This window comes from Lepisma saccharinum, chromosome 19 (genome assembly GCF_977018435.1).
Source record: "Lepisma saccharinum chromosome 19, izLepSacc3.1, whole genome shotgun sequence".
Lineage (NCBI taxonomy): Eukaryota > Metazoa > Arthropoda > Insecta > Zygentoma > Lepismatidae > Lepisma > Lepisma saccharinum.
This window is the reverse complement of record NC_139247.1, coordinates 35,224,157-35,368,335: the sequence shown is the minus strand read 5'-3', so window position 1 is coordinate 35,368,335 and position 144,179 is coordinate 35,224,157.

Sequence of the window (144,179 nt, the reverse complement as noted above, 5' to 3'; positions counted from 1 at the left end):
TACGTATTAGCTTACTTTCATTATCTATAATAATAAGTCATAACACTTTCAAACATGAAATAAATTTAATGAAGAAACCCCGGTTTCAAAACGTAATTTATCTCAATGTGTCACATTCTTCTAGCAAGGTTTTTTTTAGTAAAATATGAGAGAAAATTAATCCTTTGGTACGGAACCGTCTTACTCCTGGGGGATAAGATGTACATTTTGTATTTGATTTTTTTAATTTGGCGTTGATTTTCTTCCATTTTTGGCTAATCCCGACGATGAGAATGAGTGATCGTCAGATGAAATTGATGAAGGGACACTCACAAATAACACCCTAGCCGGAACTTCGGTGATGAGTCTGAAAGTCGGCCACCAGGCAAGATGTACATTTTTAAATTTTTTTTTCACATACATTCAATAACTTTCAACAGGTCATCAGTGATACACTGCTTATTCCGCATCTGTTGACAAATGGAATGTTTTTACACCTTGTAGGCTATGTGGATTCTTTTTTTTTCATAAGTTTGCAACACTGTTAGGGTACACGTGCTTTTGTTTACAGAAGGTCTGAAGTTCTATGATTCTCACGAGACAGGTGAGTGGAGAAGGTTACATAATTTAGAACTACATAATTTGTATTCATGTCCAGACATTATTAGAATAATTAAATCAAGAAGACTTAGGTGGGCAGGCCATGTGGCACGAATGGGAGAGGAAAGGGGAGTTTACAGGATTCTTGTTGGGAAACCTGATGGTAAGAGACCAGTAGGAAGGCCAAGACGAAGATGGAGGGACAACGTCGAGATGGACCTAAGGGAAATCGGCAGGGATGGAAAAGAGTATATAGATCTTGCACAAGATAGGGACAGATGGAAGGCCTGTGTTGCTGCAGCCATGAACCTTCGGGTTTAAGAAGGCTAGAGAGTTAGTTAGTTAGTTAGTGTTACGATTCCGTTTCTTTCTTTGCGCATCTCTTACCCTCTTTCTCCACCTTTGTTTGTCTATTTCTCCTCTGTTCTTTCGTCATCTTTATATTTTTCTTGTTATCTCTTTTTGTTTCTTTCCTTTTTCTTCACTTTTATCTCAAACTTTCTTCACCTCTCTTATTCCATCTTTCAATCTTTCTCTTTCCCTCTATGCATATCTCGCTACGACGCCAGGGGTCCCGGGTTCGAAAGATACATACGTACGTACCGTACGTTCTTACAATACATGTTGTGTAGTTACATAATTGTAATCTCTGCTACGCTTATTGCGACAGTATCGCATTTTTATTCATGTAAGTACATGCATTAGTACTCTACATTATAAGTAATGCGAAATGTAAATCTGTCTTTCCATTATTTCCTGCAGCGCTCTATACTGTATTTAAAGTCAACCCTGTATAAGAAGGAAAACTGTTAAGATGGAACATTTTGCTCGGAACCATCATGTTCCGGGATAGACAGGTTTTACTGTACATAATTTTATTCAGCGGGGCGTGGCAACACGGCACACAGCGATATCCGTTAAACCGTGGAAACTGCCGGGCTAGTTAATTTTTAATTGGACTTCAAACTCTAGTATCTATAATTTTTAATCCGATAGTAAGAAATGTAGTCATTAGTTTACATAATCATGTTGATGCTGCATCACACTGTGTTTATTTCATAGATTTGTAAGTTCGTGTGTAGTATTTAACTGTACGTGATTTGTTAGCGCTTAACATACAACTAAAGCTGTCCGTAGGCGATTCAATTGTCATTGAAGGAGAGCATTGTTAACTCAAGAAAATCGACAATTGAAATTCGTTAAGCAGAGTTCTTATTGGAAATTTGATATGTCTGAAATTGCACCCGCATAAGATCAATGAAAAATTTGATAAGTTCACATTTTACCAAAAAATGGCAGTGTGTACGGCAAGAAATAAAAAAAATAGATAAAGATCAACCGAAACAGAGATAATAATTTTCTTTGCAAAGAAATGTGTAGAGTATTTTAGGAACTCGAAAAAGTGTGATGGTGATGCATTTTCTCGGTATTGTACTAAATGTAATCTGAGACACCGGGAAAACAATGTGAACACAATAACAAAATAATTTTATATAATATAATAATCCTCAAATGAACGTTACTATAACCGTTATTATCTCTCGGTTATTTCAACTGAGAGATACCATACGTACGTAGTTGATTTTAATTTTATTTGGTAACTACAATTTAAGATCAACACAAAATCCTTTCTTGCAAGTCACAAACACAATTTCCCACTATTTATGCCTCTTTCTCTTCACCACAGAATAGAAATCAATAACGTTCTGTATCTCGATGCGTCTTTTCGATAATCGATTTCAATAGCATGTGCTCTGATAGGTCAGTTGCGAAAGGCTTTAATTAGAACCGTTCCTATTTTGAAATTCTTGGCCGCTGACACGAATGCGAGAAGAAACATAACGCAGGGCGTCACTTCCTTTAAGCATGCCATTCAAGGTGGTGTTCGTGTGGCATTTGATCGTGTATCGATAGCTTAAGGCTATTGACTGTTATGCCTCATTTTAAGTTATATGGCACAGCTACGGCACCAGAGGTTCCGGTTTCGAATACCGTCCTGAGCAAAAATTAAATCATATCATCACTCATTTCTTATCGTCGCGATCAACTAAAAGTGGCAGAGAAGCGATGGTAGATAACATAAATCAAATATATATATATATATATATATATATATAGCATGGACTTGGTGGTAGAAAGGCCTGCCACTCACAGGTGGATTTGTTATTTTTGCGTGAATCCGACAGTACGTGTAATCTAGCGCTATCTCCACCTAAGTCCACAGATTCGAATCCTGACCAGGGCATGGGTGGTATTTGTGAGTGTTCTGTATTTAATGTAATCAGTACACACCTTCATCGTTATCCAAAAATACAAATACAGACTTTGTTGGCACTACCCAGAACTTATATAAATATAAAACGACAAGTGGTAAGGCTTAATTCCCCTTCCAGTTGTATGTCAATTAGACATTTATTGCCATGTTACAGTCCCGCCGCTCTTATATCCGGCACGGGAACTGCCTTTATGGCAGTGACTCTCTCTTACCGCGTTCCCATACGAAGGCCGTGTCCGAAAGGTGCAAGACCGTACTTGAAGCGAGCATCCTCCGAGTATGGTCTTGGAGTGCGGTCTTGAAGTTGTGGACTGGAAGTGAAAGTCTTTCGAATTGCACTTCGACTGCAGCGCCAAATACGATCAGTAGATAAAACTGAGTACTCGTTGTTTTCCTCGTCATTTAAACACTTGTTTTTAACAATAGAAATCACATAGCATTTCAAATGTTCGTACACATACATTTCCACACATTAGAAGAACTATAACCAACAACTTGCTGGCCAATAACGTATATCTACCTGTGCTGCTCGCTTTCTACCTCCGTGATTTTAAACAAATGAACAACGAGTGTGGAAACCACATGACCTAGTGACCAACCATCTGTACTGCACGCTGTGTACTTGTGTCCTTCTGTTCTTGGCGCTTTCGAACTGTACTAGGTGACGTCACTTCCGCCAAAACCATACTTCAAGTCTGCACTTTGTACCTTTCGCACAGAGCCGAAGGAACTTCTGGTCAAAAACCAATTAGGCCTAGTGCTTGGACAAAAAGCGACAAGTTAAAAATCCTCCTCCCCAAAGGAGTCAGTAGGGAAACGGGATTTTGTCAAAATGCCTAGTAACCGCTCTGCACTGTGATTGCATACCTGGAATCACTGCTTCAATTATTGGCAGCGGGATTTAAACATGCATTCTATGTGAGTTTTCTTCATTGAAGCCGGCCACTATGGTGGAGTGCTTAGCACGTCGGGCTACGACGCCAGGGGTCCCGGGTTCGAATCCTGGAATGGATGTTTGTGAGTGTCCATTCATGAATTTATTCATATCATGACTTATCCCCATCTTCGAAAATTAGCCAAAAGTGACACAAGAAACGAAGTGATATAAATCGTATCAATCTTCATTAAACAAGGAAGTCGTCAGCAGTTCAAATTATACACCTTCAAACATTCTAGCATATCTTTACCATACCTGTTTAGCTCTTGTTGACGCAAAACAAATGACAGGTTTATCAATTGTTTCCACTATCCAACTTTTCGGTTTGTATGTCTGCAGACTGTCGAAGCTCAACAAATAGAGGAATGACGTCACATGCACTGTGTTTAAGTCTTAGTATCACGCACAACAATGTCTTGATCTAACTAGCGTATAATCATAATACGCCATTTAGCCTAATTCTTAATTATACTAAGTGGTCTGTATGTAGAGCTCCCGGGTAGCCGAAGGGTTAAGCTCACGCCTTTAGCGTGAGCGGTGCCAAGTTCGATCCCCGGACGGAGCTCCAAATTTTTGAGGTTGACCCAGCAGCCGGAAAAAAAGCGACTATTAGATTCGATCCGTCGATCACCCAAAGAAAAGCCGCTAGGGGGGAGGGGGTATGGCCCTCAATGGACCTTTGCGCCAGGGATTTTAGATTTAGTCTTAATCAACTATTGCGTTTAGTAAAACTAAACGAAAATCACAATGCATTTGTAATTAAAACAAATAGTAGGCTAAGTAATTATTTAAGTTTAGTTTAATATTTTAGAAGGTGTATAAGGGGCAATCTTCTGGTAAGGCACCAAAAGTCAACTTCACTTCCACGGAGTTCAACCCTGTAACTGCTCCTTCCAGGCGAACAAGGCTGTGTCGCTTGGGGTACCCTTGATCCTCTGTACCTCCTGGAGAAAGTAAAATATTTTGCATGATTTTGTTGTTTATGAACGTTTTCAGTTGATTTTAGCTCGCGGAAATGTGTTATTGTGAAATAAAGTACGTCTGTTACCTTAGCGTGTTACTTTACTGTGAAGAACAGTCCGAAATTTTCCCGGAAGTGAATATAGCCCCCAAAGCGACATTCCACAACAGCAACTATAATTTTACGTAGTTAGGTTAAGATTGCTAGGTTTGGTACCAATAGTTATTATCGACGTGTTCTTTCGCTATTTGAATGTGCATACAAAGGGTTTTAATAATAAAAAGCGGCGAAAGCACTCGGAAATGGCAGGTGTTTTCTTACGCAGGGTCATACTTTGGGATCGAATATCTCCGTTATTTGTGTTTTCCGCGCGCTGGACCTAATTTTGCATTATGTAAAACTTCAAAAGCTGTCGATTAATAGTACCCCTTTACAGTCTCAGCTTTCAAATTACGTAAGGATATATTAGTCCTCAGAGACAGTAAGTTTTAGTTTCTGTTAGGTAATGAATGACTGAATTAATATTAAGATTTGAGTAAGGAAGCTTTTAATAGACATATTTTATGTTCTTGTTAGGAGTCTGTCCTTAAGTTTGTTTTCGTTCAGGGACTTCTTCTCGTATTGCGTGACGGGCAGAAATAGCATATGTCGCTAGGGCCACCTATTAAAATTGCAGTTTTCATATTGTGTACTAACCTTGACTACAGAAGATGTTGAAAATGATGTCCCTCTTCTGCAACACATTCCTGGCATCTCCGAAAGAAATTGACATTTACACGTGCAAGTTCGTCTACTGTAATTCTCCCGATTCCTCGTACAATACTCTCTTTTAACTCACGGATGGTGTGCGGATTGTCTTTGTATACTTTATTTTTTAGACTTCCCCATTTTTCTTTCCACTTTTATTCAGAACTGACCCTGTTACTCTAAACTTTTTTACGAGGTTTAATATAGTGGTCCTATGTGTAACGGGAACACCAGGAAATTTCTTGCAAAACGTCGTTGCACTTCTTCACAATTCTTCTTTCCGAAGTAACACTCGACAAGATAAATCCTTTGTTGTAATGTAAACTTTTGTGGTGCCATATTAAGCCACAATCTTCAACAGACGGACACGACACAACACAACTTCCGAGGGAGGATTATACTGGCGTCAGTCTGCAACGTCAAGAGAATGGGAAAGAGAGCGAAGGCAGGGAGAGCGAAAAAAACAGACTGTAGCGTGCGACTGTCGCGGACCCGTTCACCGGGAAAGACAATCGCTGAGGCGGGCCGCTTGCCGCTGAGTCTCGTAGCGAATGTCAGGGAATGCTCTGTATATACAGGGGGATTTACCACTAGGGTATCCTAGGGTCCAGCCTACGGGTGGCAAGTCTAGGGGAACCGCACAAAATGAGACGCTGAATGTGCAGAAGTGACAAAGACCATCGACTATTGTGGAGGCACATTGTACAGTTGTTCGGATCCCACTTCAAACTGTATGTCCAGTCCGTATTAGCCTATTTGTGCATAAAGCGGACTTAAAACAACAATTCAAATAAACAAACAAACCATCGACTATAAAAAATACCTTAATATTGTGATAATAACAGAACTAAACAACATGCCAAGTTCTTTTACTTGCTTATTTCATAAACGAAGGTAGGAGGAACAAATTTATAGCGTTTAAATGACTTCTTGCATCATAACCATCTTACATCATTAATGAAATCGAAGTTTAATGAATAATTCTAAATCAGATGTGTCTATATTTTAAAGTTTCAAGTGTTTTTATACAGATCATACAATTAGTGGAAGCAACAAATGCTGATAACAAAATCAGGGAACAGTACATACTTATGTATGAAGCTGAAATCAGTTATATTTTGTATTATCTTTGCGCATCATGGCATCTAGACTCGAAAAAATTCCGTTTTTATTTTCCATATTTTTACATATATTAGATTTTGGCTCATATTTTACATATTTTAGTTATTTTACATATTTTTTCCATACTTCAGAACATTTGTCAACATATACTCCATATGGGCATTTGCCTTTAGTGTTTTTTGTGTTTTTTTCGTGCGACCGAAGGAGTTGGGTGAATTTCTTGTGAATAACTGACAAAGTCTGAAGCGACGTTAAACAAATGAGAGTTTACGACCTTTTCTATACCTTCCAATTGCGTTAATTACAAGTTTTCTGTTATCCGAATAATATATATATTTTTTAATTGTACACCTTCCAAATATTTGGTTTTGCTATTGTAAAACACTTGAAATTCCTGTTATTTACAATTAATTGTCAACAATAGAGAATGAGGGCTCGTGGTTGTTACAAACAGTATTTTGGCAACGTTGGAAGAGAGTCTCAAGTCGAGCAGTCCATTGCTAACCCTACCCTCGCTTCTACAGTAGTTGAGCGCCAAGAAGCAAGGATTCTGTGACACCCGTGAGGAATTCGCTTCTGGTTCCTCTTCACGACAGTTACGGTAATAGTTACAATGTCGAGACTGTATTTTATATAGCTCCTGTAACCTTATATTACTAAAAAGGTCAACTTTTACCATTTTAAGTCCATATAGAACTCCATAGTTTGGTGAAAATAACCAAATATACACTTACATATTTAACACATTTCTGCTACATATAAATCCTTTTCCTGCTGATAACAAAACTGTTAATAATAATAATACTAATAATAACCCGTGGTTCGACAGTTCTTGAAGGGCCTAAGCAGATCTCCCGACTGCCAGTCTCCCTCCCACATTCCTACCTAGAGGTGTGGAGGTCTTCAACTGGTAATGGGGTGACATAGGGTCAGAACATCGAATCCCCAGTCGTTATTGTAGGAGATTTCCGAGACCGGATTACGCTGCTCACTCGTATCTCCCTAATTTCCTCATGATGGTGAGTTGCCACCGGTCCTATACACAGGCCGAGAACCTAGAGACCTAACCCATGCCGTCACCCAGCCGGAGCCCAAAGCACAGCGCCTTAGACCGCACGGCCACAGAGGAGAATAATAATAGTAGTAGTAGTAGTAATATTAATGTCGGCAGGGCCCAGGGGTCTAAATTTTATAACCCCCATAAATCAATCAAAAAGTAATATTTTGGATATGAAATTTGAGAATTTTGACTCGAAAACCAGGAATGGATTTGATTTGTCTCGCCCTGGTTATGTATGAGCTTCTTGGTAAATTTAGCTTTGATATCAACTCTAATGGTTGTGACGAACGTGTACGTTCTGTGTCCATCTATAAATACTTCCCTGATTGCTACATTTGGCTTCTGTTCGTTGCAGGAGACGTAGTCGGAGAGAAAGCCGAGGTATCTTGATTAGGATGTTGAGCAGCATCAACGCGCAGCTCGGGCGAAAGGTCGTCCGCTGGAGGAGGAGGCAACCCAAGGAAGGTAGGTGACTGAATCTGTTCTTTTCAATACAAAACACATTTGTCTCTTCTTGTCAAGAGGTTGCAAGTTGTGATGTTGCCTTTATTTTCTTAATGGAAAACGGGCTAAGATGAATCTTCTCCAGGCATACGCATGCACGTCCGCAGGATTTTTTCCCAAGGAGGGGCAAGCAAGGTAATTTCTACAGGAGGGCAAACGAGGCACATTTCCTCCCATAATAGTGTTGCCCCCTCAAAAAAAGGCGTTTTCACATTGAAGTTGTAATGTTCCTGCAACACGCATACAATAATTACCATAAATTAGTGTAACTGGAATGATATGTATGTGTGTAATATGTAAGGTTATTGTAACATCCATTTTCAGGAGAGTCGTGCCACCCCATTATCCCTTTTCGGACGCCCGTGGCCATACGAGAGCTAATTATGAATATCTACTTTACTACCTGGAAATCTTGGAAAAATCAGGGAATTTACTTTACATGGCAAAGTAATGGAAATGTGGAAAAATCAAGGTTTTTGTAGCATTGCATTAAAAGTGGGTTTTTGAACAAAGAAAAATAAGGAAAATCAAAGAATTTAAAATTCGTTATGTGATATATTGAGTATTGAAGGTAGTTGCAATGTAAATTGTACGAGGGCAAATCGAAAAGTATTTGCCTAATTTTTTTCAGCCTAAATAATTAACATGCAGGGAAATCAAAATATAGGATTTGTTCTATGTACCTTGCACTATTTTTCCACGTAGTTACCACAGCGGTTCAGGCTCTTGCCCAATCGCAGCACTAGTTGGAGATGCCGCTGTTGTCGAATTCGGCCTGTTGATCGTGGAACCAGCGCCGGACAGCGGTCTTCGCTTCGTCATCGCAAATGAACCTCTGTCCTGCCAGGAACTTCTTCAGTGAACCGAACACGTGAAAATCACTGTGGGCGAGGTCTAAACTATACGGTGTATACTCCAGAATCTCCCATTCGAATGATTGAAGTCTGTCGATGGTCCTGTTTGCCACGCCGACAATGTTTTCCTTTGTGAGCGAGGACGCCCCAACCGCTCACATGAACGTCTTCTCGGTTATTTTCGAACTCTTAACACCACCACCGCACACTTCTCAAAACGAGACACTGGTCCCCATACATCGGCTGCATTTCCCTATGGTTCTCGATGTTCGTTCGTCCCTTGTTCCAGAGGAAACGAATAACACTTCGCTGCTAATACATGCACGTGTTGAGTACTACAGCCATCTTTGCAAATTTACAGAAGCGCCGTGCCGCGGAACAGTCAAGAGCTAACGCTGGAGCGTTCCAAAAAAAACCTATGTATATCTCGGTTTCTCAACCACACGAATATTTTGGCTGAAAAAAATAGAGGCAAAGACTTTTCGATTTGCCCTTGTATATTAAGTACTGAAGGAAAAGGTCATGCTTTGAATTATTTTAAAGTTGAAATCTACTTCAGTATATTGCTATTGGAATTTCCCACTTTATTGCGCAATTTTTGGGTCGTTTTTATAGATATTAGGATAAATACAGATAATATTACTAAATTATACTAGAATTGTTATGATTTCTTTATTAAGAAATCTTTGTTAACTATAAGAAAATCACATGCAAAGTGTTACGTAAAAGATTACCCCCTAATACCGCTTTACAATATTCAGTTTCTATTCAGTTTTCCTTCTTGTTATCACTTTTACACGTGAGGTGAATTTTCCAAAAACTTTGACGAGTAGAATGAGTAATTGCAGTGTTACTAAAATGTAGGGACCTTCTTACACACATGAATTCCATAATGGCCTTAGTCTGGGAAATTTTGGTTTTTGATTTGGAAAACCTGTAAATGCCAATGAATTTTTATTTTTATGAAGTTGTAGACACTCCAACTACGTTCTACACCAGGCGGTCACCAAACCGTTGATCGCGAACTGCTGGTAGCTTGTGGATATACTCAGTAGTTCGTGAACACTTATTTCTTTCAGCAATCTTGAAGAAAACTTTTTCATTGGTCACACATTTCGAGTGTTGGAAGCGATCTTTTGTAACATCGTATCTCACCATACAGAACGGCCAATATATTTAGAGAAACAGTAATGATAATAATCCTCCAATACATTAGAATCATTTTCGGTAACATGGATCAATCTTCCAGTTCCAACAAGTACTGCAAAAGTTTGTGTTTGTGGTGCTGAAGCCTAGAGCCCCATTTTTTCCGTTTCTGACAACAGAGTTCGCGACGGAGAAAGTTACCACTTGGCAGAGTTTAGTTTGTCCTCTTTATGCACAGAAAGGCTAATCGAGACTTGATCTGCAGTTTAAAGTGTGATCCGAAACACTTATATGCCACTATATAGAGTTGCATGTTTAGGGAAACGCTCTTCGTAGATTTATTCGAATCATTAACACATACGTACTAGAGAGAAATAAGAATCCAGAAAAGAAACGTGAAAGCAATATAACTGTGCAGTAGGCACGATTGGGTGCCAAAGCGAGGAAGCAAGGACAGTTTACTTTTATTTGGTATACAAGAAGTTATAGTGCGGAGGGTTTCTACAGAAGTACATATCTGCTAAGCAACAAGGGGAAATATTTTTCTTCCAAGGCAGTATTTATGAAAAGATTATTATTATATTTTAAAACTGTCAAGAAGGGGTTCTTGTTCCTAACCTTCAATTCGGCTTTAAGGTTACTGAGGTTTTGCTAAACGTTGGAAAACTTTGAACAGGCGTGACATATAAAGCTATTTCACTTGCACGCACTTTACAAAAATGGAGAAACTTAAAATTTACTTTCGTTCTCATAACGATTGTTCAGAATATTTACAACTGGAGTCAGGGGTGCCCTGACTCACATAGAGTGGGATGAGGCTAAGCATATAGGAAGGGAGAAGAGAATACTAGTGAGAAAATGGAAGGAGGCCAAGGAAATAGAGAAGAAAGATGAAGAAGACACAATGAACTGGAATGGAAGACTGAAGATAAACAAAGAATGGAAGAAGGTGTTAGAAAGAGTGGAAAGGACAAGAGAGAAAGAGGAGAGAAGAAGGAAGATGAATGAAGGAAAAAGAGCGTGAGATAAAGAGTCCAACCACATTCCAGATAGAAGAAAATGTTTAGCCTTTCAGGTGATAGTACAATTGACAAGAGAAATCCACCTGCTAGAATCTTCCGGAACAACTTTCTAATAGTCTGGAGGGGAGTAATGTTTGTGTATATATATATATATATATCGTCCTGTTTTGTACCTTGTTACATTTGGACTTGATGCAGAGTTTGAAGAAGCCCTTGCTAGAAGGTTGAAACGTTACGTTTAGTTTATGTTTTATAATAAAATAAATGTCTGCTTTGGTCAGCATATTGAGTTTTTAATATAATATATACATTTTTAAGCAATATATGTATACTTTAGGTATTGTTTACAATAGGGTAAGGTGGTACATTTTCGATCACAAAAAATTTAATTCAATATAACTTGAAAAAGATAGGCAGCAAAATTATTTTTTGTTCCAGAGAAATGCTTACCTTTTAATAAAGACGCTGGCATAACATGCCATTTTTAGTTCTGCTACTGTGGACAGCAGAACAAAGTTTTGGTCGGATAAAATTTGATCAGAATTGTACCTAGGTACGTACAAATCGGATCACCGTGCGGTTCAATATGGATCAACATTGAGTGAAGAAACAGTATCCTTAATATATACTACAAGTGCAACTTCTTCTATGGCGTAGGCCTACAGGAGCAAAATAAGAACAAACTACATGTTCGGTTACTTTAATAACTCTGATTGACTATTCATCGTTACATAATTCAAAATATATGGAAATTATGTATAGCTATGCCTAAATTATTTTTTCCGTTCTCTTAATATTAGGCTACCTTGTCCTTTTGTGGACACAATTTTAGGAGGCCTGTTGCTGAATGGGAAGCCACATTCATCCATGTTATAAACACACTGGCCACTCTCTTCCATAACATTGTAAAGTAATGTGAAATATCGTTCAGAGTCTGTTCTGTCTAATCCCTGAGCACGAAATCTTGATAAGCCTTGCGGTTTTCTTAACGTCAGTGTTAGATGTCTTCTCATGAATGCCCGAAACCAATCTATTCCAGCAATATTGTTCTCACCCCAAGAGTGGGTCACATTTTTTCCTACTGCAAAACGGTACGCAGCTACCCGCACTTCTTTCGATGTCAATCCCAATCCTCGCCCTTCAAAATACATCAGGCTCTTCATAATTGTGTCTTCCACCTGCTTGTAGAAAACTGTTGGATGGCCAACATCAATCGTGGAAGGGGAAGGAACACCCGCTGCTTCTTGACGTGCCATCGTTACTTTGTTTTGGAGGGTGGCAAATGGAACATGATATAGTTACGATGCTCCGCGTATAGAATCGCGTCTCTCTAGAATACTCTGCACGGAATTTTCGAGAACTCGGGACGAATACTGTTGATATACCTCCTTCGGTGTTCTCTTGCGAGGCATCTGTAACAATAAATTGAACAACGCATTTACTTTGTGAAGTAATGTGTTGCACGCGTTACGGTAATGGATCGAAATTGTACCATTTCCACCGATCAAATATGTACCACTTTGTGCATGGAGACAAATATTTCTGTAGTTCCCTTATCTCTCACAAGATGACTACACATGTCCCATGCTACAGCAACCTCATGCTTGTCCACGTTTGACCTGAATTTCGCTGTCCTACGTTCAAGCATAAACACGGGGCACACAAAATGACAGGCAGACGTTTATATACAAAGCACCTATTCTATCTCCAAAGTACACACCTTGTCATACAAAATTATGACTGGTCCTCCGGGTTTTATGTAGAATTTCTCGATGTTTCTGCACAACACACCTGACACCCCACGTAACAACTCTCACTCCTCGAATCAGAGTTGTCAGTAAGAGGAAGCAAAATATTCGACTTTTTAGAATGGGTGATCGAAATAGTACCTATATCGAAAATGTACCACCCTACCCTATAGATATTTACATGCATATTGTATATTACTTTGACATTGATTGAAATAACATTTTACGCAAATGATAATAACTTCTGACGTTGCAAAGTTGTTGCAGCAAACTCATTGATAATTTCCTCATTTTTCACCAAATTTAAAATATCGGACTCAAAGGACAGACATTAACCACTCATCAGCCATACACGAACTTAATCTGTTTTAAATTATTCTTGTGACACTCATTGTCCGCGATCACCCACAGGTAGGTAGAAAAACTATACATAATAACCATAACTAAAAATCAATAAGTCAAGCAAACGAAACGATCCTACCATTTCTGTGTGAAGATGTATAGAATTGGTAGCTAAACTATAAAATCCCCCCCCCCAAAATAATCCATGATGCAGGCGCAAAAAGAATCCCCCTGCGGGCACCCCTGACTGGAGTCGCACATGGTCGAACCAAACTCAGTCTGTATAATGTACGAGCAAAAGCAAGTAGAAATTTAATTATTTACCTTATATTCTACAAATATTTATGAAGTTTACAACTCTTACAATGTGATACTTACTTTATTTATATTTACATTGATATAATAAGAACAATATAAATGTAAAACTAATAGAACAAGATTCATGCAATTTCGTCGCTATCATTCGGGGTCTTGCTTGAAATTGAAAGCAGCTACTCATTCAGTAGGGATACAAAATGAAAGTTATAGTTACCATCTTGTGGTGCATTACGAAACAAGTTTCTTCTGCATTTGAGAACATTTTCACCAACATTCTTCAATCTTCTAGCTAATGACTGATAGGTTGAGACCTCTCCAAGATGAAAGTGGTTGAACGCAGAGTCTGAAACTGAGATGTTTGATTCTGACCGTTCATTTATTTAAACGGGCTGAAAGGGCTCTTCGACGTCCAAGGCACCGTAACCACAGACCACGGCAAATGCATAGAAGCTCGCGCAATTTCTGAGAAGCAGAGGAGAACTTAGATTGATTCTGTAGAGATGCTGCTTCAAATTACAACCACATCACTGGCGTACCCACAATGGGGAGGGGGCTGAAGGGGCCACAGCCTCCCAACTTGTAATCAAAAAAACAATTTACGGCAGAATTGTTAAAGGTCCAGGAACCCATACATTCTAATGGGTTCTATTGGGTACCGCAACAGGACCGGAACACTTTTTCTCGCGCAAATATAAATTCGGTCCAAGTTTGCGTATTGTTTCAGTTCACTACGGAACTTGGGGCCCTATTTAAACTGATCCGGAAAAAAGTTCCCGGACCGTATTTAAATTCATAAGGAAAACATTTCCTGGACCGAATTGAAATACAATGGAAATTGAAATTGAATTGTACTTTAGGGTCCAGAAGCCATTGCTGATTTTCTCTCCTTGACCTTAATTATATTTTTGTTTAATTCCTGTACCGTTAACATCCCTGATTCATGGTGAATCAATCGTTTTAAATTTTTCAAAAGTAGCCACATACATTTCTTTCTTAGCTAAAAAAAACTAAAACATTTAAGTTTTCAGTACTTATAGAGCTTAGTAAAGTATAGCAAATTCAATTATAAATAACGCCTTGGTCAAATATCTTACCAAACCTTAAAACTTGGACCTCTCATTAGTGGCCTTAATTTTTTTTAAAATACACGACAAAACGCTATGGATCTCAACAACCTCTCGAACAGGAACAAACGACAATGTGACAAAACATACCTCAATAACACGATCCGGTTTTAGTATTTGATAGAAAAGTACTTGTGAAAGACCAGAAGTCTGAGAAAGTACCGAATACACAGCAGCTATAAAATGCACTAACTAAATTTTTTCAAGGTATTTAAAAAAAAGATAACTGAACATGGTTTGAGTACTGAGTTTCAGTTACCTTTTTTTTTAAACGCCCTCTATATGGTTATGGGGCTGTAAATGTAATTGAACTGAACTGGGACAGTATGATATATGCTATTTACTAATATAATTTATATATCCGGTAGTTTGGAAATAATGACCCTGGTTGATATGTATCATTCATAACCAGAGGTTTGATGGTTCAAGACATATGGGGAAACCCCCCTACAAATTTCACCCTGCATTAAAATGAATAGATGCGTGTTTGTTCGCTACGTTCATGTGACAAATTTCTGTTTTCCTGTTCCATCACATTCTTGAACCCAGAACGTGGTCTAGAGTTCCGGAAATGTTATCTGTTTTTAAAATAACTGTATGTTCTAAAAATAAAGGAGTTCAATTTATTTACGCAAACTTTCCATTAAAAAACAGGAAATCCATGTGTAAATGAAATTTCCCTTCCCCAAACACACGCACACACACATACACCCCATATATATATATATATATATATATATATATATATATATATATATATATATATATATATATATGACACACCACACATGCAAACACACACACACACACACACACTGTGTGAAGGATGATTTTTTTACCCCTAAATGAAAAACTTTCTTGCTCCACTGAACGCAGCTTATACACTATCCAATTTTACAAGTCCAGCCCCCTTCCGAAAAATAATCTTGCGTACACCAGTGAACCACATCATCCATTAAGTGAAGCCGCTACTTTCGTGTATGGTGTACAGTCGGAGAAAGAATTACCTGGGCCACGGGACGTAGAATTTCGTAACGTCTTAAAGCCTGTTGTTTACGCAACCCAAATAACAAATTATTCGCTTAAGTTTGTCTGGTGGATATGAGTTCTAGGGAAGGATTGAGCATTGAAAGCATGTATCACATGACTCATGCCCCAACAAACAACAGCTGGGTGCTACGTGGCCTCAAGAAGAACATTTCAGCAAGTGGTTTCTTAACAAGAGCTACTCGTAAGAAAATATTTTTCGAGTGATACTAGTCATTGTCAATAAAGTTCACTGAGATGATGGTTCTCATCACAGGCCACATGCTAATTGTTTAAGTCCAGTTTATGCACTGGACCTACAGGTTAAAGTAGGATCCGAACCAAATGTCCCTCTATCTGGTATTGAATTCGGAAGCCTTGGATTACATGTCGAAGACGTTACCACTACGCCATCGGAGAGGCAATGGAACGCCTTGAGAAAGAGACGCGTAAAACCATATTTGACGTAAATTTTAAAAAATAAGACAATATTTTGTAGTCACAGTTTCGAACCGTGAGAGAGGCATATATATTTTTTGTCCCATCGTCCATTTCACGAGTTTATAATTCTTCCTCACCGACACGACTAACACGAGTGGTAGAAGAAAAGCGAAGTAAAATAACTGAAACAGAAATAAAAGGAAAAAGCGAAACAAATTTTATCCATAATATTCTGCAGTCACTTTAGTCGTGTTCAAGGAATCCTACCTTTAAAGAGAGCCGTGGTCTCTAACTTGTCTTTTCCCCGTCCTTTGTGCTCTCGATTCTCTCTGTCACGATTGGTCTAAAGCTAATTAATGCGACGTTAATTAAACAATCCAAACAACGAAACAATGCACAATCAATTGCTCAACATTCCAATTTTTTTCGAATCGGAAAACAATTGATGCAGTAAAATGAAGCAAGAAGCAGTAAGAAACTGACAATTTGGTACGGTATAGAATTAAATCAGTGAAGATGTTCCATTTGATTGGATTTTTGTTATTTAGTGTCGCTATTCTTTCACTTTTGACAAATAGCGACGATGAAGATGAGTAATGAGTGATGATATGATGACATTGAATAACGGACACTCACCAAGAACACCCATGGCCAAGCCGAGATTCGAACCAGGGGCCCATGCTGTCGTAGCGCGCTGTGCTAACCACTCCGCCACGGAGGTTGGTTAGGAGTGGACATTATACTATATTCTGTGTGCGCAATTGGGATCAATGAATGGAATGACTAGGCATAGTATATTATTAATATATTCATATCATAATATTACGTCATATTATTTGGCACGAAGTAACATCATAGACATTCAATCTTGCATTTTTGCCTTTCAACTATTTCTTCGACTTCAGGTTAATAACATCAATAAGATAAATTATGAAACAAATGATAATGAATGTGGGATATTAACAGTTATTTCGAATTACCTGACACAAGCAACATTAAGCAGACTCGGTGGGCAAGCTCATTAAGTGGTCAACTTTCGATCTCGTCACCAAAGTTCCCGGATATGAGTACCGTCCTTGTCACAGGTGTTTGAGTATTTCGTCATTAATGTCATGTAATGGTCACTCGTCCGCGACTAGGAAGAAAAGTGATGTTACTTAACAAAACTAATAAAAATAAACATGAACCAAGAGTACTTATTTCATCTCTCACGAAATCTCCTATAAAACCGGGATATATGAAATATATGTATCTTCACATACTTTTTCGATTTCTATATTTAACTAGTCGAGACCGAGAACGAGAGAGCAATTTTTAATTCTAGAAACCGAGAGACGGAGACACTGTAAAGTCTTGTTTCTTTCTTGACATCTTCCTAATTGAGTTGTTGTTCTGTTCGTTATTGGCTTTGTATTGGCAATTATTGTCATTATTCCTCCCCCGTAGGTAAACCATAACGACGATTTATGATGAAATACAGTAGAGCAGATAAAAGGGCAAGAACAAGAGAGTCATGCGTGCCCGGGACTTCAACCCAGAACCTTACGTAACGAGATTTGAAATTCTGGAGAAGGCATTTGTTTCGCTTGGCTTTCTCTTTCCTCAACTTCTGTTATTTTATCATGCACGTATAATTAAAATGGATCTGAGAAAATACGTTGCGATCTATAATTGTGTTGGATAGATGCTATAAATGTGAACTCCAACATGGAATAAATTATTCCCTTTTGTATGTGGTTGAACATGAAATTTTCTTACACTGTGACAATTTCTTTTTTAGTTTTTCTGCACAGATAAGCTAATCTGGACTGGACCTTCAGTTTAAAATGACATACGAACTACTACGTGCATCCACCGTGTATCGAACCCGGGATCCCTTGATTATAAGGTGACGACGTTATCATTACGCCATCGAGGAGGCCCCGTGAGAAAATATTATTCACTCGATCTATCCAATAATTTATTTAAACATTTACATTTTCGTATTCTTCTTTCTTTTTTGTTAACTACTCTTCTACGACTCTTTTTTTGTCTTGGAATTTCTTCTTGCTTCAGGAAAAAAATAATACATGCAGGCTATATACCCCCACCCCCATACAAATAGATAGAAAGATCACTCTCGAGAACTAATTTATAAATAACGTAACCATTAGGAAACAATTCGAACGTTAACTGATATAACTGCAGATGAAACAATACTTACAGACGCTACCGAAATATCTATTCATGTATAAGCTCACAAGCAACACGTATCTGGTGAGTCATTCACTCTTGCTAACTACGAGCGAAGGTCACTGAACCAAAGGGTGGCAAACAGACGTCTGCTCTACGAAACTAGGGTTAGCAGACGAGGCCCGTGTTCCTGTTATCAATGACGTACGAAATAAGGAGGAACACAGCTTTCATATCAAACTAGACCTGTGTTTTGGTCCCGTCATTGCATGTAAAACACTTTCTCTTCGTGGCCTTGAAGGCCTACGTAAAGGCTTCTCTGCAAGAAAGATATCTTACCACTGAGGGGAGGAAAAGTGTGTGTGTGTGTATCGAGGTCCTTCAACTTTCGTATTCTTCTTCATTTCAGAACACGTGCTGTATCGTCGATTTAATTTAATCTAGCCGTTCTAGGTTCTGTTTCTGTTCGATAATTTCACATTGTCTTCCTGCTTATGTTATTCGCGACGAAGCTTCTAGTTTCGATAATCTGGACGATAACGGGATTGTGTTGGTTGGTTGATTTGGTGTCTTAAATCCACTTTAAGCACAGTAAGACTAATCGGGTGTGCACCTACAGTTTAAAGTGATATCCGAACCACTATGTGCCTACACATTACTTTGCTGCTAGATATTTGCATGCTAAGATGTAGGAAGTGCTACATTTTTAGTATGTGGAATTAAGATTTATTTCTGATACGAAGAATCTGAGAATGGAGTAGTGAGAAAAGTATCACCTCACATGTTTGAATTATAGCATCCCCTCCCCACACACACACAGGATATCGGACGTGGTTTTTATAACGAAATATAACATGGATGAATTGTGTCAAGAAAAACTGGAGCCTATTCACATCCCTACGGAACGTGGAAGAAAGTCCAAGTAAAAATTAGAGAGTTCTGTTCCGACAAAATCGGGACGTATAGTAAATGAAAAAGCAAAGTGCTACCTTGTGCTTTACAGCAAGCCATGAAGGCGTGTAGGGGGTGCGGAGTTAGGGTCCCACACTTTCTTGTTACGGCCGAAGGTGGGGATAATGTGATCAGCACCAGGCCCCTGGCCGCCTTTACCCCCCCCCCCCCCCAAGTTTCCTAGACGCTGGGTGGGCGCCGGAGCCACTTGAACAGGTGGACAAAATTCCAATTCTCCCCAGTCGGAGATCGAACTCAGATCTCTCGCATGGTAATCAAACTCCCTAACGACCGAGCTACCGCGGCACATATAGTATAGTAGCCTTTGTAATTAAGGCAAGAATTATTTTAGCGTTTCGTTCAACGGTTTTAGGGGAATCATTTTCGGACATAGGCTATAACTCTTGTCGGTTCTGCGACCTGGCTTGAGAAAAGGCGATTTTATGACGAACAACATTGCACCTGATGTCACGTGACTTTCCTACATTTCCTGTGTCTGTTGGTTATTGCATGAAAGACGAGTTGCTCCTTGAGACAGACAGAATCACCCGATCACCTAAAGGTGCAATGTGTGTTGCCTACCTTTCCGGCATTATTTGCTGCCATTAAAGTCTTATGGGGAAGAACTTTTTTCCACCACTGTACAGCAACGATTGAAATGCAGATGTTAAACATAATACACAGAATAGCAGTCAGTTATTTACAAAGAAGATATATAATTAGGTAAAGTTGAATGAGTTAGATTTAATAATAACAATAATTACGTTACAGACTAAAAATCTCAGTGTTTGCAACACTGACCGTTCATTTTACCCAGTTTTTTTCGTTACCATCACGAGGTACGGAAAAAGGAAGGATTGAGAGATTGAGAGCTCTTCCATGAATCGGTGGTTTTTGTTAAAATGCCGCTCTTATGGGTGGAGCGACATGTCTGCTTTTCGGTAACGAATGAAACTGACCCCCTAACCAGCCCTTGTTTTCATTGTGATTCAATATATCTGGTATCATGTTATCCTTCCCATCAATAAACAGCATTGGCCACACTGCCACGCCCAATCTCTGTTAAAGATGAGCTGAATTCTTGAGTGTGTTTTTCCCCATCAAAGTGTTTTTGTTTTAGTGTTACTTGACACCCAATATATGTTTTTGCTCGATTCTTCCTTGCATCTATGAAGTAAAGAGAAGACAAAATGATCAGTAATAAGTGTCCAGCATAGATTTAAATGTAAAAAAGAAACAATTGACAACACACATAATCACAGAGGAAGCTCCTATATTAAAAATCCATAATTACGGAGCTTCTGGCATGAGAAAGTTATATATATATATAGATAGATAGATAGATATAGATATATGATGTACCCGGTGGAGGCACAAGTGGTTCGGATCCCACTTTAAATTGTAGGTCCAGTCCCGATTAGCCTTACTGTGCATAAAGTGGACTTAAAAAACCAACTCAAACCAAACCAATAGATATATGATGTGTGTGGTGGGTAGAGAAATGTGCTCATATTGTTACGAAATGTTGCAGTACAGCATTTTCTAACCTATATGTATGCAACCACGTGACAAATATTTACAGTTGACACTGACATTTGTTTCTTAGAGAGCGAAGAAAAATGTATGATGCGGATAGACTACATGAGTGCATAATGCAAACAATTCAAATAGCCTACGAAAAGCAACATATGTGTTTGGGGTTGATAGATGAGAGTTCACACCCATCTTGCAAAGTTCCTGACTTTTCCAGGTATTTTACATAACTGTGTAATGATTTAACATACTAAAAAAAAAAAGAGTTACACTTCAACTTTGTAAGTTAATCAAATGAATCCTATGACGTAAGTCCTAGCCTTGTTTTCCTCACTCCTCCAGTTGTCCAGGACATTGGAATCAGTGTGAAAATTGTAAATAAATTATCTGAAGGAACGGCTAAGTGACTTCATCCTGGCAGTGTCTGCTGGCATAATATTGTTTCTATGGTGTGTTTTCGCTTTTAGAATGTTATTCGACAGTAAAAATAAATGCCAGTGGCAACCAAGAAGCTATTAAATGGGGATGCATACATGTGGGATTGAAAATGCCATTATCAACGGATCGTAGCATCGAATTTTTTGGCCTTGATGTCTTTACACATTGTGAAATTTGTCTTTTGTACGGTCACACCACTGTTTCTTTATGTTCAAGACAATTACAAGTAGAAAAGAAGAAAATTTGCAGTAAAACAAATTCCAATTGACAGAATTTCGTAAATAATAATGTACTTAATTTCTTGAGTGTTTTGGACAAATAACAATAGTAGTGTATGTTGGCCGAATCAACGCACTCATTTGTAGGTATCCCCTATTTCTATGGATTTAGCCTCAGTTGTATCATATTATGACGATTTTTTTGTGGATTTTATGTCGTTCGACGACGTTCCAGTACAATTTTCACCGCAACTCGGTTTTTGCATCTCATCCTTTGTAGGTATGCTACGATCTTACGTGATATAACGTAACCTATTTACTTTTTTTTTACGATCTTTCACGAATTAGGTAACATACAGGTCGTTCTCTTTCACTTCAGTTGTAACCTGTCACGAGGATATTTTTTTTTATTTTACGGACTAATCTAACCTACATGGGAAACAGTTGACCTACGTATGCATGTCCTTGCTAATTCGCAAAAAAAGATTTTGACCAAGTGTAACCGTTTTCGAGATACACCCATTTCCGGTCGCCATTTTGAATTTCGGAAATTCGATTCCAGTCAGGGAGGACAGAGGACTTCGAGACGATGCTAACGCAGGAAACCCCATGTTTCTAAGATCATCATTTCGAAAGTTACCAGTGATCAAAAAAAAAAATCGGCAGTTTGCCCTTGACCTCAGGACCACTAAATTTCGTACACGTACTCTATGTTACCGAAATCGACAGTGGTGTCAACGGGGGGATTTTTCGAGTTATTTTTGCGCTATCTCTTACCGTTTTCGAGATACGTCAACTTCCGGTCGCCATTTTTTACGATTTTGTAAAAAATTTCAGAAAGGTAGAATTTTGATAGGCGACGATAGACAGACCCATCTATGAGCAAATCGTTGGAACTCTCGGATGTTGGAATTTTCTAACAAGTTTTTTCAGACGTCAATATTTTTTCTTTTGTTAGTGAATGGGTTAGATGACTTGCTACGATGGAGGCCTTCTAGCAACACAAACTTAGCTTATGCCGGTGTATTTCACTAAAATATGTCTTTAACTATTGTCATTTAGGAACCCCCGTCTCCTTGTGGTTAATTTGGTTATGGTCAATTTTCAAAGATAACAATGGAGATGGCAATTAAAAGTTCGTAATTGGCTAATAGTTAGAGGTTTCCCCAATCTAGTTAGATAGGTTGGTTGAAATTTCCAAGACGTATTTTGCATTTTTTTAGAAAAATATTTTAGTATTTTGAATTTTCGAAAATGATAGCTTGTCCCTTTGCAGGACATTTCTAAACCTACATGTACGTACGTATATAAGCGTGTATTATTTGGGTTTGTATAACTTCTAAACTTTTTTTTTCTTTTTCTTACCTGTTTCTGTTGATGGCAGTGGGATCTTGAAAATAGAGAAAATAAACGATCGTTTCTTTCATCCCATTTGTAAACCTATGTGTGTGCGTGTATAACCGTTTGTACTTTCTTTGCATCATCAATATTTAAACTCTTTTTCTGTTTTTCTTTAACTCTTTCTTTTGCATCGGTACCCCCACCCCACTTTGGCCCAACTGTCAAAATTAACTGACTGTATATAACTTCTGAACGAATGATCGCAGAGAGCTCGGATTTTTGGCATATTAACCAACGTGTCGCATACTACAAGAATGTGTGGGTTTCGCTATTTGTTGTCTGAGAACCACTTTGGCTTAGTTGCTAAATTAATTTTCTTTGCTTTTAATTTTTGAACGAATGATCGCAGAAGTTCGGACTTTTTCCCAGCATTGTACTCGGGATATAGCTTATGCATTTACCTTTCTTGGATATTGTGTTAAAATTGATTCGTTATTCGTTCGTTTTTGACGTTGTGGATGAATTGTTTTTCGGCGACGAGGATGACGTTGCACAGGGTGTTGTAGGGGATTTTAATTTGTGATAATGAAGATTTTACATTTTGTGTTCCCTTTTGCGATAGCTATTAACCACCACTTTTGTCGGGGTTCGAAGGCAAGGAGATAAATTGATTACCCCCTTACAATCCTCGGTTGGAGTCCAAAAGAATTATATTGATGAGAAATGGGCATCCACGTTAATTTGCAGTTGTCGATCGAATAACACACTTATACGTAGAATACAATGGATTGCGTGATCGCCGAAGGATATATAAACGGTCCTTTTTTTTCCCGTTATTCAATGACATTTGTGACAGGCACGTGTGAGAGGCTAATAATAATCCAAAACAAATAATACATGTATATTCTATTGTATTTTTGTAATGTAGAATTTTCGATGCCTGGTGAAGGTGCACGTCACTATAAAAATTGTATGTCCAGAATAAATGTTTCAATTCATTAGTTTCAATGATGCAAAAATTTGTGCAGAGATGGTAGTTTTCACTCTCAGCCTCGTGATTGTTACAACCCAACGCAATTTCCCGAAGCTATAACAATTTATTTCCGTGCCACATCACGCCAAGAGTATGATTCGATAACATACTTCTATACTCTTTCGTTAATTGTTACACAGACACTAAGAAAAGTCACTGTGTGGACGATACAAGTACAGTTAAAGTAACATTTTAGTATTGCACGAAATGATTCCTGGTAATAATATGTTTAAATTTTGTGGGTTTTTTTATGTTTCTTTTTACAATGCCATTTCTTGTGTTATGTTTAACGATAGATTAAATCGAAATTAAATTATCGAAAGGCAATTTTTGAAACGTTAGATTGAAATGTTAACATTATCACAAAAAATTAATTCTTCATTTCATATATATATATTTTTTTAATGTCTTTGTATGACCGTTCCAGTTTTCACGTTGTTTCCAACACGGCCAAAACTTAGCGGAAAGAATAAACAGTGACGGCGATATACGTAAGATTCCGTCCGTGTGATTTGTAGAGAATTAGATACATTGAGATGGAAAAGATTGAATTAGTTTTGTTCAGGGATAGGGTGATAAATAGAAGGCTTCTATTACTAAACTTCCGAGTTTTTAAGAAAGCAAGAGAAATAAAAGGTTAATATATAAAGGAGTGGTCAATTCATGTGTCAATTTACCAAGTCATTAGGAATTGGCATCCTCGAATTTTCATGCCGCAAGCCCCGCCCTCTACGAGTTTATTTCCGACACGGTTCCCGTTCTCGTCATAGTTTATGCTTTTTATAGATTCCAAAGCTGTGACAGGCAAATTTTTTGTTTTTTTAACATGGCCTTTTTATTCGCAATACGGAAATTCATGTTAGCATGTCGTGAAAATTCTTCTCTTTTTTACATGGCAACGATGAAGATGAATAATGATGGTCAATACCATGTGATTTGGTGAATCTCAAAGCTACAGGAAAAATAAACCTCCGGAAGGTTTCCCATATAACAATGAAACACGCTAACACTGTAAATTGAACTGCGTGTAATTTAGATTTTATTGAAAAGCTAACAGAAACCATGTTGCAAGCAGTGTGAAACTAGAACGGCTATGCAAAAAAAAATATTATTACAATGTTAACATTTCAATCTAACGTTTTCGTGAATTGTTTTTCTGTAGTATTCGGTACTTGATTTAATCAATTGTTAAACAAAAAACACAAAATTTAAACATATTATTATCAGAAATCATTTTATTCAATTCTAAAAAAAAATAGGAACACTTGCACAATATATTTTATCTGTATTTTATATAGTGGAAATCAAAATTTATCTTAAGAAGGCCTATTTATTGATGAAATATCAATGTGTATGTGCTTGCCTATCTGAAATAAAAATAATAAATACAGATATAAGATGATTCGTGGCGAGCAAGAGATTTTTTTTTTTACTTTTTACAATCTTGCTTTACTTGTTCGATATTATCTTTACTTCAAGCACTTGTCCCCTGTTCCTTCCCGTTCTGGTTTCAGTTAAGAAATAAGCATATATATATATATATATATATATATATATATAAATTTAATAGTTCTATGTTGCGAATGAATTTTAATGTCTGTTTAAACAAGAATTCACAAACTGAAAATAATGTAATGAAATTTTAGAGTATGACCATGAAGACTTTAAATTATAGTGGAGGGTGAACGTTTGATAGATACTAGGGATGGCCAGATCCGGATCCTTAGGATCCGGATTCAAAAATTTTTCGGATCCAGATCCCAAAATATTTCGGATCCGGAATTTTCGGATCCGGAATTTTCGGATCCGGAATTTTCGGATCCGGATGCGGATCCAGGACTTTTGGATCCAGATTTTTCGGATCCGGATCCGTTTGGCCATCCCACATGAGCGCTTCTTTGGAAAGTAAGAATGTGTTTATAACATATTGTTACCTGCTAAAATACATACATATATATATTTAACATATACGTATATATATATATATATACAGTGCGCGTGCTCGATTTGTAATTAATACACTTACAAGGGAGGTTATCTAAGTGTCCCCCTCCGATTTCCATGAAACTTGGCAGGTGTATAGAGGGGCCCAGAGGAAGAAATACGTGTTTTTTTGTTTCGGTTAAAGAACTGTTTTAGGGGGCAACCCCCATCAAATGTCAAGATGAAGACAAATTGACGCGATGATCTGACCACTTTGTCCCACTCCGATTTCCATGAAATTTGGCAGGTGTACTTCAATTTGGCCTCATGTTAACATTTGAGGGTGGGAGTTGCCCCCTAGATCAGTTTCTAGAAGAAACAAAAAAAAACACGTATTTCTTCCTTTGGACCCCACTATACACCTGCCAAGTTTCATGGAAATCGGAGGGGGACACTTAGATAACCTCCCTTGTTAGTCTTACACTTTGTAATTATATAACACTGCATATATTATAATGTTTTATTTTAGTTTTTAAAACTGTAACTATAGAACAATTGTATAATTTTTGTATAACATTTCTATCTTGTTAAATGTGTTAAAGGTTTCATCCTGGAATGGAATGTCTCACATTTATGTGTGTTTCCATTTCCAGTACATTCTAAAGTATACATATTCGTTTCAATGGAATTTACAAAATCACCTCTGACATTTTGTGTTAAACAAGTAAGATTATTTTTGTGCACGAGTGTGTTAGCCGATGAGTAGCAAATTATTTTAGGAACAACACTTGAAAAAAATCTTGTAGGACTAACAAATGAAAAAATTCTTTGTAATCGAAGATCATAATACCTTTTAAGGTGTGGTAATATTATAATGGGATTGAGATCCGAAACTATCGGATCCGGATCCGGATTTTTTCGGATCCGGATCCGTTTGGCCATCCCTAATAGATACCTGGTATTTCTTTTGAATAAAATCGGTCAATGAATTTCATATTGAAATCTTATATCCTTACAAAAACTTTGGAAAAATATGCTTGGCGCTATTGAAAATTTATATTTCAAATACTGAACGAGAAATTCTAAAGGAATTATAAACCATATACCTCTTTACCTTAAAAAGAAACCTGATAACACAAGGCATATCAATTAAAATGGAAGAGGAAAAAAATACAGTATTGTCATTTAGCTTCATTAAGTTCCGGGGAATATCGAAAAGGTTGTAATTCAAAATGGGTTTGTCAACAATTTGTGTTGCTTGCATCCTAAAAATACGTTAGGTAAGTTTTTTCTGTTTATTCGTGATTGCGGTTTGTTTCAATTATGATAGTTCAAGGTTTCCGGGTGTTTTTTGATTGGTTAAAATAATGCTGATTTTTATTAATTATAGAAAATTATATCAGATGAGGTATAATGCTTATTTCTCATTAAAGCTGGATTATTTTATTTAAGTTTGTGAATCTTTGTTTAAAAAAAGATTTAAAAATATTAGTAATATAGAATTATTAAAATTATATATATGCAAATTTTTTAATGGATATTAGAATGGGAAGGAATAGGGGACATGTGTTTGAAGTAAAGATGATATCGAACGAGCAAAGCAAGATTGTAAAGAGTAAATATTGTGGGTGTTGGAAAATGTGGAGAGAAAAGAATTAGTTTTGTTTATTGTGCTTTTTCTGTTGGAAAATGTACAGAGAAAAGAATTCGTTTGTTTATTGTGCTTTTTGTGTTGGAAAAGTGAAATTAATGTTATTCATTTTTAAATAATTGAAAATAAAGCATTGCTTCAATTTAGAAGTGATTTTTTTCTCTCTTCCATTTTAATTAATATGCCTTGTGTTATTAGTAGGGCCCGTGACTTTATGTTATAACATTTTTTTGAATTGGCTTCGGATCTATTATTGGGCTGAGATCTTTACATATCTGATGAAAATCAGCCGAAATAGACAAACTTGACAAAGCATATTTTGACATATTTCACCAATTTCGCGTTTTTACAACATATTTCTTCAATTTTGTTGTAATAAGACATATTTCTGTATAATTTCGTAATTCTCTCGCACATAATCGGTTATTTCATAATTTTTTCTTCGTATTGTCGATGGCAGGATATGGAAATTACGGAGGAAGAAATGTGCCGTCTTTTCTTGGTACAGGACAAAAATACCCCCCCCACTTTTTTTTTATCCCGCCGACAATTGATATCCATGCAATCATTATTGAGGAAAAATGTTCTCTCTCATTGTTGCACGGGAAGTAAAAAAGTTTCATTCTCATTTCTTTGCCTTTTTCGGTTTTCACAAATATCAGTCAAAAGTAAAAATAACATTCGGTATATTACAGCCCCTATTCTACTCTATCGGGTATGGGAGAAATTTGAGAGTACTGTTGTGTATATTTTTGGCTTTACTGGGAATATTTCTGTATTTTTCTGACATATTTATAATTTTTCGTGACATATTTTCCAATTTATATGACATAATTACATACATAATTTACAGTTTTATAGGATATAAAGTCCCGGCACTAGTTATTAGGTTTCCTTTTAAGATAAAGAGGTATATGGTTTATAATTCCTTTACAGTTTCTCGTTCAGTATTTGAAATATAAATTTTCAATAGCGCCAAGCATATTTTTCCAAAGTTTTTGTAAGGGTATAAGATTTCAATATGAAATTCATCAAACGTTCATCCTCCACTATAATTTAAAGTCTTCATGGTCATACTCTAAAATTTCATTACATTATTTTCAGTTTGTGAATTCTTGTTTAAACAGACATTGAAATTCATTCGCAACATAGAACTATTAAAATTAAATATATATATTCATATTTTCTAACTGAAACCAGAACGAGAAAGAACAGGGACATGTGCTAGAAGTAAAGATGATATCGAACAACTAAAGGAAGATTGTAAAAAGTAAATATCTTGTTTGTGGATATTAATTATATGGATTATCAGTTTGCAAAGATAAAGAAGAAATTAAAAAATTCTCTTGCTCCCCAAGAGTCATATTATATCTGTATTTATTATTTTTTTAAATAGGCAAGCACATACACATTGATATTTCATCAATAAATAGGCCTTCTTAAGATAAATTTTGATTTCCACCATATAAAATACAGTTAAAATATATTGTGCAAGTGTTCCTATTTTTCTTTTAGAATTGAATAAAATGATTTCTGATAATAACATGTTTAAATTTTGTGTATTTTGATTAACAATTGATTAAATCAAGTACCGAATACTACAAAAAACCAATTCACGAAAACGTTAGATTGAAATGTTAACATTGTAATAATATTTTTTTTTGCATAGCCGTTCTAGTTTCACACTGCTTGCAACATGGTTTCTGTTAGCTTTTCAATAAAATCTAAATTACACGCAGTTCAATTTACAGTGTTAGCGTGTTTCATTGTTATATGGGAAACCTTCCGGAGGTTTATTTTTCCTGTAGCTTTGAGATTCACCAAATCACATGGTATTGACCATCATTATTCATCTTCATCGTTGCCATGTAAAAAAGAGAAGAATTTTCACGACATGCTAACATGAATTTCCGTATTGCGAATAAAAAGGCCATGTTAAAAAAACAAAAAATTTGCCTGTCACAGCTTTGGAATCTATAAAAAGCATAAACTATGACGAGAACGGGAACCGTGTCGGAAATAAACTCGTAGAGGGCGGGGCTTGCGGCATGAAAATTCGAGGATGCCAATTCCTAATGTCTTGGTAAATTGACACATGAATTGACCACTCCTTTATATATTAACCTTTTATTTCTCTTGCTTTCTTAAAAACTCGGAAGTTTAGTAATAGAAGCCTTCTATTTATCACCCTATCCCTGAACAAAACTAATTCAATCTTTTCCATCTCAATGTATCTAATTCTCTACAAATCACACGGACGGAATCTTACGTATATCGCCGTCACTGTTTATTCTTTCCGCTAAGTTTTGGCCGTGTTGGAAACAACGTGAAAACTGGAACGGTCATACAAAGACATTAAAAATATATATATATGAAATGAAGAATTAATTTTTTGTGATAATGTTAACATTTCAATCTAACGTTTCAAAAATTGCCTTTCGATAATGTTCGGTCTTGATTTAATCAATCGTTAAACATAACACAAGAAATGGCATTGTAAAAAAAAAAATACATAAAAAAACCAAATATGCTGACCAAGGCAGTAATTTATTTTATTAAAAGCATAAACTAAAACTTAACGTTTCAACCTTCTAGCAAGGTCTTCATCAGACTCTGTATCAAGTACATACAGAGTCTGAAGAAGACCTTGCTAGAAGGTTGAAACGTTACGTTTTAGTTTATGTTTTTAATAAAATAAATTACTGCCTTTATCAGCATATTTAGTTTTTCATAATCATGGAAACAAGGCTTAATAGTGTTATAAAAAACCCACAAAATTTAAACATATTATTACCAGGAATCATTTCATGCAATGCTAAAATGTTACTTTAACTGTACTTGTATCGTCCACACAGTGACTTTTCTTAGTGTCTGTATAACAATTAACGAAAGAGTATAGAAGTATGTTATCGAATCATACTCTTGGCGTGATGTGGCACGGAAATAAATTGTTATAGCTTCAGGAAATGGCGTTGGGTTGTAACAATCACGAGGCTGAGAGTGAAAACTACCATCCCTGCACAAATTTTTGCATCCTTGAAACTAATGAATTGAAACATTTATTCTGGACATACAATTTTTATAGTGACGTGCACCTTCACCAGGCATCGATAATTCTACATTACAAAAATACAATAGAATATACATGTATTATTTGTTTTGGATTATTATTAGCCTCTCACACGTGGCTGTCACAAATGTCATTGAATAAGGGGAAAAAATTGACCGTTTATATATCCGTCGGCGATCACGCAATCCATTGTATTCTACGTATAAGTGTGTTTTTCGATCGACAACTGCAAATTAACGTGGATGCCCATTTCTCATCAATATAAATTTTTTGAACTCCAACCGAGGATTGTAAGGTGGTAATAATGCAAATGGGTAATCAATTTATCTCCTTGTCTTCGAACCCCGACAAATCTTCATTATCACGAATTAAAATCCCCGACAACACCCTGTGCAACGTCATCCTAGTCGCCGAAAAAAAATTCAACCACAACGTCAAAAACGAACGAATAACGAATCAATTTTAACACAATATTCAACAAAGTTAAACGCGTAAGCTATATGCCGAGTACAATGGGGGAAAAATCCGAGCTTTCTGCGATCATTATTTCAAAAATTAAAAAAAAAAAGAATATTAATTTTGGCAATAAGACAAAGTGGTTCTCAGACAACAACTAGGGAAACCCACGCATTCTTGTAGCATGCGACACGTTGATTAATATGCAAAACATCCGAGCTCTCTGCGATCATTTGTTGAGAAGTTATATACAGTCAAAGTTAATTTTGACAGGTGGACCAAAGTGGGAGTTGGGGGACCGATGCAAGAGAAAGAGAGAAAAATACAGAAAAAACGTTTAAACGTTGATGATGCAATGAAAGTACAAACGGTTATACACGCACACACACACACAGGTTTACAAATGGGATGAAAGGAAACGATATTTTTTTTAAAAATGCAAAATACGCCTTGGAAATTTTAACCAACCTATCTAACTATAATAGATTGGGGAAACCTCTAACTATTAGCCAATTACGAACTTTTAATTGCCATCTCCATTGTTATCTTTGCTCAATTTGAAAATTGACCATAACCAAATTAACCACAAGGTGACAGCGGTTCCTAAATGACAATAGTTAAAGACATATTTTAGTAAAATACACCGGCATAAGCTAAGTTCGTGTTGCTAGAAGGCCTTCATCGTTGCAAGTCACCTAACCCATTCACTAAAAAAAGAAAAAATAATGTTCACGTACTGAAAAAAGTTGTCAGAAAGTTCCAACATCCGAGAGTTACAACGTTTTGCTCATAGCTCATAGCATGGGTCTGTCGTCGCCTATCAAAATTCTACCCTTCTGAAAATTTTTACAAAATCATAAAAAATGGCGATCGGAAGTGGACGTATCTTGAAAACGGTAAGAGATATCGCAAAAAAATAATCGAAAAATCCCCCCTCCCCTCCGTTGGCACCCCTGTCGATTTCGGTAACATAGAGTACGTGTACGAAATTTGGTGGTCCTGAGGTCAAGGAGTCAAGGGCCAACTGCCGTTTTTTTTTCTTTTTCTTTTCCCGATCACTCGTAACTTTCGAAAGGATGTTTTTAGAAACATGGGGTTTTCTGCGTTAGCATCGTCTCGATGTCCTCTGTCCTCCCTGACTGGGATCGAATTTCCGAAATTTCAAATAAATGAAAACTTTGCTTGCTTCTTGTTGCTACACACGAAAATATTCTGACAATATTCTTTTTTTTTCTGCATTGATTGATTGATTTGGTGTTTTAATTTCACTTTATCCACAGTAAGGCTAATCGGGACTGGACCTACAGTTTAATGTGGGATCCGAACCACTATGTGCCTCCACCGGGTATCGAAACCGGAACCCCTTGATTTGTTTTCTGCATTGGAATAGCAGTAAGAAAATTAGTATGTTTTTTAATAGCTCTTCTCTTATCAGAAGTTTCGTCTAAACTTCATCACTACATATTCAAAAGGCATGGCATCAGCAACAACATTTCGTTAGTCTGGTGTTTTGAATTATTGAATGCTTAGTTTGCTAATTGCGAGTTCGGCCTAGGTTTAATAATTCATTGGGCAACAATAGTTCAGTCTTAATTATTGCATAAAATAACTAAACCTATGATATTTATTTCACTTCTAATTCTTAGGAAACATTGTTAGTGGTCATTAATACATTGCGTTTAGTCAACTACGTATATTTCAATATATTTTTATTGGGTCTACATTTTCTGTACATTTGGCAACCTCGCGCAGAATTATTAAGTTGATAATGATTGAAAGTCCACCATGTGTCTACAATAATTAATTATGATTAATTTGTGGTGCTCATATTGTTAGCTATAACATGTGAAAACTAGTATATGTTATCTCAACCACCATGATTCCATTGGACTAGTTTCTTCTTCTACATCACACAAGTCGATACTGACTTGAGAAATCGAATACAATCAAAATCGCACTACATTGTCTCATCTATACACTTTTCTATCTCTAGGTGTGACTTATAACGTACCTTTTTGTCGGGAGGCACGGATTACTACGTCACGGTAGTTGTCCAATATCCGTGCGCGGTAGGGCTATGAGACCCTCCATTAAGTTGCTCTGCACTGAGCCCGCTCAGGACGTGATCTTGGAAAATTGAAATTTCTTATCTTTTTCCCAGCGTTTATTAACATTAAATCATTGAGAACACTCATAGCTATATAGTGCCACTATAGTAATTTACACAATTTTAATATATCAAACATTTCTCTGTTGAAATATTATCTTACGTAGTTATCGCATCTTCTTGCATATCACAGTCAACGTCGTATAACTGATTCAATAACAGACTATCTATACCAAGTTGTAGAAATTTGTCGAAACCGAAAATTGCGTCCGCTTCCGGTATTGCTTTTAATCAACATACACCCAAAACTTTAAATTTAATCAGGGTGGTTATTCACAGGGAATTCCTTGAATTTCGGGAATTCTGCGTCAATTATTGGCCCCGGGAATTCTGCGTGAATTTTTCTCTGTAGATGTGAAAACTTGCAAGAATTATAATTCCAAATCTCATTCAATTTATAGATATTTATAAATGCCCTCAGGCAAGTTTTTGACAGTTTAGATTTTATTTTTTTTTATCGAGGAAGGAAAAGAAAGCTGCATAGAAAATAAAACAGAATTCTGTTTGTCCTTTGTAGAACTATATGACAGACGGAAAATTGTTGCACGATAAGATACCTTAAAGTTGATTAGTCCAATTTGCGTAACATTTTTTTTTGTAAATTAGTATATTCCGTAACATTTGTGACTTGTGTTTGTAGATATATTTAGATTCTGAGCATTTGAAATGGCAAATGTATACTCTGCACTACACAATCCGTTTAATTTAATTGACAGTCTGTAACAAAATAACTGAACCACTTAACACAATGGAACGCAAAATGGGTTTTAGGTGATACGTGGCCACAATGGCTTCCATGAGCTCCCTCCTGGACTTGAAGGACTTTCCCTGCAACCGACGGTACATGAGGAGCCACAAATTCTCAATCGGGTTCAGATCTGGTGAGTTGGGTGGCCACCACAATCGGTTAATACAAATGTCAGAACACGACTCGTTCACTGCACGGGCTCTGTGGCAGGGAGCATTGCCATCCTGGAAGATGAAATAATCTAAATTCTCATTTGAGAAGTAATCTCTAGCAGTTGGTAACAATTCATTACACAGATTTTCCACCCACTATTCACATGATTTCCACCAGTAAACACGGCTGCATGTCAGAAACAGTCGACAGGCATTTGCACACAAACGTCAGAGACACCTGTTGGCAGAGAGTGGAATGAAATACAGCAGTTCAAAAATAACAAGAAAGAATCAAGATGCACCAAGGAACAATCCCAGGTGCAATTTTCCATGGCAATGGCAATTTAAATTTAATCATATTTCAATATCCCCCTCATTTTTAGCGGTGCTGTAATTAGAATTTTTGGATACATTGGAATCACACAGACCCTGACATATTGTTAATATATTTGTGTGGGTGGTGAGAGGCGGTAAATACGTAATATTGAAATACAGAAAATATTTGCTTGTACTCTTGAATTTTTTGAAAGGGAATTATACTTGAATTTTGTCGTGGTCCTAGGTGTGGCCTCCCTGTTAATAACAATAATATTAAACGAAACAAATAAAATGTATTAATTGGAAAAAAAAAACTTAGACTTATACATGTTAAAAATACGCAAGCGTAGTGGACTAATACTTCAAATGCGGCACACAGATTTGGCGGAATCTTTCGTCAACGACATAGAAAGAGACATTAGATTGCATTTGCACGTGTGTTCCGAGGTAAGAGTGAAGAAACTGAAAAATATTTCATTTTTTTAAATTTTTGCTATTAAATTTTGGCGATTTCGTTTTGGGCTGTTACGACTAAATGTTATGTATCGATTGTTTCAGAAAACATTAATGTAAATTACAGGAAATTGAAGTTTTCCTTCTTAAGGTCATGCTCACGTCGGAAGCATTTCGTTTCACTTACACAAGATGGCGTACTCATCTCAACCTGTGCAAACATCATGTGAAGATACCTGGAGAAACTCGTTCTTCTTTCTCATCTCTCTTTCTGTCTGGGAGCCTTTTTAGCGGCGTTCTCTGTTTGCTTTCCAGGTGGAATGGGAAGACGAGACGTGTCTGCTCATTGTTTTCGCAGAGCTTTCCCGCACAATACATCGGAAATTGGGAGAAAAACAGCTTTCTCTTCCTGAGTTCTTATGTTGTTAGCCACAACACAAAGGATGGATCTGCCCACGTGAAGGAACACTTCTCTCTGAAGTTCAGAGACCAGTCGATGCCAGGTTCATTAGTGGTTACTTCTCTGTACGTGAACATTCAAGATACTTTTGAGAATTATTTACTTCCTTGTTTAATTATATTGACTGTTGAGATTCTTGACTTTCCTATGTTCTGGAAATCATGAACTGAGCCAGCCAGGACTATTTGAAAAAAAAAATAGTATATAACAGTCGTACTACACTCGATCAAAACAGAAAAGTAATTGGAGCCTCCATGATGGCGTGGGATAATGTCGTAGCTTGTAATTAAGGGATCCAAGGTTCGATACCCGGTGGAGGCACGTACTGGTTCGGATCGTACTTTAAATTGTAGGACCAGTTCAGACATGTCTATATAGTGGATTTAAATTTCAACAAAAACGAAAATGGCTTTAATAATATATTATTTCCACAAGCTTTATCGTTGCTCTCTTTTATGTCTCTGCACAGTGCTATGTTATATAAGTAGGGCGTGTTTTAACGGAGATGGAAAGGGGTAGGAGATATATATCTCTTTTCCAGTCATACGGCGGGCGCTCTATATGCTGGTAAGGGAAGTGGGGAGCGGCGAAGCGACCAATCCAGCGCGATAAGAAACGCAGCAGCCTGTAGAACGAGGTGCACGTAGTAGTTCCTTTCCTCGACGTCGTAACTCTCAGCGCCACCGTTGTTGTCTGGTCCCCGCTCCGCACTTCCCTTGCTAGCATGAAGAGAGCCTGTAGTAACAGTGCAAAGACCTATAGGAACAAAGTTAAAGTTTCAGGAATTGACACCTCATACTAATATCATCATCACACAAATATTTCAAAATATAAAGTTCTTCAAAAAGTAAGTACATTTTCTGGCCATACGTACAGTCACTGTCACAGTCTATTCTGAAACTGCCTTTAGGCACAGTTTATTATCAAGAAATACTTAACAATATGTCATTTGTTTGCTGTTGTTGGCTAAAAGAGGAAATATATGTACTTACTTATGGATTTAATGAAAGACTTCCCGTTTTGCCATTTACACATTAAACACTCACTCAAGAAGGAGTTGCGGAAGTATTGTCTGAGGTTCGTGTATACAGCTCGAGTATATATTCAAGAAATTAAAAATATTTCTATAAAACAACTAACTTTCTTGTATAAGAGACTTTTGGAATGTGAAGATTTCAAACTGCAATAATGGCACATATGAAAATTAAGAATTCAGTAGAGCCAGAAGTGAACGAGTGAATGGTTGGAGAAGATAATAGTATTAGATATTTATTTATTTATTTATTTTACCTATAACAGAGCTTTCGCTCCAATTACAATAGGCTTACATATATTTTAAACAATTAAAAAATACAATTTCAACAATACAAAACAAAAGAAGAAGAAAGAGCAACTACAATAATCATTTTGTAAAGAATACTAGCACAAATTTTGTAAAGATCATAAATCTAAAAATGATATTTACAGAGGTAGAACAAGATACATATCTATATACAGACAATCATAACTATACACATGTACATAATCATATATAAACCAATATACACAAATACAAGCATAATTGTATTCACATATATACCCATGTACACAGAAAACATCAATAATTGTTTGATTTGTTCATGACGTTCTTCGAAGGACAGACAGGAACTGCTTGAATGGCAAAGCGAAATCCAAGTCTCCACCATTTCTGAGTATTTCGTTATGTTTAATACATAGTCTTAGAATTGGCGAATTCTGGTGTACTGTCGAATGGGATTTGCTGTAATAAAAAGGCTGCCTGAACCGTAACATGTCCTTGTTAGCATTAAAGTTTAATGTTTGGAGGAGGCTTGAACTGTCGACTAGCCCGTTGACTAACTTATATAAAAATAACTGATGTGATACTATTCTCCTTTCGTACAAGGGTGTAACATTGAATTCTCTGAGTAGTTGGATATATGATACCTGATCCTGAAAAGATGATCTTTTGTATTTTTTGTAATATAAATAACGAACAAATTTCTTCTGAATTCTTTCTATCTTTTTACTATTACATTTTGTGTAAGGTGACCAGACTACACTTGCATATTCTAATTTGGTTCGAACAAGGCAATTAAACAGGCTTGTCAGTGCTCTTTCACAATGTATGTCTTGTGAATTTCTAATTAAGAACCCTTAAGTTCTGTAAGTATCATTACATATCTGATCAATATGTGTTCCAAAATATAATTTATTATTTACTGTAACTCCTAAGTAATTTACCTGATTTACTCTTTGTAATGCATGATTATTCATTGCATACTGATACATATTAGGTTTGGTTTGCCTGGAAAAAGTTATTGCAAAGCATTTTGTGACATTAAAGTTTAATTTATTTTCGATGACCCATTTTTGTGCATTTTCCAAGTCTTTTTGCAACTTAAGTGCATCGTTTGGATCTATCATTGCTTTATACAATTTTAAATCATCAGCAAAAAGTAAACATTTGGAGCATTTAAAAATTGAGGGTAGATCTTTAATGTAGAATAGAAAGAATAATGGTCCAAGATTGGAGCCTTGTGGTACACTGGAACAGACTTTGTACATGTATGACTTAGCTTGATTATATGGCACAAATTGCATTCGATTGCGTAGGTAAGAGGATATTAATTTAATTTGCATATATTATTGTGAATTATTAATTGCTTGAAAGTTTTGGTATGGTAAGATGAAAAAAGGCATATACGAGAAAATGGCATTTTCAGAAAATCGCCGAGAAAGTTTTTATTGTTGAACTGAAAGAGACTGAAGCATAGTAGAAGGAAACAATTAATTGACAAATAAATTTGGACTCTTCTAAACGAATATATATGTATATTTGCTTGGTACGTTAGAAATCGAGTTTATAATTACGTACTGGAAGAAACATGTTATGTGCCCTTTTTCCATAGACACATTATGAAACGTAAAAAAACCTGGGTTAGAGTAATCCAAAAAACTATAGATGTAACGATATGTATTTGAATGTACGAAAATACACCTTATACTGCTTATTGTCTTGTATTTTCTTTTCTTCCTTGATTTGAAAAAAATTCTGCCAGAAAATAAATGACATAAAATGAAAGTATATGTAGCGGCATGACAATGAGATACACAAACCGGATACTGATATTTCAACGATCAAATATATGTTCAATCCACTGCTTGTCTTCATCAACAACATTTTCTTTCAGCTTATGAGGTCTGTTCGTATGTGAACCTCTTAATTCCCTGAAGGGCGCAGTTGACAGAACTTTACTTTGAACAACACGCAGTCTCTTCATAGATAATACAAACAGTTTACGTAAGAACTTCTGACATACCTTGTGTTTTACTCCATTCGTGTCTTGCGTATAGTTCCATGTGCGCAGACGATTCTTTTTTGGGTTCACTGTCGTCTTTGCAGCTGTTGAGTTACATCTTTCCATACAGTTTTCCAGAAACGAGTCTTGCAATTCTTTATTACACCCCCTGTAGAAAACACCGAACAATTCCTTTTGATCATCAACAGAAAACTGTCTCCAACACTGTGTGGAGCAACAACTGGTACAGTAACTGCATTTCTTCCTGCTGACAGTTTTACCACTTGAATTTACATATTCCTCACCACGCACTTTCTTCTGCTTAATTTCTTTCCTTTTCTTATTTTTCCGCTGAATATATGTTTTCTTACCAGCAAATTCACTATTTACACCACCGCTTCCACACTCCATGATGTTGTTAACGTCTAGGTGCTCCAACAAACGCCAGGAACTCCGCAAGCGCGCAAACAAACAGGTGTACCAACCTCTGCTTTTGACGTATCATGTTCAAATTTTTAGCATTTATTCTTCTCACTTCTGGACATCAAATAAACTGTTCTCCGGAAAAAGGGCATCAATTTCCATGGACCGCTTCAAATGTAGTTAAGTACAGTAAAACCTCGTTAATCCGGACTAATGGGGAGATAAGTTGACCGGTTTAACGAAAGTCCGGATTAACTGAAATAACCTAAAAGAACAGTAGAAAGTGCATTAAAACTCCGTTTATAGCAACAAAACACATTTATAATGGTGTATTTAAAGGGTATATGCCTAAATACACTATACAGTACAGTACAAAGTCTGCGGGAAACAGTAACTTCATTTGTCTGACAATGGCGAGGATAGAAATGACATCAAATGTAATTGCAAAGTGTCTTAAAATATTTCATGTGTACTATTTTCAGTATTAATCAAACACATTTTCCTTTAATTTTTCCTCATACTTTTGAAATTAAAAAAATATAAACACATACTTTAGGACTAGACTAGGCGTTCATATTAAATTAGCATGAATATTTTCACTTATTACTACTTTCGATTGCTAATGAACAGCTTCTTTGCTTATAAGAACGTGTAAATCTCATGCTAATCAACTAGTTGCTGTAATTTTTGCTTATTTATACAAATTCCGCTAATTAGTATGATATCATGTATAAAATAAAGATATATTCTGATCGACCATCTTTTATATCTGCAAATCTAGCAACTGTGCTGCCATCTCTTATTAAATATTATCACAAATTTGCCTTTAGTACAGCTACAGCACCTTGAATAACGTAGTGTGGAAAACGACCCAAGAAACTGGTTCCCGAGACGATGACAACATAGATGGCAGTGCGATCAGCACAGCTGCTAATTTTCTTATGAAAGTAATGCGGCTTAGTTAGTTTTTGGAATATATTGTGTAGATTTGTTTGTCTTGAAAGGCGGTACGTAAATTGATGGAAACAGTTATATTTGTGGAGTGATTTGCAGTCACGAAATGGCATTAATTTGGAAAGAAAAGTAAATAAAATAAATAAATAAATAGCATGTGTAACACAAGAAGAAACATCGCAATGTGATTCCGGACGTCAGGTGTTGCATTGTGTACTAGAGTTTTATTTTTCTGTTATTAGAATATAAATAGTATCCTGAGAGATATTTCATACCGAGACGACAAACCACAAGTGTCGTTTGGACGCGAGCAGTTGTTAATCGATGCAGCCTTTCGAACCGTAGGGACACAAGCTCTGACTGCACCGTTTCCTCAATGAGATTTCAGATCAAAGCGACACACGATAAACGATACGGTTATTTCACACCAAAGCGACACGGGTCCTTCTGTCCAAGGCAACTTTCATACCGAAGCGACACGCGACACATGTCACTTGGAAACGAGCCAGTCAAGAGCAACGTTTCACATCGTATCGGCATGAAGGACAGCACAGGCTAGCGTTCGGTTGGTGAAATCCTCAAGCGATAAGTGTCGCGTGCCGCTTTGGTGCGCAATCTCCCTAAAGCAACACACTCCTTGCATCGCACATGCGCGAACAACAAACCACGGTAACACGTTGCAAGCTATTGAGGATAAGGTCCCAGTATGAGCGACACACAAGCGACACGTGTGGATTATCGTGTCGCCTAGATCTGTTGTTGTAACGTGCTGTTTTTCGTGTCGCGTATATCTGCTGTTCGCACAATTAGCAGCAAACGTTTGCTAATAGACTGAAGGCACCTTTCGCTTGTCACTTAGTTGGGAACTCTCCCTGTAACACCCTTCCTTTAAGGAGCTTTCAGACCGAAGTAACAAGTAGCACGCGAATACGGCATATGAACGTGTCGTTTGCTGTTTGGACCCTCATGCGCAATTAATGCTATTTTATAGTCTCGAAGTGTCTGTGTCACTAGTCACATCAGTGTGAATATCCCTTGTCGCTTGTCCCATTGGTCTGAAAGTTTCCTTACACTCATGTCGATGGCACTAAGGAAGTTTTGTGGGCTTACCCTTGTCGTTCTATGTAACCATTATTATCATCATCGCCGCGATTAGTTTAAAGCGGAAGAAAGAGACCAAAAATAGTACAAATGCTTCAGTGTGTAATTATATATTTAGATACCAAAAGCATTTAAAGCGTATTTTTTCTCCCGTATTATTAATGAAAGTATAACGATAACAGGACATGGTCGACTGTCTAGAATGTTCGCTAGTATCTTCGCGACCACTGTACCAAATATCATAGCAATTATCACATTCATAGAAATGCATCATGCAAAAGAACCTGACGTTGCAGCTAAAACTCGATTTAGTACAAGCAGACGAATGCCATCCAGCTGTACCGACACCAGCGCCTCTAGCGGTATCATATTCTAGTGGAACCAGCCAGAGAGCCCAGAACACTGTCGTTTTGCACACTACGTTATTCAAGGCGCTGTTGTACAGCCTTAATCGACATTGTTCTGTCCCATTTCTTTTGTTTCTGTCAATGCACTTTACATTAATTAAAGAGACATTTAAACCCACTATTGCTAAAGAAAGTCCTCATGAATTAAGTAATGATAATGGTATAAGATTGATTACTTTTGCAACCTCAAAGAATTTAATTGTAAAAAGTACCACTTTTAAACATAAATATATCCATAAATATACCTGGTCTTCTCCAGATGGTAAAACTCATAATCAGATAGATCATATTCTCATTGATAAGAGAAGGCATACTAGTATAATTGACGTTCGTACACATAGAGGTGCTGACTGTGCCAGTGACCATTATTTAGTAATTGCTAAATTAAGAGAAAGACTCTCAGTGATAAATCATAAGCAACAAAATATAAAAGTTCTAAAATTTAATACAGGAAAATTTGCTGATGAAAGAATTAAGAAAGATTGCCAAATTAAACTGTCAAATAGATTTGATGTTTTGCAGGATTTAAATGATGATGAAAATATAAATGAAACAGACGTAAATAAGAATTGGGAGCACATACGTAATGCAATAGAATCAGCAGCTAAAGAAAGTATAGGATACCATAAACCAAGAAAAAGTAAGCCATGGTTTGATAATGAATGTCATAATCTAATAGAAATAAGAAATCAGGCTAGACTTAGGTGGTTAAATAACTCTGATGATACAAATCTAAGCAATTATAATAGAATAAAGCGAGAAGTTAACCGCACGTTTAGAAGTAAAAAAAGAGATTACTTGAAAAGCAAAATTAACGAAATTGAAACAAACAGCAAAAATAAAAATATCAGAGATTTATACTTAAAGGTGTAAATGAGTTTAGAAATGGGTGGCAACCTAAAGTCAACTTGATAAAAGATAAAGATGGTGATTTTCTAGCTGACACAAGCGATATTCTAAATAGATGGAAGAACTACTTTAATGACCTCTTAAATGTTCATGTAGGAGATAAATCAGAAGCAAATGAAGTTCACACAGCAGAACCTTTAGTTCCAGAACCTAACCTGACTGAATTTAAAGATGCTATTAAAAGGCTAAAGAATAACAATGCACCTGGGATAGATTTAATACCAGCTGGGTTAATTAAATATCGTGGAAATTCTTTAATATGTCAAATTCATAAATTAATTTGTTTAATATGGAATAAAGAAGAAATCCCTCAACAGTGGAAAAAATCCATAATTGTTCCTGTGTTTTAAAAAGGTGATAAAATGAACTGCAATAATTACCGTGGAATTTCTTTATTCTCAACAACATATAAAATATTATCTAACATTCTTTTAACAAGACTAACCCCATATGCTAATGAAATTATAGGTGATTATCAATCAATGTGGATTTAAACGTAACAGATCAACTACAGATCAAATTCTTCACATCAGACAGACACTTGAAAAAAAGTGGAAATATTATCAAAATGGCCATCAGCTATTCATTGATTTCAAAAAAGCATATGATTCGGTCAAAAGAGATAAATTATATAATATATTAGTAGAGTTTGAAATACCTAAGAAGCTTGTTAGTATGGTAAAAGTATGCACCAGTGAAACAGAAAGTAAAATTCGTGTGGGTATTAATGTGTCTGACAAATTTACAATTCATGATGGGTTAAAACAAGGAGATGCATTATCTCCATTGCTCTTTAATTTTGCCTTAGAATATGCTGTTAGGAAGGTAAAAGAAACTAAAGATGGACTAAAATTAAATGGTGTGACTCAGTTGTTAGCATATGCAGATGATGTAGACTTATTAGGGGATGATGTGAATACAATTAAGAATAATGCTAAAATATTTTTCAAAACTGCTAAAGAGATAGGTTTGGAAGTTAACAAAGAGAAAACTAAATATATGCTTACAGGCCGAAACCAAGTGTTAGTTAATAATCAAAATCTAATTATTGAGAACAACTCGTTTGAACCAGTTTCCAAGTTCAAATACTTAGGAGTAATATTAACAAGTGAAAATTTTATTAAAGAGGAAATAAAAAGTAGGCTTAATTCAGGAAATGCATGTTACTTCTCTCTTCATAAACTTTTGTCTTCTCGTTTAATATCTAAGAAACTAAAAGTTAAAATATACAAAACAGTAATTTTGCCTGTAGTATTATATGGGTGTGAAACTTGGTCCCTTATATTGAAAGAGGAACATAAATTGAGAGTATTTGAAAATAAGATCCTTAGGAAAATCTTTGGACCTAAAAGGGATGAGGAGACAGGTGAGTGGAGAAGGTTACATAATTTAGAAGTACATCATTTGTATTCATGTCCAGATATTATTAGAATGATTAAATCAAGAAGACTTAGGTGGGCAGGCCATGTGGCACGAATGGGAGAGGAAAGAGGAGTTTACAGGATTCTTGTTGGGAAACCTGATGGTAAGATACCTGTAGGAAGGCCAAGTCGAAGATGGAGGGACAAGGTTGAGATGGACCTAATGGAAATCGGTAGGGATGGAAAAGAGTATATAGATCTTGCTCAAGATAGGGAAAGATGGAAGGCCTGTGTTGCTGCAGCCATGAACCTTCGGGTTTAAGAAGGCTAGAGAGTTTGGTAGTTAGTTAATGCACTTTACTTTGTTATCCTGTAGTTTCTATCCTTTCTTCTTCCTTATCCTGTCTTGTTTTATCCCTATTTAACTATTTCCTCAACACCCCTTAGTTCCTAAGTTGAAGAGAACCACCTACAGCCAGACTTTTTATTTCATAAAGCGACATCTGCAGAACTATTCCGTCTGATCATCACTCACTCTCTTCGTAGAGTTGGGGTTAATGCGAGGGTGATAAATTACGGCCCGCTTGAACTTTACAACCATATTAGAACTTTGACACAAAGATCCAAGTAGGGTAACAGTTAAGAAAATCCTCGCCTCTGAATCTTCAGTTGAAATCTTGTCTTCTCGAGGAGCAAGGGTTTCTTGTCTTGTACCGCCTTATCCCTTGTTTTTGACACTTTCGAGTGCAAAGGCCTTCAACTGTACTAAGAACAGACAGAAATCCCTGTCAAGATATCTTCTTAGGTCTGCTCTTGCTTGCTGACGTAGAAACTGAAGACGCTCTCTCTCAGGTCCGCGCAGGGAGAACTAACGACATGTCACGGCTAATAGGCCTAATCTCTTCACGTCGCATCCTTTAGGGTTAGCATTCCGACAGACATACACCGTGTTTTCTCAGTGTTGCAAACCCTTATTAACGGTTTGGCGGTCATCGTATTCCAAGTAAATGAAAAGCATTTGTTTCATTATGGCGTGACCAGAATTTTAACCTGTGGCTTTTCTAACAGAATGATGCTTACATGTACATTTACAACTTAGCTGCCGGTCTATGTGGCGAAATTGTTAAATTAACGCCCTGAGATACAAAAAAGTGTAAGTGTCTTCTATGCACAGATAAACTAATAAATAGTATTCAATTTGCCGTCAGCGGCGCACGGAATTGTGGAAAATCTGGTCGAAACAATACGAGATCTGGCAAACGACAGCAAGCGTGTGACGAAACAAGTGCTGCGTGCATGAAAATAGACCCAGTTTTAACACTTTTGGTGGCCTTATTGAAGTGAGGGTTCAAAGATGAAGTTTCCTTTTTGTGATTTAATGCCTTGTGTGTGTGTAATGATTGTGGGAAAATATATGGTATGCCCAAATGCAAAGGAGACCTTTGCTGTAGCGGCGTTGTATCTAATCGCATAAGGTAAATATGTTTGCCGATAGATGGCGCGGTGTTTGTCCCAGTTTGCAGGTGTAGCGATCGGTTTCGCCTGCTGTTTCCTCAGTTGGTGAAAGTGGTTTTGCGCAGACGGTTGCATTATGGATTCCTCCAGATCAGTGCAGAGAGCTGTAATCCAATTTCTTCGCGCAGAAGGCGAGCATGCTTCACAAATTTATCGCAGGATGAAGGACCTCTACTCATCGACTGGCGGTACTACAACACGTTGCTGAAGTTTAAAAAGGCCATTAAAAACAAGCGCAGAGGTAAGCTCTCGAAGGGGATAGTGCTGTTCCAGGACAACGCTAGGCCACATGTGGTCAAGAAGACCCTCGACCTGCTGAGAACATTTCAATGGAACGTCCTCACACATCCTCCATACAACCCCGATATTTCCCCATGCGACTCCCATATCTTCGGCCCCTTAAAACATTCACTGAAAGGTCAACGGTTCACGTGTGACAAGGAAGGCAGAACACCGTGGAAAACTGGATCCGTAAGCAACCCAGGAGTTTCTACGCTGAAGCCATCCACTCCCTTTCTACGCGCTGGGATCAGTGCATCAATATCAATGGCAATTATGTGTAGATATCATGTTACACATTAATTGTAATTCACATATTATGTAGTGCAAATATTCTGTAATATAATACTCTTTAGATATAACCGTAGTCTCCTTTTCATTTGGGCATATCTTATATAATACCTTAAAGCCTGGTTTTCATTGGTCGAGTAGACTGAAGAGTAGCTGGGGCGAGTAGGGAAAAGCGAACCACTCTCCTCGTGTAAACAACAGGAGAGAGTATTGGAGCCATTACTCGTTCCAGAAGTCAGGGCAGTCGAGTGGCTGTCCAAGGAGAAGAGCGACTCGACTGAGTTGCTTCCTATCCGTCGATTTTTTTCACTCGCGCGTAAACTCGACAGACCTCTCGATCAATGTAAGCGCTTTCTGAGGAGAGTATAGAGTCTGTGTTGTTCTAAAGTGTTGTTAGTTTTCTTTTTTTTTTAATCAACCATGAATTGGTAGGTGGTCCAAGTCCGACAACATAAAGATTGTAAAACTTGAATATGAGTATGAGGCCATGAGTGCAAGATATGAGACTTGATGTATTTGGCGTACGAGTAGTAAAATTGAAAATAATGAATTTACGTTTTACGTCCAACCAAGAACGATTGAAAATATAAAAATCAAGGAAGTTAGTTTTCTTTCCAGACATGTCCTCGTGCATTATTGTATTCAATTCTCGTGATAAAAATGTGTGTAAACCGTTTCAGAACTTTTTTCAAAAAATCGCCAACGACGTCGATGGGTTCATTTTGTGAAAAGAGCACCAAACAGCTGCAGCTACTATCCCACTTTGCTGGAGTAGAGTAGAAAGTGTGTGAACAGCTACTCGCCATAGAAGGGTCAAGTCAAGCAGTAACTCGTTCCAGTAACTCTCCCTCTCTCTCGACCAATGTAAACCAGCCTTTATACAGTTTCGTCAGTGTTTAAGATGGCGAGATTTTCCCAATCCGGGGTGAAATATAAACCGTATTTCAAACGTAAATACTATGATACACAAGTGCTCCCCAAATTAGCCGAGAACAAGGCGAGGTCGTACCCTTTGTCCAGGAACGGTTGCTAGCAAAGCGGGAGAACAGAGCCCGAAATTCCAGGGAGATCATACGCAGGAGTTCAGCGTAAGACAAGAAATGTTGTGTAAATCGCTTACGTTAACGAAATGGACACTGCCGTTGCATACTTGAAAACTGCACAGGGTCAGGGATCAGCGTCATTAGTTAGAGCTGGGTGGGGGGGGGGGGAGAAGACCCCGACATGCCAGGGATGGCACATGCCATTCCATAGTCACTGCACACATCATAGTTCGACACTGGAGAGAGAGAGAAGTTCTGCTGGAGGCATATGGAAGCGAAACTGTACGCTGCCGTTGCATACACCACGGCACCCCAAACGGTGTCCATGTGGCTCGACGCATCGGTCACTCCAAGGATGGGAAACTATACATGGGCACTGCTGAGGCGAAAACTGGCCAGCGGTAGCTTGGCGGGTTGCCTATTCACATCAAGCGGGTGTCTCAACGCAATTGCAACGCTGACTGTACACGGAAAGTTCCGGTGCGCCGTGAGGGACACTTCCTGGCAAGATCGAGCAAAAGGGGAAGATATACATGAAAGAGGGCTCTAGTTTCTTCTTTGACTGAGTGGTATAGCTTAGGGGGGGGGGGGGGTGGAGGGTTGCTCTTTGATGTCACAACTACAGATGTTCTCACGACGTAATGTTCCTTTCCTTGGACGGCACTGACGTCAGGCAGGGGCAGAGGATTTCTGCTGCTGCGTCGATACCTCGATTGATCAGAACTCAGGGTACAGGGGCGGATACGACCACGGGGCTGGGTCGTTTTCTGTATTCCAGCACAGCAAAGGGCAAGGTAAACGTGAAAACCCTGCGTTGCCGTATCCATCAAACGATGGGCCAAAGAAGCAGGAAGCTGACATCCATAGGGAGGCTGAGTGTCTCCAGATGCAGTGTTGCCTGAAACTGCATGATGGTCAGATGGACTGATCGATACTAGACGTACAGTTGAAAATAATGCTTCCACCGGAAATCAAATACTGAACCTCTCGATTACAAGGCAACAGCATTAGAGAGGCTGCATTTTCACGAACAACTAAGAGGCTTCCTACTCCTGAATTTCTTTCTGATGCTACCATGGGCGTATTTAGGGATCAACGGGTCCAAACCTACCTATTCTATCCGCTTCTTCATAAAAAATTCTTCGGACTTATTTTATTCTCCTAAATTCGAGACGTATAGGACGGGATACGGATGGGAAGGAAATTACGAAATTCCACACACCAGATGGGACTGCAGACCAAATGGCTGCACTTTCCTGATAATTTCGGAATTTCTGTGATGAAAAAAACTGCATTGGGACTGTCAAATTAGTTATAATTTTTTCCCTCGAGTCTTCTTAAAGAAATTTAATTTTTAAAAGCGCAGTGCAAGAAAACCAAGTAAACATCACAGCATTCTCAAGTTCTTTGACACACAATGGACAGAAAATTAAGTAGCGTGACTTCGTGACTACATACACACAACTTTGCCGGGTCCAGCAACCCCCTCTCGCTCCCAACAAGCTTCCGGTCAGCAGTGTCCTGGATTTGCAACCCTAATCATTCCAAAAGTTGAACCCCCCCTTACATGAACTATATATACACCCATGGATGCTACCTACCTTTATACAACATTGTTTTATGGCAAATCACATGTACTCTGGCCATTGTTACGAGACTAATCAAAATGAACAGGGACTACATTTAGCATGTAATAGTTATTTTTGTACAGTCACGGACACTTTTGGCTTGTAACAAGCCCAATTACTTTCAATGTTAACACAGCATCGCGAGGACAAGCTACAATATCGTCACTTTCGTCTCGAAAACCTTAAAAGAGCAGTGATTGGACTCGTCCCACTGACTACAAGTCACTAAATGAAAAGTCACTTGGCAAGCGTGGACCGTAGTTTGAAACTCACAGAAACTCAGCCGTGTTTGTGTGAAAGTAAATAAACCAATTTGTCCTCTTTGCAGTGATTTAAGATGCGGTGCGAAATCCTTACAGACACAAAGTACTAGAAACATTTATCTCTAGAACCAGACAAAAAGGAAAATGAACCAATGACCTAGATGTTTTCGGAAGTGACGTAGCAACACTGCTCTGTCGTTCTTCTCCCACCAGGAGCACTCAAAGATATGTTGCTCCTTTGGCGCTGGGCCAGAGGCTAATGGAAGGGAATATTTCTAATATCTTTCGCATCTTTGTTTTCCAGGAGAGAAATCTGGGAGAACATTATAGAGTTCTGGAAGACGCTTCTGTCTGTCAGACCGATGGAAATTAACGATGCTTCGTCCCAATCTGTGCTACAGTTTCTTATGGAGCAGGCAGAGGAAATAAGACAGGGAAGATGAACTGGAGATAGAAAATGTATGAAAAGTGGAAGTGTCAGGCGCTGTAATTAGCCAAAAGATGTATTTTATCTCGTTCTGTAACCTGGACGTGCAAAATGCATGGGCGTCGCAATCGAGAGGCTGGGTGTGGGCTAGAGCTCACCTTCCGGTCCGCCCACATAAACTAAAAGAGGAAATTTCAGAAGAGAAAAGGAAGAGAAGGATAATGGGAGAATGACAAAAATATATATAGGTTGAGAGATAGGAGTTAAAAAGGGAAACTGGCAGAAAAACAGAGGACGGAATTGAGCGAGAGATAAATATAAGATAAATGAAGAAGAAACTGAAGTGGTAAATACAAAATTGAAGGAAGAAGGAAAGAAAGATTGAGAAACGAAGAAGATGAGAACGAATGAAATATTTGAAACCAGGAAGAAAAGGAAAGATAGGGAGATTGTACAATGAGAAAGAAAGGACACTTGTGAAACAAGGAAGAAGATGAAAAGAGGAAATATTGATAAACGAGAAAAGCAAGGATAGAGTTAGGATCGACGACGATATAGAAAGAAAGGAAGAAACGAGAAACTAGGAATAAAAAGAAGAGAATGAGAATCGGGAAGGAACAAGAAAGGAGATTGTGAAACGAGGAGGAAAAAGAAACAAAGAAAGGTTGAAAAACGAATAAAAATAAAGAAAAAGTAGAGAACTACAGGAAGAAATATTGATAAGAGTTTGGTAGATAAAAGTAGAAGAAAGGGAGACAAACAGGAAGGAATGTAGACTGCTAATCAGAAGGAAAGATTGAGAGAGGAAAGCTGAAAGAACTAAAGAAGAAAGAGAAAGAAGGAGATATAGGGCAGAGGAGGGAGCGTGATTGATAAAGCTCTTGAGTAGCCAATACGAATTTCCTCGTGACATCAGTGGATGAATGGCAGGACGTTTAACTTTCAAATAGCCTAAGGATACTAACACTTCAATAATTATCTCACTGCTGTTATTAATGTATTTTCGTACATTAAAATACACCATTTAGGAGGCCGTCATTTTTTGAATCTGAGAAACAATGATAAGTGCTGTAAATTTGAAGTTCCTGATGTCACAAAATCAAAGATATACATTGTATTCTTCTAATTTAGTATGTGCAAAATTGTTTAACCTGTTTCAAGTTGGTTTGGGGAAATGGTGTTCCTATGGTATTCAAGATCGCAATTTTGCTCATATTTGTGTAGACAGCCTTTGTTTGCAATAAGAAAGAAAACTTGAAAGAGAGTTAGGGTATTACTGGAGCTACAAGTTTCAAATAAAATTACTATAATATGTTATCTCCTATAATAAGAGGGGCGCATTGCCGAATTGAGGGCAAAACACGAATATTTTGACTCTGGTATTATATTTATTAATGTATTAACTACAGATACCTTGGATGACTGCTAATTGGAAATGTTTCAAATACTACATTGGACTTATGTATGGTATAGGAGTTGCTGAATATTTCGTTTTTACAACTGCGTTTTAATATACCGGGTGGTACAAAAGTCCCGGAACGGTCACATATCGTGAGAAATACACATCGAATCGGAAAACGAAAAAATACGTGTTTAATAAGTGAAAGAAAGCGATTCAATGATATCACACTTGATTCCCCACCCCCGCCCCATGGGGGTGGGGCGGGTGCAATTATGAAATTTTAAATGGAAACCCCCATTTTGTATTGTAGAATCGAAAAGAGGACTTCATTCCGAGTCCAACGAGCTATCAACCATCCTCCTAGCTCAATTACGAACTGAGATATAGCGATTTTAAATTTTCTCCCCCCCCAAAAAAGTGAAAATTTCATAAAACCCCAAAAAAATTGAAAGGGACGCTCTGCCCCTAATTGAGCTAGAGTGAAAGCGATTTCAGATTCGGAATCTGCACGTCAAGACCTTTCAATAGCGTATATGGAAGGGGGGCTCTATCGTTTTTATATATGGCGAAAATTTAAAATCGCCATATCTCCGTTCCTAATTGAGCTATCAGGGTGGTTGATAGCTCGTTAGACCCGGAATGAAGTCCTCTTTCCCGATCTACAATACAAAATGGGGGTTTTCATTTAAAATTTCACAGTTTCCCCCCGCCTCACCCCAAGGGGGGATGGGGAATCAAGTGTGATATCATTGAATAGCTTTCTTTCACTTATTAAACACGTATTTTTCGTTTTCCGATTCGATGTGTATTTCTCACGATATGTAACCGTTCCGGGACTTTTGGACCACCCGGTATATAGTTTGAAAGGTTCAAAGAGTAATGGCCCCTCTTTGTTTATCGCCCCAGAGGCAAGATATCAAGGGATGAATTTGTGTTCAGTAAATTGGACATCTTCCTCATACATGTGTGTAATTTCATGATCATTCGACAGGCGGTTCCGTTGCAGAAGTAAACCAAAATTGCTAAATAGAGCCACACCCGTTACAAACAGCGAACCACCATTGAATTCTTAGTGGTGGAAAGCGAATGTGTGGTGAACATTCACAGATTGTGTTCTGTATACGGAAGTGCTGCACTCTACATTCTGGGAGAAGTGGAGCTGAATGAGTTGGCGCGACCAGGACATCCGTCCACAACCAGTAACCCGGCCCGGACATGTTTCCTGTGGATGTGCTGTCTCGAGATGCGACGGTTAACTCCGACGGTTACATCAGCACCCTCCTCAAACTCCAGAAGCGATTCCAACGAGTGCGGCCTAACAGGAATCCCTTAGACATCTTGCTCCACGACAATGCCCGCCCGCACACAAACCTGATGACAATGGAGGCAATCGCTAATCTTGATTGGTTTGTGCTTCCGCACCCACCCTACAGTCAGGATCTTGGCTCATCAGATTTCTATCCGCCCGACCCAATGAATGATGCAATGCGCGGAAAAGGTTTCAAGATGACGAAAGTGTTGTGGTGGATGTCAACAGATGGCTATAGGAACTTGATATGGCTTTGAACAGGGATGGCATACATACCCTCGTCCCACGATGGCGCAAGATCATAGAACTGAACTGAGAATTCGTAGAAAAATAAAATGTGTATCTTAAACATGTACCTTTGCTGACTGTGAATTTCATTCATGTTGAACGAACAGTTCTCAGTTATGAAAATGTAGGTCATTACTTTTTGAACAACCCTTATATTTTTAAAATATTAATAGTTCTCTTTCTTTTCGAAATTCGTTCTTTAAACAGGAACTTTGCTTATATTCCGTATGTTTTTTTTGCCTCTTTGGCTTGTTGTTCATTCTTTATTTTATATGTGGCATTTTGTTTATCGTTTTTTTAGGTTTCGTAAACGGATTCAGTTTCTTCGTGGGTACTTATAGGTTCAACATATAATATAGAAAATAAATAAATTAATATATAAATGAATAAAGTATTAAAAATAAATAAAATATAACTATATAAATAAATAACTTAATAATAAGCTAACTAAAGTAATGTCGTGGTGTGATTTATTTTGATAGGGAGATAATGTACGAGGGTGGGCTGAAAAGTAGTGCCTCCTATTTTTTTGTGACGGTGTAAAGACATTTTGGATTTTGAACAACCATGACTTCAGACTTTCCTCCTTCACCATTCCAAGTTTCAAACTTCTATCACCAGGGGCTGCTGAACTAGAGCGAGGAAAATGGCAGCATGTAACCATACTATGTCGGTGCATCTGAAACTGCGTGTGGTGACCGAGTTTCTAACTGCAGAAAATGTGTACCACAATTGACATTCATCAGAGAATGAAGGCTTTTTATGGCAATGAATGTGTAACGTCAGTACTGTATGATATTGGGCTGTTCATGTTCACAATGAAAATCCCTGCCGAGGAAGGCTTAACTCTCAAGAAGTTCTTTGTCACACACGTTGGAGGGCGCTTTCAAACAAGAGTCGGAGAGTTGCCATAACATTAAAGTTGCGCGAGATACGAGGGGGTGGGCATTTAACCCCGATGGGCATATACCTCCGAGTGACTCTACAAACAACCTATCTTTTTTAAAATTTGAATTTGAATATATTATCATACATAAAGATAGATAGTGACTACAAATTATAATTTTTAAAAAGTGAATTAATAATATTACATTAATTTGAGTAACTATGTAATGACCATTAATGTGCTATAAACGGTCGTGGTCATGTGTTTCGGTTGAATGGGGTCGGAAATTGACGGTCCTAGACCGTTTTTTCTCCAATTAATTTATTACAGTGTGCACAAATCCTTAAAGTAAACTGTACGTAATGTTGAAGTCAAAATACATACTTGCTATTTTCTTAACTTTCTATAATTTAAAGCGCCAAACATACAGTTTTGTAGAATTATTCAAGTATTTATGAAATTTTCAATCTTATTAAACAATTTTAGGCCATATTTTATAATTTCAAAGTCATGTTCACATAATTTTGAGATCATAATCACATCATCTTATTGCACGCAAAGGCCGATAGAGGCCACTACTAGCGTCTGTTTTACGCTTTGAAGAGGAAATGTAGACATATGCAGCAGTACGTTTTTGTAGTTGAGCAAAGTTTGAAAATTATGGGAAACTTTCATGAAACACTTTCACATACAAGATGGGAAACTGTGCGGATATAAATACGTAGGCTAACATGTCGCGCGCAAATCTGTTATTTAATGGTTTTAATGATAGATGACCAATCAATACAAAGATTCATGATTTCATGTATGATATGTTTCGGCTCATTCTTGCATATGATTACGTTCCTTTTGTATGTGTGGCAATTTTCGCAAATACCCCTTTTATGCAGCAGTGGCGCCAATTATATGCGTCTGTGGCTCTGGAGCTCGAGCGTACCCAATAAGTTGCTTCGTATTGTTATTATGTTTTAGAAATAGAGCAACCACGTTTTTAAAATTAAACAGTTTCATAATTGTACACTTAAAGAATTCTCACAACTTAATTACTGCATATAATGATTTGTTAGATCTTCAATTTGATGCTTCTCAGTGTCTTATATTACTTACACTGTCCGCTGTCATGTCGTTACTGTGAAAGTAAGGTCTTATGGCATCTGCCATGTCTTGTTTAAGTTTATACAACAAATATCTGAGTCGATCCCGCGCACTGATTTGGAAAACTTGACGCCACTGGCCAACGGCATGACGCCAAAGTCGCAAAATACGGTATTGTCTACGTACATGGCGGTCAATGGGTCCATTTATTATGCAAACGCGGCGTTTTCTTCAGAGGACTGAGATAGACAGCACTGTTGCCAACCTCACTGTCAGATTAGTGAGTCTAGTTGCTTGGAACTTGTCTTGCAAGTGAGATTGTGTCAGGTGAAGATGAATGATTTAGGCTTAGATACCGAATAGTTTACAGACGAGGAGAGGAAGAGAAAAACCATTGGGATGCAACATCGCAGGAGTGCAAAGACAGTAAAGAATAATCAATACTGTAGCTCGTACGCCAAGAAGAGATGTTGACAACTTTAAATGCTTTTATTATTGTTCTTTATTGAAATAATTTGTTTTTATCTGACAACTTTTAGTAATGTTATATGGACCAATTATTCTCCTAGTGCAAACCGAATTGCTCCAAAGAATAACATTGTAACTGGAATTTTCAAGATTTCGAGTTTTTAAGTAACCTATGTACAGTCACCTGCATCACTGATGTACGCAGGGGGAAGGAGATGATAGACTATAGTCCCGAAAGTTTGAAATGAAGTAAAGAACTCGGGCAAAACCAAAATGGTGAATGCAAAACGAACCTTTAGACTCTCGATCACCCTATATCGTCTCTTAACTTTCAGCAGAGGTTACGAAATACCAGTAGAGCAAGTGGACCGGTTGACAAACCGAAAATGGGGCTCGGTGGGGCTCGCCTTAATGGATTTCTCTCGTAAGGCATGAGCCCCATTTTCTTGCAGTGTTGCCAACTCCTCACTCAAAAAATCACCAAGGTTTTTGTTTTTGGGTCTAACCTAACCTCAAGCAAGAAGCTGGCAACACTGCTTGAGGCTTGTTTTAATGGTTTGCTCTCGTAAGGCGAGCCTTATTTTCTTGCAGTGTTGCCAACTCCCCACTCGAAAAAATCACCAAGGTTTTTATTCGGTCTAACCTAACCTAAAGCAAGGAGCTGGCAACACTGCTTGAGGCTTGCACCTAACCTAACCTAACCTAACCTAACCTAACCTAACCTAACCTAACCTAACCTAACTCGGGCAAAACCAAAATGGTGAATGCAAAACGAACCTTTAGACTCTCGATCACCCTATATCGTCTCTTAACTTTCAGCAGAGGTTACGAAATACCAGTAGAGCAAGTGGACCGGTTGACAAACCGAAAATGGGGCTCGGTGGGGCTCGCCTTAATGGATTTCTCTCGTAAGGCATGAGCCCCATTTTCTTGCAGTGTTGCCAACTCCTCACTCAAAAAATCACCAAGGTTTTTGTTTTTGGGTCTAACCTAACCTCAAGCAAGAAGCTGGCAACACTGCTTGAGGCTTGTTTTAATGGTTTGCTCTCGTAAGGCGAGCCTTATTTTCTTGCAGTGTTGCCAACTCCCCACTCGAAAAAATCACCAAGGTTTTTATTCGGTCTAACCTAACCTAAAGCAAGGAGCTGGCAACACTGCTTGAGGCTTGCACCTAACCTAACCTAACCTAACCTAACCTAACCTAACCTAACCTAACCTAACCTAACTCGGGCAAAACCAAAATGGTGAATGCAAAACGAACCTTTAGACTCTCGATCACCCTATATCGTCTCTTAACTTTCAGCAGAGGTTACGAAATACCAGTAGAGCAAGTGGACCGGTTGACAAACCGAAAATGGGGCTCGGTGGGGCTCGCCTTAATGGATTTCTCTCGTAAGGCATGAGCCCCATTTTCTTGCAGTGTTGCCAACTCCTCACTCAAAAAATCACCAAGGTTTTTGTTTTTGGGTCTAACCTAACCTCAAGCAAGAAGCTGGCAACACTGCTTGAGGCTTGTTTTAATGGTTTGCTCTCGTAAGGCGAGCCTTATTTTCTTGCAGTGTTGCCAACTCCCCACTCGAAAAAATCACCAAGGTTTTTATTCGGTCTAACCTAACCTAAAGCAAGGAGCTGGCAACACTGCTTGAGGCTTGCACCTAACCTAACCTAACCTAACCTAACCTAACCTAACCTAACCTAACCTAACCTAACCTAACCTAACCTAACTCGGGCAAAACCAAAATGGTGAATGCAAAACGAACCTTTAGACTCTCGATCACCCTATATCGTCTCTTAACTTTCAGCAGAGGTTACGAAATACCAGTAGAGCAAGTGGACCGGTTGACAAACCGAAAATGGGGCTCGGTGGGGCTCGCCTTAATGGATTTCTCTCGTAAGGCATGAGCCCCATTTTCTTGCAGTGTTGCCAACTCCTCACTCAAAAAATCACCAAGGTTTTTGTTTTTGGGTCTAACCTAACCTCAAGCAAGAAGCTGGCAACACTGCTTGAGGCTTGTTTTAATGGTTTGCTCTCGTAAGGCGAGCCTTATTTTCTTGCAGTGTTGCCAACTCCCCACTCGAAAAAATCACCAAGGTTTTTATTCGGTCTAACCTAACCTAAAGCAAGGAGCTGGCAACACTGCTTGAGGCTTGCACCTAACCTAACCTAACCTAACCTAACCTAACCTAACCTAACCTAACCTAACCTAACTCGGGCAAAACCAAAATGGTGAATGCAAAACGAACCTTTAGACTCTCGATCACCCTATATCGTCTCTTAACTTTCAGCAGAGGTTACGAAATACCAGTAGAGCAAGTGGACCGGTTGACAAACCGAAAATGGGGCTCGGTGGGGCTCGCCTTAATGGATTTCTCTCGTAAGGCATGAGCCCCATTTTCTTGCAGTGTTGCCAACTCCTCACTCAAAAAATCACCAAGGTTTTTGTTTTTGGGTCTAACCTAACATCAAGCAAGAAGCTGGCAACACTGCTTGAGGCTTGTTTTAATGGTTTGCTCTCGTAAGGCGAGCCTTATTTTCTTGCAGTGTTGCCAACTCCCCACTCGAAAAAATCACCAAGGTTTTTATTCGGTCTAACCTAACCTAAAGCAAGGAGCTGGCAACACTGCTTGAGGCTTGCACCTAACCTAACCTAACCTAACCTAACCTAACCTAACCTAACCTAACCTAACCTAACCTAACCTAACTCGGGCAAAACCAAAATGGTGAATGCAAAACGAACCTTTAGACTCTCGATCACCCTATATCGTCTCTTAACTTTCAGCAGAGGTTACGAAATACCAGTAGAGCAAGTGGACCGGTTGACAAACCGCAAATGGGGCTCGGTGGGGCTCGCCTTAATGGATTTCTCTCGTAAGGCATGAGCCCCATTTTCTTGCAGTGTTGCCAACTCCTCACTCAAAAAATCACCAAGGTTTTTGTTTTTGGGTCTAACCTAACCTCAAGCAAGAAGCTGGCAACACTGCTTGAGGCTTGTTTTAATGGTTTGCTCTCGTAAGGCGAGCCTTATTTTCTTGCAGTGTTGCCAACTCCCCACTCGAAAAAATCACCAAGGTTTTTATTCGGTCTAACCTAACCTAAAGCAAGGAGCTGGCAACACTGCTTGAGGCTTGCACCTAACCTAACCTAACCTAACCTAACCTAACCTAACCTAACCTAACCTAACCTAACCTAACTCGGGCAAAACCAAAATGGTGAATGCAAAACGAACCTTTAGACTCTCGATCACCCTATATCGTCTCTTAACTTTCAGCAGAGGTTACGAAATACCAGTAGAGCAAGTGGACCGGTTGACAAACCGAAAATGGGGCTCGGTGGGGCTCGCCTTAATGGATTTCTCTCGTAAGGCATGAGCCCCATTTTCTTGCAGTGTTGCCAACTCCTCACTCAAAAAATCACCAAGGTTTTTGTTTTTGGGTCTAACCTAACCTCAAGCAAGAAGCTGGCAACACTGCTTGAGGCTTGTTTTAATGGTTTGCTCTCGTAAGGCGAGCCTTATTTTCTTGCAGTGTTGCCAACTCCCCACTCGAAAAAATCACCAAGGTTTTTATTCGGTCTAACCTAACCTAAAGCAAGGAGCTGGCAACACTGCTTGAGGCTTGCACCTAACCTAACCTAACCTAACCTAACCTAACCTAACCTAACCTAACCTAACCTAACCTAACCGAACTCGGGCAAAACCAAAATGGTGAATGCAAAACGAACCTTTAGACTCTCGATCACCCTATATCGTCTCTTAACTTTCAGCAGAGGTTACGAAATACCAGTAGAGCAAGTGGACCGGTTGACAAACCGAAAATGGGGCTCGGTGGGGCTCGCCTTAATGGATTTCTCTCGTAAGGCATGAGCCCCATTTTCTTGCAGTGTTGCCAACTCCTCACTCAAAAAATCACCAAGGTTTTTGTTTTTGGGTCTAACCTAACCTCAAGCAAGAAGCTGGCAACACTGCTTGAGGCTTGTTTTAATGGTTTGCTCTCGTAAGGCGAGCCTTATTTTCTTGCAGTGTTGCCAACTCCCCACTCGAAAAAATCACCAAGGTTTTTATTCGGTCTAACCTAACCTAAAGCAAGGAGCTGGCAACACTGCTTGAGGCTTGCACCTAACCTAACCTAACCTAACCTAACCTAACCTAACCTAACCTAACCTAACCTAACCTAACTCGGGCAAAACCAAAATGGTGAATGCAAAACGAACCTTTAGACTCTCGATCACCCTATATCGTCTCTTAACTTTCAGCAGAGGTTACGAAATACCAGTAGAGCAAGTGGACCGGTTGACAAACCGAAAATGGGGCTCGGTGGGGCTCGCCTTAATGGATTTCTCTCGTAAGGCATGAGCCCCATTTTCTTGCAGTGTTGCCAACTCCTCACTCAAAAAATCACCAAGGTTTTTGTTTTTGGGTCTAACCTAACCTCAAGCAAGAAGCTGGCAACACTGCTTGAGGCTTGTTTTAATGGTTTGCTCTCGTAAGGCGAGCCTTATTTTCTTGCAGTGTTGCCAACTCCCCACTCGAAAAAATCACCAAGGTTTTCATTCGGTCTAACCTAACCTAAAGCAAGGAGCTGGCAACACTGCTTGAGGCTTGCACCTAACCTAACCTAACCTAACCTAACCTAACCTAACCTAACCTAACTCGGGCAAAACCAAAATGGTGAATGCAAAACGAACCTTTAGACTCTCGATCACCCTATATCGTCTCTTAACTTTCAGCAGAGGTTACGAAATACCAGTAGAGCAAGTGGACCGGTTGACAAACCGAAAATGGGGCTCGGTGGGGCTCGCCTTAATGGATTTCTCTCGTAAGGCATGAGCCCCATTTTCTTGCAGTGTTGCCAACTCCTCACTCAAAAAATCACCAAGGTTTTTGTTTTTGGGTCTAACCTAACCTCAAGCAAGAAGCTGGCAACACTGCTTGAGGCTTGTTTTAATGGTTTGCTCTCGTAAGGCGAGCCTTATTTTCTTGCAGTGTTGCCAACTCCCCACTCGAAAAAATCACCAAGGTTTTTATTCGGTCTAACCTAACCTAAAGCAAGGAGCTGGCAACACTGCTTGAGGCTTGCACCTAACCTAACCTAACCTAACCTAACCTAACCTAACCTAACCTAACCTAACTCGGGCAAAACCAAAATGGTGAATGCAAAACGAACCTTTAGACTCTCGATCACCCTATATCGTCTCTTAACTTTCAGCAGAGGTTACGAAATACCAGTAGAGCAAGTGGACCGGTTGACAAACCGAAAATGGGGCTCGGTGGGGCTCGCCTTAATGGATTTCTCTCGTAAGGCATGAGCCCCATTTTCTTGCAGTGTTGCCAACTCCTCACTCAAAAAATCACCAAGGTTTTTGTTTTTGGGTCTAACCTAACCTCAAGCAAGAAGCTGGCAACACTGCTTGAGGCTTGTTTTAATGGTTTGCTCTCGTAAGGCGAGCCTTATTTTCTTGCAGTGTTGCCAACTCCCCACTCGAAAAAATCACCAAGGTTTTTATTCGGTCTAACCTAACCTAAAGCAAGGAGCTGGCAACACTGCTTGAGGCTTGCACCTAACCTAACCTAACCTAACCTAACCTAACCTAACCTAACTCGGGCAAAACCAAAATGGTGAATGCAAAACGAACCTTTAGACTCTCGATCACCCTATATCGTCTCTTAACTTTCAGCAGAGGTTACGAAATACCAGTAGAGCAAGTGGACCGGTTGACAAACCGAAAATGGGGCTCGGTGGGGCTCGCCTTAATGGATTTCTCTCGTAAGGCATGAGCCCCATTTTCTTGCAGTGTTGCCAACTCCTCACTCAAAAAATCACCAAGGTTTTTGTTTTTGGGTCTAACCTAACCTCAAGCAAGAAGCTGGCAACACTGCTTGAGGCTTGTTTTAATGGTTTGCTCTCGTAAGGCGAGCCTTATTTTCTTGCAGTGTTGCCAACTCCCCACTCGAAAAAATCACCAAGGTTTTCATTCGGTCTAACCTAACCTAAAGCAAGGAGCTGGCAACACTGCTTGAGGCTTGCACCTAACCTAACCTAACCTAACCTAACCTAACCTAACCTAACCTAACCTAACCTAACCTAACCTAACTCGGGCAAAACCAAAATGGTGAATGCAAAACGAACCTTTAGACTCTCGATCACCCTATATCGTCTCTTAACTTTCAGCAGAGGTTACGAAATACCAGTAGAGCAAGTGGACCGGTTGACAAACCGAAAATGGGGCTCGGTGGGGCTCGCCTTAATGGATTTCTCTCGTAAGGCATGAGCCCCATTTTCTTGCAGTGTTGCCAACTCCTCACTCAAAAAATCACCAAGGTTTTTGTTTTTGGGTCTAACCTAACCTCAAGCAAGAAGCTGGCAACACTGCTTGAGGCTTGTTTTAATGGTTTGCTCTCGTAAGGCGAGCCTTATTTTCTTGCAGTGTTGCCAACTCCCCACTCGAAAAAATCACCAAGGTTTTTATTCGGTCTAACCTAACCTAAAGCAAGGAGCTGGCAACACTGCTTGAGGCTTGCACCTAACCTAACCTAACCTAACCTAACCTAACCTAACCTAACTCGGGCAAAACCAAAATGGTGAATGCAAAACGAACCTTTAGACTCTCGATCACCCTATATCGTCTCTTAACTTTCAGCAGAGGTTACGAAATACCAGTAGAGCAAGTGGACCGGTTGACAAACCGAAAATGGGGCTCGGTGGGGCTCGCCTTAATGGATTTCTCTCGTAAGGCATGAGCCCCATTTTCTTGCAGTGTTGCCAACTCCTCACTCAAAAAATCACCAAGGTTTTTGTTTTTGGGTCTAACCTAACCTCAAGCAAGAAGCTGGCAACACTGCTTGAGGCTTGTTTTAATGGTTTGCTCTCGTAAGGCGAGCCTTATTTTCTTGCAGTGTTGCCAACTCCCCACTCGAAAAAATCACCAAGGTTTTCATTCGGTCTAACCTAACCTAAAGCAAGGAGCTGGCAACACTGCTTGAGGCTTGCACCTAACCTAACCTAACCTAACCTAACCTAACCTAACCTAACCTAACCTAACCTAACTCGGGCAAAACCAAAATGGTGAATGCAAAACGAACCTTTAGACTCTCGATCACCCTATATCGTCTCTTAACTTTCAGCAGAGGTTACGAAATACCAGTAGAGCAAGTGGACCGGTTGACAAACCGAAAATGGGGCTCGGTGGGGCTCGCCTTAATGGATTTCTCTCGTAAGGCATGAGCCCCATTTTCTTGCAGTGTTGCCAACTCCTCACTCAAAAAATCACCAAGGTTTTTGTTTTTGGGTCTAACCTAACCTCAAGCAAGAAGCTGGCAACACTGCTTGAGGCTTGTTTTAATGGTTTGCTCTCGTAAGGCGAGCCTTATTTTCTTGCAGTGTTGCCAACTCCCCACTCGAAAAAATCACCAAGGTTTTTATTCGGTCTAACCTAACCTAAAGCAAGGAGCTGGCAACACTGCTTGAGGCTTGCACCTAACCTAACCTAACCTAACCTAACCTAACCTAACCTAACTCGGGCAAAACCAAAATGGTGAATGCAAAACGAACCTTTAGACTCTCGATCACCCTATATCGTCTCTTAACTTTCAGCAGAGGTTACGAAATACCAGTAGAGCAAGTGGACCGGTTGACAAACCGAAAATGGGGCTCGGTGGGGCTCGCCTTAATGGATTTCTCTCGTAAGGCATGAGCCCCATTTTCTTGCAGTGTTGCCAACTCCTCACTCAAAAAATCACCAAGGTTTTTGTTTTTGGGTCTAACCTAACCTCAAGCAAGAAGCTGGCAACACTGCTTGAGGCTTGTTTTAATGGTTTGCTCTCGTAAGGCGAGCCTTATTTTCTTGCAGTGTTGCCAACTCCCCACTCGAAAAAATCACCAAGGTTTTTATTCGGTCTAACCTAACCTAAAGCAAGGAGCTGGCAACACTGCTTGAGGCTTGCACCTAACCTAACCTAACCTAACCTAACCTAACCTAACCTAACCTAACCTAACCTAACTCGGGCAAAACCAAAATGGTGAATGCAAAACGAACCTTTAGACTCTCGATCACCCTATATCGTCTCTTAACTTTCAGCAGAGGTTACGAAATACCAGTAGAGCAAGTGGACCGGTTGACAAACCGAAAATGGGGCTCGGTGGGGCTCGCCTTAATGGATTTCTCTCGTAAGGCATGAGCCCCATTTTCTTGCAGTGTTGCCAACTCCTCACTCAAAAAATCACCAAGGTTTTTGTTTTTGGGTCTAACCTAACCTCAAGCAAGAAGCTGGCAACACTGCTTGAGGCTTGTTTTAATGGTTTGCTCTCGTAAGGCGAGCCTTATTTTCTTGCAGTGTTGCCAACTCCCCACTCGAAAAAATCACCAAGGTTTTTATTCGGTCTAACCTAACCTAAAGCAAGGAGCTGGCAACACTGCTTGAGGCTTGCACCTAACCTAACCTAACCTAACCTAACCTAACCTAACCTAACCTAACCTAACCTAACTCGGGCAAAACCAAAATGGTGAATGCAAAACGAACCTTTAGACTCTCGATCACCCTATATCGTCTCTTAACTTTCAGCAGAGGTTACGAAATACCAGTAGAGCAAGTGGACCGGTTGACAAACCGAAAATGGGGCTCGGTGGGGCTCGCCTTAATGGATTTCTCTCGTAAGGCATGAGCCCCATTTTCTTGCAGTGTTGCCAACTCCTCACTCAAAAAATCACCAAGGTTTTTGTTTTTGGGTCTAACCTAACCTCAAGCAAGAAGCTGGCAACACTGCTTGAGGCTTGTTTTAATGGTTTGCTCTCGTAAGGCGAGCCTTATTTTCTTCCAGTGTTGCCAACTCCCCACTCGAAAAAATCACCAAGGTTTTTATTCGGTCTAACCTAACCTAAAGCAAGGAGCTGGCAACACTGCTTGAGGCTTGCACCTAACCTAACCTAACCTAACCTAACCTAACCTAACCTAACCTAACCTAACCTAACCTAACTCGGGCAAAACCAAAATGGTGAATGCAAAACGAACCTTTAGACTCTCGATCACCCTATATCGTCTCTTAACTTTCAGCAGAGGTTACGAAATACCAGTAGAGCAAGTGGACCGGTTGACAAACCGAAAATGGGGCTCGGTGGGGCTCGCCTTAATGGATTTCTCTCGTAAGGCATGAGCCCCATTTTCTTGCAGTGTTGCCAACTCCTCACTCAAAAAATCACCAAGGTTTTTGTTTTTGGGTCTAACCTAACCTCAAGCAAGAAGCTGGCAACACTGCTTGAGGCTTGTTTTAATGGTTTGCTCTCGTAAGGCGAGCCTTATTTTCTTGCAGTGTTGCCAACTCCCCACTCGAAAAAATCACCAAGGTTTTTATTCGGTCTAACCTAACCTAAAGCAAGGAGCTGGCAACACTGCTTGAGGCTTGCACCTAACCTAACCTAACCTAACCTAACCTAACCTAACCTAACCTAACCTAACCTAACCTAACTCGGGCAAAACCAAAATGGTGAATGCAAAACGAACCTTTAGACTCTCGATCACCCTATATCGTCTCTTAACTTTCAGCAGAGGTTACGAAATACCAGTAGAGCAAGTGGACCGGTTGACAAACCGAAAATGGGGCTCGGTGGGGCTCGCCTTAATGGATTTCTCTCGTAAGGCATGAGCCCCATTTTCTTGCAGTGTTGCCAACTCCTCACTCAAAAAATCACCAAGGTTTTTGTTTTTGGGTCTAACCTAACCTCAAGCAAGAAGCTGGCAACACTGCTTGAGGCTTGTTTTAATGGTTTGCTCTCGTAAGGCGAGCCTTATTTTCTTGCAGTGTTGCCAACTCCCCACTCGAAAAAATCACCAAGGTTTTTATTCGGTCTAACCTAACCTAAAGCAAGGAGCTGGCAACACTGCTTGAGGCTTGCACCTAACCTAACCTAACCTAACCTAACCTAACCTAACCTAACCTAACCTAACCTAACCTAACTCGGGCAAAACCAAAATGGTGAATGCAAAACGAACCTTTAGACTCTCGATCACCCTATATCGTCTCTTAACTTTCAGCAGAGGTTACGAAATACCAGTAGAGCAAGTGGACCGGTTGACAAACCGAAAATGGGGCTCGGTGGGGCTCGCCTTAATGGATTTCTCTCGTAAGGCATGAGCCCCATTTTCTTGCAGTGTTGCCAACTCCTCACTCAAAAAATCACCAAGGTTTTTGTTTTTGGGTCTAACCTAACCTCAAGCAAGAAGCTGGCAACACTGCTTGAGGCTTGTTTTAATGGTTTGCTCTCGTAAGGCGAGCCTTATTTTCTTGCAGTGTTGCCAACTCCCCACTCGAAAAAATCACCAAGGTTTTTATTCGGTCTAACCTAACCTAAAGCAAGGAGCTGGCAACACTGCTTGAGGCTTGCACCTAACCTAACCTAACCTAACCTAACCTAACCTAACCTAACCTAACCTAACCTAACTCGGGCAAAACCAAAATGGTGAATGCAAAACGAACCTTTAGACTCTCGATCACCCTATATCGTCTCTTAACTTTCAGCAGAGGTTACGAAATACCAGTAGAGCAAGTGGACCGGTTGACAAACCGAAAATGGGGCTCGGTGGGGCTCGCCTTAATGGATTTCTCTCGTAAGGCATGAGCCCCATTTTCTTGCAGTGTTGCCAACTCCTCACTCAAAAAATCACCAAGGTTTTTGTTTTTGGGTCTAACCTAACCTCAAGCAAGAAGCTGGCAACACTGCTTGAGGCTTGTTTTAATGGTTTGCTCTCGTAAGGCGAGCCTTATTTTCTTGCAGTGTTGCCAACTCCCCACTCGAAAAAATCACCAATGTTTTTATTCGGTCTAACCTAACCTAAAGCAAGGAGCTGGCAACACTGCTTGAGGCTTGCACCTAACCTAACCTAACCTAACCTAACCTAACCTAACCTAACCTAACCTAACCTAACCTAACTCGGGCAAAACCAAAATGGTGAATGCAAAACGAACCTTTAGACTCTCGATCACCCTATATCGTCTCTTAACTTTCAGCAGAGGTTACGAAATACCAGTAGAGCAAGTGGACCGGTTGACAAACCGAAAATGGGGCTCGGTGGGGCTCGCCTTAATGGATTTCTCTCGTAAGGCATGAGCCCCATTTTCTTGCAGTGTTGCCAACTCCTCACTCAAAAAATCACCAAGGTTTTTGTTTTTGGGTCTAACCTAACCTCAAGCAAGAAGCTGGCAACACTGCTTGAGGCTTGTTTTAATGGTTTGCTCTCGTAAGGCGAGCCTTATTTTCTTGCAGTGTTGCCAACTCCCCACTCGAAAAAATCACCAAGGTTTTTATTCGGTCTAACCTAACCTAAAGCAAGGAGCTGGCAACACTGCTTGAGGCTTGCACCTAACCTAACCTAACCTAACCTAACCTAACCTAACCTAACCTAACCTAACCTAACCTAACTCGGGCAAAACCAAAATGGTGAATGCAAAACGAACCTTTAGACTCTCGATCACCCTATATCGTCTCTTAACTTTCAGCAGAGGTTACGAAATACCAGTAGAGCAAGTGGACCGGTTGACAAACCGAAAATGGGGCTCGGTGGGGCTCGCCTTAATGGATTTCTCTCGTAAGGCATGAGCCCCATTTTCTTGCAGTGTTGCCAACTCCTCACTCAAAAAATCACCAAGGTTTTTGTTTTTGGGTCTAACCTAACCTCAAGCAAGAAGCTGGCAACACTGCTTGAGGCTTGTTTTAATGGTTTGCTCTCGTAAGGCGAGCCTTATTTTCTTGCAGTGTTGCCAACTCCCCACTCGAAAAAATCACCAAGGTTTTTATTCGGTCTAACCTAACCTAAAGCAAGGAGCTGGCAACACTGCTTGAGGCTTGCACCTAACCTAACCTAACCTAACCTAACCTAACCTAACCTAACCTAACCTAACCTAACCTAACTCGGGCAAAACCAAAATGGTGAATGCAAAACGAACCTTTAGACTCTCGATCACCCTATATCGTCTCTTAACTTTCAGCAGAGGTTACGAAATACCAGTAGAGCAAGTGGACCGGTTGACAAACCGAAAATGGGGCTCGGTGGGGCTCGCCTTAATGGATTTCTCTCGTAAGGCATGAGCCCCATTTTCTTGCAGTGTTGCCAACTCCTCACTCAAAAAATCACCAAGGTTTTTGTTTTTGGGTCTAACCTAACCTCAAGCAAGAAGCTGGCAACACTGCTTGAGGCTTGTTTTAATGGTTTGCTCTCGTAAGGCGAGCCTTATTTTCTTGCAGTGTTGCCAACTCCCCACTCGAAAAAATCACCAAGGTTTTTATTCGGTCTAACCTAACCTAAAGCAAGGAGCTGGCAACACTGCTTGAGGCTTGCACCTAACCTAACCTAACCTAACCTAACCTAACCTAACCTAACCTAACCTAACTCGGGCAAAACCAAAATGGTGAATGCAAAACGAACCTTTAGACTCTCGATCACCCTATATCGTCTCTTAACTTTCAGCAGAGGTTACGAAATACCAGTAGAGCAAGTGGACCGGTTGACAAACCGAAAATGGGGCTCGGTGGGGCTCGCCTTAATGGATTTCTCTCGTAAGGCATGAGCCCCATTTTCTTGCAGTGTTGCCAACTCCTCACTCAAAAAATCACCAAGGTTTTTGTTTTTGGGTCTAACCTAACCTCAAGCAAGAAGCTGGCAACACTGCTTGAGGCTTGTTTTAATGGTTTGCTCTCGTAAGGCGAGCCTTATTTTCTTGCAGTGTTGCCAACTCCCCACTCGAAAAAATCACCAAGGTTTTTATTCGGTCTAACCTAACCTAAAGCAAGGAGCTGGCAACACTGCTTGAGGCTTGCACCTAACCTAACCTAACCTAACCTAACCTAACCTAACCTAACCTAACCTAACCTAACCTAACTCGGGCAAAACCAAAATGGTGAATGCAAAACGAACCTTTAGACTCTCGATCACCCTATATCGTCTCTTAACTTTCAGCAGAGGTTACGAAATACCAGTAGAGCAAGTGGACCGGTTGACAAACCGAAAATGGGGCTCGGTGGGGCTCGCCTTAATGGATTTCTCTCGTAAGGCATGAGCCCCATTTTCTTGCAGTGTTGCCAACTCCTCACTCAAAAAATCACCAAGGTTTTTGTTTTTGGGTCTAACCTAACCTCAAGCAAGAAGCTGGCAACACTGCTTGAGGCTTGTTTTAATGGTTTGCTCTCGTAAGGCGAGCCTTATTTTCTTGCAGTGTTGCCAACTCCCCACTCGAAAAAATCACCAAGGTTTTTATTCGGTCTAACCTAACCTAAAGCAAGGAGCTGGCAACACTGCTTGAGGCTTGCACCTAACCTAACCTAACCTAACCTAACCTAACCTAACCTAACCTAACCTAACCTAACCTAACTCGGGCAAAACCAAAATGGTGAATGCAAAACGAACCTTTAGACTCTCGATCACCCTATATCGTCTCTTAACTTTCAGCAGAGGTTACGAAATACCAGTAGAGCAAGTGGACCGGTTGACAAACCGAAAATGGGGCTCGGTGGGGCTCGCCTTAATGGATTTCTCTCGTAAGGCATGAGCCCCATTTTCTTGCAGTGTTGCCAACTCCTCACTCAAAAAATCACCAAGGTTTTTGTTTTTGGGTCTAACCTAACCTCAAGCAAGAAGCTGGCAACACTGCTTGAGGCTTGTTTTAATGGTTTGCTCTCGTAAGGCGAGCCTTATTTTCTTGCAGTGTTGCCAACTCCCCACTCGAAAAAATCACCAAGGTTTTTATTCGGTCTAACCTAACCTAAAGCAAGGAGCTGGCAACACTGCTTGAGGCTTGCACCTAACCTAACCTAACCTAACCTAACCTAACCTAACCTAACCTAACCTAACCTAACTCGGGCAAAACCAAAATGGTGAATGCAAAACGAACCTTTAGACTCTCGATCACCCTATATCGTCTCTTAACTTTCAGCAGAGGTTACGAAATACCAGTAGAGCAAGTGGACCGGTTGACAAACCGAAAATGGGGCTCGGTGGGGCTCGCCTTAATGGATTTCTCTCGTAAGGCATGAGCCCCATTTTCTTGCAGTGTTGCCAACTCCTCACTCAAAAAATCACCAAGGTTTTTGTTTTTGGGTCTAACCTAACCTCAAGCAAGAAGCTGGCAACACTGCTTGAGGCTTGTTTTAATGGTTTGCTCTCGTAAGGCGAGCCTTATTTTCTTGCAGTGTTGCCAACTCCCCACTCGAAAAAATCACCAAGGTTTTTATTCGGTCTAACCTAACCTAAAGCAAGGAGCTGGCAACACTGCTTGAGGCTTGCACCTAACCTAACCTAACCTAACCTAACCTAACCTAACCTAACCTAACCTAACTCGGGCAAAACCAAAATGGTGAATGCAAAACGAACCTTTAGACTCTCGATCACCCTATATCGTCTCTTAACTTTCAGCAGAGGTTACGAAATACCAGTAGAGCAAGTGGACCGGTTGACAAACCGAAAATGGGGCTCGGTGGGGCTCGCCTTAATGGATTTCTCTCGTAAGGCATGAGCCCCATTTTCTTGCAGTGTTGCCAACTCCTCACTCAAAAAATCACCAAGGTTTTTGTTTTTGGGTCTAACCTAACCTCAAGCAAGAAGCTGGCAACACTGCTTGAGGCTTGTTTTAATGGTTTGCTCTCGTAAGGCGAGCCTTATTTTCTTGCAGTGTTGCCAACTCCCCACTCGAAAAAATCACCAAGGTTTTTATTCGGTCTAACCTAACCTAAAGCAAGGAGCTGGCAACACTGCTTGAGGCTTGCACCTAACCTAACCTAACCTAACCTAACCTAACCTAACCTAACCTAACCTAACTCGGGCAAAACCAAAATGGTGAATGCAAAACGAACCTTTAGACTCTCGATCACCCTATATCGTCTCTTAACTTTCAGCAGAGGTTACGAAATACCAGTAGAGCAAGTGGACCGGTTGACAAACCGAAAATGGGGCTCGGTGGGGCTCGCCTTAATGGATTTCTCTCGTAAGGCATGAGCCCCATTTTCTTGCAGTGTTGCCAACTCCTCACTCAAAAAATCACCAAGGTTTTTGTTTTTGGGTCTAACCTAACCTCAAGCAAGAAGCTGGCAACACTGCTTGAGGCTTGTTTTAATGGTTTGCTCTCGTAAGGCGAGCCTTATTTTCTTGCAGTGTTGCCAACTCCCCACTCGAAAAAATCACCAAGGTTTTTATTCGGTCTAACCTAACCTAAAGCAAGGAGCTGGCAACACTGCTTGAGGCTTGCACCTAACCTAACCTAACCTAACCTAACCTAACCTAACCTAACCTAACCTAACCTAACCTAACCTAACCTAACTCGGGCAAAACCAAAATGGTGAATGCAAAACGAACCTTTAGACTCTCGATCACCCTATATCGTCTCTTAACTTTCAGCAGAGGTTACGAAATACCAGTAGAGCAAGTGGACCGGTTGACAAACCGAAAATGGGGCTCGGTGGGGCTCGCCTTAATGGATTTCTCTCGTAAGGCATGAGCCCCATTTTCTTGCAGTGTTGCCAACTCCTCACTCAAAAAATCACCAAGGTTTTTGTTTTTGGGTCTAACCTAACCTCAAGCAAGAAGCTGGCAACACTGCTTGAGGCTTGTTTTAATGGTTTGCTCTCGTAAGGCGAGCCTTATTTTCTTGCAGTGTTGCCAACTCCCCACTCGAAAAAATCACCAAGGTTTTTATTCGGTCTAACCTAACCTAAAGCAAGGAGCTGGCAACACTGCTTGAGGCTTGCACCTAACCTAACCTAACCTAACCTAACCTAACCTAACCTAACCTAACCTAACCTAACTCGGGCAAAACCAAAATGGTGAATGCAAAACGAACCTTTAGACTCTCGATCACCCTATATCGTCTCTTAACTTTCAGCAGAGGTTACGAAATACCAGTAGAGCAAGTGGACCGGTTGACAAACCGAAAATGGGGCTCGGTGGGGCTCGCCTTAATGGATTTCTCTCGTAAGGCATGAGCCCCATTTTCTTGCAGTGTTGCCAACTCCTCACTCAAAAAATCACCAAGGTTTTTGTTTTTGGGTCTAACCTAACCTCAAGCAAGAAGCTGGCAACACTGCTTGAGGCTTGTTTTAATGGTTTGCTCTCGTAAGGCGAGCCTTATTTTCTTGCAGTGTTGCCAACTCCCCACTCGAAAAAATCACCAAGGTTTTTATTCGGTCTAACCTAACCTAAAGCAAGGAGCTGGCAACACTGCTTGAGGCTTGCACCTAACCTAACCTAACCTAACCTAACCTAACCTAACCTAACCTAACCTAACCTAACCTAACTCGGGCAAAACCAAAATGGTGAATGCAAAACGAACCTTTAGACTCTCGATCACCCTATATCGTCTCTTAACTTTCAGCAGAGGTTACGAAATACCAGTAGAGCAAGTGGACCGGTTGACAAACCGAAAATGGGGCTCGGTGGGGCTCGCCTTAATGGATTTCTCTCGTAAGGCATGAGCCCCATTTTCTTGCAGTGTTGCCAACTCCTCACTCAAAAAATCACCAAGGTTTTTGTTTTTGGGTCTAACCTAACCTCAAGCAAGAAGCTGGCAACACTGCTTGAGGCTTGTTTTAATGGTTTGCTCTCGTAAGGCGAGCCTTATTTTCTTGCAGTGTTGCCAACTCCCCACTCGAAAAAATCACCAAGGTTTTTATTCGGTCTAACCTAACCTAAAGCAAGGAGCTGGCAACACTGCTTGAGGCTTGCACCTAACCTAACCTAACCTAACCTAACCTAACCTAACCTAACCTAACCTAACCTAACCTAACCTAACTCGGGCAAAACCAAAATGGTGAATGCAAAACGAACCTTTAGACTCTCGATCACCCTATATCGTCTCTTAACTTTCAGCAGAGGTTACGAAATACCAGTAGAGCAAGTGGACCGGTTGACAAACCGAAAATGGGGCTCGGTGGGGCTCGCCTTAATGGATTTCTCTCGTAAGGCATGAGCCCCATTTTCTTGCAGTGTTGCCAACTCCTCACTCAAAAAATCACCAAGGTTTTTGTTTTTGGGTCTAACCTAACCTCAAGCAAGAAGCTGGCAACACTGCTTGAGGCTTGTTTTAATGGTTTGCTCTCGTAAGGCGAGCCTTATTTTCTTGCAGTGTTGCCAACTCCCCACTCGAAAAAATCACCAAGGTTTTTATTCGGTCTAACCTAACCTAAAGCAAGGAGCTGGCAACACTGCTTGAGGCTTGCACCTAACCTAACCTAACCTAACCTAACCTAACCTAACCTAACCTAACCTAACCTAACCTAACTCGGGCAAAACCAAAATGGTGAATGCAAAACGAACCTTTAGACTCTCGATCACCCTATATCGTCTCTTAACTTTCAGCAGAGGTTACGAAATACCAGTAGAGCAAGTGGACCGGTTGACAAACCGAAAATGGGGCTCGGTGGGGCTCGCCTTAATGGATTTCTCTCGTAAGGCATGAGCCCCATTTTCTTGCAGTGTTGCCAACTCCTCACTCAAAAAATCACCAAGGTTTTTGTTTTTGGGTCTAACCTAACCTCAAGCAAGAAGCTGGCAACACTGCTTGAGGCTTGTTTTAATGGTTTGCTCTCGTAAGGCGAGCCTTATTTTCTTGCAGTGTTGCCAACTCCCCACTCGAAAAAATCACCAAGGTTTTTATTCGGTCTAACCTAACCTAAAGCAAGGAGCTGGCAACACTGCTTGAGGCTTGCACCTAACCTAACCTAACCTAACCTAACCTAACCTAACCTAACCTAACCTAACCTAACCTAACTCGGGCAAAACCAAAATGGTGAATGCAAAACGAACCTTTAGACTCTCGATCACCCTATATCGTCTCTTAACTTTCAGCAGAGGTTACGAAATACCAGTAGAGCAAGTGGACCGGTTGACAAACCGAAAATGGGGCTCGGTGGGGCTCGCCTTAATGGATTTCTCTCGTAAGGCATGAGCCCCATTTTCTTGCAGTGTTGCCAACTCCTCACTCAAAAAATCACCAAGGTTTTTGTTTTTGGGTCTAACCTAACCTCAAGCAAGAAGCTGGCAACACTGCTTGAGGCTTGTTTTAATGGTTTGCTCTCGTAAGGCGAGCCTTATTTTCTTGCAGTGTTGCCAACTCCCCACTCGAAAAAATCACCAAGGTTTTTATTCGGTCTAACCTAACCTAAAGCAAGGAGCTGGCAACACTGCTTGAGGCTTGCACCTAACCTAACCTAACCTAACCTAACCTAACCTAACCTAACTCGGGCAAAACCAAAATGGTGAATGCAAAACGAACCTTTAGACTCTCGATCACCCTATATCGTCTCTTAACTTTCAGCAGAGGTTACGAAATACCAGTAGAGCAAGTGGACCGGTTGACAAACCGAAAATGGGGCTCGGTGGGGCTCGCCTTAATGGATTTCTCTCGTAAGGCATGAGCCCCATTTTCTTGCAGTGTTGCCAACTCCTCACTCAAAAAATCACCAAGGTTTTTGTTTTTGGGTCTAACCTAACCTCAAGCAAGAAGCTGGCAACACTGCTTGAGGCTTGTTTTAATGGTTTGCTCTCGTAAGGCGAGCCTTATTTTCTTGCAGTGTTGCCAACTCCCCACTCGAAAAAATCACCAAGGTTTTTATTCGGTCTAACCTAACCTAAAGCAAGGAGCTGGCAACACTGCTTGAGGCTTGCACCTAACCTAACCTAACCTAACCTAACCTAACCTAACCTAACCTAACCTAACCTAACCTAACTCGGGCAAAACCAAAATGGTGAATGCAAAACGAACCTTTAGACTCTCGATCACCCTATATCGTCTCTTAACTTTCAGCAGAGGTTACGAAATACCAGTAGAGCAAGTGGACCGGTTGACAAACCGAAAATGGGGCTCGGTGGGGCTCGCCTTAATGGATTTCTCTCGTAAGGCATGAGCCCCATTTTCTTGCAGTGTTGCCAACTCCTCACTCAAAAAATCACCAAGGTTTTTGTTTTTGGGTCTAACCTAACCTCAAGCAAGAAGCTGGCAACACTGCTTGAGGCTTGTTTTAATGGTTTGCTCTCGTAAGGCGAGCCTTATTTTCTTGCAGTGTTGCCAACTCCCCACTCGAAAAAATCACCAAGGTTTTTATTCGGTCTAACCTAACCTAAAGCAAGGAGCTGGCAACACTGCTTGAGGCTTGCACCTAACCTAACCTAACCTAACCTAACCTAACCTAACCTAACCTAACCTAACCTAACCTAACTCGGGCAAAACCAAAATGGTGAATGCAAAACGAACCTTTAGACTCTCGATCACCCTATATCGTCTCTTAACTTTCAGCAGAGGTTACGAAATACCAGTAGAGCAAGTGGACCGGTTGACAAACCGAAAATGGGGCTCGGTGGGGCTCGCCTTAATGGATTTCTCTCGTAAGGCATGAGCCCCATTTTCTTGCAGTGTTGCCAACTCCTCACTCAAAAAATCACCAAGGTTTTTGTTTTTGGGTCTAACCTAACCTCAAGCAAGAAGCTGGCAACACTGCTTGAGGCTTGTTTTAATGGTTTGCTCTCGTAAGGCGAGCCTTATTTTCTTGCAGTGTTGCCAACTCCCCACTCGAAAAAATCACCAAGGTTTTTATTCGGTCTAACCTAACCTAAAGCAAGGAGCTGGCAACACTGCTTGAGGCTTGCACCTAACCTAACCTAACCTAACCTAACCTAACCTAACCTAACCTAACCTAACCTAACTCGGGCAAAACCAAAATGGTGAATGCAAAACGAACCTTTAGACTCTCGATCACCCTATATCGTCTCTTAACTTTCAGCAGAGGTTACGAAATACCAGTAGAGCAAGTGGACCGGTTGACAAACCGAAAATGGGGCTCGGTGGGGCTCGCCTTAATGGATTTCTCTCGTAAGGCATGAGCCCCATTTTCTTGCAGTGTTGCCAACTCCTCACTCAAAAAATCACCAAGGTTTTTGTTTTTGGGTCTAACCTAACCTCAAGCAAGAAGCTGGCAACACTGCTTGAGGCTTGTTTTAATGGTTTGCTCTCGTAAGGCGAGCCTTATTTTCTTGCAGTGTTGCCAACTCCCCACTCGAAAAAATCACCAAGGTTTTTATTCGGTCTAACCTAACCTAAAGCAAGGAGCTGGCAACACTGCTTGAGGCTTGCACCTAACCTAACCTAACCTAACCTAACCTAACCTAACCTAACCTAACCTAACCTAACTCGGGCAAAACCAAAATGGTGAATGCAAAACGAACCTTTAGACTCTCGATCACCCTATATCGTCTCTTAACTTTCAGCAGAGGTTACGAAATACCAGTAGAGCAAGTGGACCGGTTGACAAACCGAAAATGGGGCTCGGTGGGGCTCGCCTTAATGGATTTCTCTCGTAAGGCATGAGCCCCATTTTCTTGCAGTGTTGCCAACTCCTCACTCAAAAAATCACCAAGGTTTTTGTTTTTGGGTCTAACCTAACCTCAAGCAAGAAGCTGGCAACACTGCTTGAGGCTTGTTTTAATGGTTTGCTCTCGTAAGGCGAGCCTTATTTTCTTGCAGTGTTGCCAACTCCCCACTCGAAAAAATCACCAAGGTTTTTATTCGGTCTAACCTAACCTAAAGCAAGGAGCTGGCAACACTGCTTGAGGCTTGCACCTAACCTAACCTAACCTAACCTAACCTAACCTAACCTAACCTAACCTAACCTAACTCGGGCAAAACCAAAATGGTGAATGCAAAACGAACCTTTAGACTCTCGATCACCCTATATCGTCTCTTAACTTTCAGCAGAGGTTACGAAATACCAGTAGAGCAAGTGGACCGGTTGACAAACCGAAAATGGGGCTCGGTGGGGCTCGCCTTAATGGATTTCTCTCGTAAGGCATGAGCCCCATTTTCTTGCAGTGTTGCCAACTCCTCACTCAAAAAATCACCAAGGTTTTTGTTTTTGGGTCTAACCTAACCTCAAGCAAGAAGCTGGCAACACTGCTTGAGGCTTGTTTTAATGGTTTGCTCTCGTAAGGCGAGCCTTATTTTCTTGCAGTGTTGCCAACTCCCCACTCGAAAAAATCACCAAGGTTTTTATTCGGTCTAACCTAACCTAAAGCAAGGAGCTGGCAACACTGCTTGAGGCTTGCACCTAACCTAACCTAACCTAACCTAACCTAACCTAACCTAACCTAACCTAACCTAACTCGGGCAAAACCAAAATGGTGAATGCAAAACGAACCTTTAGACTCTCGATCACCCTATATCGTCTCTTAACTTTCAGCAGAGGTTACGAAATACCAGTAGAGCAAGTGGACCGGTTGACAAACCGAAAATGGGGCTCGGTGGGGCTCGCCTTAATGGATTTCTCTCGTAAGGCATGAGCCCCATTTTCTTGCAGTGTTGCCAACTCCTCACTCAAAAAATCACCAAGGTTTTTGTTTTTGGGTCTAACCTAACCTCAAGCAAGAAGCTGGCAACACTGCTTGAGGCTTGTTTTAATGGTTTGCTCTCGTAAGGCGAGCCTTATTTTCTTGCAGTGTTGCCAACTCCCCACTCGAAAAAATCACCAAGGTTTTTATTCGGTCTAACCTAACCTAAAGCAAGGAGCTGGCAACACTGCTTGAGGCTTGCACCTAACCTAACCTAACCTAACCTAACCTAACCTAACCTAACCTAACCTAACCTAACCTAACCTAACTCGGGCAAAACCAAAATGGTGAATGCAAAACGAACCTTTAGACTCTCGATCACCCTATATCGTCTCTTAACTTTCAGCAGAGGTTACGAAATACCAGTAGAGCAAGTGGACCGGTTGACAAACCGAAAATGGGGCTCGGTGGGGCTCGCCTTAATGGATTTCTCTCGTAAGGCATGAGCCCCATTTTCTTGCAGTGTTGCCAACTCCTCACTCAAAAAATCACCAAGGTTTTTGTTTTTGGGTCTAACCTAACCTCAAGCAAGAAGCTGGCAACACTGCTTGAGGCTTGTTTTAATGGTTTGCTCTCGTAAGGCGAGCCTTATTTTCTTGCAGTGTTGCCAACTCCCCACTCGAAAAAATCACCAAGGTTTTTATTCGGTCTAACCTAACCTAAAGCAAGGAGCTGGCAACACTGCTTGAGGCTTGCACCTAACCTAACCTAACCTAACCTAACCTAACCTAACCTAACCTAACCTAACCTAACCTAACTCGGGCAAAACCAAAATGGTGAATGCAAAACGAACCTTTAGACTCTCGATCACCCTATATCGTCTCTTAACTTTCAGCAGAGGTTACGAAATACCAGTAGAGCAAGTGGACCGGTTGACAAACCGAAAATGGGGCTCGGTGGGGCTCGCCTTAATGGATTTCTCTCGTAAGGCATGAGCCCCATTTTCTTGCAGTGTTGCCAACTCCTCACTCAAAAAATCACCAAGGTTTTTGTTTTTGGGTCTAACCTAACCTCAAGCAAGAAGCTGGCAACACTGCTTGAGGCTTGTTTTAATGGTTTGCTCTCGTAAGGCGAGCCTTATTTTCTTGCAGTGTTGCCAACTCCCCACTCGAAAAAATCACCAAGGTTTTTATTCGGTCTAACCTAACCTAAAGCAAGGAGCTGGCAACACTGCTTGAGGCTTGCACCTAACCTAACCTAACCTAACCTAACCTAACCTAACCTAACCTAACCTAACCTAACCTAACCTAACTCGGGCAAAACCAAAATGGTGAATGCAAAACGAACCTTTAGACTCTCGATCACCCTATATCGTCTCTTAACTTTCAGCAGAGGTTACGAAATACCAGTAGAGCAAGTGGACCGGTTGACAAACCGAAAATGGGGCTCGGTGGGGCTCGCCTTAATGGATTTCTCTCGTAAGGCATGAGCCCCATTTTCTTGCAGTGTTGCCAACTCCTCACTCAAAAAATCACCAAGGTTTTTGTTTTTGGGTCTAACCTAACCTCAAGCAAGAAGCTGGCAACACTGCTTGAGGCTTGTTTTAATGGTTTGCTCTCGTAAGGCGAGCCTTATTTTCTTGCAGTGTTGCCAACTCCCCACTCGAAAAAATCACCAAGGTTTTTATTCGGTCTAACCTAACCTAAAGCAAGGAGCTGGCAACACTGCTTGAGGCTTGCACCTAACCTAACCTAACCTAACCTAACCTAACCTAACCTAACCTAACCTAACCTAACCTAACTCGGGCAAAACCAAAATGGTGAATGCAAAACGAACCTTTAGACTCTCGATCACCCTATATCGTCTCTTAACTTTCAGCAGAGGTTACGAAATACCAGTAGAGCAAGTGGACCGGTTGACAAACCGAAAATGGGGCTCGGTGGGGCTCGCCTTAATGGATTTCTCTCGTAAGGCATGAGCCCCATTTTCTTGCAGTGTTGCCAACTCCTCACTCAAAAAATCACCAAGGTTTTTGTTTTTGGGTCTAACCTAACCTCAAGCAAGAAGCTGGCAACACTGCTTGAGGCTTGTTTTAATGGTTTGCTCTCGTAAGGCGAGCCTTATTTTCTTGCAGTGTTGCCAACTCCCCACTCGAAAAAATCACCAAGGTTTTTATTCGGTCTAACCTAACCTAAAGCAAGGAGCTGGCAACACTGCTTGAGGCTTGCACCTAACCTAACCTAACCTAACCTAACCTAACCTAACCTAACTCGGGCAAAACCAAAATGGTGAATGCAAAACGAACCTTTAGACTCTCGATCACCCTATATCGTCTCTTAACTTTCAGCAGAGGTTACGAAATACCAGTAGAGCAAGTGGACCGGTTGACAAACCGAAAATGGGGCTCGGTGGGGCTCGCCTTAATGGATTTCTCTCGTAAGGCATGAGCCCCATTTTCTTGCAGTGTTGCCAACTCCTCACTCAAAAAATCACCAAGGTTTTTGTTTTTGGGTCTAACCTAACCTCAAGCAAGAAGCTGGCAACACTGCTTGAGGCTTGTTTTAATGGTTTGCTCTCGTAAGGCGAGCCTTATTTTCTTGCAGTGTTGCCAACTCCCCACTCGAAAAAATCACCAAGGTTTTTATTCGGTCTAACCTAACCTAAAGCAAGGAGCTGGCAACACTGCTTGAGGCTTGCACCTAACCTAACCTAACCTAACCTAACCTAACCTAACCTAACCTAACCTAACCTAACTCGGGCAAAACCAAAATGGTGAATGCAAAACGAACCTTTAGACTCTCGATCACCCTATATCGTCTCTTAACTTTCAGCAGAGGTTACGAAATACCAGTAGAGCAAGTGGACCGGTTGACAAACCGAAAATGGGGCTCGGTGGGGCTCGCCTTAATGGATTTCTCTCGTAAGGCATGAGCCCCATTTTCTTGCAGTGTTGCCAACTCCTCACTCAAAAAATCACCAAGGTTTTTGTTTTTGGGTCTAACCTAACCTCAAGCAAGAAGCTGGCAACACTGCTTGAGGCTTGTTTTAATGGTTTGCTCTCGTAAGGCGAGCCTTATTTTCTTGCAGTGTTGCCAACTCCCCACTCGAAAAAATCACCAAGGTTTTTATTCGGTCTAACCTAACCTAAAGCAAGGAGCTGGCAACACTGCTTGAGGCTTGCACCTAACCTAACCTAACCTAACCTAACCTAACCTAACCTAACCTAACCTAACCTAACCTAACTCGGGCAAAACCAAAATGGTGAATGCAAAACGAACCTTTAGACTCTCGATCACCCTATATCGTCTCTTAACTTTCAGCAGAGGTTACGAAATACCAGTAGAGCAAGTGGACCGGTTGACAAACCGAAAATGGGGCTCGGTGGGGCTCGCCTTAATGGATTTCTCTCGTAAGGCATGAGCCCCATTTTCTTGCAGTGTTGCCAACTCCTCACTCAAAAAATCACCAAGGTTTTTGTTTTTGGGTCTAACCTAACCTCAAGCAAGAAGCTGGCAACACTGCTTGAGGCTTGTTTTAATGGTTTGCTCTCGTAAGGCGAGCCTTATTTTCTTGCAGTGTTGCCAACTCCCCACTCGAAAAAATCTCCAAGGTTTTTATTCGGTCTAACCTAACCTAAAGCAAGGAGCTGGCAACACTGCTTGAGGCTTGCACCTAACCTAACCTAACCTAACCTAACCTAACCTAACCTAACCTAACCTAACTCGGGCAAAACCAAAATGGTGAATGCAAAACGAACCTTTAGACTCTCGATCACCCTATATCGTCTCTTAACTTTCAGCAGAGGTTACGAAATACCAGTAGAGCAAGTGGACCGGTTGACAAACCGAAAATGGGGCTCGGTGGGGCTCGCCTTAATGGATTTCTCTCGTAAGGCATGAGCCCCATTTTCTTGCAGTGTTGCCAACTCCTCACTCAAAAAATCACCAAGGTTTTTGTTTTTGGGTCTAACCTAACCTCAAGCAAGAAGCTGGCAACACTGCTTGAGGCTTGTTTTAATGGTTTGCTCTCGTAAGGCGAGCCTTATTTTCTTGCAGTGTTGCCAACTCCCCACTCGAAAAAATCACCAAGGTTTTTATTCGGTCTAACCTAACCTAAAGCAAGGAGCTGGCAACACTGCTTGAGGCTTGCACCTAACCTAACCTAACCTAACCTAACCTAACCTAACCTAACCTAACCTAACCTAACCTAACTCGGGCAAAACCAAAATGGTGAATGCAAAACGAACCTTTAGACTCTCGATCACCCTATATCGTCTCTTAACTTTCAGCAGAGGTTACGAAATACCAGTAGAGCAAGTGGACCGGTTGACAAACCGAAAATGGGGCTCGGTGGGGCTCGCCTTAATGGATTTCTCTCGTAAGGCATGAGCCCCATTTTCTTGCAGTGTTGCCAACTCCTCACTCAAAAAATCACCAAGGTTTTTGTTTTTGGGTCTAACCTAACCTCAAGCAAGAAGCTGGCAACACTGCTTGAGGCTTGTTTTAATGGTTTGCTCTCGTAAGGCGAGCCTTATTTTCTTGCAGTGTTGCCAACTCCCCACTCGAAAAAATCACCAAGGTTTTTATTCGGTCTAACCTAACCTAAAGCAAGGAGCTGGCAACACTGCTTGAGGCTTGCACCTAACCTAACCTAACCTAACCTAACCTAACCTAACCTAACCTAACCTAACCTAACCTAACTCGGGCAAAACCAAAATGGTGAATGCAAAACGAACCTTTAGACTCTCGATCACCCTATATCGTCTCTTAACTTTCAGCAGAGGTTACGAAATACCAGTAGAGCAAGTGGACCGGTTGACAAACCGAAAATGGGGCTCGGTGGGGCTCGCCTTAATGGATTTCTCTCGTAAGGCATGAGCCCCATTTTCTTGCAGTGTTGCCAACTCCTCACTCAAAAAATCACCAAGGTTTTTGTTTTTGGGTCTAACCTAACCTCAAGCAAGAAGCTGGCAACACTGCTTGAGGCTTGTTTTAATGGTTTGCTCTCGTAAGGCGAGCCTTATTTTCTTGCAGTGTTGCCAACTCCCCACTCGAAAAAATCACCAAGGTTTTTATTCGGTCTAACCTAACCTAAAGCAAGGAGCTGGCAACACTGCTTGAGGCTTGCACCTAACCTAACCTAACCTAACCTAACCTAACCTAACCTAACCTAACCTAACCTAACCTAACTCGGGCAAAACCAAAATGGTGAATGCAAAACGAACCTTTAGACTCTCGATCACCCTATATCGTCTCTTAACTTTCAGCAGAGGTTACGAAATACCAGTAGAGCAAGTGGACCGGTTGACAAACCGAAAATGGGGCTCGGTGGGGCTCGCCTTAATGGATTTCTCTCGTAAGGCATGAGCCCCATTTTCTTGCAGTGTTGCCAACTCCTCACTCAAAAAATCACCAAGGTTTTTGTTTTTGGGTCTAACCTAACCTCAAGCAAGAAGCTGGCAACACTGCTTGAGGCTTGTTTTAATGGTTTGCTCTCGTAAGGCGAGCCTTATTTTCTTGCAGTGTTGCCAACTCCCCACTCGAAAAAATCACCAAGGTTTTTATTCGGTCTAACCTAACCTAAAGCAAGGAGCTGGCAACACTGCTTGAGGCTTGCACCTAACCTAACCTAACCTAACCTAACCTAACCTAACCTAACCTAACCTAACCTAACCTAACTCGGGCAAAACCAAAATGGTGAATGCAAAACGAACCTTTAGACTCTCGATCACCCTATATCGTCTCTTAACTTTCAGCAGAGGTTACGAAATACCAGTAGAGCAAGTGGACCGGTTGACAAACCGAAAATGGGGCTCGGTGGGGCTCGCCTTAATGGATTTCTCTCGTAAGGCATGAGCCCCATTTTCTTGCAGTGTTGCCAACTCCTCACTCAAAAAATCACCAAGGTTTTTGTTTTTGGGTCTAACCTAACCTCAAGCAAGAAGCTGGCAACACTGCTTGAGGCTTGTTTTAATGGTTTGCTCTCGTAAGGCGAGCCTTATTTTCTTGCAGTGTTGCCAACTCCCCACTCGAAAAAATCACCAAGGTTTTTATTCGGTCTAACCTAACCTAAAGCAAGGAGCTGGCAACACTGCTTGAGGCTTGCACCTAACCTAACCTAACCTAACCTAACCTAACCTAACTCGGGCAAAACCAAAATGGTGAATGCAAAACGAACCTTTAGACTCTCGATCACCCTATATCGTCTCTTAACTTTCAGCAGAGGTTACGAAATACCAGTAGAGCAAGTGGACCGGTTGACAAACCGAAAATGGGGCTCGGTGGGGCTCGCCTTAATGGATTTCTCTCGTAAGGCATGAGCCCCATTTTCTTGCAGTGTTGCCAACTCCTCACTCAAAAAATCACCAAGGTTTTTGTTTTTGGGTCTAACCTAACCTCAAGCAAGAAGCTGGCAACACTGCTTGAGGCTTGTTTTAATGGTTTGCTCTCGTAAGGCGAGCCTTATTTTCTTGCAGTGTTGCCAACTCCCCACTCGAAAAAATCACCAAGGTTTTTATTCGGTCTAACCTAACCTAAAGCAAGGAGCTGGCAACACTGCTTGAGGCTTGCACCTAACCTAACCTAACCTAACCTAACCTAACCTAACCTAACTCGGGCAAAACCAAAATGGTGAATGCAAAACGAACCTTTAGACTCTCGATCACCCTATATCGTCTCTTAACTTTCAGCAGAGGTTACGAAATACCAGTAGAGCAAGTGGACCGGTTGACAAACCGAAAATGGGGCTCGGTGGGGCTCGCCTTAATGGATTTCTCTCGTAAGGCATGAGCCCCATTTTCTTGCAGTGTTGCCAACTCCTCACTCAAAAAATCACCAAGGTTTTTGTTTTTGGGTCTAACCTAACCTCAAGCAAGAAGCTGGCAACACTGCTTGAGGCTTGTTTTAATGGTTTGCTCTCGTAAGGCGAGCCTTATTTTCTTGCAGTGTTGCCAACTCCCCACTCGAAAAAATCACCAAGGTTTTTATTCGGTCTAACCTAACCTAAAGCAAGGAGCTGGCAACACTGCTTGAGGCTTGCACCTAACCTAACCTAACCTAACCTAACCTAACCTAACCTAACCTAACCTAACCTAACTCGGGCAAAACCAAAATGGTGAATGCAAAACGAACCTTTAGACTCTCGATCACCCTATATCGTCTCTTAACTTTCAGCAGAGGTTACGAAATACCAGTAGAGCAAGTGGACCGGTTGACAAACCGAAAATGGGGCTCGGTGGGGCTCGCCTTAATGGATTTCTCTCGTAAGGCATGAGCCCCATTTTCTTGCAGTGTTGCCAACTCCTCACTCAAAAAATCACCAAGGTTTTTGTTTTTGGGTCTAACCTAACCTCAAGCAAGAAGCTGGCAACACTGCTTGAGGCTTGTTTTAATGGTTTGCTCTCGTAAGGCGAGCCTTATTTTCTTGCAGTGTTGCCAACTCCCCACTCGAAAAAATCACCAAGGTTTTTATTCGGTCTAACCTAACCTAAAGCAAGGAGCTGGCAACACTGCTTGAGGCTTGCACCTAACCTAACCTAACCTAACCTAACCTAACCTAACCTAACCTAACCTAACTCGGGCAAAACCAAAATGGTGAATGCAAAACGAACCTTTAGACTCTCGATCACCCTATATCGTCTCTTAACTTTCAGCAGAGGTTACGAAATACCAGTAGAGCAAGTGGACCGGTTGACAAACCGAAAATGGGGCTCGGTGGGGCTCGCCTTAATGGATTTCTCTCGTAAGGCATGAGCCCCATTTTCTTGCAGTGTTGCCAACTCCTCACTCAAAAAATCACCAAGGTTTTTGTTTTTGGGTCTAACCTAACCTCAAGCAAGAAGCTGGCAACACTGCTTGAGGCTTGTTTTAATGGTTTGCTCTCGTAAGGCGAGCCTTATTTTCTTGCAGTGTTGCCAACTCCCCACTCGAAAAAATCACCAAGGTTTTTATTCGGTCTAACCTAACCTAAAGCAAGGAGCTGGCAACACTGCTTGAGGCTTGCACCTAACCTAACCTAACCTAACCTAACCTAACCTAACCTAACCTAACCTAACCTAACCTAACCTAACTCGGGCAAAACCAAAATGGTGAATGCAAAACGAACCTTTAGACTCTCGATCACCCTATATCGTCTCTTAACTTTCAGCAGAGGTTACGAAATACCAGTAGAGCAAGTGGACCGGTTGACAAACCGAAAATGGGGCTCGGTGGGGCTCGCCTTAATGGATTTCTCTCGTAAGGCATGAGCCCCATTTTCTTGCAGTGTTGCCAACTCCTCACTCAAAAAATCACCAAGGTTTTTGTTTTTGGGTCTAACCTAACCTCAAGCAAGAAGCTGGCAACACTGCTTGAGGCTTGTTTTAATGGTTTGCTCTCGTAAGGCGAGCCTTATTTTCTTGCAGTGTTGCCAACTCCCCACTCGAAAAAATCACCAAGGTTTTTATTCGGTCTAACCTAACCTAAAGCAAGGAGCTGGCAACACTGCTTGAGGCTTGCACCTAACCTAACCTAACCTAACCTAACCTAACCTAACCTAACCTAACCTAACCTAACCTAACTCGGGCAAAACCAAAATGGTGAATGCAAAACGAACCTTTAGACTCTCGATCACCCTATATCGTCTCTTAACTTTCAGCAGAGGTTACGAAATACCAGTAGAGCAAGTGGACCGGTTGACAAACCGAAAATGGGGATCGGTGGGGCTCGCCTTAATGGATTTCTCTCGTAAGGCATGAGCCCCATTTTCTTGCAGTGTTGCCAACTCCTCACTCAAAAAATCACCAAGGTTTTTGTTTTTGGGTCTAACCTAACCTCAAGCAAGAAGCTGGCAACACTGCTTGAGGCTTGTTTTAATGGTTTGCTCTCGTAAGGCGAGCCTTATTTTCTTGCAGTGTTGCCAACTCCCCACTCGAAAAAATCACCAAGGTTTTTATTCGGTCTAACCTAACCTAAAGCAAGGAGCTGGCAACACTGCTTGAGGCTTGCACCTAACCTAACCTAACCTAACCTAACCTAACCTAACCTAACCTAACCTAACCTAACTCGGGCAAAACCAAAATGGTGAATGCAAAACGAACCTTTAGACTCTCGATCACCCTATATCGTCTCTTAACTTTCAGCAGAGGTTACGAAATACCAGTAGAGCAAGTGGACCGGTTGACAAACCGAAAATGGGGCTCGGTGGGGCTCGCCTTAATGGATTTCTCTCGTAAGGCATGAGCCCCATTTTCTTGCAGTGTTGCCAACTCCTCACTCAAAAAATCACCAAGGTTTTTGTTTTTGGGTCTAACCTAACCTCAAGCAAGAAGCTGGCAACACTGCTTGAGGCTTGTTTTAATGGTTTGCTCTCGTAAGGCGAGCCTTATTTTCTTGCAGTGTTGCCAACTCCCCACTCGAAAAAATCACCAAGGTTTTTATTCGGTCTAACCTAACCTAAAGCAAGGAGCTGGCAACACTGCTTGAGGCTTGCACCTAACCTAACCTAACCTAACCTAACCTAACCTAACCTAACCTAACCTAACTCGGGCAAAACCAAAATGGTGAATGCAAAACGAACCTTTAGACTCTCGATCACCCTATATCGTCTCTTAACTTTCAGCAGAGGTTACGAAATACCAGTAGAGCAAGTGGACCGGTTGACAAACCGAAAATGGGGCTCGGTGGGGCTCGCCTTAATGGATTTCTCTCGTAAGGCATGAGCCCCATTTTCTTGCAGTGTTGCCAACTCCTCACTCAAAAAATCACCAAGGTTTTTGTTTTTGGGTCTAACCTAACCTCAAGCAAGAAGCTGGCAACACTGCTTGAGGCTTGTTTTAATGGTTTGCTCTCGTAAGGCGAGCCTTATTTTCTTGCAGTGTTGCCAACTCCCCACTCGAAAAAATCACCAAGGTTTTTATTCGGTCTAACCTAACCTAAAGCAAGGAGCTGGCAACACTGCTTGAGGCTTGCACCTAACCTAACCTAACCTAACCTAACCTAACCTAACCTAACCTAACCTAACCTAACTCGGGCAAAACCAAAATGGTGAATGCAAAACGAACCTTTAGACTCTCGATCACCCTATATCGTCTCTTAACTTTCAGCAGAGGTTACGAAATACCAGTAGAGCAAGTGGACCGGTTGACAAACCGAAAATGGGGATCGGTGGGGCTCGCCTTAATGGATTTCTCTCGTAAGGCATGAGCCCCATTTTCTTGCAGTGTTGCCAACTCCTCACTCAAAAAATCACCAAGGTTTTTGTTTTTGGGTCTAACCTAACCTCAAGCAAGAAGCTGGCAACACTGCTTGAGGCTTGTTTTAATGGTTTGCTCTCGTAAGGCGAGCCTTATTTTCTTGCAGTGTTGCCAACTCCCCACTCGAAAAAATCACCAAGGTTTTTATTCGGTCTAACCTAACCTAAAGCAAGGAGCTGGCAACACTGCTTGAGGCTTGCACCTAACCTAACCTAACCTAACCTAACCTAACCTAACCTAACCTAACCTAACCTAACCTAACCTAACCTAACTCGGGCAAAACCAAAATGGTGAATGCAAAACGAACCTTTAGACTCTCGATCACCCTATATCGTCTCTTAACTTTCAGCAGAGGTTACGAAATACCAGTAGAGCAAGTGGACCGGTTGACAAACCGAAAATGGGGCTCGGTGGGGCTCGCCTTAATGGATTTCTCTCGTAAGGCATGAGCCCCATTTTCTTGCAGTGTTGCCAACTCCTCACTCAAAAAATCACCAAGGTTTTTGTTTTTGGGTCTAACCTAACCTCAAGCAAGAAGCTGGCAACACTGCTTGAGGCTTGTTTTAATGGTTTGCTCTCGTAAGGCGAGCCTTATTTTCTTGCAGTGTTGCCAACTCCCCACTCGAAAAAATCACCAAGGTTTTTATTCGGTCTAACCTAACCTAAAGCAAGGAGCTGGCAACACTGCTTGAGGCTTGCACCTAACCTAACCTAACCTAACCTAACCTAACCTAACCTAACCTAACCTAACTCGGGCAAAACCAAAATGGTGAATGCAAAACGAACCTTTAGACTCTCGATCACCCTATATCGTCTCTTAACTTTCAGCAGAGGTTACGAAATACCAGTAGAGCAAGTGGACCGGTTGACAAACCGAAAATGGGGCTCGGTGGGGCTCGCCTTAATGGATTTCTCTCGTAAGGCATGAGCCCCATTTTCTTGCAGTGTTGCCAACTCCTCACTCAAAAAATCACCAAGGTTTTTGTTTTTGGGTCTAACCTAACCTCAAGCAAGAAGCTGGCAACACTGCTTGAGGCTTGTTTTAATGGTTTGCTCTCGTAAGGCGAGCCTTATTTTCTTGCAGTGTTGCCAACTCCCCACTCGAAAAAATCACCAAGGTTTTTATTCGGTCTAACCTAACCTAAAGCAAGGAGCTGGCAACACTGCTTGAGGCTTGCACCTAACCTAACCTAACCTAACCTAACCTAACCTAACCTAACCTAACCTAACCTAACCTAACTCGGGCAAAACCAAAATGGTGAATGCAAAACGAACCTTTAGACTCTCGATCACCCTATATCGTCTCTTAACTTTCAGCAGAGGTTACGAAATACCAGTAGAGCAAGTGGACCGGTTGACAAACCGAAAATGGGGCTCGGTGGGGCTCGCCTTAATGGATTTCTCTCGTAAGGCATGAGCCCCATTTTCTTGCAGTGTTGCCAACTCCTCACTCAAAAAATCACCAAGGTTTTTGTTTTTGGGTCTAACCTAACCTCAAGCAAGAAGCTGGCAACACTGCTTGAGGCTTGCACCTAACCTAACCTAACCTAACCTAACCTAACCTAACCTAACCTAACCTAACCTAACCTAACTCGGGCAAAACCAAAATGGTGAATGCAAAACGAACCTTTAGACTCTCGATCACCCTATATCGTCTCTTAACTTTCAGCAGAGGTTACGAAATACCAGTAGAGCAAGTGGACCGGTTGACAAACCGAAAATGGGGCTCGGTGGGGCTCGCCTTAATGGATTTCTCTCGTAAGGCATGAGCCCCATTTTCTTGCAGTGTTGCCAACTCCTCACTCAAAAAATCACCAAGGTTTTTGTTTTTGGGTCTAACCTAACCTCAAGCAAGAAGCTGGCAACACTGCTTGAGGCTTGTTTTAATGGTTTGCTCTCGTAAGGCGAGCCTTATTTTCTTGCAGTGTTGCCAACTCCCCACTCGAAAAAATCACCAAGGTTTTTATTCGGTCTAACCTAACCTAAAGCAAGGAGCTGGCAACACTGCTTGAGGCTTGCACCTAACCTAACCTAACCTAACCTAACCTAACCTAACCTAACCTAACCTAACTCGGGCAAAACCAAAATGGTGAATGCAAAACGAACCTTTAGACTCTCGATCACCCTATATCGTCTCTTAACTTTCAGCAGAGGTTACGAAATACCAGTAGAGCAAGTGGACCGGTTGACAAACCGAAAATGGGGCTCGGTGGGGCTCGCCTTAATGGATTTCTCTCGTAAGGCATGAGCCCCATTTTCTTGCAGTGTTGCCAACTCCTCACTCAAAAAATCACCAAGGTTTTTGTTTTTGGGTCTAACCTAACCTCAAGCAAGAAGCTGGCAACACTGCTTGAGGCTTGTTTTAATGGTTTGCTCTCGTAAGGCGAGCCTTATTTTCTTGCAGTGTTGCCAACTCCCCACTCGAAAAAATCACCAAGGTTTTTATTCGGTCTAACCTAACCTAAAGCAAGGAGCTGGCAACACTGCTTGAGGCTTGCACCTAACCTAACCTAACCTAACCTAACCTAACCTAACCTAACCTAACCTAACCTAACTCGGGCAAAACCAAAATGGTGAATGCAAAACGAACCTTTAGACTCTCGATCACCCTATATCGTCTCTTAACTTTCAGCAGAGGTTACGAAATACCAGTAGAGCAAGTGGACCGGTTGACAAACCGAAAATGGGGCTCGGTGGGGCTCGCCTTAATGGATTTCTCTCGTAAGGCATGAGCCCCATTTTCTTGCAGTGTTGCCAACTCCTCACTCAAAAAATCACCAAGGTTTTTGTTTTTGGGTCTAACCTAACCTCAAGCAAGAAGCTGGCAACACTGCTTGAGGCTTGTTTTAATGGTTTGCTCTCGTAAGGCGAGCCTTATTTTCTTGCAGTGTTGCCAACTCCCCACTCGAAAAAATCACCAAGGTTTTTATTCGGTCTAACCTAACCTAAAGCAAGGAGCTGGCAACACTGCTTGAGGCTTGCACCTAACCTAACCTAACCTAACCTAACCTAACCTAACCTAACCTAACCTAACTCGGGCAAAACCAAAATGGTGAATGCAAAACGAACCTTTAGACTCTCGATCACCCTATATCGTCTCTTAACTTTCAGCAGAGGTTACGAAATACCAGTAGAGCAAGTGGACCGGTTGACAAACCGAAAATGGGGCTCGGTGGGGCTCGCCTTAATGGATTTCTCTCGTAAGGCATGAGCCCCATTTTCTTGCAGTGTTGCCAACTCCTCACTCAAAAAATCACCAAGGTTTTTGTTTTTGGGTCTAACCTAACCTCAAGCAAGAAGCTGGCAACACTGCTTGAGGCTTGTTTTAATGGTTTGCTCTCGTAAGGCGAGCCTTATTTTCTTGCAGTGTTGCCAACTCCCCACTCGAAAAAATCACCAAGGTTTTTATTCGGTCTAACCTAACCTAAAGCAAGGAGCTGGCAACACTGCTTGAGGCTTGCACCTAACCTAACCTAACCTAACCTAACCTAACCTAACCTAACCTAACCTAACCTAACCTAACCTAACTCGGGCAAAACCAAAATGGTGAATGCAAAACGAACCTTTAGACTCTCGATCACCCTATATCGTCTCTTAACTTTCAGCAGAGGTTACGAAATACCAGTAGAGCAAGTGGACCGGTTGACAAACCGAAAATGGGGCTCGGTGGGGCTCGCCTTAATGGATTTCTCTCGTAAGGCATGAGCCCCATTTTCTTGCAGTGTTGCCAACTCCTCACTCAAAAAATCACCAAGGTTTTTGTTTTTGGGTCTAACCTAACCTCAAGCAAGAAGCTGGCAACACTGCTTGAGGCTTGTTTTAATGGTTTGCTCTCGTAAGGCGAGCCTTATTTTCTTGCAGTGTTGCCAACTCCCCACTCGAAAAAATCACCAAGGTTTTTATTCGGTCTAACCTAACCTAAAGCAAGGAGCTGGCAACACTGCTTGAGGCTTGCACCTAACCTAACCTAACCTAACCTAACCTAACCTAACCTAACTCGGGCAAAACCAAAATGGTGAATGCAAAACGAACCTTTAGACTCTCGATCACCCTATATCGTCTCTTAACTTTCAGCAGAGGTTACGAAATACCAGTAGAGCAAGTGGACCGGTTGACAAACCGAAAATGGGGCTCGGTGGGGCTCGCCTTAATGGATTTCTCTCGTAAGGCATGAGCCCCATTTTCTTGCAGTGTTGCCAACTCCTCACTCAAAAAATCACCAAGGTTTTTGTTTTTGGGTCTAACCTAACCTCAAGCAAGAAGCTGGCAACACTGCTTGAGGCTTGTTTTAATGGTTTGCTCTCGTAAGGCGAGCCTTATTTTCTTGCAGTGTTGCCAACTCCCCACTCGAAAAAATCACCAAGGTTTTTATTCGGTCTAACCTAACCTAAAGCAAGGAGCTGGCAACACTGCTTGAGGCTTGCACCTAACCTAACCTAACCTAACCTAACCTAACCTAACCTAACCTAACCTAACCTAACCTAACTCGGGCAAAACCAAAATGGTGAATGCAAAACGAACCTTTAGACTCTCGATCACCCTATATCGTCTCTTAACTTTCAGCAGAGGTTACGAAATACCAGTAGAGCAAGTGGACCGGTTGACAAACCGAAAATGGGGCTCGGTGGGGCTCGCCTTAATGGATTTCTCTCGTAAGGCATGAGCCCCATTTTCTTGCAGTGTTGCCAACTCCTCACTCAAAAAATCACCAAGGTTTTTGTTTTTGGGTCTAACCTAACCTCAAGCAAGAAGCTGGCAACACTGCTTGAGGCTTGTTTTAATGGTTTGCTCTCGTAAGGCGAGCCTTATTTTCTTGCAGTGTTGCCAACTCCCCACTCGAAAAAATCACCAAGGTTTTCATTCGGTCTAACCTAACCTAAAGCAAGGAGCTGGCAACACTGCTTGAGGCTTGCACCTAACCTAACCTAACCTAACCTAACCTAACCTAACCTAACCTAACCTAACCTAACCTAACCTAACTCGGGCAAAACCAAAATGGTGAATGCAAAACGAACCTTTAGACTCTCGATCACCCTATATCGTCTCTTAACTTTCAGCAGAGGTTACGAAATACCAGTAGAGCAAGTGGACCGGTTGACAAACCGAAAATGGGGCTGGGTGGGGCTCGCCTTAATGGATTTCTCTCGTAAGGCATGAGCCCCATTTTCTTGCAGTGTTGCCAACTCCTCACTCAAAAAATCACCAAGGTTTTTGTTTTTGGGTCTAACCTAACCTCAAGCAAGAAGCTGGCAACACTGCTTGAGGCTTGTTTTAATGGTTTGCTCTCGTAAGGCGAGCCTTATTTTCTTGCAGTGTTGCCAACTCCCCACTCGAAAAAATCACCAAGGTTTTTATTCGGTCTAACCTAACCTAAAGCAAGGAGCTGGCAACACTGCTTGAGGCTTGCACCTAACCTAACCTAACCTAACCTAACCTAACCTAACCTAACCTAACCTAACCTAACTCGGGCAAAACCAAAATGGTGAATGCAAAACGAACCTTTAGACTCTCGATCACCCTATATCGTCTCTTAACTTTCAGCAGAGGTTACGAAATACCAGTAGAGCAAGTGGACCGGTTGACAAACCGAAAATGGGGCTCGGTGGGGCTCGCCTTAATGGATTTCTCTCGTAAGGCATGAGCCCCATTTTCTTGCAGTGTTGCCAACTCCTCACTCAAAAAATCACCAAGGTTTTTGTTTTTGGGTCTAACCTAACCTCAAGCAAGAAGCTGGCAACACTGCTTGAGGCTTGTTTTAATGGTTTGCTCTCGTAAGGCGAGCCTTATTTTCTTGCAGTGTTGCCAACTCCCCACTCGAAAAAATCACCAAGGTTTTCATTCGGTCTAACCTAACCTAAAGCAAGGAGCTGGCAACACTGCTTGAGGCTTGCACCTAACCTAACCTAACCTAACCTAACCTAACCTAACCTAACCTAACCTAACCTAACCTAACTCGGGCAAAACCAAAATGGTGAATGCAAAACGAACCTTTAGACTCTCGATCACCCTATATCGTCTCTTAACTTTCAGCAGAGGTTACGAAATACCAGTAGAGCAAGTGGACCGGTTGACAAACCGAAAATGGGGCTCGGTGGGGCTCGCCTTAATGGATTTCTCTCGTAAGGCATGAGCCCCATTTTCTTGCAGTGTTGCCAACTCCTCACTCAAAAAATCACCAAGGTTTTTGTTTTTGGGTCTAACCTAACCTCAAGCAAGAAGCTGGCAACACTGCTTGAGGCTTGTTTTAATGGTTTGCTCTCGTAAGGCGAGCCTTATTTTCTTGCAGTGTTGCCAACTCCCCACTCGAAAAAATCACCAAGGTTTTTATTCGGTCTAACCTAACCTAAAGCAAGGAGCTGGCAACACTGCTTGAGGCTTGCACCTAACCTAACCTAACCTAACCTAACCTAACCTAACCTAACCTAACCTAACTCGGGCAAAACCAAAATGGTGAATGCAAAACGAACCTTTAGACTCTCGATCACCCTATATCGTCTCTTAACTTTCAGCAGAGGTTACGAAATACCAGTAGAGCAAGTGGACCGGTTGACAAACCGAAAATGGGGCTCGGTGGGGCTCGCCTTAATGGATTTCTCTCGTAAGGCATGAGCCCCATTTTCTTGCAGTGTTGCCAACTCCTCACTCAAAAAATCACCAAGGTTTTTGTTTTTGGGTCTAACCTAACCTCAAGCAAGAAGCTGGCAACACTGCTTGAGGCTTGTTTTAATGGTTTGCTCTCGTAAGGCGAGCCTTATTTTCTTGCAGTGTTGCCAACTCCCCACTCGAAAAAATCACCAAGGTTTTTATTCGGTCTAACCTAACCTAAAGCAAGGAGCTGGCAACACTGCTTGAGGCTTGCACCTAACCTAACCTAACCTAACCTAACCTAACCTAACCTAACCTAACCTAACCTAACCTAACTCGGGCAAAACCAAAATGGTGAATGCAAAACGAACCTTTAGACTCTCGATCACCCTATATCGTCTCTTAACTTTCAGCAGAGGTTACGAAATACCAGTAGAGCAAGTGGACCGGTTGACAAACCGAAAATGGGGCTCGGTGGGGCTCGCCTTAATGGATTTCTCTCGTAAGGCATGAGCCCCATTTTCTTGCAGTGTTGCCAACTCCTCACTCAAAAAATCACCAAGGTTTTTGTTTTTGGGTCTAACCTAACCTCAAGCAAGAAGCTGGCAACACTGCTTGAGGCTTGTTTTAATGGTTTGCTCTCGTAAGGCGAGCCTTATTTTCTTGCAGTGTTGCCAACTCCCCACTCGAAAAAATCACCAAGGTTTTTATTCGGTCTAACCTAACCTAAAGCAAGGAGCTGGCAACACTGCTTGAGGCTTGCACCTAACCTAACCTAACCTAACCTAACCTAACCTAACCTAACCTAACCTAACCGAACTCGGGCAAAACCAAAATGGTGAATGCAAAACGAACCTTTAGACTCTCGATCACCCTATATCGTCTCTTAACTTTCAGCAGAGGTTACGAAATACCAGTAGAGCAAGTGGACCGGTTGACAAACCGAAAATGGGGCTCGGTGGGGCTCGCCTTAATGGATTTCTCTCGTAAGGCATGAGCCCCATTTTCTTGCAGTGTTGCCAACTCCTCACTCAAAAAATCACCAAGGTTTTTGTTTTTGGGTCTAACCTAACCTCAAGCAAGAAGCTGGCAACACTGCTTGAGGCTTGTTTTAATGGTTTGCTCTCGTAAGGCGAGCCTTATTTTCTTGCAGTGTTGCCAACTCCCCACTCGAAAAAATCACCAAGGTTTTTATTCGGTCTAACCTAACCTAAAGCAAGGAGCTGGCAACACTGCTTGAGGCTTGCACCTAACCTAACCTAACCTAACCTAACCTAACCTAACCTAACCTAACCTAACCTAACCTAACCTAACTCGGGCAAAACCAAAATGGTGAATGCAAAACGAACCTTTAGACTCTCGATCACCCTATATCGTCTCTTAACTTTCAGCAGAGGTTACGAAATACCAGTAGAGCAAGTGGACCGGTTGACAAACCGAAAATGGGGCTCGGTGGGGCTCGCCTTAATGGATTTCTCTCGTAAGGCATGAGCCCCATTTTCTTGCAGTGTTGCCAACTCCTCACTCAAAAAATCACCAAGGTTTTTGTTTTTGGGTCTAACCTAACCTCAAGCAAGAAGCTGGCAACACTGCTTGAGGCTTGTTTTAATGGTTTGCTCTCGTAAGGCGAGCCTTATTTTCTTGCAGTGTTGCCAACTCCCCACTCGAAAAAATCACCAAGGTTTTTATTCGGTCTAACCTAACCTAAAGCAAGGAGCTGGCAACACTGCTTGAGGCTTGCACCTAACCTAACCTAACCTAACCTAACCTAACCTAACCTAACCTAACCTAACCTAACCTAACCTAACTCGGGCAAAACCAAAATGGTGAATGCAAAACGAACCTTTAGACTCTCGATCACCCTATATCGTCTCTTAACTTTCAGCAGAGGTTACGAAATACCAGTAGAGCAAGTGGACCGGTTGACAAACCGAAAATGGGGCTCGGTGGGGCTCGCCTTAATGGATTTCTCTCGTAAGGCATGAGCCCCATTTTCTTGCAGTGTTGCCAACTCCTCACTCAAAAAATCACCAAGGTTTTTGTTTTTGGGTCTAACCTAACCTCAAGCAAGAAGCTGGCAACACTGCTTGAGGCTTGTTTTAATGGTTTGCTCTCGTAAGGCGAGCCTTATTTTCTTGCAGTGTTGCCAACTCCCCACTCGAAAAAATCAGCAAGGTTTTTATTCGGTCTAACCTAACCTAAAGCAAGGAGCTGGCAACACTGCTTGAGGCTTGCACCTAACCTAACCTAACCTAACCTAACCTAACCTAACCTAACCTAACCTAACCTAACCTAACTCGGGCAAAACCAAAATGGTGAATGCAAAACGAACCTTTAGACTCTCGATCACCCTATATCGTCTCTTAACTTTCAGCAGAGGTTACGAAATACCAGTAGAGCAAGTGGACCGGTTGACAAACCGAAAATGGGGCTCGGTGGGGCTCGCCTTAATGGATTTCTCTCGTAAGGCATGAGCCCCATTTTCTTGCAGTGTTGCCAACTCCTCACTCAAAAAATCACCAAGGTTTTTGTTTTTGGGTCTAACCTAACCTCAAGCAAGAAGCTGGCAACACTGCTTGAGGCTTGTTTTAATGGTTTGCTCTCGTAAGGCGAGCCTTATTTTCTTGCAGTGTTGCCAACTCCCCACTCGAAAAAATCACCAAGGTTTTTATTCGGTCTAACCTAACCTAAAGCAAGGAGCTGGCAACACTGCTTGAGGCTTGCACCTAACCTAACCTAACCTAACCTAACCTAACCTAACCTAACCTAACCTAACCTAACTCGGGCAAAACCAAAATGGTGAATGCAAAACGAACCTTTAGACTCTCGATCACCCTATATCGTCTCTTAACTTTCAGCAGAGGTTACGAAATACCAGTAGAGCAAGTGGACCGGTTGACAAACCGAAAATGGGGCTCGGTGGGGCTCGCCTTAATGGATTTCTCTCGTAAGGCATGAGCCCCATTTTCTTGCAGTGTTGCCAACTCCTCACTCAAAAAATCACCAAGGTTTTTGTTTTTGGGTCTAACCTAACCTCAAGCAAGAAGCTGGCAACACTGCTTGAGGCTTGTTTTAATGGTTTGCTCTCGTAAGGCGAGCCTTATTTTCTTGCAGTGTTGCCAACTCCCCACTCGAAAAAATCACCAAGGTTTTTATTCGGTCTAACCTAACCTAAAGCAAGGAGCTGGCAACACTGCTTGAGGCTTGCACCTAACCTAACCTAACCTAACCTAACCTAACCTAACCTAACCTAACCTAACCTAACCTAACCTAACTCGGGCAAAACCAAAATGGTGAATGCAAAACGAACCTTTAGACTCTCGATCACCCTATATCGTCTCTTAACTTTCAGCAGAGGTTACGAAATACCAGTAGAGCAAGTGGACCGGTTGACAAACCGAAAATGGGGCTCGGTGGGGCTCGCCTTAATGGATTTCTCTCGTAAGGCATGAGCCCCATTTTCTTGCAGTGTTGCCAACTCCTCACTCAAAAAATCACCAAGGTTTTTGTTTTTGGGTCTAACCTAACCTCAAGCAAGAAGCTGGCAACACTGCTTGAGGCTTGTTTTAATGGTTTGCTCTCGTAAGGCGAGCCTTATTTTCTTGCAGTGTTGCCAACTCCCCACTCGAAAAAATCACCAAGGTTTTTATTCGGTCTAACCTAACCTAAAGCAAGGAGCTGGCAACACTGCTTGAGGCTTGCACCTAACCTAACCTAACCTAACCTAACCTAACCTAACCTAACCTAACCTAACCTAACCTAACTCGGGCAAAACCAAAATGGTGAATGCAAAACGAACCTTTAGACTCTCGATCACCCTATATCGTCTCTTAACTTTCAGCAGAGGTTACGAAATACCAGTAGAGCAAGTGGACCGGTTGACAAACCGAAAATGGGGCTCGGTGGGGCTCGCCTTAATGGATTTCTCTCGTAAGGCATGAGCCCCATTTTCTTGCAGTGTTGCCAACTCCTCACTCAAAAAATCACCAAGGTTTTTGTTTTTGGGTCTAACCTAACCTCAAGCAAGAAGCTGGCAACACTGCTTGAGGCTTGTTTTAATGGTTTGCTCTCGTAAGGCGAGCCTTATTTTCTTGCAGTGTTGCCAACTCCCCACTCGAAAAAATCACCAAGGTTTTTATTCGGTCTAACCTAACCTAAAGCAAGGAGCTGGCAACACTGCTTGAGGCTTGCACCTAACCTAACCTAACCTAACCTAACCTAACCTAACCTAACCTAACCTAACCTAACCTAACCTAACTCGGGCAAAACCAAAATGGTGAATGCAAAACGAACCTTTAGACTCTCGATCACCCTATATCGTCTCTTAACTTTCAGCAGAGGTTACGAAATACCAGTAGAGCAAGTGGACCGGTTGACAAACCGAAAATGGGGCTCGGTGGGGCTCGCCTTAATGGATTTCTCTCGTAAGGCATGAGCCCCATTTTCTTGCAGTGTTGCCAACTCCTCACTCAAAAAATCACCAAGGTTTTTGTTTTTGGGTCTAACCTAACCTCAAGCAAGAAGCTGGCAACACTGCTTGAGGCTTGTTTTAATGGTTTGCTCTCGTAAGGCGAGCCTTATTTTCTTGCAGTGTTGCCAACTCCCCACTCGAAAAAATCACCAAGGTTTTTATTCGGTCTAACCTAACCTAAAGCAAGGAGCTGGCAACACTGCTTGAGGCTTGCACCTAACCTAACCTAACCTAACCTAACCTAACCTAACCTAACCTAACCTAACCTAACCTAACTCGGGCAAAACCAAAATGGTGAATGCAAAACGAACCTTTAGACTCTCGATCACCCTATATCGTCTCTTAACTTTCAGCAGAGGTTACGAAATACCAGTAGAGCAAGTGGACCGGTTGACAAACCGAAAATGGGGCTCGGTGGGGCTCGCCTTAATGGATTTCTCTCGTAAGGCATGAGCCCCATTTTCTTGCAGTGTTGCCAACTCCTCACTCAAAAAATCACCAAGGTTTTTGTTTTTGGGTCTAACCTAACCTCAAGCAAGAAGCTGGCAACACTGCTTGAGGCTTGTTTTAATGGTTTGCTCTCGTAAGGCGAGCCTTATTTTCTTGCAGTGTTGCCAACTCCCCACTCGAAAAAATCACCAAGGTTTTTATTCGGTCTAACCTAACCTAAAGCAAGGAGCTGGCAACACTGCTTGAGGCTTGCACCTAACCTAACCTAACCTAACCTAACCTAACCTAACCTAACCTAACCTAACCTAACCTAACTCGGGCAAAACCAAAATGGTGAATGCAAAACGAACCTTTAGACTCTCGATCACCCTATATCGTCTCTTAACTTTCAGCAGAGGTTACGAAATACCAGTAGAGCAAGTGGACCGGTTGACAAACCGAAAATGGGGCTCGGTGGGGCTCGCCTTAATGGATTTCTCTCGTAAGGCATGAGCCCCATTTTCTTGCAGTGTTGCCAACTCCTCACTCAAAAAATCACCAAGGTTTTTGTTTTTGGGTCTAACCTAACCTCAAGCAAGAAGCTGGCAACACTGCTTGAGGCTTGTTTTAATGGTTTGCTCTCGTAAGGCGAGCCTTATTTTCTTGCAGTGTTGCCAACTCCCCACTCGAAAAAATCACCAAGGTTTTTATTCGGTCTAACCTAACCTAAAGCAAGGAGCTGGCAACACTGCTTGAGGCTTGCACCTAACCTAACCTAACCTAACCTAACCTAACCTAACCTAACCTAACCTAACCTAACCTAACTCGGGCAAAACCAAAATGGTGAATGCAAAACGAACCTTTAGACTCTCGATCACCCTATATCGTCTCTTAACTTTCAGCAGAGGTTACGAAATACCAGTAGAGCAAGTGGACCGGTTGACAAACCGAAAATGGGGCTCGGTGGGGCTCGCCTTAATGGATTTCTCTCGTAAGGCATGAGCCCCATTTTCTTGCAGTGTTGCCAACTCCTCACTCAAAAAATCACCAAGGTTTTTGTTTTTGGGTCTAACCTAACCTCAAGCAAGAAGCTGGCAACACTGCTTGAGGCTTGTTTTAATGGTTTGCTCTCGTAAGGCGAGCCTTATTTTCTTGCAGTGTTGCCAACTCCCCACTCGAAAAAATCACCAAGGTTTTTATTCGGTCTAACCTAACCTAAAGCAAGGAGCTGGCAACACTGCTTGAGGCTTGCACCTAACCTAACCTAACCTAACCTAACCTAACCTAACCTAACCTAACCTAACCTAACCTAACCTAACTCGGGCAAAACCAAAATGGTGAATGCAAAACGAACCTTTAGACTCTCGATCACCCTATATCGTCTCTTAACTTTCAGCAGAGGTTACGAAATACCAGTAGAGCAAGTGGACCGGTTGACAAACCGAAAATGGGGCTCGGTGGGGCTCGCCTTAATGGATTTCTCTCGTAAGGCATGAGCCCCATTTTCTTGCAGTGTTGCCAACTCCTCACTCAAAAAATCACCAAGGTTTTTGTTTTTGGGTCTAACCTAACCTCAAGCAAGAAGCTGGCAACACTGCTTGAGGCTTGTTTTAATGGTTTGCTCTCGTAAGGCGAGCCTTATTTTCTTGCAGTGTTGCCAACTCCCCACTCGAAAAAATCACCAAGGTTTTTATTCGGTCTAACCTAACCTAAAGCAAGGAGCTGGCAACACTGCTTGAGGCTTGCACCTAACCTAACCTAACCTAACCTAACCTAACCTAACCTAACCTAACCTAACCTAACCTAACCTAACTCGGGCAAAACCAAAATGGTGAATGCAAAACGAACCTTTAGACTCTCGATCACCCTATATCGTCTCTTAACTTTCAGCAGAGGTTACGAAATACCAGTAGAGCAAGTGGACCGGTTGACAAACCGAAAATGGGGCTCGGTGGGGCTCGCCTTAATGGATTTCTCTCGTAAGGCATGAGCCCCATTTTCTTGCAGTGTTGCCAACTCCTCACTCAAAAAATCACCAAGGTTTTTGTTTTTGGGTCTAACCTAACCTCAAGCAAGAAGCTGGCAACACTGCTTGAGGCTTGTTTTAATGGTTTGCTCTCGTAAGGCGAGCCTTATTTTCTTGCAGTGTTGCCAACTCCCCACTCGAAAAAATCACCAAGGTTTTTATTCGGTCTAACCTAACCTAAAGCAAGGAGCTGGCAACACTGCTTGAGGCTTGCACCTAACCTAACCTAACCTAACCTAACCTAACCTAACCTAACCTAACCTAACCTAACCTAACCGAACTCGGGCAAAACCAAAATGGTGAATGCAAAACGAACCTTTAGACTCTCGATCACCCTATATCGTCTCTTAACTTTCAGCAGAGGTTACGAAATACCAGTAGAGCAAGTGGACCGGTTGACAAACCGAAAATGGGGCTCGGTGGGGCTCGCCTTAATGGATTTCTCTCGTAAGGCATGAGCCCCATTTTCTTGCAGTGTTGCCAACTCCTCACTCAAAAAATCACCAAGGTTTTTGTTTTTGGGTCTAACCTAACCTCAAGCAAGAAGCTGGCAACACTGCTTGAGGCTTGTTTTAATGGTTTGCTCTCGTAAGGCGAGCCTTATTTTCTTGCAGTGTTGCCAACTCCCCACTCGAAAAAATCACCAAGGTTTTCATTCGGTCTAACCTAACCTAAAGCAAGGAGCTGGCAACACTGCTTGAGGCTTGCACCTAACCTAACCTAACCTAACCTAACCTAACCTAACCTAACCTAACCTAACCTAACCTAACCTAACTCGGGCAAAACCAAAATGGTGAATGCAAAACGAACCTTTAGACTCTCGATCACCCTATATCGTCTCTTAACTTTCAGCAGAGGTTACGAAATACCAGTAGAGCAAGTGGACCGGTTGACAAACCGAAAATGGGGCTCGGTGGGGCTCGCCTTAATGGATTTCTCTCGTAAGGCATGAGCCCCATTTTCTTGCAGTGTTGCCAACTCCTCACTCAAAAAATCACCAAGGTTTTTGTTTTTGGGTCTAACCTAACCTCAAGCAAGAAGCTGGCAACACTGCTTGAGGCTTGTTTTAATGGTTTGCTCTCGTAAGGCGAGCCTTATTTTCTTGCAGTGTTGCCAACTCCCCACTCGAAAAAATCACCAAGGTTTTTATTCGGTCTAACCTAACCTAAAGCAAGGAGCTGGCAACACTGCTTGAGGCTTGCACCTAACCTAACCTAACCTAACCTAACCTAACCTAACCTAACCTAACCTAACCTAACCTAACCTAACTCGGGCAAAACCAAAATGGTGAATGCAAAACGAACCTTTAGACTCTCGATCACCCTATATCGTCTCTTAACTTTCAGCAGAGGTTACGAAATACCAGTAGAGCAAGTGGACCGGTTGACAAACCGAAAATGGGGCTCGGTGGGGCTCGCCTTAATGGATTTCTCTCGTAAGGCATGAGCCCCATTTTCTTGCAGTGTTGCCAACTCCTCACTCAAAAAATCACCAAGGTTTTTGTTTTTGGGTCTAACCTAACCTCAAGCAAGAAGCTGGCAACACTGCTTGAGGCTTGTTTTAATGGTTTGCTCTCGTAAGGCGAGCCTTATTTTCTTGCAGTGTTGCCAACTCCCCACTCGAAAAAATCACCAAGGTTTTTATTCGGTCTAACCTAACCTAAAGCAAGGAGCTGGCAACACTGCTTGAGGCTTGCACCTAACCTAACCTAACCTAACCTAACCTAACCTAACCTAACCTAACCTAACCTAACCTAACTCGGGCAAAACCAAAATGGTGAATGCAAAACGAACCTTTAGACTCTCGATCACCCTATATCGTCTCTTAACTTTCAGCAGAGGTTACGAAATACCAGTAGAGCAAGTGGACCGGTTGACAAACCGAAAATGGGGCTCGGTGGGGCTCGCCTTAATGGATTTCTCTCGTAAGGCATGAGCCCCATTTTCTTGCAGTGTTGCCAACTCCTCACTCAAAAAATCACCAAGGTTTTTGTTTTTGGGTCTAACCTAACCTCAAGCAAGAAGCTGGCAACACTGCTTGAGGCTTGTTTTAATGGTTTGCTCTCGTAAGGCGAGCCTTATTTTCTTGCAGTGTTGCCAACTCCCCACTCGAAAAAATCACCAAGGTTTTTATTCGGTCTAACCTAACCTAAAGCAAGGAGCTGGCAACACTGCTTGAGGCTTGCACCTAACCTAACCTAACCTAACCTAACCTAACCTAACCTAACCTAACCTAACTCGGGCAAAACCAAAATGGTGAATGCAAAACGAACCTTTAGACTCTCGATCACCCTATATCGTCTCTTAACTTTCAGCAGAGGTTACGAAATACCAGTAGAGCAAGTGGACCGGTTGACAAACCGAAAATGGGGCTCGGTGGGGCTCGCCTTAATGGATTTCTCTCGTAAGGCATGAGCCCCATTTTCTTGCAGTGTTGCCAACTCCTCACTCAAAAAATCACCAAGGTTTTTGTTTTTGGGTCTAACCTAACCTCAAGCAAGAAGCTGGCAACACTGCTTGAGGCTTGTTTTAATGGTTTGCTCTCGTAAGGCGAGCCTTATTTTCTTGCAGTGTTGCCAACTCCCCACTCGAAAAAATCACCAAGGTTTTTATTCGGTCTAACCTAACCTAAAGCAAGGAGCTGGCAACACTGCTTGAGGCTTGCACCTAACCTAACCTAACCTAACCTAACCTAACCTAACCTAACCTAACCTAACCTAACTCGGGCAAAACCAAAATGGTGAATGCAAAACGAACCTTTAGACTCTCGATCACCCTATATCGTCTCTTAACTTTCAGCAGAGGTTACGAAATACCAGTAGAGCAAGTGGACCGGTTGACAAACCGAAAATGGGGCTCGGTGGGGCTCGCCTTAATGGATTTCTCTCGTAAGGCATGAGCCCCATTTTCTTGCAGTGTTGCCAACTCCTCACTCAAAAAATCACCAAGGTTTTTGTTTTTGGGTCTAACCTAACCTCAAGCAAGAAGCTGGCAACACTGCTTGAGGCTTGTTTTAATGGTTTGCTCTCGTAAGGCGAGCCTTATTTTCTTGCAGTGTTGCCAACTCCCCACTCGAAAAAATCACCAAGGTTTTTATTCGGTCTAACCTAACCTAAAGCAAGGAGCTGGCAACACTGCTTGAGGCTTGCACCTAACCTAACCTAACCTAACCTAACCTAACCTAACCTAACCTAACCTAACCTAACCTAACCTAACTCGGGCAAAACCAAAATGGTGAATGCAAAACGAACCTTTAGACTCTCGATCACCCTATATCGTCTCTTAACTTTCAGCAGAGGTTACGAAATACCAGTAGAGCAAGTGGACCGGTTGACAAACCGAAAATGGGGCTCGGTGGGGCTCGCCTTAATGGATTTCTCTCGTAAGGCATGAGCCCCATTTTCTTGCAGTGTTGCCAACTCCTCACTCAAAAAATCACCAAGGTTTTTGTTTTTGGGTCTAACCTAACCTCAAGCAAGAAGCTGGCAACACTGCTTGAGGCTTGTTTTAATGGTTTGCTCTCGTAAGGCGAGCCTTATTTTCTTGCAGTGTTGCCAACTCCCCACTCGAAAAAATCACCAAGGTTTTTATTCGGTCTAACCTAACCTAAAGCAAGGAGCTGGCAACACTGCTTGAGGCTTGCACCTAACCTAACCTAACCTAACCTAACCTAACCTAACCTAACCTAACCTAACCTAACTCGGGCAAAACCAAAATGGTGAATGCAAAACGAACCTTTAGACTCTCGATCACCCTATATCGTCTCTTAACTTTCAGCAGAGGTTACGAAATACCAGTAGAGCAAGTGGACCGGTTGACAAACCGAAAATGGGGCTCGGTGGGGCTCGCCTTAATGGATTTCTCTCGTAAGGCATGAGCCCCATTTTCTTGCAGTGTTGCCAACTCCTCACTCAAAAAATCACCAAGGTTTTTGTTTTTGGGTCTAACCTAACCTCAAGCAAGAAGCTGGCAACACTGCTTGAGGCTTGTTTTAATGGTTTGCTCTCGTAAGTCGAGCCTTATTTTCTTGCAGTGTTGCCAACTCCCCACTCGAAAAAATCACCAAGGTTTTTATTCGGTCTAACCTAACCTAAAGCAAGGAGCTGGCAACACTGCTTGAGGCTTGCACCTAACCTAACCTAACCTAACCTAACCTAACCTAACCTAACCTAACCTAACCTAACCTAACCTAACCTAACTCGGGCAAAACCAAAATGGTGAATGCAAAACGAACCTTTAGACTCTCGATCACCCTATATCGTCTCTTAACTTTCAGCAGAGGTTACGAAATACCAGTAGAGCAAGTGGACCGGTTGACAAACCGAAAATGGGGCTCGGTGGGGCTCGCCTTAATGGATTTCTCTCGTAAGGCATGAGCCCCATTTTCTTGCAGTGTTGCCAACTCCTCACTCAAAAAATCACCAAGGTTTTTGTTTTTGGGTCTAACCTAACCTCAAGCAAGAAGCTGGCAACACTGCTTGAGGCTTGTTTTAATGGTTTGCTCTCGTAAGGCGAGCCTTATTTTCTTGCAGTGTTGCCAACTCCCCACTCGAAAAAATCACCAAGGTTTTTATTCGGTCTAACCTAACCTAAAGCAAGGAGCTGGCAACACTGCTTGAGGCTTGCACCTAACCTAACCTAACCTAACCTAACCTAACCTAACCTAACCTAACCTAACCTAACCTAACCTAACTCGGGCAAAACCAAAATGGTGAATGCAAAACGAACCTTTAGACTCTCGATCACCCTATATCGTCTCTTAACTTTCAGCAGAGGTTACGAAATACCAGTAGAGCAAGTGGACCGGTTGACAAACCGAAAATGGGGCTCGGTGGGGCTCGCCTTAATGGATTTCTCTCGTAAGGCATGAGCCCCATTTTCTTGCAGTGTTGCCAACTCCTCACTCAAAAAATCACCAAGGTTTTTGTTTTTGGGTCTAACCTAACCTCAAGCAAGAAGCTGGCAACACTGCTTGAGGCTTGTTTTAATGGTTTGCTCTCGTAAGGCGAGCCTTATTTTCTTGCAGTGTTGCCAACTCCCCACTCGAAAAAATCACCAAGGTTTTTATTCGGTCTAACCTAACCTAAAGCAAGGAGCTGGCAACACTGCTTGAGGCTTGCACCTAACCTAACCTAACCTAACCTAACCTAACCTAACCTAACTCGGGCAAAACCAAAATGGTGAATGCAAAACGAACCTTTAGACTCTCGATCACCCTATATCGTCTCTTAACTTTCAGCAGAGGTTACGAAATACCAGTAGAGCAAGTGGACCGGTTGACAAACCGAAAATGGGGCTCGGTGGGGCTCGCCTTAATGGATTTCTCTCGTAAGGCATGAGCCCCATTTTCTTGCAGTGTTGCCAACTCCTCACTCAAAAAATCACCAAGGTTTTTGTTTTTGGGTCTAACCTAACCTCAAGCAAGAAGCTGGCAACACTGCTTGAGGCTTGTTTTAATGGTTTGCTCTCGTAAGGCGAGCCTTATTTTCTTGCAGTGTTGCCAACTCCCCACTCGAAAAAATCACCAAGGTTTTTATTCGGTCTAACCTAACCTAAAGCAAGGAGCTGGCAACACTGCTTGAGGCTTGCACCTAACCTAACCTAACCTAACCTAACCTAACCTAACCTAACCTAACCTAACCTAACCTAACCGAACTCGGGCAAAACCAAAATGGTGAATGCAAAACGAACCTTTAGACTCTCGATCACCCTATATCGTCTCTTAACTTTCAGCAGAGGTTACGAAATACCAGTAGAGCAAGTGGACCGGTTGACAAACCGAAAATGGGGCTCGGTGGGGCTCGCCTTAATGGATTTCTCTCGTAAGGCATGAGCCCCATTTTCTTGCAGTGTTGCCAACTCCTCACTCAAAAAATCACCAAGGTTTTTGTTTTTGGGTCTAACCTAACCTCAAGCAAGAAGCTGGCAACACTGCTTGAGGCTTGTTTTAATGGTTTGCTCTCGTAAGGCGAGCCTTATTTTCTTGCAGTGTTGCCAACTCCCCACTCGAAAAAATCACCAAGGTTTTTATTCGGTCTAACCTAACCTAAAGCAAGGAGCTGGCAACACTGCTTGAGGCTTGCACCTAACCTAACCTAACCTAACCTAACCTAACCTAACCTAACCTAACCTAACCTAACCTAACCTAACTCGGGCAAAACCAAAATGGTGAATGCAAAACGAACCTTTAGACTCTCGATCACCCTATATCGTCTCTTAACTTTCAGCAGAGGTTACGAAATACCAGTAGAGCAAGTGGACCGGTTGACAAACCGAAAATGGGGCTCGGTGGGGCTCGCCTTAATGGATTTCTCTCGTAAGGCATGAGCCCCATTTTCTTGCAGTGTTGCCAACTCCTCACTCAAAAAATCACCAAGGTTTTTGTTTTTGGGTCTAACCTAACCTCAAGCAAGAAGCTGGCAACACTGCTTGAGGCTTGTTTTAATGGTTTGCTCTCGTAAGGCGAGCCTTATTTTCTTGCAGTGTTGCCAACTCCCCACTCGAAAAAATCACCAAGGTTTTTATTCGGTCAAACCTAACCTAAAGCAAGGAGCTGGCAACACTGCTTGAGGCTTGCACCTAACCTAACCCAACCTAACCTAACCTAACCTAACCTAACCTAACCTAACCTAACTCGGGCAAAACCAAAATGGTGAATGCAAAACGAACCTTTAGACTCTCGATCACCCTATATCGTCTCTTAACTTTCAGCAGAGGTTACGAAATACCAGTAGAGCAAGTGGACCGGTTGACAAACCGAAAATGGGGCTCGGTGGGGCTCGCCTTAATGGATTTCTCTCGTAAGGCATGAGCCCCATTTTCTTGCAGTGTTGCCAACTCCTCACTCAAAAAATCACCAAGGTTTTTGTTTTTGGGTCTAACCTAACCTCAAGCAAGAAGCTGGCAACACTGCTTGAGGCTTGTTTTAATGGTTTGCTCTCGTAAGGCGAGCCTTATTTTCTTGCAGTGTTGCCAACTCCCCACTCGAAAAAATCACCAAGGTTTTCATTCGGTCTAACCTAACCTAAAGCAAGGAGCTGGCAACACTGCTTGAGGCTTGCACCTAACCTAACCTAACCTAACCTAACCTAACCTAACCTAACCTAACCTAACCTAACCTAACCTAACTCGGGCAAAACCAAAATGGTGAATGCAAAACGAACCTTTAGACTCTCGATCACCCTATATCGTCTCTTAACTTTCAGCAGAGGTTACGAAATACCAGTAGAGCAAGTGGACCGGTTGACAAACCGAAAATGGGGCTCGGTGGGGCTCGCCTTAATGGATTTCTCTCGTAAGGCATGAGCCCCATTTTCTTGCAGTGTTGCCAACTCCTCACTCAAAAAATCACCAAGGTTTTTGTTTTTGGGTCTAACCTAACCTCAAGCAAGAAGCTGGCAACACTGCTTGAGGCTTGTTTTAATGGTTTGCTCTCGTAAGGCGAGCCTTATTTTCTTGCAGTGTTGCCAACTCCCCACTCGAAAAAATCACCAAGGTTTTTATTCGGTCTAACCTAACCTAAAGCAAGGAGCTGGCAACACTGCTTGAGGCTTGCACCTAACCTAACCTAACCTAACCTAACCTAACCTAACCTAACCTAACCTAACCTAACCTAACTCGGGCAAAACCAAAATGGTGAATGCAAAACGAACCTTTAGACTCTCGATCACCCTATATCGTCTCTTAACTTTCAGCAGAGGTTACGAAATACCAGTAGAGCAAGTGGACCGGTTGACAAACCGAAAATGGGGCTCGGTGGGGCTCGCCTTAATGGATTTCTCTCGTAAGGCATGAGCCCCATTTTCTTGCAGTGTTGCCAACTCCTCACTCAAAAAATCACCAAGGTTTTTGTTTTTGGGTCTAACCTAACCTCAAGCAAGAAGCTGGCAACACTGCTTGAGGCTTGTTTTAATGGTTTGCTCTCGTAAGGCGAGCCTTATTTTCTTGCAGTGTTGCCAACTCCCCACTCGAAAAAATCACCAAGGTTTTCATTCGGTCTAACCTAACCTAAAGCAAGGAGCTGGCAACACTGCTTGAGGCTTGCACCTAACCTAACCTAACCTAACCTAACCTAACCTAACCTAACCTAACCTAACCTAACTCGGGCAAAACCAAAATGGTGAATGCAAAACGAACCTTTAGACTCTCGATCACCCTATATCGTCTCTTAACTTTCAGCAGAGGTTACGAAATACCAGTAGAGCAAGTGGACCGGTTGACAAACCGAAAATGGGGCTCGGTGGGGCTCGCCTTAATGGATTTCTCTCGTAAGGCATGAGCCCCATTTTCTTGCAGTGTTGCCAACTCCTCACTCAAAAAATCACCAAGGTTTTTGTTTTTGGGTCTAACCTAACCTCAAGCAAGAAGCTGGCAACACTGCTTGAGGCTTGTTTTAATGGTTTGCTCTCGTAAGGCGAGCCTTATTTTCTTGCAGTGTTGCCAACTCCCCACTCGAAAAAATCACCAAGGTTTTTATTCGGTCTAACCTAACCTAAAGCAAGGAGCTGGCAACACTGCTTGAGGCTTGCACCTAACCTAACCTAACCTAACCTAACCTAACCTAACCTAACCTAACCTAACCTAACCTAACCTAACTCGGGCAAAACCAAAATGGTGAATGCAAAACGAACCTTTAGACTCTCGATCACCCTATATCGTCTCTTAACTTTCAGCAGAGGTTACGAAATACCAGTAGAGCAAGTGGACCGGTTGACAAACCGAAAATGGGGCTCGGTGGGGCTCGCCTTAATGGATTTCTCTCGTAAGGCATGAGCCCCATTTTCTTGCAGTGTTGCCAACTCCTCACTCAAAAAATCACCAAGGTTTTTGTTTTTGGGTCTAACCTAACCTCAAGCAAGAAGCTGGCAACACTGCTTGAGGCTTGTTTTAATGGTTTGCTCTCGTAAGGCGAGCCTTATTTTCTTGCAGTGTTGCCAACTCCCCACTCGAAAAAATCACCAAGGTTTTTATTCGGTCTAACCTAACCTAAAGCAAGGAGCTGGCAACACTGCTTGAGGCTTGCACCTAACCTAACCTAACCTAACCTAACCTAACCTAACCTAACCTAACCTAACCTAACCTAACTCGGGCAAAACCAAAATGGTGAATGCAAAACGAACCTTTAGACTCTCGATCACCCTATATCGTCTCTTAACTTTCAGCAGAGGTTACGAAATACCAGTAGAGCAAGTGGACCGGTTGACAAACCGAAAATGGGGCTCGGTGGGGCTCGCCTTAATGGATTTCTCTCGTAAGGCATGAGCCCCATTTTCTTGCAGTGTTGCCAACTCCTCACTCAAAAAATCACCAAGGTTTTTGTTTTTGGGTCTAACCTAACCTCAAGCAAGAAGCTGGCAACACTGCTTGAGGCTTGTTTTAATGGTTTGCTCTCGTAAGGCGAGCCTTATTTTCTTGCAGTGTTGCCAACTCCCCACTCGAAAAAATCACCAAGGTTTTTATTCGGTCTAACCTAACCTAAAGCAAGGAGCTGGCAACACTGCTTGAGGCTTGCACCTAACCTAACCTAACCTAACCTAACCTAACCTAACCTAACCTAACCTAACCTAACCGAACTCGGGCAAAACCAAAATGGTGAATGCAAAACGAACCTTTAGACTCTCGATCACCCTATATCGTCTCTTAACTTTCAGCAGAGGTTACGAAATACCAGTAGAGCAAGTGGACCGGTTGACAAACCGAAAATGGGGCTCGGTGGGGCTCGCCTTAATGGATTTCTCTCGTAAGGCATGAGCCCCATTTTCTTGCAGTGTTGCCAACTCCTCACTCAAAAAATCACCAAGGTTTTTGTTTTTGGGTCTAACCTAACCTCAAGCAAGAAGCTGGCAACACTGCTTGAGGCTTGTTTTAATGGTTTGCTCTCGTAAGGCGAGCCTTATTTTCTTGCAGTGTTGCCAACTCCCCACTCGAAAAAATCACCAAGGTTTTTATTCGGTCTAACCTAACCTAAAGCAAGGAGCTGGCAACACTGCTTGAGGCTTGCACCTAACCTAACCTAACCTAACCTAACCTAACCTAACCTAACCTAACCTAACCTAACTCGGGCAAAACCAAAATGGTGAATGCAAAACGAACCTTTAGACTCTCGATCACCCTATATCGTCTCTTAACTTTCAGCAGAGGTTACGAAATACCAGTAGAGCAAGTGGACCGGTTGACAAACCGAAAATGGGGCTCGGTGGGGCTCGCCTTAATGGATTTCTCTCGTAAGGCATGAGCCCCATTTTCTTGCAGTGTTGCCAACTCCTCACTCAAAAAATCACCAAGGTTTTTGTTTTTGGGTCTAACCTAACCTCAAGCAAGAAGCTGGCAACACTGCTTGAGGCTTGTTTTAATGGTTTGCTCTCGTAAGGCGAGCCTTATTTTCTTGCAGTGTTGCCAACTCCCCACTCGAAAAAATCACCAAGGTTTTTATTCGGTCTAACCTAACCTAAAGCAAGGAGCTGGCAACACTGCTTGAGGCTTGCACCTAACCTAACCTAACCTAACCTAACCTAACCTAACCTAACCTAACCTAACCTAACCTAACCTAACTCGGGCAAAACCAAAATGGTGAATGCAAAACGAACCTTTAGACTCTCGATCACCCTATATCGTCTCTTAACTTTCAGCAGAGGTTACGAAATACCAGTAGAGCAAGTGGACCGGTTGACAAACCGAAAATGGGGCTCGGTGGGGCTCGCCTTAATGGATTTCTCTCGTAAGGCATGAGCCCCATTTTCTTGCAGTGTTGCCAACTCCTCACTCAAAAAATCACCAAGGTTTTTGTTTTTGGGTCTAACCTAACCTCAAGCAAGAAGCTGGCAACACTGCTTGAGGCTTGTTTTAATGGTTTGCTCTCGTAAGGCGAGCCTTATTTTCTTGCAGTGTTGCCAACTCCCCACTCGAAAAAATCACCAAGGTTTTTATTCGGTCTAACCTAACCTAAAGCAAGGAGCTGGCAACACTGCTTGAGGCTTGCACCTAACCTAACCTAACCTAACCTAACCTAACCTAACCTAACCTAACCTAACCTAACCTAACTCGGGCAAAACCAAAATGGTGAATGCAAAACGAACCTTTAGACTCTCGATCACCCTATATCGTCTCTTAACTTTCAGCAGAGGTTACGAAATACCAGTAGAGCAAGTGGACCGGTTGACAAACCGAAAATGGGGCTCGGTGGGGCTCGCCTTAATGGATTTCTCTCGTAAGGCATGAGCCCCATTTTCTTGCAGTGTTGCCAACTCCTCACTCAAAAAATCACCAAGGTTTTTGTTTTTGGGTCTAACCTAACCTCAAGCAAGAAGCTGGCAACACTGCTTGAGGCTTGTTTTAATGGTTTGCTCTCGTAAGGCGAGCCTTATTTTCTTGCAGTGTTGCCAACTCCCCACTCGAAAAAATCACCAAGGTTTTTATTCGGTCTAACCTAACCTAAAGCAAGGAGCTGGCAACACTGCTTGAGGCTTGCACCTAACCTAACCTAACCTAACCTAACCTAACCTAACCTAACCTAACCTAACCTAACTCGGGCAAAACCAAAATGGTGAATGCAAAACGAACCTTTAGACTCTCGATCACCCTATATCGTCTCTTAACTTTCAGCAGAGGTTACGAAATACCAGTAGAGCAAGTGGACCGGTTGACAAACCGAAAATGGGGCTCGGTGGGGCTCGCCTTAATGGATTTCTCTCGTAAGGCATGAGCCCCATTTTCTTGCAGTGTTGCCAACTCCTCACTCAAAAAATCACCAAGGTTTTTGTTTTTGGGTCTAACCTAACCTCAAGCAAGAAGCTGGCAACACTGCTTGAGGCTTGTTTTAATGGTTTGCTCTCGTAAGGCGAGCCTTATTTTCTTGCAGTGTTGCCAACTCCCCACTCGAAAAAATCACCAAGGTTTTTATTCGGTCTAACCTAACCTAAAGCAAGGAGCTGGCAACACTGCTTGAGGCTTGCACCTAACCTAACCTAACCTAACCTAACCTAACCTAACCTAACCTAACCTAACCTAACTCGGGCAAAACCAAAATGGTGAATGCAAAACGAACCTTTAGACTCTCGATCACCCTATATCGTCTCTTAACTTTCAGCAGAGGTTACGAAATACCAGTAGAGCAAGTGGACCGGTTGACAAACCGAAAATGGGGCTCGGTGGGGCTCGCCTTAATGGATTTCTCTCGTAAGGCATGAGCCCCATTTTCTTGCAGTGTTGCCAACTCCTCACTCAAAAAATCACCAAGGTTTTTGTTTTTGGGTCTAACCTAACCTCAAGCAAGAAGCTGGCAACACTGCTTGAGGCTTGTTTTAATGGTTTGCTCTCGTAAGGCGAGCCTTATTTTCTTGCAGTGTTGCCAACTCCCCACTCGAAAAAATCACCAAGGTTTTTATTCGGTCTAACCTAACCTAAAGCAAGGAGCTGGCAACACTGCTTGAGGCTTGCACCTAACCTAACCTAACCTAACCTAACCTAACCTAACCTAACCTAACCTAACCTAACCTAACTCGGGCAAAACCAAAATGGTGAATGCAAAACGAACCTTTAGACTCTCGATCACCCTATATCGTCTCTTAACTTTCAGCAGAGGTTACGAAATACCAGTAGAGCAAGTGGACCGGTTGACAAACCGAAAATGGGGCTCGGTGGGGCTCGCCTTAATGGATTTCTCTCGTAAGGCATGAGCCCCATTTTCTTGCAGTGTTGCCAACTCCTCACTCAAAAAATCACCAAGGTTTTTGTTTTTGGGTCTAACCTAACCTCAAGCAAGAAGCTGGCAACACTGCTTGAGGCTTGTTTTAATGGTTTGCTCTCGTAAGGCGAGCCTTATTTTCTTGCAGTGTTGCCAACTCCCCACTCGAAAAAATCACCAAGGTTTTTATTCGGTCTAACCTAACCTAAAGCAAGGAGCTGGCAACACTGCTTGAGGCTTGCACCTAACCTAACCTAACCTAACCTAACCTAACCTAACCTAACCTAACCTAACCTAACTCGGGCAAAACCAAAATGGTGAATGCAAAACGAACCTTTAGACTCTCGATCACCCTATATCGTCTCTTAACTTTCAGCAGAGGTTACGAAATACCAGTAGAGCAAGTGGACCGGTTGACAAACCGCAAATGGGGCTCGGTGGGGCTCGCCTTAATGGATTTCTCTCGTAAGGCATGAGCCCCATTTTCTTGCAGTGTTGCCAACTCCTCACTCAAAAAATCACCAAGGTTTTTGTTTTTGGGTCTAACCTAACCTCAAGCAAGAAGCTGGCAACACTGCTTGAGGCTTGTTTTAATGGTTTGCTCTCGTAAGGCGAGCCTTATTTTCTTGCAGTGTTGCCAACTCCCCACTCGAAAAAATCACCAAGGTTTTTATTCGGTCTAACCTAACCTAAAGCAAGGAGCTGGCAACACTGCTTGAGGCTTGCACCTAACCTAACCTAACCTAACCTAACCTAACCTAACCTAACCTAACCTAACCAACCTAACCTAACCTAACCTACCTAACCTAACCTAACCAACCTAACCTACCTAACCTAACCTAACCTAACCTAACCTACCTAACCTAACCTAACCTAACCTAACCTAACCTACCTAACCTAACCTAACCAACCTAACCTACCTAACCTAACCTAACCTACCTAACCTAACCTACCTAACCTAACCTAACCTAACCTAACCAACCTAACCTACCTAACCTACCTAACCTAACCTAACCTAACCTAACCTAACCTACCTAACCTAACCTAACCAACCTAACCTACCTACCCTAACCTAACCTACCTAACCTAACCTACCTAACCTAACCTAACCAACCTAACCTAACCTAACCTAACCTAACCTAACCTAACCAACCTAACCTAACCTAACCGGTGAGGCTCGCCTTAATGGATTTCTCTCGTAAGGCATGAGCCTTATTTTCTCGCAGTGTTACCAACTCCTCACTCGAAAAAATCACCAAGGTTTTTATTCGGTCTAACCTAACCTAAAGCAAGGAGCTGGCAACACTGCTTGAGGCTTGCACCTAACCTAACCTAACCTAACCTAACCTAACCTAACCTAACCTAACCTACCTAACCTAACCTAACCTAACCTAACCAACCTAACCTACCTAACCTACCTAACCTAACCTAACCTAACCTAACCTAACCTAACCAAACCTAACCTAACCTAACCTAAAGCAAGGAGTTGGCAACACTGCTTGAGGCTTGCCTTAATTAATTGCATAAAGCAATTTGCCAACCTACTGGTATTTTTGCCATAGCTTTTTACAAAAAAAAGAGAGGAGAGAGAGAGGGAAGAGTTAAACAACCGACAATGCTGCTAATATTTACCTACAGCTTTTTTTACTTGGCAAGGGTTTAGCCAATTTATACACTGGCGCAACATACACACACTGGGCAATAGAGCCGGCAACAAATATATACTGCCGTAAAAGAGAGAGAGATGGATGGATGGCAACACAGTATGTGTGTGTGTGTGTGTATAATATGTAGCATTATTAACTAGAGTGTGTTGGCAACCCACCTACAACTAAAAAAAAGATAGAGATACCAACATTGCTGTAAGATGAGGAGGGGGAGAGACCTAGAGCTGGCAACAGTGGTGAGCGAATACGCATTATTTCCAAGTCCCGGGCGCCAATGTATATCGTGACCTTTGTAAACCTCTCTCGGGGGAACGATGTGTCACACATGCGTGCGCGCATGCACCTGTATTGTGACGTAAACAAACAAATAATAATTGTTGTTTTTTAGGATTACTGCCCCCTAACCCTGCCAGGGTGCGTGGTGCCCAACCCAAAAAAAAATAAAAGGTTTTCTAATGGTATTGAGGACAGAGTTGGCAACACTGTGGGCTCTTACTGTAGTTTTTTATGAGGGGGGTCTATTGCCCTCTGTTTACATCTGGCAACACTGCTGTAGATTTTCTGACAGTGTTGTTAACCTACTGGGTTTTTCACTGTAAATTTTCATCAAAGAGTCTGAGGGGTCCATGTATTTTTTATGTCTGGCAACACTGTTGGGGGCCTAGTGTTGGCGACCTGTGAGCTCTTACTGTAGCTTTTTATGAGGGGGACCTATTGTTTTTTTTTACATTTGGCAACTTTATTGGATGTTTTTTTTGAGGCTTGGGTTTTGCCAACCCATCTGAAGAAAATTCCACTATATGATTTTTCACTGGCTAAGCTAACCTACAAATAGGAATTGGCAGCACTGACGAGGCTCGAATTATTATTTGAGGCTCGAATTATTATTTGATGCTCGAATTATTATTTGAGGCTTGAAATTAATATTTGATGCTTGTCGGTATTGCCAACCTACTTCACAAAAATTCCACTATATGATTTTTCACTGGCTAAGCTAACCTACAAATAGGAATTGGCAACACTGACTTATAAACCCACTGGGTTTTCTTGGCATGTTTTTTCATGATGTGCTGCTAGGCTATTGGGCATTTTGGCGTATACAATGTATATATTTTGAGGAGGGGGGTTATGGCTTTTTATGCTGTACGAATACTGGGAGCTTGACAGTGACAACTAACAGAGTAGGTAAACCTACATCCAGGAACTGGCAACACTAGTTTCTGACAGTGAATTTGAAATAAAATATTAAACAAAATACATGAGTAAGTACTGTGGGTACAAATAGTACCAGTGTTGTGCCCCCCAACTCCAACTGGGCAACTGGGGGAAATAATTGTACAACAATTTGTACCTAATTGTACAATACTTGTACCTAATTGTACAACATACATATACACAGACATAAAAGAGAGAGCCTTCTCACAACTTACTTCATGTATAATTTATATGATTTTACAACTGTGAAAAGAAAGCATATGTGTTCTGTATGCACACATTTATTCTTATTTTTCGAAGTTGAATGCAAGCACATGTTTTTATGTTCTCGTAATACTAACCTTCCTCCACTGATTTTAAATTGCTTCCATTCGCTTTTTTTTCTGTGTTATTTCCGTATGCACGCAACATTTGTTTTCATAATGCCACGGGGACGAAAAAAAACATGCATACTTCTGTTTTTCCACATGTATGTATGTATGTATGTATGTAATGCGATTTGTGTGGGGGGCCAAAATTTTGAACTTATGGCTTAATTAATCTGCATGAATGCTTAATGTTTGATTTTTTTTATTTCTAGTTCGACATGATATATACACAATTTTTATTTTTTGAAGTACAGTTAATATTACCTAGTTCGGGTTAAGCTGTAACATACAACTAGCGATCGACACGACCACCTGACACACAGACAGAGAGAGTGTGAGCAAATTCAAAGTGTGATCTATTGTGAACTAAACTAACCTCACTCACCCACCCACATATAGTCTTACAGGTAACTCAAAAAGCAGAAAGTAGTATATAGCATGACAGGTCGATCTATTGTAAACTAAACTAACCTCACTTGCCCACCCACATATAGTCTTACAGGTGACTCAAAGGCAGAAAGGCAGCTATATTACTTGTAAGGGTCAACACACAAGATCTATTGCAAACTAAAATTAACCTACGACATAAGCCATGGATACATTTTCCAGATAGGGTATAAGCAACTCACCTCTTGCAATTGTATAACGGGGAAAATTAACCTACAGCTGGCAACACTGTTTGAGTTGTTTTCGACGAGGCAAACTTATATTTTGCAAATAGGCTAAAGCTAATCTTCTACAGCTAGAAGCTTGAAACATATACCCTCGCAGATTATGCCAACTTACCTCATGTAAAAATATTACCTAGTATGGTTAAGCTGTGACATACAACTAACGATCGACACGACCACCTGACACACATATGGAGAGAGTGAGACAGCTTATATGCAATATATTCCTACACATGTACTGGGTTTAAAAGGTAACTTGCAACAACTATTTCACTCACCCTCCTATCAAAATCTTCTAACCACATGTTTTTGATACTTGCTGCCAGAACATGGTGGTTTTAGACTGTAAATTCAACCTGATTATTCTATTTGTGCATGATGCCTGCATTTGGAATATTTTATTCTTGGCATACGGTATTTTGCGTGCTCCAGTAATCTTGCGCTCGATTCACGGAAGCTATGACGTGTATTTCCTGTTTTGCGAACATGCGAGAATTTTTCACAATAGATAATATATTGCAAGAGCGAGTTGTTTGTGTATATAAATCTAGTTTTGGAAATGGACGTGAATATAATGTCAAAAATTATTGCATAACTTAAAAACATTGATATTTATTGCACTAGCAAAGGTAAATGTGGAATGCCCCGGCCCCTCAGCTGTTAGGTTAAACACTATAAAAATTTCATTACTGATAGCAAGCATTCTCATATCGACAAAACAGATCTAGTAATGAGCTGTCTTGCAAGTCTCCCGAGTGAAGGAATATGATGCTACTATAAACTGTAAACAAGATATACAGTCCCTTGCATGAGATGTACGAGGCTTATGAACCTCGACCTATAGAGTTGTACAATGGATGTTTTTTTTTTTTAAGCATAGCGGTGTGTTTTCGCTTATTTCAATGTCATCGAGCGGGCATGTAAAGAAGGGGAGAGAAAAAAAAGAGGAGGAGGGGTTATAACGGATAATTCATATTTTGATTTTAATATTTTTGCTAGTTACGATTTACCTGCTATCTAGAAGGACACTGGATGATGGCTAAAAGCGAGTGAAGGAGAGAAATGTTATTTTTTTATTTTTTTGATTGTGTGTGATGAAATAGTTTTAGATAATAATAGTAGGCTAATAGAATTGTAGAAAACGGCTGTATCGTGATGCGAGGCTGAAAGCAATTTCGAAAGCAGTCTCGGGCATCTTCGCGTTCAGCTAACAAGGAAAATGCACATGGAGGGCGTAACGGTATTGTCCATGGACGGTTTTTTCTGAATAAACATACATATCAGTTTTTGCAGTCTCCAGATGGGACCGGAGTTTTTGTTTTGGTTGGACAAGGGGGTTCAGATAAATGCATGGACATCAAAATAAAAGAAAAAAAATTTACTCCACTGCTCACATGTATTGAGTCTTCCAATAACACACCTTGCGGGGCGTACCTACATGTATGCAAAATATAGTTAATGTCTTATTTCTCGAACCTGTGGTCTGTAGATTTGCTTTTGTTGGCAACAGAAACAGAAAAAATGGCACTATGTTATTGTATACTGATATGGGTGTACTGTAATCATAACAATTTTTCTAGTTAAAAATCTATGTCGAAAAGCAATGTTGGGCGACTTGTCTGTGTTGGGTCTTATTAACAACTTCACAGCTGTACCTGCACAACTCATCGACTACAAGGCAACAATGTTAGGAAATGTGTGCATGGCTCCGAGAATACAATTTAAAATTACTAATGTGGCATGAACCCCCTCCACTTGTGTGTATTTGAATATGCGAAAATTAGACATTTTGAATAATCGATGAGAATAATCATAAAAAAAGGTTGCACCTGTATGACGTGTTTAAACTTCAGACGATTTTTGTTAATCTACAAAAGCCAAGTGCAAACGAAAATCACTACGAAAATTGGGAAAAAAAGAAGCGAGGCTATTTTGGCTAATGGCAACGATGAGGATGAATAATGGTTGTTTTGATAAAATTGACGAAGTCAATATGCCTAGCCTAAAATAAAATTCAACAATTAATGTTAAACATTTGCTACTCTGAAATGGCGACGGCTATCATCATAACATTACTTGTTTCTAACCTGTCCATATTGACCCTCTCTCTACTCCTCCATAAATTCGATTCGAAAGGCACAATTATTCCAGTTCTTGAATAAGACTCGCATATGCCCTCAGAAAAAACAAGAGAAGAAATAAATAAATCAAGTCATGTATATTCTTCACCCCCGAATTTTCTTCCACAACACTGCACGAAGCCTCGAGTTTCGGATATTGTTGTTGTGCGACAGGATAGGATAGATGAACCGTATGTTTACCGAGGACCAGATGTAATCAAACATTTTTTTTGAAAAGATAGTTGAAGAGGTTGAGACTATTGGCAGTCTCTTACACGAATCGAAACCAAATGCTCCTATTATCCAGCGATGAACTTCAATCTCACAATAACATTGAAACGTGCCTGGTGTGCGATCAAAGGTTTCACCGACGAGAACCGGAAAGTAATTTCATCATAATCATTTCACCGGAAACTACATCGGTGGAATCTGTAACATAATGTATTCATGTATGTGTTTGACAATCATATATCACTCACTAGAACAATTTTCACATTGTTTTCACTACGTGAGATGATATTTTATTTACATTTATGATAAAATAGAGGTTTGGGTGTAATAACAGTTTTTATTAATTAATTTAGAGATGCATTTTTTATTTGTTGAGTTAATGATTAGGTTAATTTGTTATTTCTCGCGAAAAAAAAGAGGGAACCACAGCTGAAAGAAAATACACAACTTGTATTATTGAGGTCAAGAGTTTGTTTTAACATCACTTTTTGCACACATAGGCTAATCACGACTCGGGATACGTTTAAAATGGAATCTGAAATATTGATTATGCGACCTGACTGGAACTCGGAATAGGACACACTGATTACAAGACGTCGATATATTACCACTTGGTAAGAAATTGTAGTGTTTCAATTCACACACACACACTCACAATTTAAAACAACTAAACTGATCGCAGGCCTAACTGGTGGCTGGCATACACAACTATCCATCCACCAGTCGTCTTCTGGGGCGTGTGTCTCGATGAGTGTCAACAACCTCCATTGTGAAGTAAAATCTGTAGGGGTAACATCACTCTCCAATTACAATGTTGGCAAACTTTCCAACTTCATCGTGAACGACGACAAAGGTATCGGCTATCTGATCAAAATTATCAACATGCTGCCTCCGAGATTCTGGAACGTTGCCGAAGGAAAGGGACTCGTGAACGACATCATCAACAAGTTACCTTTCGAGATGCATTTACCTGGCTACCAATACTGCGGACCGGGTACCAAACTCGAGAAAAGATTGGAGAGAGGAGACAAGGGTGTGAATCTGTTGGACACACCATGCAAAAATCACGATATTGCTTACAACACGCACACGAATTTGGATGCACGTCACGAAGCAGACAAGAAATTGGAGCATGCCGCTTTCAGGAGGGTCATGAGCAGAGACGCTTCTTTGGGAGAAAAAGTTGCAGCATTGGGCACCACCATCGCCATGAACATGAAACAAAAATTTGGATGGGGAATCCTACCTAGAGTTATCTTTAACTGGCAACGAGGTGATCTTGGTCAGCACGACGAACCCTCAGCCGTTATAGAAGATATCTGAAACCAGCTTACATCAGTCACTCATAGCCCCTCCAATTTTCTCACGATGGTGGGTTGCTACCGGCCCTATACGTAGGCCGAATAAATTCCGACCAGAGCCGGATTCGAACCTATGCCGTCTCGCAGCGAACAATCTCAAGACGAGTGAACGCCGTAACTCGCTCAGCTACGGAGGAGGACTCTCTCTCTCTACTTTTTCTCTAATTTTCATCATTATTGTTAAAATTAATCCAAGAGAAAATATATATTTTGTGTTGACATGGGAAATATGCAATAAAAAAATGCATGATCAATAGTTAAGGTCAAAATCTGAATAAACAGTGAGGGTGATACACGCAAGCTTCCAGGCATGTGATTTGCACAGAATTAAATATAAAATGAGAGATGGAAGGTTTTTGTTACTATTAGAATTTAAGGACGGAAAATATGTTGAACGTTGAAACGTTTCGGTAAACGTTCTTATACGTTCTTAAACGTTTCAACGTTTATATAAGAACGATAAAAACGTACTGTGATACTCATCTTCACGATTAGTCAAACGTAGTATTCATTCGCTGTACATATTTTCCGTCCTTAAATTCTAATAGTAACAAAAACCTTCCATCTCTCATTTTATATTTAATTCTGTGCAAATCACATGCCTGGAAGCTTGCGTGTATCACCCTCACTGTTTATTCAGATTTTGACCTTAACTATTGATCATGCATTTTTTTATTGCATATTTCCCATGTCAACACAAAATATATATTTTCTCTTGGATTAATTTTAACAATAATGATGAAAATTAGAGAAAAAGTAGAGAGAGAGAGTCCTCCTCCGTAGCTGAGCGAGTTACGGCGTTCACTCGTCTTGAGATTGTTCGCTGCGAGACGGCATAGGTTCGAATCCGGCTCTGGTCGGAATTTATTCGGCCTACGTATAGGGCCGGTAGCAACCCACCATCGTGAGAAAATTGGAGGGGCTATGAGTGACTGATGTAAGCTGGTTTCAGATATCTTCTATAACGGCTGAGGGTTCGTCGTGCTGACCAAGATCACCTCGTTGCCAGTTAAAGATAACTCTAGGTAGGATTCCCCATCCAAATTTTTGTTTCATGTTCATGGCGATGGTGGTGCCCAATGCTGCAACTTTTTCTCCCAAAGAAGCGTCTCTGCTCATGACCCTCCTGAAAGCGGCATGCTCCAATTTCTTGTCTGCTTCGTGACGTGCATCCAAATTCGTGTGCGTGTTGTAAGCAATATCGTGATTTTTGCATGGTGTGTCCAACAGATTCACACCCTTGTCTCCTCTCTCCAATCTTTTCTCGAGTTTGGTACCCGGTCCGCAGTATTGGTAGCCAGGTAAATGCATCTCGAAAGGTAACTTGTTGATGATGTCGTTCACGAGTCCCTTTCCTTCGGCAACGTTCCAGAATCTCGGAGGCAGCATGTTGATAATTTTGATCAGATAGCCGATACCTTTGTCGTCGTTCACGATGAAGTTGGAAAGTTTGCCAACATTGTAATTGGAGAGTGATGTTACCCCTACAGATTTTACTTCACAATGGAGGTTGTTGACACTCATCGAGACACACGCCCCAGAAGACGACTGGTGGATGGATAGTTGTGTATGCCAGCCACCATTTAGGCCTGCGATCAGTTTAGATGTTTTAAATTGTAAGTATGTGTGTGTGAATTGAAACACTACAATTTCTTGCCAAGTGGTAATATATCGACGTCTTGTAATCAGTGTGTCCTATTCCGAGTTCCAGTCAGGTCGCATAATCAATGTTTCAGATTCCATTTTAAACATATCCCGAGTCGTGATTAGCCTATGTGTGCAAAAAAGTAATATTAAAACAAACTCTTGACCTCAATAATACAAGTTGTGTATTTTCTTTCAGCTGTGGTTCCCTCTTTTTTTTCGCGAGAAATAACAAATTAACCTAATCATTAACTCAACAAATAAAAAAATGCATCTCTAAATTAATTAATAAAAACTGTTATTACACCCAAACCTCTATTTTATCGTAAATATAAATAAAATATCATCTCACGTAGTGAAAACAATATGAAAATTGTTCTAGTGAGTAATATATGATTGTCAAACACATACATGAATACATTATGTTACAGATTCCACCGATGTAGTTTCCGGTGAAATGATTATGATGAAATTACTTTTCGGTTCTCGTCGGTGAAACCTTTGATCGCACACCAGGCACGTTTCAATGTTATTGTGAGATTGAAGTTCATCGCTGGATAATAGGAGCATTTGGTTTCGATTCGTGTAAGAGACTGCCAATAGTCTCAACCTCTTCAACTATCTTTTCAAAAAAATATTTGATTACATCTGGTCCTCGGTAAACATACGGTTCATCAATCCTATCCTGTCGCACAACAACAATATCCGAAACTCGAGGCTTCGTGCAGTGTTGTGGAAGAAAATTCAGGGATGAAGAATATACATGACTTGATTTATTTATTTCTTCTCTTGTTTTTTCTGAGGGCATATGCGAGTCTTATTCAAGAACTGGAATGATTGTGCCTTTCGAATCGAATTTATGGAGGGGTAGAGAGAGGGTCAATATGGACAGGTTAGAAACAAGTGATGTTATGATGATAGCCGTCGCCATTTCAGAGTAGCAAATGTTTAACATTAATTGTTGAATTTTATTTTAGGCTAGGCATATTGACTTCGTCAATTTTATCAAAACAACCATTATTCATCCTCATCGTTGCCATTAGCCAAAATAACCTCGATTCTTTTTTTTCCCAATTTTCGTAGTGATCTCCGTTTGCACTTGGCTTTTGTAGACTAACAAAAATCGTCTGAAGTTTAAACACATCATACAGGTGCAACCTGTTTTTATAATTATTCTCATCGATTATTCAAAGTGTCTAATTTTCGCATATTCAAATACACACAAGTGGAGGGGGTTCATGCCACATTAGTAATTTTAAATTGTATTCTCGGAGCCATGCACACATTTCCTAACATTGTTGCCTTGTAGTCGATGAGTTATGCAGGTACAGCTGTGAAGTTGTTAATAAGACCCAACACAGACAAGTCACCCAACATTACTTTTCGACATAGATTTTTAACTAGAAAAATTGTTATGATTACAGTACACCCATATCAGTATACAATAACATGGTGCCATTTTTTCTGTTTCTGTTGCCAACAAAAGCAAATCTACAGACCACAGGTTCGAGAAATAAGACATTAACTATATTTTGCATACATGTAGGTACGCCCCGCGAGGTGTGTTATTGGAAGACTCAATACATGTGAGCAGTGGAGTAAATTTTTTTCTTTTATTTTGATGTCCATGCATTTATCTGAACCCCCTTGTCCAACCAAAACAAAAACTCCGGTCCCATCTGGAGACTGCAAAAACTGATATGTATGTTTATTCAGAAAAACCATCCATGGACAATACCGTTACACCCTCCATGTGCATTTTCCTTGTTAGCTGAACGCGAAGATGCCCGAGACTGCTTTCGAAATTGCTTTCAGCCTCGCATCACGATACAGCCGTTTTCTACAATTCTATTAGCCTACTATTATTATCTAAAACTATTTCATCACACACAATCAAAAAAATAAAAAAATAACATTTCTCTCCTTCACTCGCTTTTAGCCATCATCCAGTGTCCTTCTAGATAGCAGGTAAATCGTAACTAGCAAAAGTATTAAAATCAAAATATGAATTATCCGTTATAACCCCTCCTCCTCTTTTTTTTCTCTCCCCTTCTTTACATGCCCGCTCGATGACATTGAAATAAGCGAAAACACACCGCTATGCTTAAAAAAAAAAAACATCCATTGTACAACTCTATAGGTCGAGGTTCATAAGCCTCGTACATCTCATGCAAGGGACTGTATATCTTGTTTACAGTTTATAGTAGCATCATATTCCTTCACTCGGGAGACTTGCAAGACAGCTCATTACTAGATCTGTTTTGTCGATATGAGAATGCTTGCTATCAGTAATGAAATTTTTATAGTGTTTAACCTAACAGCTGAGGGGCCGGGGCATTCCACATTTACCTTTGCTAGTGCAATAAATATCAATGTTTTTAAGTTATGCAATAATTTTTGACATTATATTCACGTCCATTTCCAAAACTAGATTTATATACACAAACAACTCGCTCTTGCAATATATTATCTATTGTGAAAAATTCTCGCATGTTCGCAAAACAGGAAATACACGTCATAGCTTCCGTGAATCGAGCGCAAGATTACTGGAGCACGCAAAATACCGTATGCCAAGAATAAAATATTCCAAATGCAGGCATCATGCACAAATAGAATAATCAGGTTGAATTTACAGTCTAAAACCACCATGTTCTGGCAGCAAGTATCAAAAACATGTGGTTAGAAGATTTTGATAGGAGGGTGAGTGAAATAGTTGTTGGGTGGTCGTGTAGATCGTTAGTTGTATGTCACAGCTTAACCATACTAGGTAATATTTTTACATGAGGTAAGTTGGCATAATCTGCGAGGGTATATGTTTCAAGCTTCTAGCTGTAGAAGATTAGCTTTAGCCTATTTGCAAAATATAAGTTTGCCTCGTCGAAAGCAACTCAAACAGTGTTGCCAGCTGTAGGTTAATTTTCCCCGTTATACAATTGCAAGAGGTGAGTTGCTTATACCCTATCTGGAAAATGTATCCATGGCTTATGTCGTAGGTTAATTTTAGTTTGCAATAGATCTTGTGTGTTGACCCTTACAAGTAATATAGCTGCCTTTCTGCCTTTGAGTCACCTGTAAGACTATATGTGGGTGGGCAAGTGAGGTTAGTTTAGTTTACAATAGATCGACCTGTCATGCTATATACTACTTTCTGCTTTTTGAGTTACCTGTAAGACTATATGTGGGTGGGTGAGTGAGGTTAGTATAGTTCACAATAGATCACACTTTGAATTTGCTCACACTCTCTCTGTCTGTGTGTCAGGTGGTCGTGTCGATCGCTAGTTGTATGTTACAGCTTAACCCGAACTAGGTAATATTAACTGTACTTCAAAAAATAAAAATTGTGTATATCTCATGTCGAACTAGAAATAAAAAAAATCAAACATTAAGCATTCATGCAGATTAATTAAGCCATAAGTTCAAAATTTTGGCCCCCACACAAATCGCATTACATACATACATACATACATACATGTGGAAAAACAGAAGTATGCATGTTTTTTTTCGTCCCCGTGGCATTATGAAAACAAATGTTGCGTGCATACGGAAATAACACAGAAAAAAAAGCGAATGGAAGCAATTTAAAATCAGTGGAGGAAGGTTAGTATTACGAGAACATAAAAACATGTGCTTGCATTCAACTTCGAAAAATAAGAATAAATGTGTGCATACAGAACACATATGCTTTTTTTTCACAGTTGTAAAATCATATAAATTATACATGAAGTAAGTTGTGAGAAGGCTCTCTCTTTTATGTCTGTGTATATGTATGTTGTACAATTAGGTACAAGTATTGTACAATTAGGTACAAATTGTTGTACAATTATTTCCCCCAGTTGCCCAGTTGGAGTTGGGGGGGCACAACACTGGTACTATTTGTACCCACAGTACTTACTCATGTATTTTGTTTAATATTTTAATTCAAATTCACTGTCAGAAACTAGTGTTGCCAGTTCCTGGATGTAGGTTTACCTACTCTGTTAGTTGTCACTGTCAAGCTCCCAGTATTCGTACAGCATAAAAAGCCATAACCCCCCTCCTCAAAATATATACATTGTATACGCCAAAATGCCCAATAGCCTAGCAGCACATCATGAAAAAACATGCCAAGAAAACCCAGTGGGTTTATAAGTCAGTGTTGCCAATTCCTATTTGTAGGTTAGCTTAGCCAGTGAAAAATCATATAGTGGAATTTTTGTGAAGTAGGTTGGCAATACCGACAAGCATCAAATATTAATTTCAAGCCTCAAATAATAATTCGAGCGTCAAATAATAATTCGAGCCTCAAATAATAATTCGAGCCTCGTCAGTGCTGCCAATTCCTATTTGTAGGTTAGCTTAGCCAGTGAAAAATCATATAGTGGAATTTTCTTCAGATGGGTTGGCAAAACCCAAGCCTCAAAAAAAACATCCAATAAAGTTGCCAAATGTAAAAAAAAACAATAGGTCCCCCTCATAAAAAGCTACAGTAAGAGCTCACAGGTCGCCAACACTAGGCCCCCAACAGTGTTGCCAGACATAAAAAATACATGGACCCCTCAGACTCTTTGATGAAAATTTACAGTGAAAAACCCAGTAGGTTAACAACACTGTCAGAAAATCTACAGCAGTGTTGCCAGATGTAAACAGAGGGCAATAGACCCCCCTCATAAAAAACTACAGTAAGAGCCCACAGTGTTGCCAACTCTGTCCTCAATACCATTAGAAAACCTTTTATTTTTTTGGGTTGGGCACCACGCACCCTGGCAGGGTTAGGGGCCAGTAATCCTAAAAAACAACAATTATTATTTGTTTGTTTACGTCACAATACAGGTGCATGCGCGCACGCATGTGTGACACATTGTTCCCCCGAGAGAGGTTTACAAAGGTCACGATATACATTGGCGCCCGGGACTTGGAAATAATGCGTATTCGCTCACCACTGTTGCCAGCTCTAGGTCTCTCCCCCTCCTCATCTTACAGCAATGTTGGTATCTCTATCTTTTTTTTAGTTGTAGGTGGGTTGCCAACACACTCTAGTTAATAATGCTACATATTATACACACACACACACACATACTGTGTTGCCATCCATCCATCTCTCTCTTTTTTACGGCAGTATATATTTGTTGCCGGCTCTATTGCCCAGTGTGTGTATGTTGCGCCAGTGTATAAATTGGCTAAACCCTTGCCAAGTAAAAAGAAGCTGTAGGTAAATATTAGCAGCATTGTCGGTTGTTTAACTCTTCCCTCTCTCTCTCCTCTCTTTTTTTTTTGTAAAAAGCTATGGCAAAAATACCAGTAGGTTGGCAAATTGCTTTATGCAATTAATTAAGGCAAGCCTCAAGCAGTATTGCCAGCTCCTTGCTTTAGGTTAGGTTAGGTTAGGTTAGGTTAGGTTAGGTTAGGTTTGGTTAGGTTAGGTTAGGTTAGGTTAGGTTAGGTTAGGTAGGTTAGGTAGGTTAGGTTGGTTAGGTTAGGTTAGGTTAGGTTAGGTAGGTTAGGTTAGGTTAGGTTAGGTTAGGTTAGGTTAGGTTAGGTTAGGTTAGGTGCAAGCCTCAAGCAGTGTTGCCAGCTCCTTGCTTTAGGTTAGGTTAGACCGAATAAAAATCTTGGTGATTTTTTCGAGTGAGGAGTTGGTAACACTGCGAGAAAATGAGGCTCATGCCTTACGAGAGAAATCCATTAAGGCGAGCCTCACCGGTTAGGTTAGGTTGGTTAGGTTAGGTTAGGTTAGGTTAGGTTAGGTTAGGTTGGTTAGGTTAGGTTAGGTACGTTAGGTAGGTTAGGTTAGGTTAGGTAGGTTAGGTTGGTTAGGTTAGGTTAGGTAGGTTAGGTTAGGTTAGGTTAGGTTAGGTTAGGTAGGTTAGGTAGGTTAGGTTGGTTAGGTTAGGTTAGATTAGGTTAGGTAGGTTAGGTTAGGTAGGTTAGGTTAGGTTACGTAGGTTAGGTTGGTTAGGTTAGGTTGGTTAGGTTAGGTTAGGTAGGTTAGGTTAGGTTAGGTTAGGTTAGGTAGGTTAGGTTAGGTTAGGTAGGTTAGGTTAGGTTAGGTTAGGTAGGTTAGGTTGGTTAGGTTAGGTTAGGTAGGTTAGGTTAGGTTGGTTAGGTTAGGTTAGGTAGGTTAGGTTAGGTAGGTTAGGTTAGGTTAGGTAGGTTAGGTTGGTTAGGTTAGGTTAGGTTAGGTAGGTTAGGTTAGGTTAGGTTAGGTTAGGTTAGGTAGGTTAGGTAGGTTAGGTTGGTTAGGTTAGGTTAGGTTAGGTTAGGTTAGGTTAGGTTAGGTGCAAGCCTCAAGCAGTGTTGCCAGCTCCTTGCTTTAGGTTAGGTTAGACCGAATAAAAACCTTGGTGATTTTTTCGAGTGGGGAGTTGGCAACACTGCAAGAAAATAAGGCTCGCCTTACGAGAGCAAACCATTAAAACAAGCCTCAAGCAGTGTTGCCAGCTTCTTGCTTGAGGTTAGGTTAGACCCAAAAACAAAAAACCTTGGTGATTTTTTGAGTGAGGAGTTGGCAACACTGCGAGAAAATAAGGCTCGCCTTACGAGAGCAAACCATTAAAACAAGCCTCAAGCAGTGTTGCCAGCTTCTTGCTTGAGGTTAGGTTAGACCCAAAAACAAAAACCTTGGTGATTTTTTGAGTGAGGAGTTGGCAACACTGCAAGAAAATGGGGCTCATGCCTTACGAGAGAAATCCATTAAGGCGAGCCCCACCGAGCCCCATTTTCGGTTTGTCAACCGGTCCACTTGCTCTACTAATACCCATCTACAAATCTATCAAAATTGATGGGCTGAACAGCCCATCTGCTTCTCCGTCCTTGGAAACTCGTAGATACATAAAATAAATTACGTACGGATCCATTTTCCACTCTATGCAAAAAGAGGTGGGATGGCACTGTTGCCACTTGGCTTCCCCCTTACTATTGTTTTCCTACGTGCGGCAAATGCCGCTTGCATAAAATGAACCTGCAAAACGCAACTACGTTTGTCATCGTACCATCTGCAGCAAAAAATGTCTGCATCAAAGCACCGAATGTATTAGGATGTTCTTGATTTCAAGGTAGGAATTTTCAAATCAGTTGTCACAAAAATATTTTTCACTCGAGCACATTTTGAGAGGGGTTCAAGAATGGACGCCTTCAGAAAAAATTTCAACTTGGTAAATATCGAAATGTTACCCCCTTCAGTGGGATATATTGTCATCATATTTTCGTGTCCTCAGAACAGAGAAATGCTTTACGTGGAAAAGAAAGGATACAGAATGAGAGAAAGACAGAGGAACAAAAGAAGCGAGACTGATACACACACACTCACAGAGAGAGAGAGAGAGAGATATGCAGAGAAAGAAAGTAAGAAACGTAAAAGAAGAAAAATAAAAAGCAACAGAGCTAGAGATTCATGGTCACCATACAGTTAACGTATACATTTATGTGTTTCTTACTGACATGTATTACATGTATTACATAACTTACAGTGCTTGAATATGAATAATACTGTAATGGTCATAGGTCTTCTTTTGAAGAACATGCTCGATGTGTCCCCCTTCTAACGCCATGCACAGGTGAATCCGTGCCATCCAATCATACTGCACTTTTTGAAGGGTCCCATCAGTGATGGCATCGCATGCTGCTTCGATGCGCTGCTTGAGGTGATCCAAGCTCCTGATTTTCTCTTCGTACCCCTTGGCTTTCACGTGATCCTACAGGAAAAATCCAGTGGGTCAGATCAGGCGAACGCAGTGGCCACCCCATAGGACCTCGTCTCCCGATCCAGTGCTCCAGGAAGTTTGTGTCAAGCCACTGCCGCACGTCAATCCCAAAGTGTGTAGGGGCTCCGTTCTGCTGGAAGAAGCTGGGAGCGGTTCAATCAGGGTTGGCCAACATGGATGTTACAGGATCTTCAGGATCATCTTCACTCATATGATGGAGCAATTGCATATTGTAGGGATGCCATTTATTCACTTTGAATATTCGCTGGATGCTCCTGTCTCCTTTGACAGTCGACGAGTACTCTTCTTCGGGCTTTTCACCATGGACGCAGTGATAAATGTCGACATCTGCTCATCAGTTGCTGTCTTCGGACTTCCAGTTCTCTTTTTGTCTTCCACACTACCCGTTTCCTTTAAACTTAGCTATCAACTTAGCAACAGTGTCATGTGTGATAGGATCACGGTCTGGGTTTTGTTCGTTAAATTTTTGGGCAACCCGCCGGGTCGAATTTTCTCCGACAAGAATTCTCTCTGGATCAATTCTCTCCTGGATCGTCATGGAATCTTTCAAACTGGAAAAAAAAACTTAATTAAAACTTAGGAATGTAAAAGAAAAGGCAACATCAGCTGTATGGTGACTTTTGCGGCACCCTGTAAAAGTGAGAGAAATACATAGAGTGAAAGGAAGAAAGGAAGAGAAATATAAAATAAAGACAGACATAGAGAGAAAGAGAGAGATAATAATGAAGAAAATTGGACATTTAATTGATTTATCGATTTACCTTAATTTACTTCGCTTTTGAGTTACTTTTATTTTCGATTAAAGGTAAAAATGAGGATTAATGCTGGTAATCTGGAATTGTTGAAAGGACAACCACAGACACACATGGACAACAGACCAATACAAGCCTCACACAGTAATATACTGGCTATGAGTCCAGACACCAGAGCCTGGTTAGTCTGCAAAATGCAGTCCAAGGCGTACTGTATGGAAGGGAGGTTGATATTTGGGAGTCTTCATAAAGTGTCACCACCTACACCCCCTAGAAAATCGGAGAGGAATAGAAAAGTATAAAGAAAGCTAGAAAAGAGATACAAATAAACAAGATAATGTAAGAATATTAAAAAAGTGAGTCAAATGATGCTTCCTCTCGCGTGACACAATCTCCGGGTGCACATAGGTTAAAGTACAATGGCTTGCTTTTAAATACACCACGCCGACAGCGGCTAGTTGGAGGAAAATTAACCTTTAGCAAGTACGTACAAGTTGATGAGTATGAACCAGACACTTTCCGAATATTAGACCGTTAGTCTCATACGATTACAAACTCCTCTCGGCTTGGAGCTGGAGTCGATTTATTTACGGCGTTGGTTTCACGCTTCGGGACTCTCACCTCCTCTGAGGGAACGGGTAATTGAAAACGAATGATGTTCGTGACTCGCACGGTAAATGCCGTCAGAGGACGGAGAAACGGAAAGCACAGTTTGGGGATGCGTTTGGATGCTGTAGATAAGTTATGGTTTCACCATTTACACGTTTCATCATTTCTGATACCCCGATTGCCCTCATCTTTAGTGGATAGCTGCAGATGCTCTTGTCGCAAGTTTGTCCTTAATAGCATCATATTGGAAAGCCTAGCCTGCCCACTGACTACCATTTCTGATTACGATGTTGCCATCGAAGTCTGATGGATCCAGGTATCAGGCCCGGAATTTGGATACCAGATCGAACATTTAATGTTGTAATATTCGATTAAGTATTTCGGGATTCGGGTATCAGATACAATATTTCGTATTCGAATATTCGATTCAGTATTTCGGAATTTGTGATATTCGATGCAATATTTGGTACACTCTGATATTCGATCCAGCATCTCGGGATTCGGATAATGGATACAATATTTGGCAATCAAATGTTCGATTCAGTAATTCGGATATTCGATCCAATATTTGGTACTCAAATATTCGATCCAGCATCTCGGGATTCGGATAATGGATACAATATTTGGCATTCAAATATTTGATTCAGTATTTCGGATATTCGATCCAATATTTGGTACTCGAATATTCGACCCAGCATCTCGGTATTCGGATAATGAATCCAATGTTTGGCATTCGATTCAGTATTTCGAGATTTCGGATATTCGATCCAATATTTGGTACTTTAATATTCGATCCAGCATTTCGGGATTCAGATAATGGATCTAATGTTTGGCATTCTAATATTCACAATTCCAAAATTGTAGTTTGTAGTCATTTTGTACAGGCACTGCACTCGTGCTACCACCTGGTGTGTCATAATGCAAACTTGGTGATATTACAGTTATTTTCATGTATCATTCATATCTGTATGTGCACTACTTTGGAAACTACAGTGTTATGAAATCGAATGAATAATTTATAGTAACATTGTAATTTGTTATTAATTTTTCACACCTCATGGAAGAAAAATATTTGAATGTTAGAAGGAAATTTTAATGATAAAATTCAGATATTGCATTGAAGTATCTAACGAACTAACTCTCTAGCCTTCTTAAACCCGAAGGTTTATGGCTGCAGCAACACAAGCCTTCCATCTGTCCCCATCCTGGGCAAGATCAATCCAATATTTTCCATCCTTACCGATATCCTTTAGGTCCATCTCAACATTACTCCTCCATTTTTGTGGCCTCCCTACAGGTCTCTTACCATCAGGTTTCCCAACAAGAGTTCTATAAACTCTATTTTCCTCTATTTTCGTGCCACATGGACCGCTCACCTATATCTTCTTGGTAGTATATGAATGTTAGACCTTTACAGCATATTTTTTATCTTGCTTTTACTTTTATTTATTCCGCTTATTAACACAGCTTTATTTTTGTTGTCGACGAGAAAGTAATACGCTATCCTTCTCATTTCAAACGAGCTGTGCTAACTTTTATGGAGGGTGGACTAACAATTTCGACCACTCCTTTCCTTAGCGACAAGCACGCGAAGAAATGCTTACATAGTCCTTAGGTTTCGAAGTTTTTCATCTGGAAGATTTAATCAAAATCAAAATCTTTGACGAAACCTAGCTTATCGACCTTTTTTCGTTCATTCTTAAAATACGTATTTTTTTTCAAAGTTTATGCAGATTGTATTGTTCTTATTTGCTACTAACTCTTCTTCATACAAGATAACTTAAAGCTGTATGCAATATCTATAATGTGAAACATGCGCATCATTTGTAATTTAATATTTTCGCATATCTATCCCTGTTTACAGAAATCGGGCTCGCTGATGACGTAGTGGTAACGTTTGCGCGTCGTAATTAAGCGGTCCCGGGTTCGATACCCGGTGGAGGCATATGGTGGTTCGGATCCCACCTTAAACTGTAGGTACAGTCTCGATTAACCTATCTGTACATTACGTGTACATAAACACAAACTCGAGCAAGCTATTTACATAATGAAATGTATGACCTTTGAGAAATATGGCCCATTTATTTTGAAGTAGCATATTTTTCAAATCTTTTATCTTCTTAGCGAATATTTCTTCCCTATGTGAACCATTGTTTCTGAAAGCAATCTCCCCAGGGCTGCTTCTGTACTCAGATTTTCTCTTTCCATTGCTGTGGATTGATTTAATAAATCATTAATTTAAATCACTTTAAAGAAATAATTTATAGAATAATGTAGGACATAAGGATTTTGTTAGATATCAGAATCACTTTTGTTGAAAGTACATTAATTTCGTAATCATTTATTTATTTACTTAAAGTTTCAGATACAGTACTGAAAGACCATTTTATACTGAAACTGTGGCAACAAGATAAAATAATAACAACAAAACAAGACAATACAAGATAGCAGACGGGAAAAAATAAATTGTTACATGTACATTCTTAGTGATTGTCGGAAACTGTGTTCTGGTAAGAAAATATCAACATTTACAGGCAGGTTATTATATAAGTGGGGGAGCCTATAATAAAGAGACCGCTGTAGGAGAGAGAGCCTTGTAGCGGGAATGTGAAAGAGCTTTACGTTGCGGGTTGGCCGTGCGGGTACTCGTAGATGAAATTGGTTGACAATGAATTCAGTTTTAATTTTACCATTAATGATTTTATGCAAAAATTTCATGTCTGCTAGTTCGTGACGAGTGTGTGGTGACTGGATGTTCAAAATATACATGATATCTGTTTTATGGAGGTGTCTGAGAGAAGGTATTCTATGGCGAGGAAAAAGCTGAGGACAGAATCAAACCTGCAAAGATTAGTTTTAGAGGCCATAGTCCAGATGGGAGAGCAGTGTTTAAGAATGGGAGAGATAAAGGATTTGAAAAATATGCAAATGGCTGATTGGTTTTGGATTTCAGGGAACCTGTAGAGAATACCAGGGAGGCGCATGGCTGTTTTAGTAATATATGTAATGTGATCATTGAAGTTTAGCTTTTCATCGATGATAACACCAAGATCTTTCGAGAGGAAACATTTTTGATGGGACAATTTTCGAGAGTATAAAGAGAGATCAGTTTGTTCCTTTTTAAGGATATGGTGAGGCAGGAGCATTTCTGAGGATTCAATTCGAGTTTCCACTGGCGACACCACACAAGTAGTTCTGGAACAGCTTGTTGTAGGATTAGTGAATCGCGTTCAGATGAAATTTCTTTAAAGAGCTTACAGTCATCGGCAAAGAGAAGTACATTTATGGGAAGAGAAGACAATCTGTCGGGCAGATCATCCATGTAAAGAAGGAACAAAAGTGGACCTAAGACACTCCCCTGGGGGACACCAGACAGGACGGGTAGAAAGCTGGAAGAGGAGTCAGAGAGGTTAACACGCTGCTCTCGCGCATACAGATAGTCTTTTAGCAAAGATAGAAGTTTGCCATGGATGTGGAATCTGGATTGTAATTTATGAAGAAGGAGATTGTGGTTAATTTTATCGAAGGCTTTTGAAATGTCCAAATATATAACGTCAAGCTGGGAATTGTTTGAGATAGACTGAGTAGCATGAGAAAGTAATACCGATATATTGGTCAAGCAAGAGCTGCCTGGAAGAAAACCATGCTGAGCAGTATTTATAAGGGAAGATGTGAACTTCAGCAACCTGTCTTTGATTATTTTCTCACAGATGATAGAGACAGGTGACAAAAGAGAGATAGGTCGATAAGACTTTACCGAATGTTTGTCTCCAGATTTATAGAACGGTACAACATTGGCAGGCTTGAGCAGTTCAGGAAACACACCTGCCTAAAAGCACTTGTTTTGTAAGGGACACAGAGGGTGAGCCAGGGAGTCAGCAGTATTGCGAAGGAAAATTGTCGGAATTTCATCGGGGCTTAAGGAACGGCGCAATTGCAAAGAGGTGAGGAGAGGTTTGACTTCTTGAGGGGAGGTTTGAATCGAAGAGAGTGTGTGGGAACTGACAGACTTACATGAGGAAGAGGTTCGGAAACTGTCTCTGAGGAAAAATTTTCATGAAAAATATTTTTAAACCTTGTGCTCTCATCTCGCACAGCGGTGTCAGAATTATTTACAATTTCCATAGGAACACGAGGGTTTTGCTTTCTCGAATTTAATAATGAGTAGAATTTCTTCGGTTCAACAAAACACTTGGCTGTTATGTGTTATGTTATTTACATATTCAGTATACCTTGTTTTGAGTAAGTTTTTTGAATGTCTTCGAATATCACTAAACGTTTTGTGGGGATGTTCATTTGTGTTTCGTTTCCACAAGTTCCAGGCCAGATAAGTTCGTTGTCGAACCAAATCGAATATTTAGATATTTAGCAGAACGCCCTTTCTTAGTAGGCACAAAGTACTTTATTACAGCATGGAGGGCTTCCAGGAACATCTTCACGGCTTCGTTGACCTCTTCCCCTTCCAGCAGAAACCAGGGATAGGCATTGAGTGCTCGCCGAACGTCGTTCCAGGGGGGTTTTCGCCACAGGCGTCGAGGACCGTTCTGGAGGTGGAGGTTTTTGACCTTCTCAGCGGAGGGGAGGCTCACAGCGACATCAACAGAGGTATGGTCCAAGGCAGCAAATTCCTTTCAAGGGCGCGTCAAGTATATGAGCGCTCAGCGAGCAACGTAATCGCTCAGCTACTTGACGGTCAAATAGGCGTTGCTCCACGACCGCTGCTCACTTAATCGCTGAGCGAACTTGAACCATGCTCGCCACAGGTTTGAGTCTCAGAATAAAGCGTTTCTGTGTTACGATCTCGTGAGGAAAAGGGAAGAAGAGGAAAACTGTATGAGCATGGAGGGATGGCGCCCAATGAGGAAATATTTATGATGATATAGAGTGATTAGAGAGGAAGTTCAAGTAACAAAAGGTGATGTAATATTCCAGTTTTTGTAATTATATTAAAATGAAAGTGTTGTTTATTCCAAATAATAAATATTGATAAATATACACCGTAGTTTTGGAAAGTTGTGCAAGGATGTGAAAATGAAAAATTCGACAGTTTTGTTCGCATCTACTATTCTATTTCCATAATTAACATATTTTCAAACTCCGAAATCTCGTCCACTCGACGCAGCCACATTCATCACAGATTATTCAAAGGCACTGATATTTTGATCAATGAGCAAACTGCGTCAAGTAAATGATCTCTCTGCTGAACGAGCGAAAATCTTGCTCAGCGAGCGTCGCTCAGATACTTGACGCAGGTGTTATTTCAAATTCAAGCAGTGTTGCCAGCACATAGTTCAAATTGCTTTCACCACGCGTTTTGTGCATGTTATGCTTCTTCAACCCCATGCCGTGTATGAAAGTGTCGAGAAACTACTGATCACTTGAGCAATTTACGATTCCAGCTGTTGGATTTTCCCACTCGATGGAGAGATTGAAATCACCACACAACACGACATTTCCACATTTCATAACTGCCAACACTGAATCCCTGCTTGCTTCGAGGATATGGAGGGGAGGGTTTTTGTGCGGGCGATAATACGAACCAGGAATAAGTTTCTTTCCTTTATGAATATTGACCTCCACCCATATAATTTCGCAAGCTCGACTCATGTCACTACGGCGTTTATTGTTCCATTTTATATTTACGCAGATCATAACACCTCCGCCACTTTTATTTGGTCGATAATTTCTAAAAATGTTGAAATGTTTGGCGAACGGAAATTCAGTGTCATCTAAAGAGTCAGTGAAAACTAAGCAGTCGTATTCAATTAACTCACTTAAGTTAATAGCACAATCAGAGAGCTTGTTTTTTATGCTCTGTGTGTTCTGGTAATAAACAGGGAAAGCAATTTCATTTTGTTTTGAGGGGCCGGGGTTGAATTGGACGTCGCCGCACATGAGCGCGAGGCAGAGCAGGTGAAAGTGCCAGGCGACGGTTTGCTTACCTCGTGGTTGGTCCCCTTGGGTCGGTGGCCGCGTCATGGCTGCAGGTGGTTCAGATACAATGCTAGCTGCAGGAAATAAATGTCTCCTATTTCCCAGTTTCCATCCATCAAATGGAGCCTCGAAACTCAACTCTGACCCACAAGAAAACTGTTCTTCACATACACGGCGTTGAAGACAAATATAACAAGAAAACAGTGGAACAATGACGCCTCTCGCGGAGGAAAAAAACATGCTTCGGCTACGTCTCGCCATCTTAAGTCCGGTACAGTGTTGCCACAATATGAGGACACAATTTTCCTTTTCAAGGGGTAAAATTTCTCATTTTGCACAAATTTTTCCCTTCACCTAAGTAAATATTATATAATAATAATAATTAGTAGTGGTAGTAGCAGCATTATTAGTGATGGTGGTGGAAGCAGTAGTAATACATAGTTAAGTATTCCTTTGAATTTGTTATTCGTTTGAATACAACATATTTAAATTTTTTTTCACATTTCAGTTTCATCACTTCCTGACCAGATGTACCAGGTTTGAATCCTGGTCAGGAATCCATGTAATGGTTACTCCTCATGACCTCCTCCTTACTGATCCAAAGATGCATAAAAGCAACGTACAATAAACTTAAACGAGCAGTAACAAGAAGGAATAGTAAAATAAATAAATAACATAAAAATGTGGATATAAAATCCTAAATTAACATAAACTGCAATAACTGTAAACATTTCCCTGCGATTGTGCTATTTTTCATCGAAATTCCCTTTTCCCTTAAGGGTAAAATTTCGGTCCGAATTTCCCTGCAAAAGGGAAATTTCCCTTCATGTGGCAACACTGGCCCGGTATCCACTTGCTGCAAACCAGCGTATCGTATCCCCTTCCCGTATCAATTTATTCCAAAAAACTTGCAACGCTCCGTTTCAAAATGTGAGAAAAGATACGCAACGGCCCCGATCGCTCATTCGGCGGTTTTTCCCCGTCACATCAAAGGAAGGATACGATACGCATGGAAATGCGCGCGTTCCGTTGCCTCGTTGCATCATTCTTCAGTGTGTGGTGAGCTTTGTGAATGACAGTACGTCTCATTGTCAATTGATTTTCTTTATTATCTTTATTGTGGAGTGGGATAAGGAAAATACTATTGCATTTATTGATATAAAGTAAAGTTTTGTATAATCCGCTGATCTGCTGGAACCGCAAGTCTGCCAATAAGTTGCTTCCGCTATACAGTTCACGGTCGCGCACATGTTTGTCATCCACCAACGTGGTCATTTGCGTTCTTTCTTTTTCGATAAAACGTAATTAATGAAAATATATGCGGCTGCTGCCACTTGCTGCGGTGTACTCATCGCCATTTGAGATCACACTGTGAACCGTATCGCACTCCAGTATCGTGCTACAGAGTGGATGATACGGAACGCAGTGATGATACGCGACAAATCGGGGTCCGTATCGTATCAATGATTGATACGGAACGGGGATACGATACGCTGGTTTGCAACAAGTGGATACCGGGCTTAAGATACACTGTGTTTATTAGGCTCTAAGAAAGGAAAAGAAAGGAAATATAATATGTAAACTGGAAACACACTTAAATTTATCTTGATTTAAAATGCAATAATTTTTATAGGCAAAAATAGCAAACAATATTTGTTGAATAATATACAAAATACTAATCATGTTAAAATGTAAATAAACATAACAGCTAATATTTTGCAAACTATCATTAAAAAAATTGCCAAATTCAGCTACAAAGACTATAACAAATATTTTAAGTTACAATTATATAGAACATCCAGAATGTTTTTTTTTCACCGGATGAAAAGTTATTAAAATTATTATAGGTTTATTAACACACTCAACAAACATTTCCGTAGTAGGTTGACATATATCAGAAACAGAAAAATGTATATTCGGATATAATTTCATATTTGCTTTAAAGAAACTATTGAAATATTTTACAAGGCCGTTTAACAGAAAAAGCTTTTCTGTAAAAAAAAAAAATCTATATGTATGGTGCCAAAGACCATACAAGCAGATACAAGCAATTTTAAACGAGAGAGCGATATATCCCGAAAAGAGAGAGAGAGAGAGAGAGAGAGAGAGAGAGAGAGAGGGAAAATATAGAAAAGAAGAGGTGAAAGACGGTGAGAGAGAGAAAGAGAGAGAGAGAGAGAAAGCGGACAAAAAATGAAAGGCCCCCGCTCTTTTTCTTTCAGAAAGGAGAGGAATTCTCTCTCTCTCTCTCTCTCTCTCTCTCTCTCTCTCTCTCTCTTCTTCCTTCCTCTCTCTTTTCTCTCGCTCTTTCTCTCTCTCTTAGAAAGGAGAAGAAAGAAGAAGAAAAGAGAGAGAGAGAAGCATCTCTCTCTTTCTCTCTCTCTTTCTCTCTCTCTCTTTCTTTCAAGAATATATATATCTCTCTCTCTAGAGAGAGAGAGAGAGAGAAAAGGGGATAATCTCTCTCTCTCTATTTCTTTCTTCTTTCTCAGAAAAAGAAAGAACCTCTCTCTCTCTCTCTCGGAGAGAGAGAAAGAGAAAGAGAGAGAATACGGATCCTTTTCTTCTTTCCCTGTATCATCTTTTTTGAGAGAGAGAAAGAGGGGGGAGCGAGGCGAGAGGGAGGAAGAGAGAGAGAGAAAGAGGAACAGAGAGAGAGAGAGAGAATGAGGAACAGAGAGAGAGGGAGAGAGAGTAAAAGATTCTGATTTAAATTTAAAAATCAACAAAAATGATTTTTTAAAATACAAATCATTATTTTTATCCATCCTGATTACTATACAACCTTCTATGAGATACCGTCAGCCTCCGTACATATTGCGCTACCACGACAGGGGTCCTGGGTTAGAATCCTTTCCTGGACATGGGTGTTGTTTGTCAGTGACTCCCTAATCAATTTCAACATCATTCGCCAAAGTATGAAGGTAAAGTTAAAACCGTATTTCTAATCAATCTACTTAATCTTCGAGTGCCCAAAGATCCATCACGGGATGTAAAACTCTTTCACAATCCCACTACAAGTGTCCCCATTCTCCAGCTTTCTCTCTTCTACAGGTTTCCACATTTATAAAATTACCAGCAAAAAATATCGATATTTGCTTGCCGGAACACAAACTTCCATAATTGTAAACAAAATTTTATGTACATTTTAAGGTGCCATCTTGTGTTGTTTTTGTTCTATTGTTGCGCTTGCAATATAAGATGGTCGTCCAGTACTGTATCTGTTAAAAATTAAGTACATTGATGATACCCATTTTTCGCATGAAGTAATAACGCATCAAACGAATTAGAGCGTATCAAAGACAAGTCAGATCCAACTCTCTATATTGGATATACGTAGTACCGGGTGGCCATAATTAAAATTACCCAACTCAGAGCCCTCTGTAGCCTGTTTGAGGCATCGTAGAACTCTGAAATTTGGTGGATCCACTATGCAGACCATGGGGAAGAGAACGGCGATAAAATAAATAGTTCCATTTTCTGCCACCAGGTTGAAATGTGGCGCTCTTACAATGAATATTGAAAAACTTAAGTGATTTAGCTCAGTTATCAGGGGCGCCGACTTGTCAAAATTATTGGGGGGGGGGATCTGTTCATTGAAATAAATTAATGAATGACTCGCTCTCTCCCTTTTTTAAGTTTTGGCCTCAGTGTTCGGGATCTCATAAAAGCCCATGAATTCCTCAAAAATATCAAAATTTTTATTCACAGTTCGAATGCAGAATATTAATTGTCCACGGATGGATATGTCACAAGTTTCGTCAACCATAATAGCAAAATATTTCCGACTTTTAATATCTGCTACCACGGAGCGCAAAACAGATCTCCCTAATATATCAATGATATCGTTCTGAATGTCATGTGAGAGCCATTTGTAGCCCGAACGTCCCATCCACTACCCTAGTTCAGGCACAGCGTCTTTTGAAACCCTTTTTAGTAAAAATGTTAACATAATTACATACTTAGTATATAGTAATGAGTCATGTGTTTTGCTGTGTCTGGTCATAGCCCCCCAAAGTTGATGGTCTAGAACATTTCAAATGTGTATTTAAAGTTCAGTTCATGTGGCACATTTCAGAGTAAACTTTACAAGAGAAGCAAAATAATACATTAGATCCTCTTAAGCAAACTTATTTCGGGGGCTCTGTCCCCACATCGTTAACTTTGGGGGGGGGGGGCAAAGCCCCACGGAGTCTGCGCCTATGTGAATTATTAATTAGAAAGACATTTGTTAGTGGCTGGAAGTTGCGAGAAAATAATCTCTTGTTTATTGCAAGGTAAAGGTAAATCCACAACCAATTGGAGCAGTTTACGTCATTATTACAACCCATCATGGAAGTCCGGATATTATGCACAAGCATCACCCACATACTGCATTGTCTCCATACTAAGTGAATCAGAAATATAAGGGGTTTACAAAAGTTTATTGTAAGTAAACTACTGAACTTACTTTAATAAAACCATTCAAGAACGAACACGGAAAGCAAATCGTTTGTGCTTGCATGTTAAGCGGAGAGATCACATTCCTTCCTAAGGGAGAGTGCCAGGCCCGTACCCAGGGAGGGCCATGTGGGCCATGTCCCCCCTCGAACTATGAAATATTAAATGTGAAGCTATAAAAAGCTACGAAAATAACATCGACGATTTTTCAAATTTGTAAAAGTTTCAATTTTGTCCTTCAAAGAAATTGTTTATTATTTAGAGAGCCAAGCTCCAGAAGTCTGCAGTCTGCGATATTGTGTAGTTTTAGTTTTATTTTATAACCATTGATGCAAAGCTACCTGCTGATAGGCAGTGGCGGCAATTAGGGGGAGGGGGTAGGAGGGCAATTGCCCGTCATCACTTTTTTCCACTTGCTACCAAGAGAAAGTAAATTGTCCTTGCCGGCCAGTTCGGACATCAGAGCCGCTACTGTCTACAGAAATGAGAAATAATATGCATGCTAGATGTTTTCACATACGTACATATTTTTCAGTAAAACCTCATTAATCCGGACCTGAAAAGCTGGACTTCACTTAATCTGGACGGGGGGGGGGGGGAGAAAAAGAACAATGCAAGGTTTTAAATGAGGCTAGAAGCACTGTATTGACGTATTGCTTTACTTTTAACTGTACTGTATAGTGTATTTAGGCCTATGTCGTTTAAATACACAATAATAAACGTGTTTTGTTGCTATAAACGGAGTTTTAATATACTTTCAACTGTTCTTTTAGGTTATTTCAGTTAATCCGGACTTTCGTTATCCCCCCCCATTAGTCCGGATGTACTAGGATTTACTGTACATTTATATATTGGTTTACACATTTCAGCGATTTTTGTACTTATGTTCATATTTCGCATGTTTTGCCTACATAAAAATCCGGCCCTTGTTGATTATTTTTTTTAAATAGATTAAAAAAGCTGTGAATTTTTGATAAGCAGGAATGAACCATTAGTATTGTTATTTGCAACAGCATATGTCTCGTGTTCGATGTGCTCGTACTATGCGTTCGTCCTACTTTTCAAGTTCTGAAATCAGGCCACCGTAACATAGCAAAATCCATTGACGACCCTGAATGACACGAGCAAACTACGTTTTCCGTTAGCTATAATTGTCTTTTACGAGTATAACGGAGGTTTTTTACTAACCCAATAAATAGATTCAAAATAAACAGCAGGCACCGCGTTTCGCTGCTCTGTTGTTTTTTTCGAGACCTTCCGTGATGGTAAAAGGGAACATTTGTCTGCGACGCGCGATGGGAGGATGTTACAAAAACCTCCAGCCGATGGAAAATTGGGTGTCGGGAAATCAGTCATTTGTCACCGGCGTCGTTTTTATGTTCGTATCTTTCTCTCTTCCTCTCGCTTCTTGACAAATAAAAATGTGCATCATTCGTCACTTTTCGGGCTGGAGGAAGAGGGATGTTCTTATCAAGGGTGGTGCAACGCGAGGTAATCTTTTCGCTGACAAGCGGTGTTAAAATCGTGGCAATGCTGTGTTCTGTTGTTCGTTCTTGTGGTATCGTTTTGTCACTGCAAAAACATCTCTTTCGAGAAGATGGAAGACATTGAGGTCATGTCAACTAACACACTAACTCTGAATTGTGTGTAACGTTAATATTTTTTTATAATTTATATTATTATAAAATGATTAAAGTTAATTATTAACTTATCAATTTGTTGAAATGTGTTTCCCTTTAGTATATACATATACATTTCTTTTATTTTATTCGTTGCAATCAAGAGGTTTTGGGTTCGATACCCGATGGAGGCACATAGTGGTTCGGAATTATATTTTAAAACTGTAGGTCCAGTCCCAAATAGCCTATCTGTGCATAATCTACACGTAACACAAAACTGTTTCACATTATTATACTTAATTCTTGACTGATGCAGAATATACATTTCACACTTTGGGGAAATTAGAAAATATTCTATTCAAATTATTCTTTCGTTTATCTTGAAAAAAACATTTGAGATACGGAATACTGTTACTTATTATTTTATGTATTTAGTTTAATTGGAAACGTTGATATTCAATTGAACATACGTACGAATATACATTTACGTACACGTATACAGTGAACTCTCGATAATCCGATGTTCCGTATCATCCTAGGTTAAAAAATCGACAATTTTCTTATCTGATAAGTACTCAGATAAGTGAGTTTATGAACAGAAACAACTCCACGTCCTGAAGCAGAAGACTTGGCCATTTCTTTAAAGTGTAAGTTCAATATTGTTTAATGTTTCGTAATATCATAGCTGTTACTATGTTACTACTGTATTAAGCGGTGTAAGTACAACATTATTCACATACTGTAGGTTTTTTTGTTATATTGCTTTTCTTTGCCCCTTCCGATTTTTCTTAAGGTTAATATGTACTATAGGACCTTCCCTATGGCCTTGTAATCAGGGGTCCCTGGTTCGATACTCGATGGAGTGACTTAGTAGTTTGGAACCCACTTTAAACTGTAGTCCAGTCCCTATCTCTATCCTCGATTCCTTGAAGGGAACACCTCCGCGCGAAATCGAGGCTGATGCGACTGCTCAGTGGAAACGTAGCTGAGAGGGCGCTATGCGTCTCGAGGACGTTCATTGCAAATGAAGGTCTTACAATTTCTGCCAGCTTTGCTTTCAATTAAACAGATAAATACTTTCACCTGAAGTTTATTCATTGTCAGGTGGTAGCAAACTTTTCAAAATCCATTGACAAGGTCCCTTTAAACCATTCTATACAGTTCCATGATACATTACATACTTTAACCTTAATACACAAATAAAACGTACATCTCCGCATTCAACAGTTTTACTAATTGTATGTAGCGAACTCGATAACAGGCGTGTGTGAGCGTGCAATAACTATGAAATGTGTTTGTCACTAACAGCAATTTTGCCCCTTATTTACCAAAATACCCACCCATTACCAGAAGTGTATTTGCGGAGTGTATGTGTACGGCGTGTTACCCAGAACTCGAGTGGACGAGACTCCTAGGTCGCTCTTGAACACTCGAGTTCGTATCCGGTAGCACCAATGACGTCATATAGTATATTTCTTACATCTAACCATAGAGTTC